Genomic DNA, 105131 nt, shown 5'->3' with positions numbered 1-105131 from the left:
CAGAAGACGTATCCTCAACTTTTCGGACAGACAAACAGAATATATATATATATATATAGAAAGTAAGCAGCAGTTCAAATTTCAGCATAAAAACCAGCATAAATTCCGACAAGAGGACAGAATAAATGTTTATCTAACCTTATACAGAATGCACACAGAGGAAAATAGACGTGGATGGAAAGGGGATTGTAATACCCAAAATAAGAGCAAGGAAAAAAAAAGGAGAAACGGTAATCATAAAGAACAACAAAATAGGGCAGGAGAAATTAGAAAATGTCATAATTACTGAAAACTAAAGAAGCCAGAAAGCCAATACAGCACAAAAGACAAAAAAGATAATACTAGAGGAGAAAAAACGACATTCATAACTGTAAAGTAGAGCTTTGTAATCATAATGGAAGGCCCAAGGAAGGCAACACACAAAAGCACCTGAGACAGATTAGGGGATCAAAAGGAAGCCAAAGCAAAGGAAAAAATATTCATATTCAGCTACCATTAAAACTATTGTAACCTGTAGCTAGTGGGAAAGAAACAACAGCACACACTTTGCACCCCAGAAACCACATGCTTAACTTCAATGATAAAGAAGCCAAAGAAAACCCCTTTCCACTTTGCCACACAATATATTTTTCTAGCAAACACCACATATTCACCAAGGAAAAATTGATAGGCAATTATAAGTGCAAACCAATAAACCTTATGTTTCCAGAAGAATTTCAAGACAAAGGAAAGGTGTGAGATATTTAAACAAGAACATATTGTAACAGGCCTCGTTGGTAAACTAAAAAAGCAAAAGACCTCAAGAATAGTTTCTAAAAGAGGGGGGAGGGGATGTGAGTGTTAGGAGCATGATAACATATCAAAGCAACAAACTGTCAGGTCTCAGAAGAAAATCATACCACGCCACTAAGCAATGTAGGTCAACAGGCATTGGCAGTCTTACTTCTTCCTAACATTCCAAAGAGGACGTTTCCATTGGTCATGGTAAGTCGGTATGATTAAAACTATGCAAGTTGAAAATTTTTGCTCCCTTGAGTACAGGGTTTCTGTGCTCTGTTTTTACAAGTAAAAAGTGGTCAAATTTTTCATCAAGGATAAAGCTATGCTAATGCTAGTCTATTCTTCTACACACAACTCAATCAAAAAGCAATTGATGTGCCAGTGTAGATCTGTAGATACAGTCAGCTGCTTCAAATCAAGTAGATAAATATGCCAGTCAAACTACAAGAGTATGGTACAGGACTACAGGTTGCAGATTGAGGTCAATTTACATGCAAAATAAAGCATACCATTATAACAATCAGTAACAACATATAGCAAGAGTCTTAAGGTGACCAAACGTTGCTGGTACATCTTTTGGTGGTACATGAAAATTTATAAACACTTGTACCTGCTGAGTTCCATAACCATCTTCATAGGAACTCTGTCCTGAAGGATTGTGAGCAGAGGCATCAATGTCCCCATATCCGGCAGCACTAACATAAGCTGTGTCAGCAATAGAGATATGAGTATGCAATTCAGAAATTACCAAAACCGTTGAAATCACAAACCTAAAAGCAGAGATGTTTCACAACAAATAAGTTACCTGATCTTTTATCACTGTTTGAAATATTATTCAACTCAGCTCGAAGTTTTGCCACCTCATCATTCATGCTCCTGTACTCCTTTTCCATAGCATGAAGAGATTCAATATGGTCACGGTAAACCTTTTTTTCATGTTCATATGTGGCCCTGCCAAATTCAGCATCTAAGCATATCAGTGTAGATTCAAAACTGTGCCAACAATATGTGAGGAGTTTTAACAGCTAACAAATTCACGGAGCATGGTCACATCTGTCATTAGACTTTGCAATTAAATAGGAGACTAAGATTACCAAATATTGAAAGTTAAAGACATTTACCTGTACTGATGAAATTCTTGTCTAAGGTGATTGAGTTCAGACATCATAGAAGGTATTTGCTGCACATCTACATGGGCCCTTTGTAGCTCATTATTTAGTTGCTGCACTTTAGACATAAGCTCTTGCCTCACTTCAACCAAACTTTGTGCCTCTGTCCTTGCTTGCTGTAGATCTAGTTTAAGGCGGTCCACTGACTTTAATTCGGCTTCCATCTTCGAAATTTTATCTATTAGACCTCTCATCTGTTGCTCTCTCTCTAGCTTTGAATCTCGAATTTGAGCTTCCAACATCTGAAGTTCCTGTTGTGCAGCAGCAAGCTGCTGTCTCGATGATCCATGAGTAGCAGCAAGCCTTTGGTTCTCGGTTGCCAACCTCTCCATCTCAACATGTTGAGAAGCAAGTTTCTGCTCCAAAATTTCCGGTGGAGGCAACATGTCACCATGAGGAAACCCACCATGTGGAGGCCGTATCCCAGCTCCAAATGGCTCCGGATGCACCAAACCAGGGCCATGAAGAGGATGCCTCATATGATGAGGTGGTAATCGCCCTTTACTCCCCATTAAATCACTGGTAATGAAAAGAAGCCATGAGAATGAGAAATTTAGGCTATCTATTAATCAAGAGTAATCAGTATAACCAATAAATGGCATGCCCATGGCTCATGAAACACAATAATGAATCCTTTCCATCTAAATGAAATTACGGGAAGGAAACATAATATATGACACAAAATACAAAACAATAAAGGCAAACTAATATTCCTAGATATGCTTTGAATTCTACCTTCCCCGGTCAATACCTCTCACTCGAATAGGAAAACACCCAAGCTGCTTACGCTGCCACATTTGCAGGATTTAGCTCAAATAAAAAGGCATCCTGGGTTAACGCGCCCCCTGATATTTAGGGGGTGTTTGGTATAACACCTTAAATGGAATGGATATTATTCAAATAAATAGAGGAAAGGATAATGATAAACGTTACTTTTACTATATGTCCGGTATCATAATGAAATGGAAACAATTTGAGTAGATTGTGATTAAGAAAACGTATTTTGTTTCCACTAGTTTGTCAAGGCCTCAAGGGTAACAAATTGAGTGATTTAGTTACCCGCCGGAAATGGTAGTTGTTATCTTTAACTCGTACCAAACAACTAGATATGAAAACACTTATTTGAATCCGTTTCCTATAGCTAAAATTACAAAACCAAAGCCCCCTTAGCTTTTCTAATCTCACCCCCGCTTCCCTTCTCCTACTCTAATCTCACAAAAGCTACTCAAATCTCTCACAGATTATGCTTACTCATATATGATTTGTGAAAAAAGCAAAAATTTACACAGGCCCGTCCCTGAGCCAAGGCAAACTGCAGGAGGAGCGGCCGCCCTGGGCCGAGGGAGAAAAGGTCCATTTTCATAGTTCCGTCGTACAATAAATCATTATAAACAACATCCTGCAACACATTAGCAACCAAATTTGAAAATTATAATATTTCATAACTAGAGTAATTATCACCAAAAGTTGAAAAATTCACCTTAGAAGAGCCCTAAAATTGATTATACAGACAATTAAATCAGCGATAAACCCTAGATTGTGAAATGATAATCCATGATTTAAAATATTAAAAAAGAAAACATCTTACCTAATGGAGGAGAGAAAGCTTAGTTCGAGCTTCAACAGAGAATGAGGATGGAGAATTCAGATTACGCGCTTCAATGGAGAATTCGGAGGCGAAAGAAGGGAAGTTGCAGCATAAAAGTAAAAAGCTCCAAAGACGGTAGACATACAACGAAAACGGAGTAATGTCTGCCGTTTGATCGAAATAATACAGTACACGACCTCGTATTTAGAGAAAATAAAGGTTTATAATGACATTTCTATAAATAAATTAATAACTTGTATTACTTGTAGTTTTCTTAGGGTCTGTTCACTTCATCTTAATTTCAATTTAACTCGATTCAGTTTTTAATTTTCTTCTCTCATAAAATATTTATTTCAGCTCACTTCAATTCAGCTCTAATCAGTTCAGTTCAGCTAAATTAAGTAAATGTGGACAAATCCTTTAATATAATGTCGTGTTAACTAGGATTGTATGTTAATTTATTTACATAATTGCCACTAGATAAATGATTTTTTTTTCTTTTTATCATGAAGATGAAGTGGGGCTCCCACTCATATTCATTAAAGTTTTATTTGTGTTACCGCTCCAATAATAACATCACAAAAGTTTTATTTGTGTTTGGCCACACTGTGTAGTATGGATTACTTTTCATGGTTGGTGTTACTCATTCAGGGAATACTCATGACTGATCGAGCAACCTCTGATTGACCGAGTAACCCTGACCAAGTAACACCTGATCAAATAACCCCCGGACCAACCAAATAAGCCCTAAATAAGTAACCTCGACTATATGTTGTGATCAGCCAAACAGAAAACGCGTTACAAACTTGCAATGACATATATTACAATAATATTATACGAAGTATTGAAAAATTTTATTTGTGTTTAAAAATTCAAAATTGTTAATTTTTAATTGTCATATGTACATATTTTAACAACAATATGATTACAAAATTAATCTTATTTCTTTCATTTACTCATTCATAATTTATGTAAGTTATAGTTATTTAAAATAATGTAAACTAAAAATGCAAAACAATATTAAAGGTTTTTTTCTTAACCACAAAATACATTTATTTTATCAAGGAATTTTTTTATGGCACCCGGGGAAAAAATAAAATCCTTTTAACAAATAAAATAAACTTATATAAAATTTAGGCTACTGCGTATTGATAGAATAATGAATTTTATTTGATGTTCATTAATAATATTGCCAAAAATAAACAAATGATACTTTTTTGTAATGTTTATCACTTTATTTTATTATAATTTTTTATGTATAATACCTCCAGTTTTTTTTAAGTTGACACCACTTGACTTTTACACTATTCACAAACTACATTTTGATTAGCTTTTGTGATTTATAGCTACAATAAAATATAGTCAAGTGGGATATTGTTTGAATCGTCTCAATGTATATTTTATTAATATCCACTTTTTATAATTTTCCAATGTCGAGAATAAGAGTTATTAGTCGTTAAAATAGTGCATTGGCAAACGTGAAAAAGAGAAAGATGTCAACTAAATAGAAACGGAGGTAGTATAAATAATGACCCGTAGCATTGTCCAGGCAAAAAACTAAGTGATTATGAAAATTTATGTAGAGGTGACATATGTGTTTGCTTACAATGTACTGCATTTAAAATAAACGAAAGTTAAGTATTTTTTGGCAACACAATCATTGGTTGTTGGCCGATTTACATCAATCATTTGACTATCGAATATATATATCTACATCAATATCTTTATATATTAAAAGGTGTTCCTAAAATTGTCTATGTGCCACGTATACCCATTCTTACACCATCATTATCACGCTATCATCGTTCAACAGCCTTTAGCATCACGCTACATCATCATTAAACAACATGAGATCATAATCTAAAATTGCATACAAAGAGATTTGAATGACAAACCTCATTGAATGAAACCACATATATGTACTACTATCTTAGCTAAAAATAAATCATGCTAGGTGTTCCGCCTATAAAAAATCCAAAATAAGTTAATGTTGTCATTGTATTCTAATTTACTCACAATTAAAAAAAAAATTAACAAGTCTTTTAAAGCGTCAAATGTAAAAAATAAATCAATACAATATTCAAAATATCATACGGAGCAAATCCCAAGTCATACGACTAGTTGCTAGATGATTTTATGGTTGGTTTAACAAACAAGTAGAATTAGGCCATACTCTTTGAGCTTCTGGGCAGAGCAGAGTAGATTAAATTTCAGCAAAGCAGAGCAGATTTCAGGAGAACAGAGCAGAGCCGAGCCGAACAGAGCCGAGCCGAGCAGAGCAAATTTCAACATTATTATTATTATTATTATTATTATTATTATTATTATTATTATTATTATTATTATTATTATTATTATTATTACTATTACTATTACTATTATTACTATTACTATTATTACTACTATTACTATTACTATTACTATTACTATTACTATTACTATTACTATTACTATTACTATTACTATTACTATTAGTATTAGTATTAGTATTAGTATTATTATTATTATTACTACTCTATTATTATTATATCTCAAAGACAAAAGTCATACAACCTACAATAAATTAGTGGGAAGCCGAGATACAATCTGGGCCCCCACTCCTCTAGTTATAGCAAATCCTACCCTAGTGAATATTGAGCTGCAGCACGAGCCCCAATGTCTTGCGTCGTCGAGAACCTTTGAATCCGCTTCAGCAACGCAACAGCCTCCTTCTCTAAATCCCCAAGCGAAGAAAAGGAGAAGGGAATGAAACCATATGCAATCGCCAGACAACGACCTTCATACTTAACCCGCTTTCAATGAGCCCCATCAGCCACAACCCGTCCTGGAACAAAGTCGGATAGCCCTGTCTGTGCCAAAGGAGAAGACCCTGTGAAGTCGACACATACATCACGGCCACGATCCCATGAATAAAGTAACACATCGGCAGGTCTGAGGGCCCCGTCATTCCCTCCAGACAATCCTATGTCAACCTCCTTTCTTGCTGAAATCCCATATCTGTAACAAATATCAACAAATGTATCCCGAACAACATTGTGCCGACGTTTAATACCTACAATGCCAGCACACGACACCGCATGGTCGCCGAATACATCCCCAGTAAAAACCCAAGAGCAAGTAGAGCACGGTGTCGAGACAGAACAATGGAACACCCATCCGATAACACAGCACACATCGGTATGTCTTAGCGTTCATCGTCTGACCCAATCCAGAAATAGGGACTGCCCGAAGCCAAGCAGAGGTGTGATCACCCTGCTGCGACTTCCACAATGCCGACTGCCGAGGAGACAAAGAAAAGGTGGATTCTGCAGAAGCGGTAACCTTTGTGAAATATAGATCTGCCAATTTCTTCATGAGTTTAGGGGCGGCGACCTCACAAGGATTACCTAAAATGTCAGACTCAATAGTACCAGTAAACAAACTCAACGCATCCTCAAAAGCTTGACCAAGACCCACAATACCAGTACGACGCAAAAGCTGTGTCTGCAACCCAGCAGACTGCAACCGAGAAGCAAGAAAAGCATAATGACGAACATCACCTGCGGAATAAACACCAAGCCCTCCAAATGCAAATGGTAAGGTGGCAAGCCGCCACTGCCAATCACCAAACCCGAGCCCCGAAGCAGTAACAATACGCTCCAAGGAAGATTGAAGAGCCTCGTCGAAAACGCGTTGAGCCGCCTCGAAAGCACCTGGAGGACAAGTACGCAAGGCAAAGTAGAGTTTAGAAACTCCAGTACATGCCCTAAGTAACAACAGCTCACACTGAGAATCATCCAGCATAGCAACCTTATCCATAAGCGCAATGGTCTTGGTCACCCTCTGCATCACAAGCTCGCCACTAAACCTAGAATCAGAACTAACGGGACCACCAAGCAGCTGAACACCATGCAATGGTCGAGCAATAGAAGGGGGAAAACACCCACAAACCTGCTTCGAGGGTCTTCTGTAGGCCAGAAAACTTCAGTTTTTTCCACATTAAGATGCAACCCAAAACGAGATCTTTCCTCCATAATCAACTGTAGAACCTTCCCTACCACTAAAGTGTCTCCAATTATAGTGTCGTCATCTAAATACCACGCCTGAAGACATACCTTAAAAGCATCTTTGATTTTACACACAAGAGGTTGTAAAACTAAAGAAAAAAGAAGAGGACCAAGGGGATCACCCTGCTGCACCCCCTGCGATGACCATAAGGTGTGGTCCCCATAATACAATCAGGCTGGATTAGAGTAGCAGAAATCAACCCACCGCGAAATACCCAGACAACGACGACGGACTTCACGTAACAGACCGCACGATCAACTAGATTGAAGGCATTTTGAAAATCCAACAACAACATAGAAAGACCAACGTCAGAACCACGATCCTCAATCAACCGATTCACAGCATGAAGAATAGCCTCACCCCCTAAAGAAACCCCAACGTCAAATTGAAGACCATCAAAGTAACTGCCCAAAGACTGGCCAACCATAACAGCACCGACCTTCGAAACCAAACGTCGCCAAACAGTACCCACAGCTATAGGAAGTATACCACCACCGGGCTTGATAAGTGGTGTGAGAGGAGCACTAGCAATATACTCTCCTAGTTCCATAGCAAGAAAGAGATTAACCACCCCGAAAATAGAGGCAACCAACTCATCTGAGACAGCCACAACAACACCACTCAAGCAATCCATAAGGTGTTGAGGACTTAAACCGTCCCTACCACATGAAGTACCACGCGGAAAACTCTTAATCCGATCCAAAACAACAGCAGAAGTAGCAACGAGATGAAGTTGATCAACAAGTATATCAGTAGGCAAGGATGGAGCTGGAAAAGAAGGGTGTTTTGATTGTAAATCTGCAAGAATGGCCTCATTATATGGAGCAACCCCCAAAGAAGAAAGAACCCGGACTGCAGCAGGGTAATGGCCATCACAAATCTTCCTACGACATTGCTTGATATTACGCTCATCCAAATCAAGGTCCTCATCATCAACCACCGACAAAGTAGGAGAATCCTCTGCCAAAGTTTCCCTCACAAGCTGCTCACAACCACCTGGTGAACTCTAAGAGCATATAGCACGAGAAATACTCTCCTCTTGATGCCGACGCTTTACGGAAGACCTAGACTCACAACTACTCCGAGGGCGAAAGGTTTTAAGGGTGCAAAGAGGTAACACCAATAACGAGACCTAACTAGAAATGTCATCAGGCTTAGAGATCACCTTATCAAGAGCACCTTTAAGAACCTGAGAAAACCCCAAACGACATTTGGGAAGGATAGACTTCACAGTGCGAAACCCCTTTGAGAATAAACAATTAAGGAGAGCCGCATCAAAACCACCGAACTGATCTCGCACTAAACTATCCACATGTCCAATATGAGCCGGAGAATAGGGAGCTTGTGGCTTGGAGAAATTATAAAGCACAAAACGAACAATATCATCTCCTTCATCAAGGGGTGACACATCCTCACCCACCCTATGACGACACTTAGCACGAACCGTATGAGTTTTGTAACAAACCCCACATAACCAAATCCCCATACGGGAAAAAGTAACTTCCGCCTCAGTATAAATGGCCAAATTAGAATTAAGAGAATGCCGTGTGATATCCCGCGCACCAATACAACAATGACGATCATGAAAATGCTTGATTAAAGAACTTTTAGTAAGGCCATATCCGTTTCCATCTTGACAACCACTAAGACCCACAAAAGGACAATGAAACTGCACCATAGTAGTAGTCAAAGCTACACACAACCAACCACAAAGTTGAAAGCAAGAACCCCAACAAAAATCCACAATTTGATGGCACAAACCCGCCACAAACAAAGAGCACCAACACCCACCACTAGCCAAGAACAAGCCACACCAAAACAAAGAGCACCAAAACTATGCAAAAACCCCGAATGCAGCCACAAAGAGAAGCACAACAATATATAGCAACACCAAACACAAACTGAACAGCGCAAGGGAATAACAAAGCAATGCAATAAAGTAATACCTTATCGCATAAAAAGACCGAACACTACAACTAGAAGCACCAAGCACAAGCAGTTCGAACCAACTGATAGCAAAAAGGCACCCACGCTAGAACAAAAACAGACCACAACAACCCATAACAGAACACTAGCGAGAAACACCCAAAACTGCTATAGAATTGCACCGAAACTGCTACTGAAATGCACCGAAATTGCTACGGAATTGCACCCCGAAACTGCTACTGAATTGTACCCCGAAATTGCACCAAAACGCGCCCTTAAAATTCCAGAAACTGGCACAAAATACCGCCAATAACACCAGAAAACAGAACACTGCCGCAGCTTTAGAAAACCCCTTGAATAGATGCCAAAAATCAGCTTGAAAAACGCCAGAAATAGCCTGGAAATTCGCCCCTAAAACGCCTGAATTTCTGCATGAAACCGCCTGAAAACAGAACCACCGCCGAGAAACATTCGCCGGACCTTTAAGGACGATGAAACCACCGCCAGAAGCTGCCTGAATTTCTGCCGGAAAACCGCCTGAAAATGAACGTGGAACCGCCCTAATCGCCCCTAATCGTATTATTATTATTATTATTATTATTATATCTCCAAAACAAAATTCATACAACCTACAAAAAATTAGTGGGAAGCCGAGATACAATCTGGCCTCCCACTCCTCTAGTTATGGCAAAACCTACCCTAGTGAAGATATGAGCTGCCGCACGAGCCCCAATGTCTTGCGTCGTTATTATTATTATTATTATTATTATTATTATTATTATTATTATTATTATTATTATTATTAAGAATGTGAAGATATGAGCTGCATTTATTATTATTATTATTATTATTATTATTATTATTATTATTATTATTATTATTATTATTAAGTGCATATACCATTGATTTAGGTGAGTGAAAACATAAATAAATGTGTACCGTATTTAACATATGTTAATAGTATAAAGATAAAAGACAACAGTTTACTTATATTCATTTCACAAAAATTTTAAAATAAAATGATTTAATGAGTAATAATGATTTTACTTATAAATATGTCTTAACCATATATTTTTAATCCTCAAAATAATAATGATATACAAAGTACTACTTGAAAACAACCTCTTTTTTTTTAATTCTTAAATTGTATGAAAAGATTTGAAAAATAATTCAACTCAATGAACTAACAATCAATACTCACATAAAATGTTTCTATACATTGTGATTCTAATATCAAATGTTTATAAAAAAAAATTGTTATTAATTGATTATTATTATTCATTTTTTTGAAAGAATTGTTATAATTATTAAAAATTATTAATTAATAATATTATTAAATATTAATTCTTAATAGTTGAATTATTAAATATTATTATTGATAATTATTATTATTATGATTAATAAATATTAATTATTATTAATATTAATAATTATTATAATTTTTTTAATATTAATAATTATTATAATTATTTTTAATATTAATAATTATTATAATTATTTAAAATAATTAATTATTATCATCAATACAATATTAATTATTATTATTGAATATTAATTATTATTGTTATTATTAATTATTATTTGAAAATAGAGTAGGGCAAAGCAGAGCAGATTTCTTTTGAGCAGAGCAGAGCAACTCTAAAGAACGGGGCCTTAGATGTTTTATGTACAACAATGTTTAACTTGTATAATTAGTTATTAGCCTTTATTACCATCAATACCATGTACTCCATTCAATAATTTTTGTTCTACTCAGTTGCATTTAATAAACTTTTTCAACACACTTGTTTGACCAATTATATCTTTAATTATGTACTAAGATAAATTTTTAAGAACTTCGTATTTAAGTGCTACACATGACCTTAAAATGATTTTAACAAGATTATTTGTGCATAAGTAGAAATTGATGGTCAAAGTTTTTTATAGTTTAACCAAATGAATAGCTTCCTCCATTTCCTTTTTAGTTACAACACTTTCCTATTTTGGAAATTGTTATTTGCAACACTTTTCATTTTTTACAATTCTCTTTGTCATTTTCTCTAGCTCCTACCCACATGAGCTCTTCTTATTTTTCTCTCTATCTCTCTTCTCTTCAAAAGTTGTATAGAAGACAGTGAAAATAAAAGTTTTGCAACTAAAAAAAAAGCAAAAGATGTATATTTGTATGTGAGAAGAACAAAAAAAAATGAAGGTAGTACAAATCCATGAATAATTTATTTTACATTTTTACTACAAGTTAAACAAGTCATTCCTCTCTAATTTGATTTTACAATTAAAATTTATTTTATGATTATACTAACAATTAAATTAGACTGTACAATTTTTTAAATTGGAAACAACTAATGAGCGCACTCGAGGCGTTAGATAAGAGAACTTAAAGTAGTAATATTAAAAGTATTACATTAACTACACTATGTCACTATCAACGCTTGATTTTGTTATGCAATCCTACCTTAATAACTATTTAAGTGATATATTAATTAGTATTTGATTTGATTTGATTGTATAAGATCTTGTTCTATTCACCTTATTTTTGCTAAATTAAAACTATTTTTTGATGAACTGAAATTAATTTTCACTAAAGATAAATTGGCTTTGCTAAACTGAAATTATTTCTTTTGAACTAAAATTATTTTGATTAAGCAAAACTTTTTTTTTAATACTAATTCTCCATTATGTTTGTTTTGAAAAGTTACTAATTTTTACTGAATAGATTTTTATTATTTTTATTGAAACTGAAATTTTACTAAACTGGCTTTTTTTTTTTACTACTTAAGTGAAATAATTTTTACTATAAATAATTTATTTAATGTGAAGAAAACATGAACTTATTTTAAAGTCATTTTTCTCTAGTTTGATTGTATGTATAATTTAAATTTTGAGCATGTTAGGTCCTGTTCACTTCACGATCACCTTATTTTTTCTAAATTGAAATTATTTTTGCTCAACTTAAATTTTTTTTTATTGAACTAAAAATAGTTTTACTGAATTGAAAATATTTTTTGCTAAACTCAAATTATTTTTTACTAATTCTCTATTATATATTTTTTTTCTTTACAATTACTGATTTTTATTGAATTTACTTTTACTGAACTGGAATTATTTTTACTGAATCTTTATTTTTTTTAAGGTGAAGAGAACATGACCTAGTATATCTAAGTTACTCCAAATATATATATAGTAAAAATAAGTTCAATTTAGTAACTTTAAAGAAGATATATAGTAAAAAAATCAGTAAAAATAGTTTAAGTTCATGCAACAAAAATAATTTTAGTTCAGTAAAAATAATTTAAGTTCAGCAAAAATAATTACAATTACGTAAAATGATTCCAGTTCAGCAAAAATAAGGTGAAGTGAATGGGGCCTATGTCTCCATGATTTAACATATGAGAAAAAATATCACTAAGATGTTATTTTCAAAACAAGTTAATAAATCTTTCAACCTTGTCAAATTAAAAAATAAAAAAGTAAATAAATCAAAATTGCTAAGACATTATCACAAATTGAAATATAATATCATATTCACACAAAAAAGATTTTAGTTTTGTAAAAAAAAAAAAAAGATTTTACTTTATCATGATATGAAATTATGAATGCATGATTACCATATGAGGAAAATATCATTAAGATGTAATAATCATTTTATAAGATTTAAATTATGAAAACTTCTTGAATAAGCTCGACTTTCAGTCAATAACTTGTTGTAAGATGGGTTAAAGTCACCCTAAAATGTTTTAAGTTACTCTTATATACTATAAAAAGTCATTATTTTTTTAACATAAATTTTAATCTTAAAAAACACTCATAGTGTATTAAATTATTCATATTAGCCTTTATAATATGTATCTATTAGAATATACACATTAAAAATAGTCAAACTCATTACAAATTAAACAATAGCCTTAAATAGGTTAAAGTTGAATTATAAAATGTTAATTAAAGCAACCCTCATATTGATCGTCTTTTAATAAAATTAATAAAAGTTCGTCTTATACGTACAAGACTTATTGTTAAAGTATGTCCAAATCCAATAATAAACAAATCCTATATATAAAGTGAAAGGGGGTTTTGGGTGATAAATTTCCCTTTCCCAAAATACCCCTCTCAATTTTGTCTCTTTTTTTTTTAAAAAAAAAGCTACAATTCTTTAGAAAGAAAAAAACTACCATCTAAACAAAAAAAACTACCACCTAAAAAAACGTACCATCTCTAAAAAAAAAAAAAAAAAACAAACAAACCAAACCTTCCATTTGAAAAGAAAAAACAGAGAATCAAACCTGATGTATTCACACACACGAATTTTTGTATGTCACTTAGGTTGTATTACATAATTGATATTACCATTAATGTGAATGGAAAGATAAGATTGTAATCACATTATTGAGATATTACTTGGTATTATGCTTATTGTAATCACATAATTGAGATTTACTTGGTTTTATGCTTATAGCATTGGTTTTACTCACTGATTATAGACTTTAGCTTGATTACTATATCTGTATGTTATTCATGTGTTGTAATTTTCTTTTAATTTTAATTTTAAATTTAAAAACAATAGAAGGCAACTCATAACACATTAATTTAATTGTAGACAAGGAAATTTAATGAGTGTCGTACATTAAATTAAATTAATTTATTTGGGTTAAATCATGTTAATGATCCATTTTAATTATTTTTGGCCCACCCAAATAAATAATCCGAATTCATCAAATACAATTCGGGTTATAAAATAAATCAAACGGACCAAGTTAAAAGACTTCTAAGTCATAGAATGGGCTAGGGCGCCAAACCCAAACCTAGTAAGTCTACTCAAGGGGTTCTCATCTCCTATAAATACACATTCCTCTATCACTTGAAGGGATCCAGAAATCATTATTCCCAATAGCTCATAAAACTCAAACGAAACTCTATATGAAATAAGTCAACAAGCACATCAAACTCGTGCCGACTTGTCTACACTCAAACACATTTGAATGGGATTAAGCTTCATAAGCCCTCGTTCGAGTGTACTCAAACAAAATCCTTGAATACAGGTTGACATCACCAACGTCACCCTGCATTCAAACTCAAGTCGACGTCATCAAACGTCACCAGACAAATGTCACACACGTGTCATCGTCAAGCTGCGAAACAGAATCAGAGGACTTAGTTTATTTTATTATAAACTGTTATACATAGATTGTACCCAAAAATCATATATTAATTTAAATTCGTTTGTTACTTTATTTCCTGTCTTTATATATTTATTTAGACTCGAAATTTGTGTAAACATTAATATTTAAATTAAAACATTAAAATAAAATTATTTAGAGAGTAAAAGAATTTTATGTGTGGAACACCAAGTCAATGTGGGTTAGCTTATATATACGAAATACAGAGTACATCGTATGATATAGACAAGTGTGTGCGTAGCCTCTTTGTCTAATTTATATACTAGTAATTGAATTAAACATTTATAAATTGTTGATCTTGGTTATTACTGAACTTTTATTTTTTACTCATGTTGAATTTTTTTCCCTTTTATTAATCCACTTGTTTGGTTTTTAGCTATTTATTAAATTAAATAAGTTTTTTCGACGGTACATTAACTAATTAAGGTAGCTTAAGAAAGATCAATGTTGGTGCTTGTTTAGTTGATGCATTCATATTAAATTCACGACACATTTTTTAAAAATCAAATATATATATATATATATATATATATATATATATGTATGTATAAAGTTGTCGTTTACCATGAGTATTAAATTCATAAATACTAGGTTAGATCCCGTGCCATGCACGGTGATCTATAGTTATAAACTAAATTAGCTCTGTGCGATGTACAACATAAAAAATTTCAAACCATTAATTGCAATGGTATTTAAATCTAAATAATTTTGAATATAGTAAAAATTTAACCAAATTATGCAATACATAATAGTACTCTTAAATCGGGAGTAATTATATTTGGAAGTCAGATAACTTTTTTTTTATAAATCCATAATAATGTAAAAAAATATATAGAAAATAACATCCTTTGTAATATAATATTTGTCTTCAAAAAAACTATACTTCGTGTATATTTTAATAATATAAGGTAAAAAATAAGAAGGTTTAAAAAAAAGTAAAAATTAAAATTAAAATATGATGTCAGCAATTGATTTAGGCGGGAAATTTTTTTTACCACAACTTGACATATGTACAATTTAAATAGGGGATGATGTCAGCGGTTGTTACTTTAGTTATATTTATAGATATACAAAAGTACATAATTACAAATTCAAATTAATAATTATCTAATTCTAATTCATGTGATGATATATATACTCCTAGCATCTCCCAAATAAACTGCTATACTTTTTCAATTGTTGGAGGTTTTTGAAGAAAATTGCTTTTTGCCTATATCATGCCGATTGCTATTGATTTTATTATAGCTGCATGTCCATGAAACTATCTATCTACTACAAAATGAGTGTTTTTAGTATACACGCGCCATGCACATGGGCGGTCAATGTCTTAAATAGGAAGTCAATTTTGAAATCTGACAAAAGATGATTTCTGACAATAAGTTAGAGCACTCATATCAATAAGCATTTTTTGCTCATGAGCAAAAATGGTGAGCAAATTTGGTAGAAATATTACTACATCAATGAGGAAAATGAAATATGCTCATGGGATGAGCAAAAATTAAGATGAATAGTAAATACGTGATCCAAAGGGGCGCGTCAGTCCAGCGAGTGGGGAGCTGAAACGCGTCCCTATCAGCCTCTTCAGCCAATTAGAAAATGTTACCGTTTTCAAACGGTAATTAATTTAAAACGGCTATTTTGGCCGACTTTTAATTTTTTTTTTAAAAAAAATCATCAACGGTTATAATTTTTTTTTTCTCTACAAATAGAGATCCATTTTGACATATTTTGGTATACTTTCAAAAATCACAAAAACACTCTATATTATTTTTACTCCCAATTCTAGTGAGATTTATTTTATATTTTCTAATATAAAGTTCAAAAAGGTTATTTTTTTTTTTGGTTTATTATTGTTAATTAATTTTTTTAGTACTCTAATATTTTTAAAAACGTTATTAACGATATTTTAATTATAATATTTGGTATACTTTCAAAAATCACAAAAACACTCTTTATTATTTTTACTCCCAATTCTAGTAAGATTAATATAAAGTTCAAAAAGGTTATTTTTTTTGTTATATTGTTAATTAATTTTTTTAGTACTCTAATATTTTTAAAAACATTATTAACGATATTTTAATTATAATATTTGGTATACTTTCAAAAATCACAAAAACTCTCTTTATTATTTTTACTCCCAATTCTATTAAGATTAATATAAAGTTCAAAAAGGTTATTTTTTTGTTATATTGTTAATTAATTTTTTTAGTACCCTAATATTTTTTAAAACGTTATTAACGATATTTTAATTATAATTTCGATGCCTCTTAAGTATTTATTATTGTTGTTAATTTATTATACAATTTAATGGATCCAAACAACCCTAATTACTGTCAACTTGCTCAACATTTTTCTGATTTAGGTGATGATTTCATCACTAGTCCCAATTTTCAATTATTCTTAGAAAGATTAGGAAACCCGTCTTCTTAAAATTCTGTTCATCAACCAACACCTCCACAAATTCCTAATGAAAACACTTATACTGAGCAACAAACTCCTCCCGTCACTGAAGGGAGCAACTCTGAGTATGATGTCAGCCAAGAAGAAGTTGTTCCAAAGACACCACAATACCCTCCATCACCTCCAAGGATTCCGGCAAATCAACCACTCGCTAAAGCGAGTTGCATTTGGTCGGTTGCTGAGGATGAAGCTCTAATTGAGTTATAACTAGAAATAAGTGATGATGCGCTTCGTGGTATGAACCAAAAGGCATCCTGTAGGGAATATTTCAAGCATTACCCCAAACTTGAACCCCACTGTGATCATACACTTAAGTATGGTGGTGTCCAAAGGAAAGGAAGCTAGAGCAAAAGAGTCGCCAACAAGTTTTAGGAACTTGTAAACCGTTCACAAGGTGAAGATTACACCCTTTAACGATCCAGGAGATCGTCAACTCCAAAAGGTCTTGAACTAAATAGGGTTCGGGGATGAAGGTACAAATCCAACTTAAAAGAGATTGAAACTGCCCTAAATAGGCCTCTACTTTATTCTTCTCGTATTCATGTGCGCTTTCTGACTAACATGCAATCAACAGATTAACCCTAAACCTGTTTATCTATGTTGGTTGAACTTAATGCACAAATAAAACTATTATTGGTGATCACTTGAATTATAATCATATTAGCCTAAACAAGATTATTAATTATCTTATTAAGCGTGATTACAAGTACAAATTCCCTTTAAGCATGCATAAAAGGCGTTATAAGCAATAACAATAATAATCATCAAGCAACATAATAACAATCATCATAATTATAATCATAATCATAATAACAATCATAATAATCATAATTATCATAATCATGTTAAAGCATAATATTAATAGCAAGATCCTAGGCATGATACTAACAAGATTAATAACAAACCCTAGCATGTCACTAAGCAATAAAGATCAAAGCTTTAAACCTAACATGGTACTAAAATGCTATTAGAAAAGAGTAAAAGACACCTTAAACATGATATTAGAAAGCAATAATAACATCCTAACATGATACTAGGAATTAAACAAATTTAAACATGCTTTCTACAAGAATAGAGCAACAAGATTACATACTTTGATGCCTCGTATCTCTTTCTAATAACAAAATACACGCGTTAGTAACTTCAAGGAAAATATAAAATCAAACAATTAAATTAAATAATTGAAATAGAGATTTGGGACCAAACCCTCAGAAATTATAACCTTTCACGTCTAGGGCGAAGGCAACTTCGAACTTGGCTAGGTGTGTCTAGTGCTAATGTATGAGGAATTGTGTTTGTGAAAAGGTTAGGCTTAGAAAGAGAGAGAGAAAGCTTCTAGCTTGAGAGAGAGAAAGATGATTTTTGATTGTAGATGATTGAAAAAAGGGGAGATATGACCTCTATTTATAGGAAAAAAAAGAGTCGAAGAATAAGAAAAGAATCCGAATTCGAATCGAAATAAAACTCGTCGGTCAGCAGTTTTTGCAAATTTTGTTTTTATCATAACTTTGGGTCCAAAAGTCCAAATAAGTCATATAATATGTCGTTAGAAAGCTCTTGAAGTCTACTTTCCAACCCAATTAGAATCAGATTAAAATCTTTTGTAAATAAAAAGATATGGACGAAATAGTGGAACGGTGTCAGTTTTGGATAAAGTTTCGTAATCCTTTCATATCTTTTTCGTTATAGCTCGGAATTAATATTATAATATATCATTGGAAAGATAATTTCAAGATCTATCCAACCATATAAGATTTGGATAAAAATTATGAGGCACGAAAGTAATATCTGACCGTCTTTGAACATCTTTAAGTTCGAATAGAATTAGGACTTAAAAAAGGAAAGTTTTTAAAAAAGGAAAGTTTTTATTCAATTTAAAACTCTTTGATTTTATCTTTTCAAAAAAGGATAATTAAGATCTTTTAGAAACTTATAGAAGCTTCTAATTAATCCTAATTAGTTTAGGAATATGATTAAACCTTTGGACCCTCCACATGATCATTGGGTCGTAGGTAAAATCCGGTTTGAGCCCAGTTTAGTATTTTGGCCATAACTTCCTCATTATTCATCGGAATTGGGCTTATAATATATTGTTGGAAAGTTCTTTTCAAGCCCCATCCAACTATACCATTATTGGACCCTTATCATAGACCAAACTAAACTGGAATGCACGTTTTCTTAAAACGGGGTGAGAAAAGAAATATTTTCAAAAACAGAAAGAAGAGATATTTAAATAAAAACATCCTCATCACTAGACTTTTCACACTTTCACTTCGTTCGATAATCAAATGACATGAAAGGTATTCATCACTGGGTTTGGTTTTGGGGAGACACATTTGGGTGTCTACACATCCGAACTTTGGCGAAAAGTTCATGCAGCTTACTGTAAAATATAAGCGGAGAAACCGCATATTCTCCCGCCAAGACCTATGAAGAGTTTGGAGACACATTGGAGAAGAATGACAGCTGATTTGCTACAGTGGACTAGTTGCTATGAGGAGGCGAGCAAACTTCCTGAAAGTGGAAGTGGTTACAACGAAGCTGATCGAATTAAAAATGCTTCCAAGTTGTTTTATATCTCCTCTAATCCACAACATAATTTTGCATTTCCACATGGAGAGGAAATGGTTAATAAAGAGCCGAAGTGGAGGACAAAACGAAGATGGGGTCTATCAAAGGAGGAAAGAAAGGGTTGTGGTGCCGATGATGAGGAAGATAGTAGTGAAAGTGGGAAGAGGTCTAGGGCGGAGAGTGAGAATGAAATCCGTACTGATGGATTTATGTCCGGAGGTCTACCACGACCAGACAGTGTCAAAAAAACGAAGGCTAAGCGTAAGGGCAAAGCAGTTGCTTCCGAAAGTGCAATTTTGAGCATCAGTGAACAGATAAAGGCGTGTACTGAGGTTAGAGAAAGGGAGGCAAATTTACGACAATAACGGTTGGAACTTGATAGAGAAAAGGAAAAGAGGAAGCAAAAACAAGTTGATTTAGCAGAGAAGAAGAAGAATTTTGATATGCTGCAATCACTTTTAGGAAGGACAACACCACTCACTCCAGCTGAAGAGGCCCACAAGGAAGAGTTACTTCAACTAGTCTACGATAGAAAATGATTGTATGTTTTTAAGTGTTGTGATATAATTCAAAATTTAAGTATGAACTAAAATTTAGGTTTTATTTTAGTGGTGTGTTAAGTTTATTTTTAATTAGTTGTATTATGAGTAGTCATGTGTCTTTCATGTCACTTGTCTTATTGTATTTTGAATAGTCAAGATTCTTTTGTGTCAAAAAGTATCTTTAATCACTCATGGAATTGTCATTCATATTTTTTGACCTCTCACTGAGAGTTCGTGCTTATAAATACTAGTGAAACCATCTACACAAACACAATATAATCCAACTCCTCAAAAATATCAAAACACTTATAAGTATCAAGCAAACACAACGTTTTCCATTAGCTCAACCTCTAGCTCATCTGATTCTGATCAATACGTAGAATTTGATCATTTTAGTTGACGAATTTGTCACAACCCATCTACCAACTTTGTTGTCTAACCAAACATAACCCCAACCCTGAAGTTGATTCTGTTCCGGAGCGTAGAGGGGATACAGATAGAAGAGATAGGGAAAAGGGGCATGTACAATTATTTAATGATTACTTTGCGAGTAATTCAGTTTATAGCGACAAACGATTTCGGCGTAGATTTCGAATGCAACGACCTTTGTTTTGTAGGATTATGAACAAGGTGGTCGAGGGGGATCAATTCTTCCAGCAGCGTAGGAATGCAGCTGGAAGGCTTGGGTTATCACCGTTGCAGAAATGCATCGTTGCGATTAGAATGTTGGCGTACGATACCTCTCCAGATGTCGTGGATGAGTATCTGCGCATTGGCGAAACAACCTCCAGATTGGCATTGCAACATTTTTGTCAAGGGGTTATTACACATTTTGAAGCTGAATATCTCATAAGTCCCACCAACGAAGATTTAAGGAGAATCTTGCATTAAAATGAAATGCGAGGTTTTCCCGGTATGATAAGTAGCATTGACTGCATGCATTGGGAGTGGAAGAATTGTACTATGGCTTGGAAAGCGCAATACGCAGGCCGGAATAAAAATGCAACCCTCATTCTGGAGGCCGTTGCAGATCAAGATTTATGGATTTGACATGCATTCTTTGGAATCCCTGGATCTTATAATGATCTTAATGTCCTTTACCGTTCTCCGGTATTTGATGATGTTCTTCATGGCCGGGCACCTCCAAATTCATTTTACCATGAACAACCATGAATACAAGTTGGGCTATTACTTAGCAGACGACATTTACCCAAAATGGGCTACTTTTATTCAAGGTATAACACTTCCTCAACTTCAGAAGGATAAATTATTTGCTGATAAACAAGTTACGGCTCGGAAGGACGTTGAACGAGCTTTTGGGGGTTTACAGGCTAGGTTTGCCATTCTACGACAACCATCCCTTGCGTTTAATGAAGACATATTGTGTGACATAATGAAAGCTTGTATCATTATTCACAACATGATTGTCGAAGATGAACGACACAACTATACTCGGGCCGAAGTTTTAAGAAGGTACTATGAACAAGATCGCCCGCAAATTACAAGACCAACTACAAGTGCTATAGTTAACAACAACGAGCCTTTTGAATTCAATGTTGGCCGATCGCTTAACGTTGATTTCGACACGTATGTCCAGAGAAGAATGTCACTACGTGATAGAGACACTCATGTTCAATTAAAAGCGGATTTAATGGAACACATTTGGCAAAAATATGGTTCTATTAATGAGTAAAAAATTAAGTTGTCCTATGATTACAATTTAATATAGTCTTATGTAATCGTACGTTAAAAATCTAAGTTCGTTAATTATCTTGGTTTGTAGTATGTATTAAATGTAATTGTACGCTACTAAAATGTAATGTTGTCGTACAATAATAATTGTTCAGCGATCAAAATTTCAATATTATTAATTAATATTTAATAATTGTATTAAGTTAAATAATAGTATAATTGTATTAAGTTAAATAATAGTATAATTGTAATTAGTAGCACTAAAACTTCATTAACCAAAACATAATTAATAATAATATGGTGATGTGTAAGAGAGAGAAATGTTGGCGGGGTATGTGAAAAAGTAGGAGAGAGAATGATGAACATTTTTTTTTATCACTAGTGAGATAAAATTTCCTCACAAAAAATGCTCATGAGCAAATTTGGTTGGGAAGAGAGAGAAAGTGGCTAGAGAGAGAATGAACAATTTTTTTTTTGCTCACTAATGTGAGTGATCTTAAAATGTGATTTTTGACAACTTTTCCTATTTAGTATTTTTATGTTTAATAGGGCAGCTAATGCGCATTACGCGCGCACAATAGCTAGTCTTGTTCGGAGAGTTTTCTGTTTAGCCTTGTGTCACAACGAACTTTAGTTGTTGGTAGCATTAATGAGACAAATTATAATAATAAAATTATTTAGGGGTATAAATGTCTGTACATTATTCTTAAGAGTTCAAAAAAGAAGCAATTAAGTAAAAAAAAAAAAAAACAAAAAAACATTTAGTTGGTATAATTGTCCAAACACTTTTCATAAAAGTTATCTTAAACTTTTTAAAAGTAAAAAAATGTGGAAGCATTTGCGACACTTGTATCAACATGAACAATAGTAGTAAGGTTTACTAATTCGTTTTTTTCTTGACTCACGTGTTACTCCTAACTAACGATATAAATAATAATTAATAAAACCTACAGAGAAGTATTTTGCTCACTAATGAGTGTTGATTTCTATTATAACGATCTATTTGGCAACTTAGTTGTTCCATGTCACCATACCTTTCTCCATGATAAGTATACAAAATCCAGAAAAGATCGGTACAACAAGCAAGATTTTAAGCAAATTCAAGTTACATTAACAACCATAATTAACGCATCTTAACCTATCATGTTCCTTATTAGCAAACGAATCCAATATTACTAGTAAAATAAGAGACAATGGCCAAACTGTTACTGAAACACTGAAAACACTCATTGGTAGAACATCGTAAATTACAAAAGCCAAACTATTAAATTTACCTCATAGTAAATTACAATGGACAAATTATCTTATTAACCGACCAATCCAAGTTTACCAATAAATTTCAGACACCAATCAAACTGTTACCGAAACTCTAAATACACTTGTTGAGAAGAACACCATAAATTCCAAAAGAGACAAATTAAGCACACTCATTACCATTAGTAAAAACAAAACTTTGTTCAAAGCATAAAAAGGCATGCATTATTTCATTTGAGCTTGAATTGGGTCAAAAACAAGAAGAAAAATACTCTATAGCCCAAAACATCCCCCCGATCCCAAACAAGCGGACTCCAAAACTCCTCAAACTATAATCCATAACATCACACCCTCAGTAATATCCGGATTATTATACATACTATTTTCACTATGAAAATGAAATAATAGTGACGAAATATTTACATTTCTCTCTCAAAAAACCATCGTCATAAATAATTCCATCTTACGAAAAACTCGCCAAAAAAATTAAAGAAGAAATCGAGGTTCTCATAAATTTCTACTACGCACAAATTCAGGTTTGTTTTCTCTCTCCTCTTTTTTTATTTTTTTTTTTTTTCCTCTCTCTCCCATTTTCCCCCAAAATTAAAATCGAAAACTAAACCCTAGTTTTTCTCTCTCCTAAAATAATTTCATCAAAAATTGTAAAAATTTAATTTTCGTCCTTTTTCGCGCTCTAACGCTTCTCTCTTTGACGATGAAATTTTGATTTTTTTTTTTTTAAAGATTCAATTCTTGTTTTTTCGGTGTTAAATTGTTATATATGGTGGTGATCCATTTTTCTGGAGGTTTTAGGGTTTCGATGCTGTTGCAGAAGTCGAGGAATTGAGAGATCTAGAGGTGTTTAACAATGGCGTTGTCAGATGACGAGCTGCTTGAGAAGCAGCTCACTGAAGCTGGTAACCAGCTTCTCTCTCCTCCTCCTTCCGTCGCTGAGTTGCTCTCTTCGCTTGACGTAAGTCTCAAATTTTATTTTATTTTTTATTTCAGTATTTCTAGATTTTAGGGTTTTTTTTTTTCCCCTGAATTTTGAATTTTGAATTTTGCTTGATTTTCATATTTAATTCAAGTGTTGATTGGATGTATCTGTTGAATTTATTTTCTTAAACAGTTGCATGTATTTAAGTTTAACCTTTTTATTTTGAGAATCAAATTAAATAAATTTTCAATTATTTTGTGACATTGATGCCTTTTCCAATTTTCCCCCTCTTTTGATTATTTGCTAGATTTTCTTAATTATGGCTCTCTGATATCATGGTGGCTAGAGTTGATTGTGGGTCCGTTTTAGGAAGGATATCAAGGAAATAAGCCCAGGTCGAATTTCTGGGGTTGGGCTTGATTTTAATACGATTTTTTTACAGGCTGTTGACAAACACGCTAATCCTCTAATAAGGAAAGGCAATATTTTGTTTCCCTCATAATTGAATATATCTATCTCCATTTTAAAGATAATGAATTTGGCGTGTTATATTGAAACATTGCTACATTTTATTTTACGGGCAGTAAAAACTGTACTTGGTATTTTTCATAAAAAAGATGCTTGTTAGTAAATTTTTTTAGGGGAGTGGTTTGCAGGATATCAAAGCAAAGGGTAATGAAGTCATGGAACCGTTCTGTAACAGATTTTGGGATTTTGGGTTTTGAACCCTGTTACGTAACACTGTGACTGGAGTAACATCTTTCCTTATGTGCTGTTAAATTATTGATCCTGCTGTGTTGTTAAATAATTGATCTCGCTGTGTGAGAACGTTTTTCCACTACATCCGTTGTTTTATCTCAATTAACCTAAAAGATTTTGTAATCAATTAAATACATTATAAAACATGATATTTTACTGTGCTTAGGATATCAAAGCAAAGGGTAATGAAGTCATGGAATTATAACTCAGCCATTCCATCACGGAATAGCTGTTCTATAACAGATTTTGGGTTTTAAGCCCTGTTACGTAACATCGTGACTGAAATTATGTCTTTCCTTCTGTAATTTTAAAAATTTGATCCAATGTATTTTCACTACATCTGTTGTTTTATCTGAATTAACCTAAAAGATTTTGCAATTAATTAAATAGTTTATAAAACATGATATTTTACCGTGCTTGTGACCACTTCTGTAAAGTTATGCAAGAATAAAGTAGGAAATTTACTATTGTGTATAAATATATATGTGTAATTATGTATATATTAAGAAAAACTTTCTTTTGCATTCTTTTAAAGAGATTGTGCTGTAAGCCTGTAATATAAATATGTATACTTAAGACTATATGTTGAAGTTCTAACAATTTTAAAGTTATTAAGAAATGTGAGAATGTAATAAAGTATTATGTATATACACATTTTGTATCCTTTACTTGTGTCCAATTCCAATAGAGTCTGCATGTCCCCAATTTTTGGAATTGCTATATCTGATACAAAGATCCATACTTGTATTCGACTCTACTACTTGAGTCCAGGGTAACATAATTATAGTTACGTGAATAGTCCTTCGTTGATATTTTTTCCTGTCTTGGTGCTTGGTATACTGGTATAAATTTGTGTGTATGGTTTGGGGGGGGGGGAATCTTTTGTAGCTTTATGATATATGGACTGCTGGGATGCAATTTATTTTGTTATTTGCTAGATTTTTTGAGTATAAAGTGAAACTTAAGCTATGATAGCAATACCTCTCTGGGTAATTTCACAATTTAGGGTTATCAGTTTATATTTATCCTCATTTCTCTTGCTTGTAGCGGGTTGAAAATTTACTCACCAGAGTGGAGCAGTCACCATCTGAGTCAATGAAGAAAGCACTTTCTCCGTCGATGAAAGCATTGATTGCCAATGAGCTATTGAGACATAAAGACATTGACGTGAATGTTGCTGTTGCTTCATGTATTAGTGAGATAACAAGGATCACAGCTCCTGATGCACCTTATGAGGATGACCAAATGAAGGTTCGTGTGATCAATTAATCTATTATGAGGATTCCTATATATATATATATATATATATATATATATATATATATATATATATATATATATATATATATATTCAGTCCCTATGCTGATGTACCCTATTCTTTACAGGAGGTGTTTCAATTAATTGTATCGTCGTTTGAGAAGTTGGATGACCAATCTAGCCCATCGTATGGCAAGAGGACATCCATCCTGGAAACAGTGGCAAAAGTCAGATCATGTGTAGTAATGCTGGATCTGGAATGTGATGCCTTAATCGCTGAAATGTTCCATCATTTCTTTAGAACTATTAGGTAACAGAAAGCTAATTAATATTTGTTTTAGATGAATTGATGCTAAGAAACCTACTTTGTGATGGATTCTTAGTTAGGCTGTTGCTTTTCATTAGATTCTATTGCCTTGTTTACAGGACCTTTGGTTTTGTCATTCGTGTATCTCTTTTTCTTGATTGTCTTTTAGCCTTGCAATGCTTGGATCTTTGCAATATCTGCCTAAAATGAATTTGGATTACTTTTCTATCCTTACTAGCCTCCATGAAGTGAATCAGTAGAACACAATACAGAAGAGGTTTTTTCATATGTTCTCTTCAGTCCTCACCTTAGTATTGCATGTTTGTTAAGGAGGAAAGTCTTGGTTATGAACTGTTAAGTTTTATTGTTTTTTTCCTTTTGTTTTTTTCTGCTTGCCATAATTATGAGATAGTTATGATGAATGGAATGGAGTGTTCATTATTGTGGTCCATATGTTGTGAACTATCTTTGATTTCATTATTTCTGTTCCACTCTCTCTTATCTAGATATTACCTGTTGGCTGTTGCCTTTTTTTTTAATTCTTTGTGGATTGCGTGCCTTTCTTTGGCTATTGCTCTTTCATTTTTCCTTTTGCTCCCACCAAAGGAGGTTGTATATTTTAGGAATATCGGTTTCTACAGTTGGTTCTGCATCTTTCCAGAATTTTGTTAATGGACTCTGCTTCATATTTTTAGCTGAACAATCTTGAGAAAATTTGGCTCGTATATAGATTTATTGGACCATCTGCTCATCTCTCTTTTGGGACATTCTGTTTTGATAAAACTTGATTGATTGATCTTACATAATAGAGGTTTATCTTTGGGCACTTGCAGGAGTGAGCATCCTGAAAATGTGTTTTCGTCAATGGAGACAATCATGACCCTTGTATTGGAAGAAAGTGAGGATATATCTATAGATCTTTGTTCATCTATCCTAGACGTTTTGAAAACAGAGAACAAGGTCAGTTGCCTTTGAACTTTGCGCAAGTTATAACTCTGATCACCCCGAATGAGTTTTGTGATCCTGTTTGGGTTTTTTTTTTTTCCATTTTATTTTATTTATTTATTTATTTTACTGTTCAGGAAGTTCTGCCTGTTGCTTGCCAGCTTGGGGAGAAAGTGGCTGATAAGTGTGCTAGCAAGCTTAAACCTTATCTGTTACCAGCTATGAAGTCTCGTGGTACCACCCTAGATGATTATAGTAAGGTTGTGGCAAAGGTTTTCCAAGCAAGAACTGAGGCTGTTGAGCCTAGTGAGGCAGATGCTGCAAAGAAAAATGTGGTATTATATTCTTTCTTGCATGTTGACTGATATCTTTTCCTGTATTTCTGCAAAGCTAAAATTGTTACCTGGCGATTGCTGAACTCTTATGCTTCTAGTGTGCACTCGTATGTATTGAAGAATTGAGCTAGAATTTGGATGATATCACATGGGAAAAAATGTTAATTTTTTTTTTAATCAAAATTTTGTTTAATTCCTTTCTCTATAAAAAATCTAGGTTGAAAGGGGCTTTGAGACCATCAAGTTCATTTAGTATTGTCATGTTAACAGACGTTGAAAGGCAAGAATTTCACTAATTTGTCTTTTATTAATCATGATAGTTGAGTACCTAAGTGTCTTGACTTTGATGTCAGTCTTTCCTTTGTCTATGTTTTAAAAATAATTTTACTGGTATCTGCAGCAATTAGGCACCAAGCAGCTTGGAATTCTTGGTAGAATCTAATTGATGCTTTGAATATCTATAATCCTCTGTATTTTTAAATTGGTGTATATAATTTTCTGTAATCAGGCTGATGAGGATGACCTGGCCAATACACCTTCAGAAAAGGCAGTTGAAGTATGTGTACTCCTCGACTCCTTGTGCCATCTGAAAGATCTTGAATCTTCATTTCTCCGGAGTTATGTCTTAAAGTTGGCTGTTTGTTCTATTCTCAGGTTGCTTTGGAAACTCTGGATGATGCGCCTCCTTCAGAAGAAATTGGTCCTGGTACTGTTGGGTCACCAAAGGCTGTGGTGAGCAATGGTACAATACAGAAAGAGGTTGAAGATACTTCTGCTGGAAATGATGATACCAAGGAGGTGAATAACATGGCTCGTGATGTAGATGCAGAGCAAAGCAAGGGTAAGGTAGACAATTCAAATGCTGAAGAACCCACAAAGTCACGAACTAAGCCAGTAAAAGTTAACAAGCGTAAAGGGAAGAAGGGGAACTCTTTGAAGAGCTCTTCAGAGCCAGCTGTTATGGATGAAAAGGAGGGAGTAGAGACGCCTGTGCCTCAACAAGAAGATGAAAAGGGTAAAGACAATGTGCAGAGCTCGGCTATTGGAGCTGATTCTGCGAAGCTAGCTGAAAATGAAAAGGAGCCAGACCACCCAGTCCCCTCACCAAAAGCATCAGACGAGCCTGTTAACGCCCCTTCTTCCTCTCCAACTGGAAGTGTTGCTGATGAAAATCCGAAAAAGGATGAACCAGGGAAGAAGAAAGATGAAATGGTGCAAAGTGAGCCAGCTGGTGATGCTGAAATGAAGGAGGAAAGTGATGTTAAGAAATCATCTGAAGGAGTTAGTGCCTCAGAGTCCAGATTGCCGAAGCAGACAGGGAAAAAGGTGCCTTCAGTAACTGATAAGGAAGACAGTGTACTGAGTTCTGATGATCCAAAGGAAGATGGAAAAACAAGTAATGTGGAAGCCAAACCAGCAAAACAGCTGGGCAAGAAGGACGAAGTTGTTGGTAATCTGCGTGATAACGAGAAAAAGAGAGGTCAAGGAAAAGCAACTCCTGCGAAGGAGCTTACAAAAACACTGTCCAAGGATGAGAAGGTACTTGTTGGAATCCGTTGTGTTTATCCTGTGATGAATTCTTATTAATTAGTTATGTTATGCCATTGCACAAGCTTTATTTGACTCAAAAATATTTAATGATTTATTCAGAAGCCTGTTGGTTCAGCCAAGTCTACTTCAAAAACCACTAAAGATGAGAGTGATGTAGAGAAAGCATCTGAGTCAAATTCCAAGCGGAAGCGTACCAGCGAAAAGAAAGTATCTGCTGAAAAGAAAGTATCCAGTGAAAAGAAAGTACCCTTTGAAAAGAAGGTTTGTGTGTCTATTCACTTATTCAGGCCTTGATCATTAGATAATGCTTGCATTGACTCTGCCGATAATGCTTAATATCTTTTATCATGGATTGCTGAGCTGAATTCCATAGTTTATGGTGCTGAAATTTTCTAAAAAGCTACTTTATATTGGTATAAGGAATTGAATTCCGACCAATGTTTTAATTTGACCTACAGGTGCTGTGAAATTGCATTATTGGTATTTAGAATGCATGATCATTATCTTAGAAAGTGTACCAGTGTTTGAGAACACTATTCATTTGAAACAATACGACTGTCTTAACACCTTTTTGTGTTATTGTAAGGATTTATATTTTTGATCCAAATCTATTTCTCGTATGTCCCCCTTTTTTTTGAATTCAATAAAGCATGTCAAAAATTTTGGGCAAGGCCGTTTTGACCATGATGTGCGTTTTAGATTGCTGCTTTCAAGTTGGTAGGATGGGACGGTTTATTCCATATGTTATTTGGAGTTCTGCTTTAGTAGTTGGGGTACTGTATAAGCTAACGTTGTTTGATAAGCATACTCAATAATGTTGGACTGTTGTCAACGATTTGTATATCTCTTGAAATGTTGATTAGTTCATATGAATTGTTATCATCTCTCCACATTCTTGGATTTCTTTTAAGGCAAACTTTTCTCAGAAATTTGTTTGGTGATGAGGGTTTATTACTCATGTTGAGGTTTTTATTTTGGATTCGAATTCTCATCTGATCATTTTGATGTAAATTTCAGGCTGCAAAATATGGTAAGGAATTGGTTGGTTTGAAGGTCCAGGTTTGGTGGCCGGATGACAAGAAGTAAGATGTTTGCTTATTTTCTACCGAGTAACTTCGCATTTTGTCAAATTTGTCAATTTTGTGGAACTTTGCATATCAAATTTGCATCATCTGTTCTAGATTTGAGAGAATTTGAATGTTAATTATCATTGTATTGCTGTAAGCTATTTGTATTATCACTTTTGTACTATGAGTATCTGAATTCTTACCTTATCTCATCTCTGATGTTACTGTCGTTATGTTCAAACATGTGTTTTGCACTTTTATCTTGACACAATGCATCTATGGTTGCATAGTTGTAGCAGTACTTATGTTTTGTTTTTTCCCAGTCATTATAGCTTTGGCAATGCAATATCTTTATAGCTGGCAATGGCTCATGCATGACTGAGTCGCTGCCTTACCATGAAATGATTCCTAAATATATCTATTAGTACATACTTTAATTTCCTTTCATTTGGGGGAGTGTTTTTGCAGGTATTATAAAGGGGTTATCGAGCACTTTGAGCCCTCTTCAGGAAAGCATAAGGTGATGGGAAGTCTAATCCCCAGTGTTGATTCTGTATTTTAGGCTTTTGCTTTTTTTACTAAGTAGTTTGCTTCATATTTATGTAGGTATTATATAGTGATGGTGATGTTGAGGTTTTAAAGCTTGAGAAGGAAAAGTGGAAGTTGATTAATGATGACTCCAAGCCTGATCAGGTTTGGTCTTTGAATTTTCTTGGTTTATAGGTTTTTATAAATAGATGTTTTTACAGTTGCTAATTTGTGCTGGTTCATTTTGATCACAGGGGGATTCAAGCGATGGTGAAAGCCCTGATGAAGCTGCTGAAACGTATGTCTTCATGCTGAACATTGGGCTTTGTTAGTGCAAGAGAGCCTCACCTTTTTGCACATTAAGTTGACTCATTCATACTCACTAGTTTTTAAAAAATTGTATTTTGATTTAATCTTGTGATAACTTATTGTTTAATCCAAAGTTTCTCATCGTTTTTTAAATTATCACTGGATAATATGTGGTGTTAAACTGGCTGTTTTTATAGGAGAGTTTTATGAATTTATTCTGTCAACTTTCTGGTTCTCTCATCACTCATAACTTGCTGGTTTGTAGGCCAAAAGCTAAAAAAGCTAAGACAAGTCCTGCCCCAACTGCTAAACGAGGAAAGACTGAAACTTCAGCTAAAAAGTACAGTGTGCATTTTACTTATTATTGATGTATTCCCCTTTTTTTGTACTTCGTTTTATTTAAACTCAGCGTAAGATATTTGGTTTGTATCTTCCAGGTCTGGAGCTTCAACCAGCAAATCCAAAACTACAACCAAGCCCCGGACTAAGCTCAAGGATGATAGTAAGGTAGATGGCAAAGCGAAGGATGAAACTTTGAAGAGTATTGCTAAATCTGAGGAGGATAAAGGTGGAAAAAACAAAGATTCAAAATCTGGCAGCAAGGACAAGACCCCTAAAGCAGTTGGGAAGTCCAAAGCTAATGATGTGGATGCATCGAAAGGAAGTACTAAGCCACAGCAAGAAACTCCTAAGGGTGCCATAAAGTCCAAGGGCAAATCGCCAAAGAGTGGTAAAAGCAGTTCGAAAGTAAAAGCAGCTCCTCTAGCAGAGGATGAGGAGGAGGATATGGAGTCTTCACCGGAAACACCAAAAGTGCCTGAAACTTTGAAGGGGAAGTCTCAGAATACATCAAAATCGAAGAGTGCAAAGAAGAGAAAAAGAGGCGCAAAAGGCTAAGTCCAAACTTGTCATATGTCATTCTCAGGTCGACAGTTCAACTGTTAGATTTCTTTTGTGCTCTGATCACTGCTGTTCATAGTTAGCCACACACAACATTTGTGTTAGGTAATTCGTGGCTACTCTCTGGTATTACAATAGTTTCATAGTTGCATTTTAGGATAAGGGTTCCTGTGTAGAATTTGATTTTGGTTGTTGAGGGAAGAGTAGTAGACTTTGGGAGATTAGTTTTTTTAGATATTAATATAGATAGATGTAGATTCTTGCTATGTTAAACTGCATCCTATTTATCCAACTTACATATTTGCATGACATGTGGTTTTAACGTCTTGCTTGTATTTTGTAGATGTTTATTTGTATGCGTAGTGGTTCTGTTCTTTGACTTAGACGAGTAGTGTCTTTTTGTAGTGATGACTGATGGTAGAGAGACAGGTATATGGTATCTGGCTCCTGCTCTGTTGGGCAATTGTGCCAGTGGAATTGATTTTGGTGTTAGTGTTATTGTGAGTTGATTTCTTCCATAGTAACCCGATTAGAACCCAGTCAACTGCCTTTGAACTGATAAATCTTGTGACAACTTTTATTATGTTCAAATTATGTTAACTTGTTAAGCCTTTGAACTGATAAATCTTGTGACAACTTTTATTATGTTCAAATTATGTTAAGCGTAGTAAACAATGCCTAAACTACAATTTCTATCTGCTTATACCGTTGGTGGGGAACTAACCTTGGGACTTTGAGGTCACGAGTTCGAGCCCCGTTAATTATTAAATGCTTGGGAGTAGGGGATTCTCTTACCCCCCTCTCTACTCTAAAGCGGTGACTTGTCTGCTTTTGATCTTGATTCCTGACCATTTTATAGGTTATGTAACACCTTAGAAATTCCTTTCTTTTAAAATACCTGTTTTGCCCTATTTAAAACTTTAAGTAGGAACATCTAAGATATTACCGTCACTGTGAAAATGCCTAAGGCAACTATCAAAGACACACAGCGGAAGACTCTCCTTTAAAATATTCTAAAACAAATCAACTTAAAAGTCAACTCGCGAAAATAAAGTCAAACCAAAGTAAAACAAAGTCAAACCTACAACTTGGAACCATTGTAGGCCCTTAACAAACCAATTCAATTTAAAACATTTACGTTACTCTCGCAATAGAAATATCATAAAATAAATAAAAGCAATAACACATTGATTACTTATGGAAACTAGCATGATTTGCTCTTTACTCATGCCCATCATGAATATGTTCATCACCTGAAAAGCTTCTCTATACTTGTTTCCACTACACTCCATTAAAAATGGGTCATCATAGGGCCAAGGTAAAGACAAGGCCAACAAACACACAATCAGCATAGCTGAGTACATAAGCGTAATTAAACACACTAACATGCATTTGCCTATCAACACACAACTTACCTTGTTGCACCTGTTTTTCAAGCATACAATATTCAACAAAACTTCTCAACTAAGTAACTAAATAATTTATTTAGTTTTGATTACGCATCGAACGGGTTCCCCCCTAACCTGCCCTAATAAAGGGGTACTAACACGGAATCTAACCGTGCCAGTATAAAAGAACCACTCGTAAGTGGCAGAATTTCTGCGCATAATAATAAAAGGAATGTACAGCATCCTGTACTCCAATAGAAGTTATGGTCAAATATAAAGTCGCATAACTCCCCCCATATGTTCATACTCAAGGTATATACGTTCCAAGAGTTTTAGTGCGTAATCTCTTTCACTTTACGTTCTTTACCATTTATTAACTTGGTGATGACTCTCAAATCATAACAACACCAAACATCATGATTATTCAAACAATTAAACAATCTAATTTAATTCTTGAATAATTAGTGACCACATAATATTTAATATTGAACCCTTTTTAAATCTACCTCAGTGTCAAAGACACCTTAAACGCTTAATGCGCCAAAAATCCTATCCCTCGGTGTTAAAAACACCTTAAATGCACTAAGACACCAACATACAATTTATTCCTCGTGTACATAGACACTTACATAGCTCCTTTCTCATGCTTAAAGCATCAATAAAAATTATATGAACCATAATAAAATTCCCTTTTTATATTCCAATCCAAATTAAACATTTAATTTAATTAAGCATGCTTTCTATCGTGCCATAAATAAAAACGCATAAATAAAAGCGTGGTTCATATTCAACATTCCAAACTATTATTTGAGAAATTGAAGGGTTAAAAGGAAAATTGATACTAATAGATTCCAAACCCGTATAATTTCATTACGCTCGTTAAGTATCTATATATTAAACGGATTTGACCCATTTATAACTCGAAAGGGTCAGGGTTTTAATGGGTCTCCAAGACTCCAACCCATTGAATTGCACTAATTGTCAATAAGGAAAAAAAAAAAAAAAAAAAAAAAAACGAAAGAACGTAGCCCTATTTTCTCAGTTCTCCATTGAAGCGCACTTGACGTTCTCCATTGAAGCGAGGCGCCTTCTAATACTTGTATCATCCATTGAAACAGCTTCCGAGGTAAGTTGTTGTTTCTTTTTGTAAGCATCATATTAATTTCACAATTAGGGTTTATCTTTGATCTAATTTAATTTGATTGTGAGTGTAGTAAGTTTAGGGTTCGAACTTTTGGATTTAATTACTAAGTTATGGAAGATCATAACCAGCGATTATGTTGTTAGAAAAGAAAATTATGAGCCTAATTGATAATTGAATCAAAAATCCCTAAAATTATGAGCCTTATTTGATAATTGAATCAAAAATCCCTTAAGTTATGAGCCTTATTTGAAAATAGAATGAATTTGGTGGCAGAACCTTTTAATCTTAGGATTGAACTGTGAAATCAGACCTTTTAATGTTAGGATTGAACCTTATTCGAATTGCGTTGATTGATTATAATCAGGTGCAAGGTGTTGTTTGTTTGTTGATCGATTGAGAGTAGACGACGTATATTTGATACAATGAAGAGGCCTTTGGAGGAAGTTGCCAGCGTGGTTGCCTCAGCTGCTGTGGCGAATACCAGCTCTAGTAATGCGAAGCCGGTTTTCTTGACTAAAGCCCAGAGAGAGCAGTTAGCTTTACAAAAACGTCAAGAAGAAGTTGCTGAACAGAGACGCCGTGCTGAGGAGTTGCTTCAGAGTCGATCTGTTGATAACAGACCTTCTGATTCTTCTCACCACCGCTCTTCCCGCGACCATGACCATGACCGTGATCGTGACCGCGATCATGAACGTTACCGTGATCGTGACCGTGTGAGAGAAAGAGAAAGGGACCGTGATCGGGAAAGAGATCGTGAAATTGAAAGGAGGAATCGTGACAAGGAACGTGAAGAGGAGAGCAAAACTAGGGATCGTGCTAGGCTGGAGAAGTTGACGGAAAGGGAGAGGGAAAAGGAACTGGAGCTTATCAAAGAGCAGTATCTAGGTTCCAAGAAACCTAAGAAGCGTGTGATCAAGCCTAGTGAGAAATTTCGCTTTTCCTTTGATTGGGAGAACACTGAGGACACCTCTCGCGACATGAATGCTCTCTATCAAAACCCTCATGAGGCTCAGCTGCTGTTTGGTAGAGGGTTCCGAGCGGGAATAGATCGTAGGGAGCAGAAGAAGCTAGCTGTTAAAAATGAAGTTGAGTTGCGTGAGGAAATTCGCAAGAAGGATGGCACAGAAGAGGCACCTGAGGAGGCTGCTGCTCAACGTCGCCGGGAGCAAGCTGCTGAAGTGTATGAGGATCATGATATGAGGGTAGACCGCCACTGGTCTGACAAGAGGCTTGAAGAAATGACTGAAAGGGACTGGAGAATTTTCAGGGAGGACTTCAATATATCTTACAAGGGGTCTAAGATTCCTAAACCAATGAGGAATTGGGTAGAGAGTAAACTGACTTCAGAGCTGTTGAAAGCTGTGGACCGAGCTGGCTATAAGACTCCATCCCCTATCCAGATGGCAGCTATTCCTTTAGGACTTCAACAGCGAGATGTCATTGGTGTTGCGGAGACTGGTTCGGGTAAGACGGCTGCTTTTGTTCTCCCTATGTTGGCTTATATAACTAGGCTGCCACCAATTACTGAAGAGAATGAAGCTGAGGGTCCTTATGCTGTTGTTATGGCCCCTACTCGTGAATTAGCTCAACAGATTGAAGAGGAGACTGTTAAGTTTGCCCACTATCTGGGGATTAAGGTTGTCTCGATTGTTGGTGGACAATCTATTGAGGAGCAGGGATTCAAAATTAGACAAGGGTGTGAAATTGTTATTGCAACCCCTGGACGTCTCTTGGATTGTCTGGAAAGGCGTTATGTTGTTCTGAACCAGTGCAATTATGTTGTTCTTGATGAAGCTGATCGAATGATAGATATGGGTTTTGAGCCTCAGGTTGTTGGTGTGTTGGATGCAATGCCTTCAAGTAATATGAAGCCTGAGAATGAAGAAGAGGAGCTTGATGCAAAAAAGATTTACCGGACAACCTATATGTTTAGTGCCACTATGCCACCTGCTGTAGAGCGGCTTGCCAGGAAGTACTTGAGGAATCCTGTGGTGGTGACTATTGGTACGGCTGGAAAAACTACTGACCTCATCACACAACATGTGATCATGACAAAGGAATCAGAAAAAACTTACAAGCTGCAAAAACACCTTGATGAGTTGGGTGATAAGACAGCTATAGTGTTTGTTAACACCAAGAAGACTGCTGATGTGCTTTCCAAAAATTTGGACAAATCAGGTTATCGAGTCACAACATTGCATGGTGGAAAATCACAGGAACAAAGAGAAATCAGTCTGGAAGGTTTCAGGACCAAGAGGTATAACGTAATGGTTGCCACAGATGTTGCTGGACGTGGTATTGATATACCTGATGTTGCTCATGTAATCAACTATGATATGCCGGGGAATATTGAGATGTACACCCATCGTATTGGCCGAACTGGGAGAGCAGGAAAAACTGGTGTGGCGACCACCTTTTTGACTTTGCATGATACTGATGTCTTCTATGATTTGAAGCAGATGCTCATTCAGAGTAATAGTCCTGTTCCGCCTGAACTTGCAAGACATGAATCTGCAAAATTCAAACCTGGATCAGTTCCTGATAGACCTCCAAGACGCAATGAGACTGTTTTTGTGCATTGATAATTCTGCCTCTTCAGGACATCGTTTTGAATTTTGATAAAGTTTCTCTGGAATGTACTTAAATGTCTAGGGATTTCTGCATTGGAATTTCATGTGAGTAATTACAACTCTTCAAATTTGTCTGGTTTCTATTTCTAATCTATCAGTTTATTACAATTATCACCTCCTCCCCTGGGAACAGTATGCTATGTACTTGAGTAACTTGACTATCTTTGGTTAATTTTATCAAATCTGGTGTTATGGATGTGCCTTTAAATTTTTTTTTTACCCCCTTCTGTTTGAAGCAACTTAATGTGAAATTGTGTTTCTCGATATGGCATTTGCAATTGGTCTTTATGTAGTCCTTTTACCCTTTGGAAGTGTGAACCTGCTGAGTCTCCTTTTGCGGATGTGAAGGAAGTTGGGTCTGTAAATCTATGTTGGCAGCTTCTCGGGTAATGTGCGGTACTGAATTAGGTAATTTGTACTTGTTTTCTTATCCTTTCTTGCTTTGGATTACTTCTATTATGATTTTGGACAAGATAAAGGAAGGTTAGAGGTTTAGACTACTGTTTAACTTATATGGGGGGAGGGTAAATGTTATAACTTTTATGTCAAACTTAACTGTGAACCAATGGAAACCATTCAAATGATAGAGGTTTTGTGCTACTATTATACTTGAATACAGTTTTTATTTATTTTTTTTGTAATTTTATTTAATCAAAAGCCCCACTCAAAGACTCCCAAAATGAGGGGTAGTAATCTCTCCATCCTTCCCTCCTCGCGCCATCACTGCCTCATCCCATTCACCCACCACCTGATTGTCTTTATTTTGTCTCCTACACCTCTCATTCCTTATTCATTTCCCCCCAAACCCAAGCATGTCCTTAGGGGTGGTTTTTGCTAAAATATTACATGATTGCTTCAGGTCACTGGTAGACCACCCTGGACCCTGACATCTGGTACTGTTCTTGTACAGTACTTGAGTGCACACAGCTTCCTTGACTGCTGAGTGTATTGTAACCTTTAGTTGTGGCAGTCTACCTTCTGGCTTTTGATTGATCTGTGTGTAGCTCTATGAACTCACATTTTCCTTTTCAACACTGCTCGCCGTAATCATTTTTGTTCTCTGCTCTTTGCTCGGTTTGGAATGAAATAGATTATGGCTCATGTCTTGCGACTACTTTAGTCTACTGTTTCAACATCTTCTGTTTTGGTTTTAGCAGGCACAAGAGGCTGGAGCAGAAACAAAACACACATCTTATAATTAAGCAGGCTAGGACATTATGTGGTTTTGAATTTGATTAATATTCTTTTTCTAAGTATATATCACCTTTTGCTATTACTCATTGCACTTGCACTTGTACTAGAGTCTGCGGCCACCTGTGGGATGGTATAGTTCTTTGAGTGAAGTGAATACTGTTCTCTGTATCTTCAAAGTACTATGAGGTCCACATACGTAGTATGTCAATGAGATTGCTGGATTAAATGAGTTGTAGACTTGCAGGAGTATGTCTTGCAACAGCACTTCTTTGCGGGAATGAGAGGGAGGCTATGTAGTGTACGCAAGCTTGATCTATTACTGACATGCTTAATCTGATAGTGGTTTTTGATGGTGAAAGATGCCTAGAGACCATTTAGGCAATAGATTTGCTCTCAAGGTTTCACTATGAGTCTATGTTTAGAAGTAGTCTAAGATGGGGAATGATTGAGATAAAGGATTCTGGAGTATTTCTGTAATTGACCTGTTCGAGTGGATGCTCAATTTTGAAGTAGTTCCTTTTGGTAGTGAGTCATCCGTATACACAAGGACAGACTGAGGAACCAATTCTTATATTGTGGTAGCGTACTTGATCGTATGAATGCTTTAAGCAAGTCAGATCTACTCTAGTTCGAAACTTGTATATGTGCACTGTGGACTGTGGTGACCGGTGACATGTTAGTATATATTTTTCATCTTAGCTCCAAGAATGGATTGTATACCTGTATACATTGCATATAGAAGTATTTCAGAAAAGAGATCTGATGCTTGATGTGTGATATAAGGTTGCTTGGGATGGTTATAGAGTATTTACCTGAGTCTGAGGCCTTTACTGTCTTGGCCATCGGAATGGTGGGAGCTGATACGGGTCAAGGATGATATGTGCTTAGTTTGCTCTAAATGTGGTGATCATCTCCCTTTGCCTGTTGAATATATTCATGCTGCACAACACCTGGTTGTACTTTGTAAATGGTACAGCCTCATTCTTAGGTTATTTTGGAGCTCCCCAAATGAGAGAGGGGGTAATTAAATGAAATTTATCGCGAATGAACAACAAAATAATTGGTTTTATCATACACTTTGTACAACATGATTTTATACTGAAATTACATTGCCTATTGGCTATATTTTCGATGGTTATATAATTTAAATTGAATGGTACTTGTATGTTATTCTGTTTTGTTTATGGGCTTTAATCGGGCCTATGGGCCTCTCTTAGAAGTCACATTCAAGGCCTTTACATCCTTATGCTAATGTAATGATAATGCTGTGTCTGTGCCAATTTAAATTTATGAATCTCGTGAAAATGTCGTTAAAAAAAAGGGTAATACAATTAGTAATAATGAGCTTGTAAAAAAAAGGTAATTAATAGACTTATTTACATAAACAAATCAAAGAGCCGTGTCTAGTTAATTCCCCAGATAAACAAATTTAATAGACTTATTTAAATAGAATTTGTTTATCTGGGGGTATAATCGTTTTATCAAATACCAGTGGAGGGGTATATGCGTCTTTTCATATACTAGTTGAGGGGTACATGTGTAATTTCTTAAATGCAAGTTGCAAACAGTATTTGGACAGATCACAAAAGTACTGATTAAATAATCACGCTTTTTCAATATATTTACAAAAATGCCATTAGATTAACAAAAATTCGTTTATCTGGCAGATAAATTTGTATTTGCCCACAAATTAATACTCCATATGAAGCTATTATTAGTTCACAATAATTGTCCATAAAAAATTAAAGAATGAGATTCGAATAGTATTTTATATCATTTGCACATCTTTTATTTTATGTATGTTTTTTTTATTGTTATTTTATGTCATTTGCATTCCTATCTCCTGTTGTTTTCACTAAAATTATAGACACAGTAGTAATCTTATATCTTACCTGCCAATATATATTTTCCCAAGCATAGTGCCAAAACACAATCACATTATAGTCTTACAATGAATAATTGATTGAATATCCAACACAAATATATAGGTATAAATTTATATGAATGTAATAATAATTCATTAACTAACCATTCATGTATATAACGTATACATTTTTTTTATAGACATATATATTTTTATAATTTTGTATGACATTAATATACATGTTATAATGTTATATATAAATTATTAGTAGGTTATTAGTAAGAAAATATGAAAATTTAATATTTCAATTATAAACTTATATTGTGTGTTTCAAAAAAAAATAAACTTATATTGTGAACTAAGATTTAATAATACTTATCTTAATTCACTAGGGTCACTGGGCTAAGAGCCTAAGACATCACACTCCCAAACCAAATACTTCGTAGTTAATTTAAACAAAATATTATTTAAGTTGTCTTCAAAAAAAAAAAAGAAGCTAGAAGCCTAGAATTTATTGAAAATGCTTCCTTTGTTTTCTTTCATATTATGACATCCGTTTTGCAAAGGATGTTGACTTATGTATCCAGTTTAATCAATATATTAATACATGACATAAATGATACTCTTATCTAATTATTTTTTGTTCTCAGTTGTTAAATTATTTTGATAAAATAGGTTGTTACAAACTGATAGTTACCTCACTTAATAGCGCATATGAATTATGATACACCGGAAAAGAGGAATTAAAAATTACCGTAGTACGAGGGATTAAAAATTGGTACAGTGCGCTTAGGTCAAATTGAGTGTGATGAGATGTTTTGTCCTATACATTGCTTTTTATGACTTTCCCATCACCATTAGGTTTTCATCATTCTGTCCTCTTACATATTACGAATTTACGATTATGTTATCATCATCTCCTGTACTTTTACTTTCTTCGGTCAAATATTACGGCAACCTGGTCAATCTCTATCTTTAGGATGTTTAATGTTACAACTTCCAACCATTTTAATCCACCTTTTAATTGCTTGCTATACAAAGACTCAATCAACGCTTGTTACTATATTTGTTATACTCCTTAATATTCTTTCCCCATATTTACGAATTATGAGTAATTTAGTAAAAATAAATGACAAATACGTATTCCGACCCTTTTAGATATTGACCCATTTATAAATAGTATATATTCTTATTTTTAAAACTTTGATAGATTAGACACGGTCTTGTGAGAAGACGTTCCTAATCTCCTAATCTCCCAACATGTATATTTCCTTTAAAATAATAATAATAATAATAATAATAATAATTAAAATAGTAATAATAGCACTACGCAAGAACAAATAAAGTTAGATCTTACTAATTGTTGGAAATAATGCTAAGGAAATAAGATGTTTACTTGTTTTGTTTTGGAGGAAAAAGGATTGTCATCCCACATTGATGAGAGAAGAAAGTTTTACTTGGTTTATATACGAGGATTTGAATTAAAATATTTTAAGTGATATCCCTTGTGTAATGGGCTAAAAGGGGCATACTCACGTGCGCGCCGCTACTGTTGGCCAATTCATGTTCGTGGCATGTGTGCGGTGCTTACATTTTTCTCCTTCAGTTATGTTTTTTTGAGGACTTTAAAAACCAAGTCGTAGTCAGTTTACACACTAAAAAAATTCATTCTTCCTCTTCTCTAAATTATTAGTTTCTCAACTTCTAATCTGAGCAAATTGTGAGTTTCCAATTCCTATTTTTTAGTGCACATTAAGAGGAATCAATCATTGTGTAAAATCTTGGGGGGCAACTCCATCTCTGACTGTACTATAATTGGGGCTAATTTTAATTTTGCTTTTTAAATAGTGTTTTCAACACGTCACAACTTCATATACATTGAATATCTGGCACACATTTCTTTTACATTTTCTGGTTTTATTATATACTTTACCTACACTAATAATAGTTACAACGAATAATCATTATGCCAAGCTACATACAAAAATCACTTATATCTCAAAATACAATATCCAAATGGTTAGAAACTTATTGTTACATCCTCCTAACTATAAATCAATACACAAAACATATAGTTATATATTTTGACAGCAATATATAAACATATTGAGTTTATTGAAGCATTACTATAATACAATCATCAACTCACTAAAAGAGTTTTACTTTGTATATCATACTCTGTAATAATTATGTCACTCTTACAACTTTATATCCACATCCACCCCGATAAACCACCAAACACCCTTTTCATATATCCTTACTAAGTAAGGTCCTGTTTTTTGAATTTCTGGGTAGAGCAGATTTCACTAGGATAGAGCAGGTGTCACTGTGTCAGCAGAGTAGATTGAGTTAGCAAAACAGGACTCTGCAGAATAGAATAGAGTAGTGCAGATTTCAGAAGAGCAACTCTTAAGAGCGAGGCCTTACTGAACACCAAATTCACTTCATCTAGCCACCTCTATTCCTTTCCAACGAACACTTTAATATAGAAAATAATATAACGAGTTTAAATCCAAACAAGAAAAGAGAAAATTATTGATAATTTCAATATCCTGCATTCTACTACTCCCTCCGTCTCCAAATGATAGTCCCTTATGGGCAGATTTTAGTCCCAAAATGTTTACCTCATTTGCTTTTTCCAACAACCATTAATATTAATATTTTACCAAAATTCCCTCCAATTTGCAACAATATTTGTGCAAATTTAAATTTTCTATGCAAATTTTGTTTTCCCATGTAGTTTAATTAGTTTCTCTCTCTACTTTTTTGCATACCTAATGTCAATTTACTTTTTTTAATGTAATTTTACTATTTTTACTTGTGTTTATTAATTCCCATGAAAAATGTGCATAAAGGACTATCATTTGGGGACGGAGAGATTACTATATCGTAGCCTCCTTTCCTTTTCTTGCTTACGCAAATGTAAGATGCACTGGCATCAGATTTTGGGCCTCCTTCGAAGGCTAATGTTTGATTCGTCACTATCAAATCACCAAGCTTATATCATTGCTTAGCTCATGTTTATTGGGTGATTAAAAAAAAAAAAAAAAAACCACTAGTGCACATGCTAGTGATCCAAAAAATTTCATGATATCAATAAGTCACTTTATATTATATCTCATTTTGTGTGATGGATGAGACATTAGTGCATGTACTTAAGATGGGATTGCTAGCTAAATCAAGAATAATTTAGTGCAATCTACCAAAATTAACATCATTTTTAATACAGTATTATTATATACAAGTATAAAAACTATGTTATGATTGGACATAAAAGATCATGAAATTTGTTTGAGGAACAGAAATTTCTGCAAATTTATGTGGCAGAGAATGCAAAATTATATCCCACTTGACACAAATTACAATTAACAATGGATTTTTATGTAATGTACATATTCCTAGACATATAACTCCAAAGGCCATGGGGTTTGTAAAATGGAAGCAACTAGAGGACTTGTGTGTAAGGAAGGCAACAATACGTATATGGAGTTTAGTGGAGTATCTTTTTTGGTGCCCTCAATTGTCAATACTGTAATGTTTAAATTTGGCCCATTCATGTTTGCAAGAGGTGCTTTAGATCTTAGAAAGAGAACCCTATTTGAAGGGTATTTTACAAAAGAACCCTGTTTGAAGGGTATTTTACAATTTACGGATATAGGAATATTTCCATAACTAAATTTCAAATCTGCATGGGGTTGAGGTGTTATATGATGGAGTAGTGGTAATGCTCCCACCTCGTATATTCGATGTCTATGGATCAAACCTCATGGGACTCATTTGAGAGACTTTCCTATTTCCAATCTTCTTACCAATAATGAAAAAACAAATCAAATTCTCTCTGATAGTGAAAATATGCTCAAATACACTTATTGCAAATGATTTCTACTAATTATAAGATGGTGGGAAATGAAATGGGATAAATATTTTGAAATAGATTAAACAAATTCCTTATGTAAAACCCTTCCACGGTATTTTTATATCATACAATACACTTCAACTCATACGGTAATGGTTGGAGGCCTTCATTGTAATTTAGTGAAAGTTAGTCTTAAATCATCTCTACGTAGGTCACAAAACCTTTCGTAATACTCCCTCCGTTTTTAAATACCTGCTCTATTTCTCCATGTGCGGAGTTTTAGGGTAAATTGAATAAAGTAATAAAATATGGAGGTAGGGGAAGAATAAAAAAACAAAAGTAGTTAAGAGAATTGGAGAAGAGAGATTAAGAAATTAATAAAATACTATTTATGTTGGGTCCACTAAGTGAGAGAAGTGAATTAAGTATTGTAAAAACTTTCCAAATAAGAAAATGAAACAAGTATTTAAAAACGACCGAAAAAGAAAAGTGGAGCAAGTATTTAAAAACGGAGGGAGTAATACTACATGGGTTCCTGAAAGTTCTTTAGTGCAAACTCTAATTTGTATTTCCTCCATTTTTTTTAATAGTTGCAACAGTTTGACTTTTACACTATTCATGTGTTTCACTTTTATACATAAATAAAAATATTGTTATGTGGGATCTTGTTAGATTCTTCTCAATTTGTATAATTTTAAAATCTAAATTTTATAATTTTAACATATTGGTAATCAAAGATATTAACGATTCAAAACATGCATCGGTAAGTGTGAAAAGAGAAGTGTTGCAACTATAAAAAAACAGAGGACGTATTATAAAAGTTGTTAAAAAATTAATATTTGGAAAGTAGATATACTTAATAGGGAAAATTAAGGCATAAGGCAAAATTGGCCTAAACACTCTGATCTATGGCTTGGGTGCACCCTAAACTTTGCGTAGTAGCCAAAACACCAGGCCAAAAAATAATGACTTGGGTGCAAAGCGTACCTTTAGTGAGTTTTCTGACCACCATTCTCGCCAAAGCTAGTGAATTAATTTTTATTTTTCGATTTGCGTGCCGAAAAATGTCATGTATGTTAAGGTTTTGGGGGTCATTTTGGTCCTTAAAGATCTAAATTGAGCTCGTAATAAGCAAAAAAAAAAAAAAAATAACATAAATGACTCAATTCGGCTTAAAAAATAATGACACGTAAATCGAGATATTTTATAACAAGCAAAACGAGTCATTTATGCTATTTTTTTTTTTTTGTTTACTCCAAGCTCAATTTTGATCCTTTAGGATCAAAATGACCTCCGAAACCTTAACGAGAGATTTTTTGACACGCAAATAAAAAAAATAAAATTTTAATTTACTGGCTCCAGCAAGAATGGTGGTCGGAAAAAACTCACTAAAGGTGCACTACTAAAATTCAGCGAAATTGCGACCGCCTCTAACGGTTGCCGAAAATAGGAAAAACGGTCGTTGAAAATAATTGCGATCGTCAACAGTCGTAACGTGGTGGTCGCTATTTACTTGGTCGCAAAAAAACAAATTTACGACCGATTGACGGTCGCAATTTTTTTACGATCGTTTTTATTAATTTCAACGACCTTATGGTAAACGGTCACAAATATTAATAATTGCGACCAGTTTAGTCAGCGGTCGCAATTTTGGAAATTAGCGCCGGTCATAAGCAGTCACTAAAACTTAAAAAAAAAAAACAAAAACAAAGAAAAAAACGCATCCTGTACTTTGCACTTTCACAGCGAGCCCCACCACCTTTACCCACCACCACTGCCCACCCTAAAACACCACCAGCCACCACGAAAAATCCAGCCTACCCCATAAATCTCACCCAGCCACCACAGATTCTCCTCCCTTCACCGCGAAAACCCCAATCAGCCACCGATGAACAAAATTAACGAAAATACGAACATGAAACCAAAGAAAATCAATGGAAATACGAACATGAAACAAAACAAAATCAACGAAAATACGAATTTGAAAATCAAATAGAATTAAACCAACTAAACTTAAAGAAAATCAAAACCAAAAATAACAAAAATCAAACAATTTCATCTAGATCATCAAACGCAATAATTAATAAAAATCAAATCACAAAATTACCCAACAATTACCCGAAAATAAAAACCAAACATTACCCAAAAATCAAACCTAAAAATTAATGAAGAACAAAATAAAACCCCAAAAATTACGAAACTCAAACCCATTTAAACAAACCAGGCCAAAAACAAACAACAATAATCAACCAATGCAAAAACGAAACCAAAAACACCAAAACATACCTCAAACCTCGAATTGACTTTGACTTTTATCTCGAATTCGGTTTAATAAAGCCAAATTCGACCATAAAAAGTATAGATCTAGACTTTTCATGGTCGAATTCGACCTTAAAAACCATTTAATTTTATAACACCATCACCGGGAAATATGGATTATGCGTTAGAGGTTGCTTGTCTCGTTCAAACCACCGAGAAATTTCGTCAAAAGAGGAAAGCGAGGGAGAAGAGGAAAGCGAAGGATAAGAAGGAAAAGAGAAGAGGAACGAGAAGGAGAAGAGAAGAGGAAAGAGAAGAAGAGGAAAATCCTGAGGAAAGAAATTGAGAAGGAGGAGGAGAACCGTGAGAAGAGAGAAAGGGAAAGAGAAGAGAGAGAAACGAGAGAGGAAGAGCGGCGCTTGAAAATAGATTAGGGTTAAGGTCGCCCTTTATATACTTTTATTTTGAAAAAAAAGTATTGTTGCGACTGCTTTTAGCGGTCGCAAATTGCTATTTACGACCGTTAAAAGCGGTCGCAATTGAATTAATTTTATTTAGAATTATTTTGCATGTGTACTTTATTTTTAAAAAAAGTTTTAATACTTTTGCAACTGTTTAATAGGTCAAAAATGGTCGCAAAATCTGCGACCGCTTTGAAAACGGTCGTAATATTGCGATAAGGTACAAATCGGTCGCAAATTTCATAATTTGTGACCGGTTTTATGACGGTTGTAGAAAAACGGTTGCAATTTGGCCGAATTTTAGTAGTGGTGCGCTTTGCACCCAATTCATTAGTTTGTGGTGTTTTGGCTACTATGCAAAGTATAGGGTGTTCGGTGCACTTAAACAATAATTCAGTGTCAAGATCTTAAACATGGGAGTATATTAAGCTCTGATGGTTTAACTTCACCATTTTATTTATACACTAGTGAGTAGCCCAAGCGTTACCCGAGATACTATATCTGTAGTTGTGCAAGTGCTAATTTTTAAGAACATTTATAGTGTGTATGTAGTATGTATATTCCACACTTTTATATATATTATTTAGTGTGCAACATTAAAGCATAATTGACTATTTGCCTAGATGGTTAAACAATAATATTTCTTCAAAGAGGTCAAGGGTTCAAACCTTCTCATCCATATATCTTTTTCCAATATAGTTGAGGCAACATTAAGTATTGTTGGTAGTGCGGATGATGTGGTATATTGAGGTGGCATAATAAGGAGTTGAGTGAGTGACGTGGCGTAGAGACATTTTTAGAAACGTCTTTTAATATATTCGTGTAGATACTTGATTTTTTCTTTTTATACGGTAAGATACGAAATAGGCCCCCAACTTATCACAAGAATGGAGGGATGGGGTGAAATCAAACCCCCAACCACTCAGGAGGAGATGGCCAGATTGGGCGGAGGGGGGGGGGGGTGGGGACAATCCCTCCATCTCCCATTTCTCAAATTTATATATATTTGGTACTTGTATATATATATACAGATATAGAGATCTGTCGGACGAGGATCATGGAGTTGAGGGACGGTTTGTCCCTCCATCTCCCTTATGAGTGATATGGATTCGATCCTCACCCCACCTCTCCTGTGATAGGAGGGACACCTTCCGTATCTTACCATGTAAAAAAAGAAAAAAAAAACATATAGAGACCTGCCGGACTGCGTGCCCTGCACCTCCAGTCCTCCACCCATACCCATATACCCTTGATCCATGATGAGGTTCGAACCTCACCAAAGAATAAGGTAGGAGTTGTTTGACAACTTGATTTATTTTACTAGAACCTTTACCAATCATGAAAAGTTTCAACTCTAAAGTTCCTTTAAAATAATGCAATTACTAGTCCACTTGGTCACTTGCATCATACTCCACCCATGCTATTCGAAGCTCAAAAAAAGGAGTGGAAAATTCAACATGTTATGGATCGTTAGAGCCCACCCACTACGACATAGCACAAATCCACCGACAAAGGCTAAAAGGGATGAGTTGACACATATAATAGCTAAGCTAGCAATCATGTGAAGACTCTAGATGCCCAAGCTTGCCGAAAACCAATCACTTGTAACTGTTTGTAACTTTGCAGTAGTTGATGAATGTATGTTAGTAATGTATATGTACATTGGGAGCTTTGTGTATCAACCATAGCTTGGTCTAGTAATAAGGTTTGCATTTCACAACCTTGAGGTTATGGATTTAGCTTCTTTAAAATAGACATTTTAGTATAGGGATTCCTTTACCCTTTCCCCACTCTCAAAGTGTCTAGCCTGCTAACCCAGATCAGGAGGATTTATGAGAGGTTTTGGCCCGATAGACCCTTTTCCTTTCCAACCAAAAATAAATAAAATTGGGAGCTACAACATGGTAAAAATAATTTAGTCGTGTAAAAAATCAATAACTTTAAAGATGAATTATAATAAAGAATCATTATGTTACTCGTATGTGTTTGAATTTATCTTACTATGTAAATTGGGATTAAATAAGATAACTGAAAGTTGGTTCACTTAATTTGTTTAGTTAATTAGTTTGTTTCATGTGTTGGCTCTTATTAGCCAATGTAACATTTTGGTCGCAAGTCCAATTGTGCTTCAATTACTTTTGTGCTTTCTCAAACCAACTTGTAACCATTGCACAGTGTTCAGTAACTCTGATCCTCTAATGTTTCTTCCCCTTTCCTTCACTTTTCTAGTTTTACCATGCAAAATGGACTAATTAATTTGAGGGTTTTAAATCACTTACATAACCACTTATCTTATCTTCAAATCGGCTTTTTTTGCTATTTCAAATATGTGCATTTTATCGTCCCTTTATTGCGTAATGCAAAATAGTTAATGTATAATATGACGTTTAGAGCAATTACCCATTTTTTATTGCATCACATGGACATTTTTTTTTAGAAAAATATTTATCAGTTAAGAATAGATACAAGTAATTTGATGATATACTACCTCACAACTTTAAGGCATTATTTATGAGATATAATATAAAATATTTTAAAGTTGCAAAAAATATAAAACGGAGAAAGTATATTAATTTTCATATTAATTAATAACTAATGTACAACGGTACAAGCCCTAGACTTGTTTACACCCTTAACAACAATTGTGAAGGAGTACAAATGTACAATCAATCAAACAGGCAATCCTCACTCTTACTAAAAAGGGCAAACCAAAAGAATAAAATGGTTGTGGTGAGCCAAAATACAAAGGCTGCAAACAACACGCTACTGCTGCTTTAGTAAAAGAAGAAAAATTTACTACTGCCAGTTAAAAAATACACAAAATTGAAATTATTTAAAAAAAAAAAAAAAAAACGTACTCGTAGTCCGTAAAAAAGATGGTGAAAAAAGCAAGTGTCCTTTTTTTATGTGATGCACATCTACATCAGTGTACACCTGAACAAAATGTAGCCAATAAAAAGGTGTCACGTCATCAGTATGCTCCTAATCTTGTATTATGATTGGTCAAATGGAGCGGTCGTACCAATTTTGACAATGTCGACGTCTGTAATTAATTAACACTACTGTACTGATAACTTCTGCTTTTCCTACCTTTTGACCCGCTTATCTATTTTAACCGTTTCTTTTTAAAAAAAAAATGATAAACATAGCCCTTTTAAGACTTATAAGAAAATAAAAAAAATATATATAAAAAATAAATTAGCATTTATTACACCGATATATGTATAATTTTGTCATTAATTCGCAACTTAATTCCATTTTAAGAAATATATTTATTGCTTATATATAACCCTAAAAACTACATATATATTACTTTTTTTTTTCCTTCTTTCTGATTTTCAGGACATATAGGCCAATTTACTTGAAATGTTAATTTTCAATGCTATTTTTGTGTATTAAGGGCTTGTAATCTTCACCTTATATAAATATCAGATTTAATAAGTTCGGATCAATTTAGTTAAGTTTAGATCAGTTACAATAAGGTGTAATAAGTTTAATAAGGTGTAAGGGTATGTTCTCTTCAGCTTATTTTCAGTTCAGTTCAGTTCCTAATTTCCTTATCTCATAAAATATTTAGTTCAATTCAATTCAGCTCCAATCAGTTCAGTTCAGTTCAGGAAATCAGAAACAGACCCTAATAAATTCAATTTTTTTTTGGTGCGAAAGAGGGGCAAGCACCAAACAAAAGAAAACAAAGTACACTAAACAAAACAGAAACCAAAACGTCTAATAAATTCAATAAGATCTAATAAGTTCTAATAAGTTAAAGGGAAATGCTATACATAGCCCTTAGGGCTACATATAAGCACTAAATTTAGCCTTGAAAATCGTTAAAAGTTAAAAAATCATGAAAATATAAACACTAATTACACTGATTTACGCGTGTTTTTGTCATGAATTCCTAATTTTATACCATTTCCAATAGTGTATTTAATGCTTATATATAGCCCTTAGGGCTACATATAGCATTACCCTAAGTTAAATAAGGTATAATATAATCCAATAAGTTAAATAGTTCTAATCAATTCTAATAATAAAATTTAATAAGGTCCAATAAATTTTAATAATTTCAATCATGTCTAATAAGTTCAATAAGGTATAATAAAGTTCAATAAGGTTTGATAAATAATTTAATAAGTTCAGTTGAATTCAGATAAGTTCAACTCCAATAAGGTGCAGAGAACACATCCTAAATTCTCCGATTTTTCATATAAACGATTCATTGTTTTTTAATACTATTTATTTGACATAGTTTAACTAATGTTGTGATTTATACAAAAGAAAAGATGTTGAAATCATCTCAATAAAAAGATTATTAATTTTAATTAACTGTTATAATTCATGATTATCACAGTAGTAATTAAAAATATTATTGGTCAAAATTTGCACCGATGTGTGTGTCCAAGAGAAGTCAAAGCCCTATTTTCTTCATTTTTAAAAATACATTTATTCAGTGAAATTTATTTCAATTTAGTTGAAATAATTCCATTTCAGTAAAAATTGGTTCACTTTAATAGATTTCTGTTTAGTCCAGTAATAATAATTTCATTTCTATAAAAATAAAATTCATTCAGTTAGAATAATTTTAGTTCAATAAAAATTGGTAACTTTAAAGAGGAAATGTAATAGAGAATCGGTATAAATTATTTAATTTCTCCAAAAATAAGGTAAAGAGAACATGGTCTAAACACTTATTATAAAACAAAGGGTACTCCTTAAAGATAGTTATGTTTGCCATTTTTGGCGTTTCTATTGTCGGTCATGTTTCATTCATTTCCTATATTAGAATAAATCTTTTTACATTATTTTTTTTTCCCTTAAACATATCTATGTCCAATGCAACAATCCCCATTTACCAAAATATTTACATATTTCTAAAGCAAATATTCCTATTTTCGACGTTGAGTTAATGTCTTAATACTTGATATATGTAGCATTTAATCATTGCTTTCTATTGTCTATTTTTACTAAATAACTACATAAAATCATCGAACATAACACAATAATCTTTAATTTCAAGAACGTAGGTATGTAATAGAGGGTGTTCATTCGATTTTCGGTTTGGATTTAGCCCAAATCCAATCCGATCTGAAATAAATTTCGATTTTTATTTATCAAATCCAATCCGATCCGAATTCCTAACCAAATGCAATCTGATCCAATCCGAATTAAAATTAAGTTATTTGGATCCGATCCGAAAATCCAAATTAAAAAATATGTTGGAGAATTTTTGGGTCTAGTACAATTATAAAATCAAATATGTAATAATAAAAATTTATTCCTTGAAGTATAATTGTACACGTTTAATTAATATAAGTATTGAAAACATAGCTTTTGATGATTAATATTATTTAATTATAAAATAATGATTAATATTAATTAATTAATTAATATTAATTAATTATTGAAAACATAGCTTTTGATGATTAATTAATTAATAGCTTTTGATAATTAATTATAGCGTTTAATTATACAATAGTTTTACATGGTTGATATTAACAATACTTATTTATAAAATGACGGTTTCATATTTCGGTTTTTTGGATCTGAAAAAGGGCAATCCGATCCGATCCGAAAATCTGAATTTTTAAAAAGTTTCAATCCGATCTAAAATTTGGATCCGATCCAAATTTATAATTTGGTTTGGATTGGATTGGATTTCGGTTATAATCCAAATAATGGACACCCCCTAATATGTAATGTTTGAAACATATATACTATAGTACCATTGAAGTCTTAATATTACTAGAGTGTTAGATATAGACTGTTTAAGGGTTGTTTCAGACCTCAACCAAACTAAACAGGCCGCCGATGAAATGGGAAATCACTACTTGTTTTGCAACATGGACCTACTAAGTAAGACACCAAGGGGAAGCTGTGCAAGAGGTCCAGGGATCTAGTCAAGGAAGCAGATACGGTGGCCATGCAAGCTATGTTGGATCTAACACCTTCCAGTAGCAATCATTGTTGAATTGAACTTACCGATTCAGTATAAATAATACGAAGTATTAGGAAAATTTTGTAAATAACCACCCCTCAAATGTCCCTTTATTGAACTTACCACCCGTTTTGTATGAAATCAAAAAAACATATTACCCCCTAAAGTGAAAATATTAGATAGATATCGCCATTGATAATGGATTAAAAGGAGTGTAATGAATAACAAGACCATCTTTTACAATGACCATTTATAATCTATTCAAATGAGTGGCATTGAAGCCCTAACAATTGGAGTAAATGGGAGGATTTAAGGCTAAAGACGATGTGACCATTGAGCATAACATGAATCATCAGTGTCTCAGTGAGGTTTGAAGTGTACATATCCATGTCCGTTTATGTATGACTGTACGTATGTATAATAAAAATCCCCAGCCAAAGAAAACCAAGTTTATAAAGTTAAAGTAAGAAACATGTAAACCAAAACGTTCATCTATTATCAATTTATCATTGACCTCATATATAAGTTAAAAAAAAAATTAAAAAAAAATGACAAGAAACATAAAGAGAGGACCCACACGTATCCACATGCCCAGTTTGCCCACATCCCAAATTTCCAACCCACAAAAACAAACATCTTTAGTCTTAACTTTCTCTCTCCTCTAAAATAATAAGCTTAAACCCCCCACCACACACACACCTCCCCCTAAACAAACTTAAATCAAACCCATCAACACAACCCACAACCAACTTACTTATCTCTTTCCCTTTCTCTCTCTTAAAAAAATTGTCTCTGATTCTTCAGTTTTTTTTTTTTTGTTTTTTTTTTTTTTTTTTTTTTTTTTTTTTTTTTAGAAAAAAATTCTTGCAGTCCCGGTTTTCGCACTGTTCGATTTAACATTTTTATCCCCTTGATTCTTTCCTGCATGTCTTTGTATCTAAATTTTAATCTGAGATTTTAATTTTCTTTTTTCTGTTGTTGTTGAATTTTCACAAATACCCAAAAGAGAAAAACCCTAAAAATGTGAAAATAAAAAACCTGGAAACTAGTACAGTTGCAGATCTGAAAGACAGGAAACCCTTGTTTTTGCAAAAAATCAGTGGGTACTGAAATATTACCCAATTTGGTAAGTCGTATTTTTACAAATGGGTGGGAGGAGTGAGAAATTGACAGAAGAGAGTGAGCACAGAAAGGCAGAAATGGTATATATATATATATATATATATATAGCAATTAGCAAACCCAAACCAACACCAGAAAATCATACATTACATTTAATCTCCAAAGTAGAAAACATCGAAAGTTGAGGTTGAAGATTATTGGTATACTATTCCTTTTTTGTGCTCACTGCTCTTTCTGTCAGCTTCCCTTCCAACTCCAACCTCACCCGAACCCCTATCCATTATACGCAACCCTTTTCATTATTATTATCGACTATGAGAGTGAGAGATAGCTCAAGTGGTTAGAGCTTCCCTCCTGATTCTTGGATCCTAAAAATTACTATCGAGTACTATTACTAATAAGTAATAACACTATATCGGTATGTTTTTATTTTCCCTTATTTTTTTTAATTTTTTTTTTATTTTGATAAAAGAGTTTGTTGTTTTAGTTTGCAAATTCCGATATATAGCGTGACTTTGGAGGGGGATTTTTAAACTAATCACCTTAATACAGTACAGGACCATGCTAATCAGCTTCATATAGCCTACCTAATTAACATTATTAGGTTACCTTGTTTTTTTTTTTTTTTTTGCTTGATTCGTTTCTATTTTGTTGGTTGCGCATGGATCATATTGTCTACTCCTAGTAATGGTCCCCGTACATTGGTTCACGGCCGTGCCCGTGCCCATGCTCGTACCCGTCGATTCGATAACCTTTCGTCTTAATCCAGGCCATCCATGCCTTCTTTTGAGAACAAACTGACATGATCATCTGTCTCTCATTTCCAACTTGTTTGTTGCAACAATTTGTTTATTTTTGCAGCTCACCATTTACATGGAACACCAGAAATTGAATTATTCATACTCGAATCGAATCATTGGTATGTATGTATTCATAAAGCTACAATTCCTTCTTTATTACTAGTATTCAAGCAATGTGTTAATTCATGAATATATACTACTACAAATGTTAATTGTTTTTTGATCGCGCTATATCTTATGTGTGGATAGTATTAGATTTAGAAGTTATCTAATGTTTAAATTGTAATTATTAGTGGAGTATTTTACATATGTGAGAGGTGATTGTCTTGTGGCTTAGACTTTTCCTAATTTAAATCCAAATTCGTTCAAATTATCGTTACCTAATTGTTACCAATATATGTTGATTATGTGTTGCACTTTCGCCTGCTGTGTGTCATTATTATATGCTATTTGATCAACTCTATGGTGCTTTAATTCGATTGGAGTTGTGTATATAACATGCATTCAAAACTCGACAGCTCGATTGTTTTTAAAACTAGCTAGCTGAATTTAGTGTCTCATTAGTTGTGGTGATAGACCAAAGTTTCCACTTGCACTATTGCATATGAACTTGTGGTTGTTTGGTGATTGGATAATATTTTGGGGAATTATTAGCGTTTGTCTATCTCGTATATTGAAAGAAAGACATGACATGCTTTCCAACTACCAATCACTATTAGCGGGACTAATTGGTTAACAAAAAAATCATGTGTTAATTTCTTGCAGACAATGTACTTGTCAAAGACGATTCTTCGTTTCTTTTGCTGATGTGAAAACAAATGAAGGTGAACATCATTTTTAGAACACTTGAATATAATTATGTGCGTGGCCCGTAGAGTGCTAATCGCTTCACCAGGTACGTGGATATAGGCATACTCTTTCTACTACTCGTAATCCTTCATGTGACTGATAGTTATAGACCAAACTTTACAGCTTGGCTGATGGTGCATTTTTTTTCTTTGTCTCTTAATTGTCATGTGTTTATTGTTGTTTTGTTTAGATTTATATCAAATTAGCTGCCTTCCTTTGAGTCTTTGACGCTTGCTAATTTAAATGATTGAATGAATAACCTAGTTTGTTTGACTAGGTAGTATAGGTGTTTTGAGATGAAGCATTTTCTCCTAGACAACATATATTATACCAGTATATATATATAAGCACCCTTTGTAAATGTCTTGGATCCAAGCAAGTGATTTTTTTTGTTGTATTGAAATACTACAAGTATAAATTTTTGATTCATTTTTTTCTTGAACATACAGCTTTATAAAATATTATATATAGTATATACTAGAAAATTTGTATGCAACTATATAAATGATTCAATATAGAGTTTTGATATTATTAAGCAAGATCATGTTTGGTAGGTCTTTCCTTTGACCCTTCATATTTTCCTACGCTCCTACAGCCAAAACTTATTTGTGCTCTCCATCATTGGATTGCTGTTTTCCCATGTTCTTTGATTAACATCCTCTTTTTCTCCAAGCAACCTTGTTGTTTAGTACGCCATGGGAAAGCTGTTTATTTATTTGGGTTTGATGGAAATCAAGGGTAGACATAAAAAGGAGTAGTATTTTTTGATTGAGTTGTAAATTTAGAGAAAACAAGTTCACAAGGAGTAAAATCAAACTTAGAGCTTTTAGTACTCCCTCTATCCCAGGTGAATCTAACACAGTCAAAATTGCACACATGCCACTGCAATAGTTTGACTTTATATCTATATAATTAAATATTAATGAAAATTATTTTTAAAATTCTATTATAAAACTGTACATTAATACCTATCTAACAACATATTTTATGATAAAATATGTTTTTATTATGTTGGTAAAAAATTACGGTCAAAGCTACTACATGAATAGTAAAAAAAGGGACGGAGGGAGTATAAATGGTGAACGAGTATGATAGTATTTATTCCTTATACTATATTATACTTTTGGTTTATGCTTAATTAGGTGCTTTCTTTTGAAGCTTCCTTAGCTTTAAATTATTGTATGCAAAATATTTTGGTTTGATACATTTTAGGAAGGCTGTTTTTAGAGTTTGAAGGAACACAATAAAGGAAAGTTTTTTTTCTTTATGTTGTTATATTAGAGAATGGAAAATCACAAAAGGATTCTGATTATGCTGTCTGTTTACTTTAGAACCTTTTATTCTTCTTTTCTCTTTTCTTTTAGTGGTGGGGAAGGTCAAGTGAAATTTGTTTTCTTTATACAGACCAGATCCTTTGAGGTGTTTTTCTACTAATTGCATTCATTTCAGCCTGTAACTCATTCTGGATTTTTTTATAAGATTTATTCAGGATGAAAGATTTATGTGATGGATTTCTTTGATAATTTAATTGTGCTTAATGATGCTAGGTTATTGGAGATTGATTTCTTTGATGAATGAACTTCCCTTCCTTTTTATTCAATCGATAACTGGCAGGTGTTTATTGAATTTATCATAATTGGAGGTTGTCAATTGGTTATCTATAAGGACTATAACCTTCTAAAAGAACATAGACTAGGGCTTGAAATGCTAGTTTTTAGGTGTATGGAGAATATTAGTCTTAGGAATCAATTTTGGAGAACATTTGAGCCAAAAGTTTGGTTAGTTAGTGTTTATTTGACAATTTGTGCTTTGAGGAGGGATTGATGACAAACATTTTGATTTTAAGGGCAAGTTTTAGGAAAATTTGAAAGGTAATCATGTGCTAACTAACTCCAATGCATATGTTAGTAACTACAATTAGCTCGCTTTTAAGAAGGAAGGTGGGTAAAGCCTTCATTATTCATAATGGCATCATTTAACATAGTTGTAAGGTGTAGCGGTATATTAGAATGAAAACTAGCTGTAAAAATAATTAAGCTTCCTATTTTGTGTATTAGGGAGCCTTCATTGTTTATGTGTAAGCCTTATTGGATGAAATTGTTGGCTCAAATAGATTAGGCTTTTGGTCATGTTGATAGCCCGTGAATTTGAATGGTGGTATTGTGAGGCTAATTTGATCTCAATCCTTACAATATTTTGTGAGGGTATTCTGGTGAGGTATACAATTTAAGACTTTATTCTTAGGAATTTAAAACCTTAGGTTAGAGTTTAGTCAATGATATGTTGAATGAAGAATTTAGTCTTGCTGTCGAATACAAAATATTGGTTTTTTCAGTAGAACATGTTGATGCTCATGCTGAGAAGTTTAGTCAAGAATTTAGTCTTGCTGTCGAATACAAAATATTGTTTTTTTTTTTTTCAGTAGAATATGTTGAATGAAGAATTTAGTCTTTGCTGGTTGTTGGTTCAATTGGCTGTTCGTTTGTAGTTGGCAGTTCTTCTGTTTGATGTACAAGGATGTAGTTGTTGCTTCTATCAGCTTCTGGGCCTTAGCTAAGTTTCCCTTGCAATGCGAGATTTAATGGCTGATTATATTGTAAAAGAATGCAAATAAAGTGGCATGATGATTTATGTGCTTTCTGTACTTTTCCCTTTTCAACTCTTAATTAATTAGTATCCACTTGACATTATTTTTGAAAGCCAGTGGTGGTGGATGAAGTTTTACTCTTCCCTCTTTTATGGCGTTCGAGGAATGTATTTAAAGCCCCCTATTTTTATATCATAACTGGATGATTAATTTAGCTATGTTTGTTAATTATGTTGTTTTTGCTTCTTTATTTGAACTTACTACAGCAATATGGTATTTGGGACTAGGTGCTCTTTCTTCCATATTCTAATACATTTCGTATCCCTTTTATGAAGGTTGTAATATTGCTTAAGATACTTAATTTTGCTTAAGGTTCTTTATTTGAACTTACTACAGCAATATGGTATTTGGGACTAGGTGCTCTTTCTTCCATTGTTCTTTTTAAGGAAGTGGCTGCTTTGATCACATTTTGTTATTTTATTATTGGTGCTTTATTAGTGGATTACAAAGCTTAAGATACTTAATTTCCACCACTATGCCACTAAGATTTTGATTATGCTGTGTAATCAAATCATTTAGCAATGGTTAGGGCGTCCCATAAATTTATTCATTTTTGATGATATGGCTGCATGACTCTTGGTATACTACTCATTGAAATCCTGTTAACTTTTTCTGTTTTTGGAGGTCATGATGTTTGCGTAAATTGTGCCATCTGGATAGTTTCTTTGTTATCCATTTTTAATTTTGTTTTCCTAAATGAGTGGTCACGTTGCCTGCGAGCTATGATTATGTATTAGGGCAATAACTATTATGAACTACCGTTAGCGGACTCTTTCTTATTTTACATTCATGGCTTATTGGCTTACAAATAGATCAGATTACTCACCTTTTGTTTGAAGGCCATGCCCTATGACATGACCAAGTAAAATCTGATTCTGTTTCCTTATATTTCAGTCAAACATTGTTTCTTTTGCTAGACTTCCACATTCCATTATCTTGAAATTTGTTAATAAGAGCTTTATCTTAAATTCCTAATGTTGCGTTTGATTGAATTATGCAGCAAGGGAGTTACTGTGTTAGATATATATGCCGTTAGAAATTGAGAAAAGGTTTTGACATGGTATTATTATTCTTCACAATTGCCTTATTAGTTACGCTGTTAAATGAGCTTATGCAAACTAGAGACTCCTGATTACAGGTCTAAGTCTCCTTACCTCCGGAGAAGTAATACTAGGAGTCTTGGTCCTTTTTACAGGCTGCTGAACTTATTGTTGCTTAACCTATTTGGTCCTTTTTGCAGGTTTGCTTAACCAAATAGTAGGAGGTTTTCATTCTTCCAAAGTTCTTGTTTGGTATATTCTCTGGTGCTATGAAAGGAGTGTTATGTTTTTAAAATTACTCGAAACGAAATCATGCACAATGAAATAGATCCATGATTGTGTATTTTAATTTACTCGAAACACAAACACAATGACCATTGAGACAAAGCCTTGAATTATTAAGACCTGCCTAAATATTGGGATTGCAACAGATCTTATGGTAGAGATGCTTCTTGGAGCTCAAGATAAATTAGTTGATTATATAATAATTAGCTAGGAAAACACACTATTAGATTCCATTAAGTAAAAAAAGCATCAATTCCTTAAACTAATAGCTCCATTAACATTGGTAAGATGCCCCGTTAAAATTGATTGCCCTAGCTAGCCTACCAAATAGACATACTTTAGTTGGATATTCTCCCGGATATTGTTACAAGAGAAAGGATAAGATAAGGTTTTTTTATCTAATTTTTTATTTGGTCAAAATTTGATTGTGGAAGTTGGTCTCCTATGTATTTTGAGATGTAGTTGTATATTGTTTTCTTGATTTTGATGGTTAATAATCTTCTCTACCTTGATCCAAAAAAAAAAAAAAGGAAAAAAAAAAAGAGAATTAGTGGGCATGCAACATTGCCAACTAACCAATCTAAAGATTTATTAATAAAAAAGTGGCCCTTGTTTTATTTAATACTGTTTTTTTTAAAATTTATTTATTTATTATTTATTGTATTTTTTGTGTGAGGTGACTTTTATTTGTTAAGATATGGGACATTAAAGCATTACACCACTAGCTGGTGTTAGGTCGTTACCTTACTACTAGTGGGGTTAATTCATCTTCTTGGCTGGGTAGGGTGTTGTTTCAAGTAACATTTATGGCGTAAAGAGAGCCGTGCTTCGATGTTTTAATTTGGTCTTTTAATGTGTGCACCACCATATCTTTTCGTAAGCAATGGATAGGGCACTATAGCTATATCTTTTAGTGGTCGACTTGTCAGTATTGCACATTCTAACGATCACAATTGGAATGTTGTTTTTCTTTAGCTAGGGTAATCTTGTGACTTCTTAAATTTGCCTGGCCTATTATAAGTAAGGTTACTAGAAGTATATATCTGGCTGTTTAGCCACTTTTGTATCTTGTCTTTTAACTCTTCAACTCAAAATCTCGAGCTGAGGCTACCGAGTAGATAGTAAACACATTCGATTGAGCTCAGCTCGTATTCTCTTATAGTACAAGGCAATTGGAAACTGCCTAGATTTGATCGATCTGTATATTATATTTGAATTCCGCCCATATCATAAGTAATTACAATGTTCTATTTGGATCTTATAGCTGTTTTAATTTAGAAGTAGGCCTGATCACGGATCGGATATCCGATCCGAAAGGGGATTTCGGATCGGATATCCGGATCCGAAAATTCATATATTTGCTATTTGTATCCGATCCGAAAAATTCGGATATCCGAAGATCCGGATATCCGAACTTTTCGGATCGGATATATCGGATATCCTATATTTGACTACTTTGATTACTAGTTGTTTTGAATGGCAAAATTGATTTTTTTTTTTTTTTTTTTGTCCCATTTTATCCTCTTGTTACTCACAACCTGAACAAAGAGAGATAAAATAAATGTGTAATTATCCTATTAAAATAAATTAATTAATTATCCTTGTAAATATTTTCCACAACTAATTTTTTGAAAAAAACAAAGTAATAAAATTACAAAATACAAATAACCTGCCATGGCTGCCAATTTGCCAAAATGCAAAGTAATTAGGTAACTGCTAGTCTGCTACAAAAGTACAAATTATGTAACAAAGAAAATTTAAAGTTAACAGATACATTAATGTCCAAATAGTTAACAACTTAACAATACATGCATTTCATCTTATACTTAAAAATAAGTCATCAACGCCGGAAACCGATAGCGGATCAACGAAGGGGGCAAGTCAACAACCCTACAAAATATGAGTTATCAAAATATTAGATAATCATAAGATAAATAAAAACAAAAAAGATGCAAAAATTAAACTATAATTTTTTAAATATTCAAACTAAAAAAAGTATTACCTTCTAATTCTAAAAGTAATCATCAATGACGGAAACCGAAGGCGGATCAACAAGAGACGACAACTCTACAAAAAACACAATGAAAATACATTGTTCAGATTATTCAAAGAACATACACTATACACTTGCAAAAATTGAATTGATCAGAACATACACTTGCAATAATTAAACTGATCAGAACATACAAAATAATACTGAAGTATAAGCTGAAGTATAAACTGAAGTAAAATGCAAAATAATACATAATGACATTTTCTCACAAGATAACAGCAGAAAATTAACAGTTCAACAACACCATAACAAATAATATGAAACATTAAGTAATCTACTAAATACTAATCCTAAATTCCTATAATCTATATATAATCTTTCTGTTCATTTTGCTAATTCTATGATTCTATCTATATCAGTCATTATCATATTCACTACATAATTATTAAAAACAAACTAAGAAGATTATTAAAAAAATAAAAAATTAAATAATAAAAAAAAAACTCAGACCCAGCCCGCAACTCTGCCGCCACCGCAGGGAGGCTCCTGCGCAGCAACCACCCATCTCCTCCATCCCATTTCCGGCCTCCTCCCCCTCCCCACCACATTTTCCGGCATCTTTCCCCTTCCCATGTCCTTGTTCCGGCCCCCTCCCCTTTATACTTGAATCTCATAACTAAGATTCTTAACTAATGGTATAATATACAGATCTATAATTCTTTGATTGTAATGTCAGTAGAACATTGAGTGAGTGAGGGTTACCTTGGTGGAGGAGTGAGGGGCGCCGCTTCTGGTGAAGTAGTGAGGGGCGTCGTCGCCGCTCCTGGTGGAGGAGTGAGGGGCGTCGCGGCTTCTGGTGGAGGAGTGAGGGAAGATTGTGGTGGATTTGAATCTTTGAAGGTGGTCGGAGATGGAGAAACCGAGAAAGGAGTAGAGAGGAGTCTAGAGGAGAGATGAAGAGATGCTCGTGAGAGGAGTGAGAAACTGAGAACAGTGAGAAGAGACTCAAGAGTCAAGAGAGAGGCGGATTAGAAATTAGGGTTTAGGGTAAGTTGAGTTTTTGTTGGGCTTGGGTTGTTGGGCATATCCGCATATGGATAATTTTCGGATATCGGGTCGGATATCCGATCCGATATCCGATATCCGACTTTATTTCGGATATTCGGATAACCGAAATTTAAATTTTCAATATCCGATATCCGATCCGATATCCGAAAAATTCGGATCGGGTACCCGATCCGAAAATGTTTTCGGATCGGTTATCCTAAACTTTCGGATCGGGTGCGGATCGGATCTTCGGATTATCGGATAATCAGATAGTTCTGCTCAGGCCTATTTAGAAGGTCATAATTGCTTACTGTACTATATTGTGTATACTTTTTCATACAATAGATTTTGGAGTTGTTCTTGATTTGATTACGTTAAGACAGTATTATCCCCTCAAAAAAAAAAAAAGATAGTTAAGGCAGTATTAACTCCAAATTCTAATTAATCATACAGTTATTATGGAGAATATGATGTAAAAAAACGTGTTGTATTGACATACTTTTTCTTCAAACAACTATTATTACAGCAGCTAGACTTAATCAGTGAAGCAGGCAAATACAAAAGCATCAAAAGCTAGTAACTAGATACTACGACAACTAGTTTTGCTGAACAGACCCAAACCCGGACTTTATTAATCACTACTTGTTAGTGGAACTACACAATTTGAGACTTAAAAGAGGGGTACACTTACCTGTGAGAGCCAGTTATCAGATGGATTTTTGTTGTTATCATCAGTGTACTTGAATAAATTGTGTGTGCCAGAATGATTGAAACAGCAAAGTTTCTTCTTCACTCATTTTTTCTCTCCTTGTTTTCTGGAAGAGAAGTAAAACTTAATTTGGTTTGAATTATCTTCATTCAGTTCTATCTTTTTATTTTTTGTGAGTATAAAATGTAGCTAGTATTCTGCTATCTCTACTATTTGTTTTACAGTCTGTTACTTTATTATAAAATTGTCATGGAACACTCAATGCTGTCAAGTCTTAGTCGTCCATGTGGTTTACGGTGATACACAACATCTAGTTATTTTGACAAATTAATTGGTCAATTTTGAATATAGTCGTAGATCATAGATAGGTGTGAATTTAATTTCTTGTCTTGCTGAGTTGCTGTATGTATAGTGTATTGGCAACGCCCAAGGGCCTGTTCATGCCAGGCCATGGTAACCTCTAACCTATGGTATGATTCGTGCTCGACTCATGTCATTTTTTTTTGCCATGAACCGCGTTGTGTTGTGTGGTGATACTCTGTGTGTCCATTATTTTTGAGCCGATTGATAGAGTATAGGACGATAAGTTTGTGTCATAGGTTAAAGATAAGTTTTTATGTGATCATACCTAACATTATCAAACTAGTATCTTGTAAGTTCGTAACCATATAAATAAAGATTATTAAAATACACTCCAATTTAAGGAGTTTTATAAATTCTAACACCGAGAATGACCTTTCTAGCAACTTGACATTGAGGTCCTTTCGAGGGATGATTTTATGGTTGTCATCCTAAAAATGATTATCATTATACTAATTTTTAATTTGCTGATTTTGATTTTTTTTTTTTTTAATGTCAAAATTAACTTCACGTATGTATCTACAACAATCTGTCATAGGGCTGTCCATAAACCTTTAACTAAGGTCCTGTTTAGTTCGCCTTATATTTGCTGATCTGAACTGATCTGAACTGGTCTGGTCTAGTTTGGTCTGATTTGGTCTGGTCTAATTTGATCTGAATGTCAGATTTGACCAAACTTTAACCTTAATTATACGATAATCTGTACGGAAAAAATATATCAAGTGGGGTCTTTTTAGATTCGTAATAATGTGTATTTTATTAATATGTGGTTTTTAGATTTTTTTTTTTTCATTACAAAATTAAAGATATTTAGCGATAAAAAACTGCACATAAAACGATGATATGATCTGAACTTATTTTTTCTGATCTGAACTTATTATTTCTGAAATAAGTAAAATAAGGTGAACTAAATAAGGTCTAAGTTGATAATCATGAGATTGTTGCCTTCAACATGTATGTTTTTATGCCTTGGTCAGTTGGTAAATAGCGAGGAGGATGCCCTTGTGTAAAGCATATGGTGGTGCATGCATGAGTCGTATATATTTACAATTAATACAATAAACACACCATATCTATACTCTTATAAAAACGAGAATGGAAACTGGAAAGTCACTATTTAAGGTCCGGTTCTTTAGAGCTATTTTGCTCTGCTTCGTCGAAATATACTTTGCTCTCAATATTGTAAAATTATAAAAAGTGCATATTAATAAAATATACATTGAGACGATTCAAATAAGTTCCCACACGACTATGTTTTATCGTAGCTATTAATCACAAAAGCTAATCAAAGTGTAATTTGTGAAAAGTGTAAAAGTCAAACGGTGTCAACAAAAAGAAATCGGATGAAGTATGAATCATGATAGACTATTTTACCCCTTTTTTTAAAATCATTTTTCCATTTTTGCTCTCCCCTCCTATGAGGTTTATGTTTTATTTTCTATTTTTGTAAAATAGCGCTTTTTTTAATTTTATTTTAATTATTTATTTTTATCGATAACAAAAGTTGCGTTTGCTCTTTTAATTTTAATATATCCCTTTCTTGTTATCACTCTTCCATTTTTGCCCTACCCTTTTCATTTTTTTTACAAAAATATTTACTTTTAATATATTTTTGATCGAAAATGAGGTAGTTTTAATTTATTTTACTAGTATATGAGATTGGTAGGGACTTTCTAATTTAATTGTTAGGTTGTAGATATTAACTAATTATAACAATTATTTAGAAAAATGGAGTTATTGTGCAGTCATTATAAATGATGATTGTGGTTGCTTTGAAACTTTTGTTTGTGAAAGAATTAAAAAAGGAAGATGCCTTATCTCAAGAGTCAAGAGATATGAAGTACAGAGGTATAGATTTTCTATAGAAATAATTTATTTGTTCCTCTAAATTTTTTCATGACAAGGCTTAATTATCTTCGCAAGTAGGGGACCAACCCCTTAATCACCAGGTTTAGCCAAGTTGTCTTGTGGCCTTGGTCCTCAAAGTTGTAAGGAGTATATTATATTATATTTTACTTTGTACTATTATAGGGTGAGTATGGAAGATATCCAAAAAACACTCTTATTTGTTAGATGTTTGAAAAATTAAAGTAGTCAAATATTTGTAAAAGTAATATTTATGATGGTTTTATTTTCTTTTCAAAATACCATTATTAAGATTATTAGTAGTGATTAGTGAATAGGGAGGGAATGATCCAACAATTATTATGTGTTTCTTACTTGGTATACATGGAATGAAATCTAAGCTACACTTACCATCTAATCATCATTTTGGATGAAATATAATGCAATTATCCTTTGGGCGATAAGATTATGACAATAGTGATCCATGGAAACCTATTTCTAGTTTCTCTGCTGGTTCAAGATTCAACTTTAGACTACAAAGGAGGCATAAATATTTGACGGAAAAAGAAAATTAAAGCAATGTGAAAATACACTAAACTGAAAAAGTATTTTGTATAATTTTAAACAAGCAGGTGTAATTTTTTTTATCCCTTGCAATTGCAAATGGGAGAGAAGGGGGTGTCAACTGAAAAGGAGTCACCTTTATAAGTGAGTGCATTGATAATTGATTATGGTTAGCTAAATATAAAAATGGATTGCTTAATCATAATTAAAATTAATTGAGGGAGTGAATAGTAATTGTCTGCATGTTTGGGACATGTCTGAGGTACAACGGCACTTTACAAAGAGTGGCTTTCGGTAATATTGAGAGGCCAATCAACAATCAGAAAAGCATAAACCATTTCAAATTAATTAAAAAAAAGGTAACATTTCACATAAATAAATAACATAAACATAATAATGGTCCATATTCGAGTATATTCAATACAGGAAACCGTGCACTTATCTTAATTTAATTCTCTAGGTTGTAGGCTCTTATCATATTTCGTGGTCCTTCAAGAAAAGGGTTGTTTCTTTTCTTTATTAATTGTATATGGTGTCCTATACTTTATAGGCTTTGTGGTCCTAAATGAGTATGGTAGACTCGAGGTGAAAGGGTTTGATTTTCCTAAAACCTAAACCATCTGAACTAATGATTTGATTTGAAACTCAATCTATACTAGAAGCACATGAGTCGATCTGGGTGTATATATATATACTACCTCCAATTTTTATTAGTTACAACTTTGGAATATTTTATATCTCACAATTAATACCTCAAAATTACAACTAAAAAAAAAATCAGAGGTAGTATGGCACACCCTTATGGCTTATGTGAGTAGAGCATAGAAAACTGTACTTTCACAAAGAGGTGTGCTAAAATCATTTTCCATATATAATGTATGAGCATTATACAACACATGGTGTTTTGGTCATTTTCTGTAAAATTTTAAATTTAAATAGTATATTTTGTGTACCATATCATTAGACCATTAGTATCATTGATATATACCTAGTCCATTAAACTCTGTGTATTATAGTACTAAAACAATAATATGACATATTTATACCATCAGAACTTCAGAAGGTATTATACTGCCATAACACTATCTAAATATGGAACTAATAAATATTTATTCACTTAATGATATCTGTATTCTGTACTTACAAAGTTTGTATTATTTACAAAATTGTCATGGTATGTGTTGGTTCATATTGCACGGAAATTTACTAATACGTAAGGAAAGCACGGATATCTTTATAGGACATTGTAAAGTTATATAGAGAAACCTATCTAGCATTCATCTTATACTATAAGAATTTATTTTCTTGGGCAGTCCTTAAAGATGGTATTGGATCAGGTTGGCTCGAAGCCTGGCATGGCCTAGCACGAAAAAAGCATGACACTTTGCGTGGGGGCTGTGGGCCGCCTTAAGCACAATAAGACACAGTACGATCGGGCCCGGCATGACAAAGCATGTTAAAATCAATGCAATTTTGCTTAGGCACGTAAGCCCGGTGACACGTGGGCCCGGGCCGTGCACGAGACAACCTTTTGAAGACTTCGGCCCGGCACGGCACAACACGAAACTCGTGGGCCGAGCCATGTGCCGTGCCTAACTAACCCCAAATTAAAGCACGAGGCACGACCCAGAGCCATCTTTAGTAGTCCTTATAAACTCTTATAATTTATTTCAACTATTTTTTTGACTTATCTTATTAATCTTTATATAAATTTATCAAATGGTGAATAAAATAGGGCCTTCATATATATTTGATATCACAACATAACCTACTTTTTGCACTCTCTTTCTCTTTCTTTCCTTATACCCGTTATTCTTTTTAGCAATGAATTATTTTTGTCCCTATATTCATCTAACATTACATGCAAAGACTCGAACATTGAGACACTAATTAGTTTCAATGATATAGTATAACTAAATATAAATCAGAAACATAAATTATACACCTAATTGGTAAGATAAGAGTCTCAAATATTATTGTTTGGGAGCCAAAGTGTTGGATTGAAATTTGAAACATGCATGAAAAGTTTAAAACCTTAAAGAATCCAAGTGTTGGACACTGCCGAGTGCCGACATGGTCCCTTGAATAGCGTTAAACACCAGCCACCCAAACAACTTAAAATGGAAAGAATTTTCCACATTTATTTTTGGGGGTGAATTGAAACTATTTACGATTGAGATAGCTTAGGACCAATTTTATGATTATATAAGGTGCAATATTAAATGACTCGAAAGGAAAGAGACTTAAACAGTACGAAAGCATACACTAAAGTTTGACTTCTTCATTCTAGCTACCTAGCTCCAACTTAAAGTCTATGTAAATCTTTTTCTCGGAAGAGTATTAGGGTCTGTTCTCATTGATTGAACTGAACTGAACTTATTAGAGCTGAACTGAACTTATTAATTAGTGATTTTTAACTACGGATTAATGATCTTTGATTATCTATTATTATATATATGTGTATATACAAATATACATATTAAATATTTAAGAAAAATATACTATATAATTAAAATATTTATGAAAAATATATTAAAAACATGGAACCCCATAACATTTTAAAAACATATACTATATAATTAAAAAATAAAATATTAAAATGACAAAAGAACGCAAAACACTTTTTAAAAAATTCTCAAAATGAAAAAAAAATAATAAAAAAAAAAAAAAAAAAACAAAGAGTTGGGCCGGTCTTATTTAAAAACTAACTCGATCCTATTTTTACTCCTAGCTCGTCAAATAATGAAATATGGTATAATAGTTTAAGTGAAATATGGTATAACCGTATAATAGTCATTGTTATTATTATTATTATTATTATTATTGTCATTGTTGTAATATAAGCTTAAAAGTATGAAATATGGCTTTATATCATTAGCAATATCATTAGACATAAATTGAATTGAACTGAACTTATTAGAGCTGAACTGAACTGAACTGAAATTAATCTAATGAGAACAGACCCTTAATTTATCATTTGAAAGTAAGGATATATCAAAAAATCTTTATAAGTTATAAGGTTGAGAGCTTCTGTACAATACGTCACAAGTTCGAATCTTTCCCTTCGTTATAAAACCAACTAACCAAAAACTTAATTAAACTGATTGTTGAGGCCTAATTATATTGTAATACCCCGTATTTTTGAAATGTATTTCTAATTTATTAATTAATTAGTATTCTCTTAAAAAGGGTATTTTAGTAATTTATTTTACTATTTGGATTTTGGAGCCAAAATGATAATTGAATTTTGGCACCAAAAGTATTTTAAAACTTAATTATTATTTTTGGATAAGATTTATTATCCATTTATTTTATTTAAAAACCGGATTATTTATATATATTCCGGATATTTTATTTAAATAAAATTATATTTTATTTAAATAAAATTATATTTTATTATTTATTTAAGATGGCCAAAAATTCCTAATTTAATGACTATGATTTTCGGATTTTCTATGTATAGAAAATCTGATTTTCTTAGTTATTTTATTTAGTGAATAATTGGAATTTTATTAATTAATTATTTTATACAATAAATATTATTTACACAATTATTTTTAATTCCTTAAAACTAGCAAATTAATTCCCTAAATATCTAAAGCCACCGTGACGGATTTTTGGGTGACTTATTTTGGTAAATTATATTTTTAATTATCTCCTCAAAATATCTTATTTTCCTTAATTCTAATTCTCCATCTTTTTAATATCTAATCATCATATTTTCTTGCCATTCATTCTTCTTAATTATTCCCCAAGTAATTCTAATTTCCTTATTATTTTTCATGACATACATACCTTCCATATTCAAGTATACACAATCACCTTAATATCCAAACTTTTCTTAATTCTTTTGCTCACTTCTCCAAGTAATCCCTCAAACCTTACTTGCCATAATTCTTCCCACATTCTCTTGCCATAATTCTTGCATGAGGTAGCCTATAAATACCCCTTTATACCTCTCATATTCTTCACACCAAAAACCCAATTCTCTTCTTCTCTCTTATTCTTCTTTTCCCTAAACCTTTTCATACTTTTCTTCTCCTCTTTTCATACAAATATTATCTCGTATACCTTTGAAGCCAGTTTTCGGGCACTTCTGGTCATTTTTTGAGGTATTGATGTTTCACAAAAGATTATTCCCCTTGAAAAATCCTTGAGGTTAGGCTCAAGAATCACCCAATTCGGAGTTATGACCTCTGCAAGTTCTGCCTATTCTTTTCTACGAAAATTCAATTCTCTTTAATCCAATTCTTTTATCTTCTTCATGGTTAATTTTCTAAAATACAAATAAGCTATAATTTTACATTAAAGTATTATTTTAAAAGAGTTTTATAGTCCATGCACATTAGATTTGAGTTTATGTTGTGATAACCTTATGGTTATGTTATTTGCAAGGTGTATTCGTTATTGAACTTTGAAAGTGCGAAGTGTTGATTGATATTCGGATTCAAGGTTCTTGAGGTCCTTTTTGTGTGATTTTTCTAGCAACGATCAAGGTACGTTTAGGTGGCTAGATACTTTTGAAAGTGATTAGTTTGAATAACATGTTTTACATGATTTGATTGGTGATTGAATTAAATTGATTTGAATTATGATTTTGAAATAAATTATATTTGAAGGTATTGATTTTAATAAAAGTATTTTGAATGATTGATTTTTAAATCATGTTTTGAATGGTTTGAATTACTTATCATGTTTAAATAAAGGATTTGATTTTAAAAGGTTTGTTGAATTAAATAAAAGGTTTTTCAAGGAAGAGTTATTGATTTTGAAAAGTTATTAATATGAGATTTTATTCTCAAGTATCTATTTTAAAGGTTTTGATTTTGAAAGTATGTGGAATTATTAAAAAGGAGTTAGAATTATATTGAAATTTATTGGATATTTAAAAGGATCGGTGAACCATTGAATTATTATTATTAATGCTTTATAAGCATGTTGGTAATCCCACTATACAGATTTGGTTTATTGATAAGGCCTTGGAATTTGTATGACCAGGTCTTTCGTCAAGAATAGCCTTGTAATATAAGGAGACTAGCTTGGGGGGTGTGCACACTTGGGTGAGAAATTAGAATAAAAGAAATTGGATCTTAATAAAGAAATTGGTTTTATTAACTATTATTTATATATTGAATCATTGGAATCGGTTTTGGAATAATGAGTTTGGAATTTATTGGATTAATTATTGGAAATGATTTTTAAAACATGTTTGCAAATAAATTGAGTTTACATTAGCTTGCACTTATCGTACTTAGCATAATTTACTAATTCGTATTTCTTATTTGTTTTGGTTCGCCCTGTTTACCTTAATGGTAAGCAGTGTTGACTATTTTCAGGTGGAGTCATGAATGAGCATATGGGAGTCCTAGGATTTGCTTTACCTAGTTTAGGAATGTTGGTTACGTCTTTATTTGAGTACTCATAACAATGTTGCTATTTTTATAAGTAGTAATAAAAAAAAGTTGAGTTTCCGCTGCAAGTTTTGTTATTGAGTTAAGTATTTTGAGTAGCCTTGCGTAATCATGCGGCGGTAATACGCCTAAGTCTATCTCTACGGTATAATTATATGTATTATACTAGTATTTCCGTAGAGGGAGATTTGGGGGTGTTACATATATATTTTATACTCTATCACGTTTAGGCCTATCGCGGTAGCCGGGTACCCGCTCAGGGCCCACGGACAGAAAAGGTCCCATTTTCCAGCCTTAAGTACAAGAGACAACTATATTAACTTTATAGATGCAATTGTCAATATGGGTATCTCTATGGCTTGGTGGCTAGGATAAGTTGAAGTTAAATGTTCTCTATAGGTTCGACTACCATCCTCGATTTATTCTTTCGCCCTTAGGCCCCCAAAATCTTAAAAACGACTCTCATCACGTCCCCTCACATTTGAAAGTGGAGGTGGGTGAGTTTGAACTCGTGACCTTTGTGTCATGTCGACTCTGATACAATGTTAATTTTATGAAGCACCTCCGATTTGAGTGATTTTCAATTGATTAATATATATAGGGTTGCACTATCAGATCTAACTGTGTTAGGAAACCTTTACGGATAATTATACAAAATATACCACATATATCCTAAAATGCCAGAATATATTATCATATATTCTATCACCTTCTATTTATAATGCCATTATGACTCATATGCACAAAAAAACAAAAAAAAAAAAGGTCTTGTCCATTATGTTGTTTATGGTACACTTCTTGTGTATTTTAGTATAGATGCAGTGGAGGAGACACGTTGTGTCCTGTTAGGAGACATGTTGTGTCCTAATAAAAAAAAAGAACAAGAAGTTAGTTAAAATTTTGTTTAAATAAAATACAAAGTGCATTCTTATGCTAGAGCTTAGCCTAGTGGTTAGAGCATTAGTTTTCAATCAAAGGTCATAGCCTCGGAGGGTTCTTTTTTATTTGGTGTTATACCCGGTTCACCCTTTGGGCTAATCCGGATTCGGGGATCAGTTCTGGGTAGTTAGGTTCCAGCCCCCTCCGAATTGTTGTTGGAGATCGAACATGGGTCCTCCCTACCAAGTGTAGTCCCAATCATCACTACATCAACAACCAATTGGTATAGCCTCATAGGGTTCTAATATCTTACCCAACATTCTTTCTTTTTTTTTTTTTTTTCTTCTCATTGTTTATTCTTTTTAATGTCCTTTTTTTTTTTCCTCCTCTTAATGTCCTATTTATCCATTATCCTAAATAACACAATAACTAACCATAAAAGTTTGATCACATTGGGCAAGATTACTTTTCTACCTAAGATAATGAAATTGATGATATAATAATATGCTTTCAAAACTTGAAAACTGGTCAAGTTTAATTTTAACATTTCTTTTTTACATATGAGTATACATGAATTATTAACTATAAATCCTTATAATTAGTATTTTGGATCATCCTATTTAATACGAAAAATTTATCTAATGATTCTAAACCTATTATAAAAGATCTAAAAAAAATTAACGGGGTTATTGTTTAAAGCTTTGAATAGGGGTAATATTTGATGTATTTTTTGACAAATACGATTGCTAAGTAATTTTGAAGCTTGATATAATGAACATTCTTTCACAAATGTGTCTTAGTTTTTTTTTTTTTTTTTTTTTTTTTTTTTTTTTTTTTTTTGGGAAGATTTAAAGGCGTTGATAACATGTTTGATACTATATCTAGTAATCTGGACTTCATGTTTTTGGAGAGACTGGTTTCTTTTGCTGTTGAGTTATGTTTTTTGCTTTTCTTAGCTTGTGTGGTAAATGCTATAATGTCAACTTTGTACTGTTATTATTGCAGGTTTTAATGATAACATAATATAGGGGTTAAACCTTTAATACTGTATTAAAGCATTATACAGATTTTGATAATATAGGGGTTAAACGTAAAATTATACTTGATGTTATGTTTTTTAAAATTCAAATGAAGTGGATAGTGTCTCAAAATTAAAATTATGTAAACCATAAAAAAATCATACTTACGTAATTAATATCGATTAATATGCCACCTATCATGATTTTATAATCAAGAACTTAATATTAAAATAGACATCGGGGGTGACACGTGTCACACCCTGGTGTTGCTTTTTCCCTCCAAAATTTCCCTTCCTTTTTAACCGAATTTTTTTTTAGAATATTTTTATTATACAACTATAATAATATTATTTCAAACCTTTTATATTATTTTTGTAATAAATATTTTCCTTTTTATTTGGTGTTCGTAATTCTTTCATAAACATTTACCTAAAATATTAATCCAATCCTTTTTTTTAATTGATTCATATAATATATATTAATGATATCACTTTAAGCTGATTATTATTAGATTTTGCCAAAAATAATAATAAAATTAAATTGTTCATATAATTGATATTAACGAAATAACTTAAATTTTTCGTGCGGCTGGCCACACCATATGACGCCTATTATAAAAGAATAAAGTAACCTTTATAACACTAACGGGACAACCCTTGTAATATATATATATATATATATATATTTTTATCTAAAACATGATATTATATACTTTGTAGTAATATTTTGTTTTGCCTTTTAATATAGTTTATGATAATATAATTTCTATATATTTGATGGGTATGTTTTATCAAATTTTATTTGTTAAATTTAATATTTTTTTTGGAAAAAGCTGAATTTACCGGCTAAGCTAGTTAAGAACAAAATCAAAGTTTTCAATCGTTAAGAAAGAAGAAAGTCAGAAGCCTAGAACTTTAACTTGAACAAGGGAGCTGGATGTGGAATGACATTGCCCGACAAAGAAGATAAAGCCCACATCACTACACGGCCCACTTGTAATTGACTTAATACCTTAATTCAAATTCTACTCAGCGAATTAGGGGCTACATTAACCTCGAGAAATTAAATAAATAACTCAAGAATTATTAAATCACAGCCGTTTAATTTTTAAAATTGTGGTAGTCATTTTTCAACCAAATTGAAGGTAAAATGTTTACTTTTTTTTCTTTGTTAAAGGAGCAATTCAACCAAAATTTAAGCGATTTATATACTCTATTACACCCCCTCACATGAGAATCCATTAGGCTTGATGTGTGGATATAGCATGGACCCCACTATACCCAGCGTTTTAATATTCCATTTTAAAAGGGGGGTGGATGAGATTCGAATTTGTAATCTTTGTGTCATGCTGGCGCTTGATACCATGTTAAAGGACTGACTCAACAAAAAACTTAAGCTTATGGTTAAAGCCCGGGATCGGTTTATATAATCTATCATTCTTGCCTTTATAACATTTTTTTTTTAATTTTTTTATTTTTAATGTACTATTTTCGTGATTTTATTTCTTTTTGGCTGCCTTTGCCTTTGGCTGCCTTTCTTGTTCAAGGTTATATACAAATGGATGAATGGCTTATTGAGACCGAGCTACTCCTAATAATGCCAATAATGAAATAGTTACTCAAAGATTGCAATGCTTTAGGAGAATTCACCAAAGTCCCCACGAAAGATAAAAGATTAAATTAAAACGGAAATTGCAAAATTTTGAATTTTTAGAAAAGGAAGAAAGAATTTTTAAAGACAGGATTGCATGATTGGCATGGTATGATTTGAACATTATGAGTGCAAAACATTAGACGACAACTTATGGTCCAGAAATGCCAATGCTTCAAAGTTCAAACATTGGCTTCTAAGGTATTAGGCCAACCTTCTTCCTCTTCTTGTAGTGAAAGGAACCCGAGTATATAAAAGTTCGTAATTTTTTTTCTTTTTGAAACATTACTAATCACTGTGTAGTAATTTATCGAGTTATTGTTCAATTCATACCCCGTTTATGGGATTAAGGCTTTGATTAATTGAATGATTGTCAAATTCATGTCATAATTTTTTTAAAAAATTTATTAACATATACTTATTTAGTTTATCATATTTGTATGCCCTAATAATAAAAAATGGTGAAAACTTATACTACCTTCGTATGATATGTACAAGTTTGGGGTATTATTTGTAAGATATAAATTTTTCCAAAATAGAACATAATATTTAACGGAGGTAGTAGTTCATATCATTAATTTAAACAGTAACATATACTTGCATAGTTTATCATATTTGTATGCCATAATACAGGACTTGCATAGTTTATCATATTTGTATGCCATAATTCAGGCGTTGAGGCATAAAAAATGGTGAAAAGACATCGGCCTATAGTTAAAACCAAATGCAGTAAAAATTAAATCCCAAAAAAAAATAATATATAAAATAGGATTATTTCAGAAAATACCGCCGTCTGTGGGGATCGAACCCACGACCACGTGGTTAAAAGCCACGCGCTCTACCACTGAGCTAAGACGGCTTTGATAATCTATCTTTTTGCATAAATATATTATACCATTAACAATATTTCTCAAACACAGTAATTATGTGTTTATAAAAAAAACGCTACTCCATTTTACAGATTACTTTTATTCTTACAAGTTACTCGTATATCTAGTTGACACTTGACACGTTGACAGCACATAGAATAATGAGTAATTAAATTGTCCAATAATATTCTTTTTAAAAAAAAAATTAAGTTCAAGTAAAAAAAACTACAACAACAGAGGAAAACAGAGTAGTATGATTGATACCCTTTACACTAAATCCATAAAATTATTGCTAAAAGACAGCAAACCTTTGATTCGTATTCCAATTGAATTCTTCCTACAATTAAATTAATCTGAAATAACATATCATACTTTTTCATCTAATGTTCTCTGAATTTTTCCACATTATAACCCGAAAAAAAAAAAAACAGGGGATATCAGGGTGTTCCTGTTTCATTGGATACAGGACACACTGCTTTAATGTGAAAAAGTGTCACATAAATATACACAATTTCACTTCAATATGGAAGGTAGGGTTCTTTTTGGAAAATATGAGTTATCAAAGCTTTTAGGTGAGGGGAATTTCGGAAAAGTGTACAGGGCTAAAAACATTACAACAGATGAAATAGTTGCCATTAAGTTGATCAACAAGGATGAAGTGAAGAAGCATGGTATGTTTGAGCAAGTTAAGAAAGAAATATCGGTTATGAGGCTTGTCAAGCACCCAAACATTGTTGAGCTTAAGGAAGTCATGGCAACAAAGACTAAAATATACCTAGTCATGGAGTATGTTGGAGGAGGTGACTTGTACACTAAGATTTTTATGCAAGGTAAACTCGACGAAAATATTGCTAGAAAGTTCTTCCAGCAGGTGATCACTGCTGTTGATTTTTGTCATAGTCGCGGTGTTTGTCATCGTGACCTTAAGCTAGAAAACATTATGGTAGACTCAAATGGTGAAAATGTCAAGATTTGTGATTTTGGGTTGGCTACTTATCTTGGAGAGAAAGATGAGAGTAATTCTGATGCTTTACTGGCTACTGCATGTGGTGCATTTGCTTATATGGCGCCGGAGATCATTCGTGGGGAGAAATATGATGGGATATTGTCTGATATTTGGTCATGTGGGGTGATTTTGTATGCTATACTTGCTGGTTATCCACCTTTCCAAGATGAAAGTCGAACGAAAATGTTAAGGAAGATTAGGATCTGTAAGTATGAGTTTTCCTTAGGGTTTCCTGAGGAAGTCAAGGACTTGATTAAGAAGATTTTGGTGAAGAATCCAAAGGAAAGAATTATGATATCGGAAATAATGACAAGTCCTTGGTTTAGGAGAGGATTAAGTGGATCATATGAAGGTGATTCGAGTTTGTTTTGCTCCTCTCCTGAGTCTTCTTTCAATGCCTTTGATTTCATGTTATGTATGGCTTCGGGTTTAGACTTGTCCGGGCTGTTTGAGAATAAAAAGAGGAAACTTGGGTCGTTGTTCGTGACAAAGTGTTCGACTAAGGAAGTGTTGAAGAAAGTGGAGAAGATGGCAGAAGTGTTGAATTATGAGGCAAGAAAAGAAAAGGAGTCAAGGGTGGTGTTGAAAGGGGGAGAAGTGGGTAGGAGAGGGAGGTTGGTGGTGAGTGTTGAAGTGTTTATGGTACTGCCGGAGGTTAAGGTGGTCGAGTTTTCGAAGAGGGCTGGTGATCCTGTCGAGTACTTGAAGTTAATGGAGGAACAAGTGAGGCCGGCAATGAAGGATGTAGCTTGGAAATGGCAAGGAGATTGGTCTCATGGGAGGAATAATGGTGGGAGTGATGTTTTCCCTAGGTGGAATTGGTGTAGGTTTGTGAAACAATAGCTTTGAAAATTTACAATCTACACGATTTGGAGCTATAATCTGTAAGATTAAAACCCGCCCTTAGTCCTTTTACCTATTTCGTAATTTTACTTTTTGTGGGAATTATAGATTAAGAGCGATGTTGAATTATCAGATGTAGTGACCACTATATGTTTATTTATCATTTATTCTAGCTACATGTTTTGTGTAAGCTACATATGAGTTTGGATTTGTGTAGATAATGTAGTTCATTGAGTGAAATCCTAGTTCTTTGTATTTGACTCCTGAAAGTGTCATGTATATATAATGTTACGAATCTAATCAACTATTATATAATTTTCTTGTATATCTTTGTTATAAATGTTATAAGATCTCTAGAGGCAATTAATGTCTAGATTTGTTGAAAACTTGAAGCACACACCAAAAATGTCTATACACTCTTTTGACCCAGTCCATTTGACAAAATAACACAATATCAAAGAATTCAACCACCTCTATTGATAATTTATTATTAGATACTTCCTCCGTTTTTTAATCGCAATGTTTGGAATTTTACACTATTCACACTCTTTTGTTGGTATTTAGTGATTTATAAGCTGGAAAAAGTAAAGTGACATGAGATCTTGTTATATTCGACTCAGAATATTTCTTCGATACTTGAGAAACTTAGAGGTAGGGCAAACAACAAATCATGAATTGCAATAAAGTCACACACTTGTTATATACCATTAAAATGACTAGAGATGTTGCATATTCATATTATCTATGAATAGATGTTATAACGTATGTAGTTTTAGTTGTGTCATAAATCCAGAATTACTAAAGTAGAAATATCCTATCGATAATGACACAAAGGTTTTTATTCATGTGTAAGGAGGATCTCTTTCCATGACCTCTTCAACAAATTAAACTAGTATCCATCATATAGCTAAAATGAAAGTTTTATAACTGAAACAATGAAGTATTTGAAAATAATTGAGAAAAACACTAAATTATTGCAAACAAAAATTCATGAATAAATTGAGATTATTACGGGTAGTGGACATGGACCCTGATTTATAATAAAGTATTACATTATAAGAAAGTATATACACTCTTGTGCAAATAATAGATTTCAGGTACAATTGAATTTTTATGTATTCATTCATAATCAATCACCAGATAAATGCAGTTTTCAAAGTATTACCCATCCACCAAAACTTGTTTTATGTGCTTAATGTTTATACTGATTATATGATTAGCAAGACTAAAACTTTAAAAATGATATGATTTGATCAATCATAATCTAAAAAGGAGACAAATTATTGATAATTAGTTGTCTACCAATCTACCGTAACGTGCCATCAACAATTCAACATATTAGACAATATCAGACCTTGCCCACCTTGGGTTCCATTTTTTCATTATATTATACAAGTCGAATGTAATAATGCCCCTTATCTCTTTTGTTTCAATACTCCACCAACTTAATTATTCTTTAAAGGACATCATTTGACCTAATCCTATATTTCAATGGATTCATAACAAGTTAAAAGTAATATGCCTAATATATATATATATATATATATATATATATATATATATATATAGATATATATATATATATATATATATATATATATATATATATATATATATATATATATATATATATATATATATATATATATACTGCTACTAGGGTAGTTTAGGGCTAAATAAATTCCAGCCTGATGTTGTACTACTACTAATGTTTCTTCTTATTTACAATAAAAGGGCAGTTTAGGGCTAAATAATTCATTTGCTACAAACGAAGGCAATATATATAGTGATTATGGGTCAAATGAGAAGTTCCTCCTCTAAATAAGAATTATGAGAAAAATTTATACGCATATATTTTTGTATATATATGCGTATTAGATTAACCGGTCATGTTAACCTATATAACACATATACACATTAAATACAATCATATTCATTATAAATCAAGAGGGGAGAACATCCATGATATCATCTACTATCAAAATATGTTTAATGATTCGAGGTGGGAAGTTAAAGTGACGCATGAGTATCGCGAAGGGAATAGAGCGGAGGATTGGTTAGCCAACCGCAGATCGGAGTCATTCAAGACTCTCAACTTGTTTTCTTTAATAACATTCTGGTAGAACTTAGTCGTATTTTAGAGGAGGGTACAAGGGGTGTGGCGTTGCCACATTTTGTCCCTCCGTAGTTAGGTGTTAGTTCTTTTTGCTGCTTGTTTTTTTTCTTTGCTTTTTGTTGTTTTCCTTCTCTTTTGGTCTTGTACCTCATTTGAATCAAATATATATATATATTCATTGTAAATTAAAAGTTACCCTTAAATGAGTTAAAATGTATGCTGTAGTAGAATTTCAGTTAAAGTTACTATAAAAATTGTTTGATTAAGGGCTTGTTCTCTTTAGCTTAATTTCAGTTCAGTTCAGCTCCAATCAGTTCAGTTTAATTCCTAATTTCCTTCTCTTATAAACAATTCATTTTAGTTCAGTTCAGCTCCAATCGGTTTACTTAAGTTCAGTTCAGTTCAACTCAGTTTAATTCATTAAATAAGAACAAGTTCTAAAGCTATCCTTAGATTTAAAATTAACGATAATCCACTTTATACAAAATTAATTGTTATATTTTTGAGAGGAGAAGATTCGTTTTAATAAGATTTTTTAAAAGTTTTTTTTTTCCATTTAGTGTAGAAGATTTGTTTTATTAAGATTTTTTTTTCCCTTAATGATGTAATCATTGGCCCTAGTTGCTTTACGATAGCATGGGATAGATACATTTGAACATGGAAGATAGATAAGATACATCATGATGATAAATCCAAGAACATGTTTGCTTTAGTTATGTTTATTGATCAAACTTTACAGTGGAAGAATAGAGTGACGTTCAACGTTTAGTGACTTAATTGGTCAGTGGTTACATGCTTTTGCTAAATAATGGAGCAAGATAAGGTTCTTTGTGAGAATGTGACATTTCAAACAAGTACTTGGTCAAGTGTCCACATCACAATATTTTTAATCAATTTGTTTATTTTTCTAAAAAAATTATGGAGTATTATTAAAAATATAAATAAGCAACGAAAATTTTGATTTCGAAATAATATTCCATAAAAATTTACAGAGTAATATTTAAAAATTACAACATTATTTTTTATCAATTTGTGTTTTATTGTGTTTATATTCAGTGGTTTTATTTTCTTTCTCCATTAAAAGCGACTAAGGGTTTGTTCTGTTCAGCTTAATTTCAGTTCAGTTTAGTTCATTTCAGTTCCTAATTTCCTTCTCTCATAAACAATTCATTTTAGCTATATTTAGTTCAGTTCAACTCTAATCAGTTCAGTTGTCTTCAGTAAATCGGAACAGGCCCTAATTCCACCATCATTTTCTAGCAGCTTTGCCACCAAATTAAAAGAAAACCTTACATAAATTGGAGAAGCACAAGGCAAGGTTAACCCAAAAGCCAAGGGTTTGTCATCCTTCTGTATTTAAGGTGCTCTTGAGCTATGGTGAAATTTTTAGAGTGATAACCTACAATTTTCAATTTTGCCCCGAATTTATAGCATGAAAAGATAAACAACCCCCTGCTTTTGTAGTTTTGTTTATCAAATTGATTAACTTGCATTTCCTATTTATTTTACATAGCAACATTGAGAAGATATCCCAAATGGCCACACGCCCATACTCATCTAAAACAAAGGATGTCCTTCTAAAGTTTGGCCCATGTGAATTTGGGCATCTATTTTATAAGTATCCACTAAAACTATGGGCAGGGCTGAAGTATGACTTATATCAGATATTAATTCAGATGTCACCACCTGCCTTTTTTACTACAGTATATTTGGAACCCAAAAAAACATACCACGTATATTGCTAGGCCCAAACGAAAAATGCGAAGTACTAGCTTACCTCTATTCCCTTTCTGTCTCTTCTTTGTTTATAATTCTTACATCTATAAGAGACTAAGGGCCTGCTCTTATTGACTTAATTCAGCTGAACTGAACTGAACCAAATATTTTATAAGAGAAGGAAATTAGAAGCTGAACTGAAGTTATTAGAGCTAAAGTGAACTGAAAATAAACGTATGAGAACAAACCCTAAGAGTACATTCAACATCTACTCAAAATTAATACTTTCCCCGTCCCTCTATTTTTTCCCCATATATGTATGTTCAGTTTATTAATTTTTAGTTGCGTAAAGTACATCTATGGGGCGAGTTCGCCCTAGGAGTAGGGCAAAAACATGGGCACCAATTTTCGCAAAGAGGGTATTATCTTAGCTCTCACCCGCCTGACCAGGCGAGCTCGCGCTAGGGGTCAGACGGAAATTCAAACCTTCATATGCTATTTCGTAGTGGGTTGTTCTCCTCGCCCTTCTCGTGCCCATTCTGGCAGGCTTGCCCGGGGTCGGGCGAAAGTTTGGGGATGCAATTTTCAGCAGTTTTGATTCTTTATTCATAGCCTACGTATACCAACTGTGCCTATTCATTATATACAAGCAAAAAAACACCTAGTATCATGAAACCCTAAACACAATAAATACAAAGCCAAAGCCATAGAGATCTGAGCAATTCTTGAAGTAATTCCAGCCTTCCACTCAGGGTACAGAGTTGAAAGGTAGATGTATTACCCTTGGGGAGCAATCGTCACTGGGAGCCTTGTATCAGTGGTTGCGAAATGCGCTTTCAGGACAGACGTAAAACGCGTCACAGCTTATATGAGATCTACAATTGATTATTGTATTTTGCCCTAATTTCTCTATTATTTTCATGATTAAAAAAAAAAAACCATCAATATTCGTGCACCTAGTCATATATTATACATACCTAGTTATAGTATGCCGATGTTCAATACTCCAATCTTATACTATATACATTCTTGTATACTCATCAATATTGACAATATACTAGTAGTAATTAAGCTTTCTCTCCTTCTCTCCAAGCTTTCTCATAACTCTATCAGTAAATTGGTAATGACCCCAAATTATGGCCAAGAGTTTGTTACCATAACAAAGGAGCCACTAATAATTACTTTGCCCTTGGCTAATTCAAGGGTCTTATTGAACTTTGCTTGTCCTTCAGCAATATTCAAGAAGCTATGCTCATCCTTCTAATTTTGTTTTAAGAGTCAAATTAAAAACAATCACAATCAAGCTAGACGCTAATGAATTGATTTGAAGGAAATATCTTCAATAATAAATTGTGTTAATATTGCAGTTGCGTATACTAATTGAATTTATCTTGTCCAAGAAAGCGTGGATTACTTCCGTGTATTGGTTATGTTTATGTTATTTACAGACATGTTGGAATTTAGCAGGCACAGTTCCACAATAAAATAACATAATCCCTCTAAATTTTTTGTTGACACGTTTTGATTTTTACACTATTCATCACAAACTATGTTTTGACTAACTTTTGTAATTTAAAGGTACGATAAAATATAGTTAAGCTGGATCTTGTTTAAATCGTCTTTATGTAAATTTTATTAATTTTTTTTTTTTATAATTGTACAATGTTGATAATTAGAGATATTAATCATTAAAACTGTGTGCTGACAATGATTTAAGGAACATGTTAACTAAAAGTTAAATGGGAAGTTGTTGTTAGTGTTGTAGAGAAGCGAATCGCGCTGCTGATTGGCTTGCAAACTATGGAGTGACAGCGGAGCAAAACCTGGTTCTGTTTGAGGCGATCCCGAGGGATCTTCGTGTAGTTTTATTGGAGGATTTGGGGGGAGTTGCTCTTCCTCGTATGGTGCCGAACAACAACAATAAAGGGCCTTGATTGGGGTTGCGTTGGTCTGCTACTAGCTGCTTCTCAGCTGTAGCTTTGGCTTTTTATATTTTCTGTTCTTTTATTTTCCTATCTTGTTTTTGTTGCTTTGGTGTGTTAGTTTGTTGCTTTTCTGTTTTGGTTTGTTTTCTGTATGGGGCTTCCCTCTCCTTCACCGAAAAAAAAAAAAAAAAAAAAAAAAAAAAAATGGAGGAAGCGTTACAAATAAAGAATTGTTACAATTAATTTTATCGGAAATGAATGAAAAATGGAAGCATATCAATTAATCTGGAACGGAGTTTATAATTAATGATTTAGCTCACACATAAATAATTAAAGATGGTGAAATTAGAATGTGGATACATGAATAAGAAAATTACTTACACTACCACGCACCTACTATCGGTTCACCGTCAATAACATCATCATCTAAAATTCTAAACTAACGATGAGTCGGAGAACACTATAAAATGAGTGCATTAATCAGTCATTGAAAGAATATAATTGAGAAAATTATTTTATACAATTACATTTTTATTTTTGTCAATCAAGCATTGTTATTACATTTCTACCATAAATTCTTATATACACGGTACACCTAGTGCATGGTGTACCCCTTACCCAATATATATATATACTCACACGGCAAATACAAGTTTATCTGTCACATAAACAAATTTTTTTAATTTGGTGACATTTCTGTAAATATTTTGAAAAGGCGTGGTTATTTATTCAATACTTTTGGTGAGTTTGTTCAAATACTGTTTGCAATTTGCATTTAGAAAATTACACATGTATCCCTCAACTAGTATATAAAAAGACGCATATACCCCTCCACTGATACTTGAAAAAACGATTATACTCCAAAATAAACAAATTTTGTTAATCTAGGGAATTAATTGGGCACAGCTCATATACTACCTCCGGTTCGTATTATATGAAACTTTGGTGTAATATTTATGAGATATAAAAAATTCCAATGTTGCATATAATACGAACCGAAGGTGGTATATATATATATTCATTTGAGTAATGTTTTTTACATTTTCTTAATCTACATCTAGTTGCACCTAAAAATCATGTGGTAGATAAAAGTATCAGCTTAGCACAACTCAATTTGTGTTCCCAAATTTTCATAGTAATATTCAAAACATGTGGAAATAACATTGACTGTCGACTTGAGCAAGTGAAATACCGAGAACTAGCTTAGAACATATGAAAAGCAAGAATACAATTATATCGTCATTAAAATGATGTGATCAATATGACGTCATGTAAGTGACGACGTTAATATTACAACAAATCTTACACGATGCATGCACATTCATCTACAACGACGACTTCACATTCAAGTCTTCCATTGAATAACTAAAAAGGTTTTTTTTTTTTTTTTTTTTTTTTTTTGGATTACAAAGTATGTCTTCAAGAAATCTCACTTTACTATTAAAAACAAAACTATGGATTGTAGAAAAAGATGGCCAAAGAATTTTCAAAATGTAATGTATTTCCTATCTCCTTTGATAACACATCAATTGGCCGGGTTGAAACTACTAACTAAGAAATATTTTGTTCAGTTACCTTTTACTTATTTCAAAAAAATAAGTATAGATAAGACAATAAGTTAAATAATCCAGATAAGTTCAGAAAAATTAGTTTTGATAATGTAGTAAATTTATTTTTTACTTAGAGATTATTTTGTTCAATTTATTTTTACTTAATCATGGACTTTTTTTAGAAAATCTTCTAATTTTAATTTGACAGCAATTATTCAAAAGCATGACTGGAAATTCGTCTAGAATTTTGTACTTCTTCTATTTTTGTAGATGCGTCACTTTAGAAAAATTATTGTTTGTATAATTTAACTAGTGTGTGGCCCGGCGTTTCTGCAGGTGTTACTTTGAGTATTTTTTTTTATATTAATAAAGAGCTTGAAATAAAGACTTGTTGATTTATTAATTGTCAGTAAATTGTAATAATACAATGACAACAATAAATTATTTTGGATTACTTATACATTTATATAAGATTCTATTATGTATTTATATATTTATATGTATAGCAGTATAGAACATGATTTGGTTGTAGCTATGATGGTAATAAGTGTGGTATTTATTCATTGAGGTTTAGTATTCAAACCTCATTGTAGATTTGCTGTCAGGAATATAATTGAATGTTTGTATAATTGCTGTCAATAAATTTATATTTGAACAACTGTGCATTTAACCTAATTTATTAACTAAATAGGAAAGTGATGCATCTAAATTAAAACTTTCATAAATATAAAAAGTGATGCATCTAAATTAAAACTTTCATAAATATAAAAAGTGATGCATAAAAAACGAAGAAAGTATAACACATGAATTTTAAAATAAAAGATGGTAAAAAGTACATTGAAAGTAGGTGTTAATATTTTATAAGCTTCTCATTTTATTTTAGGTACAAGACAATGCAATATGATAGCTAATTAGTAATTAATTAGCTATACACGGAGTAGTTAAGAAATTTCTTTTGGTCGTGTCAAGGAAAAGAACAAAGAATTTTCTATTGTTTAGTCAAGTCAATTTTCTATTATTGTTTAGCTTTAACCAAAAGCAAAGAAATCATTACACTAAGATGAATATATTATGGCATGACCATAATTTTTATAATTTTATCTTAACTAAGATGAATAAGTATATTACATGCGTAACGTAACCTTAACTAAATTTCCATTTTCTTTGTTTTTGGTATTAATTACTCCCTCAGTGGCCCCGAGAAGAATGCCTCTTTCGGTATGGCCTATGGGTCAAAAAACCACCATATTTAGAAACAGCCATTGTTTTTTTTAGTGATGAAGAAAATGAAGGATTCATGACGATAGCCCTTTAGACCCGTAAGACGTAAGCCATATGACATCACTTCGTTACACAATCAAAAAATTTGGCAAAAATTGTCACCTATGACTAATTGACTTAATCACCTTTACTAATGTTACTATGTATGACATGGTCCTTGGATAACACCAAACAAAATGGATTGGATGTACATATGCTAGCTACATCAACTACCAAGTAAATTTGATGTGTCTATCCAACGAAAATTGCTGTAGATTTTGATGAATCTCTATTTGACAAATCACCTTCAAAATACTTCCCCGCACCACCCTTCCCAAAAAAAAAAAAAAAGAATGGCAATGGACGTAATTTGTATTGGAGATAATTTCAAGGAAGTATCTTGATATTTATTTTCCTTGCATATCACAGCCGTAATGCATGCTATATTGCTATGCATATCATATCTTTTGATCATGCATATCTTTTGTAATATTCTATAATTGTATATTATCTTCTATTATTTTATTAGATAAATATCATTCTTTAATTAGTTAGTGCTACCTAACTTTAGGAGATACTCTTGTATTATAAGTATTGTATTCTTATATTCATAAATATATGAAATACTTTTAGCTTTTCATGGTATCAGAGCAGGAAGACTCCTAACATTTTTTTTTCCTACTCTACGCATAATATGGGATGTGCTTCCATTCCTAATGATGTTGAACTCAACCACCTTTTAATTGTTGTTGATCTCGCTAATATCATTGACAGACTAGAGTCGTATCACCTAATCAAAAGTATTACCTAAATCCTCTAACTAAAGTAGATAGGGAAGTAGGGTCGAATCCACAGGGAAACTGGTCTTCCTACTCCTAATTAATTAATATAATCTAAATTATTAACGTAACCAGTTTGTTGTTTGTAATATGAAATTATACTACGGAGATTATGTTTAGGGAGAAAATCAATAATAAGAAGGCCTAGGGTCATAGGTTCACCAATAATTAATATTCCGGGATAAAACATAACAATCAATAATTAACATTGCACAAATAACATGATTAACAGGCTCTCGCAATTTATTAATCAACATAGATCTAACAGGCTCTCGCAATTTACTAGATCTAAGTTCCTATTGAAAATAGCCTTTAATATCAAATTAACATCTGCTCGATTTATCAATTCAATATTGCTAAACATTCACAATCAAATTACATCTGCTCGATTCATAATCTAATTGCAAAGAATTAAAACAATTCAATAAGAAATTACCATGCAACATCAATAATCAATAATAACAAATTATCCCTTCATATTAATTATGGATCCCCATAAACCCTAGAATTAAACTACTCACACATAATTAAATCTAAACTAATCAAAGCAATAAAATAAAACATGATAGAAGGAATAAAATAAAATAAATGAGATTAAGAGAAAAGAAATCGTTACCAAAGTAATCGGAATAAAGAGTTGAGTAAAGAACAAAGTATAAAGTGTAGAGAGAGAAAATAAGCTTAAGTAGAGAGAGAAAGTCTAAGAGAAAGAATTACAAAAGTAAAGAGAGAATAAGGAAGTGTAAAAGAATCCTAAACTTGCTTAACAAAAACATATTTATAATAAGCAAGAATCCTAAACTAAAACAAATTAAACGATGCTTAAAAGATCTATCAGAGACACGCGCCTGACCGGGCGCCACACCGCCCGACCGGGCGCGCCTTTTTGATCGGGCGAAGGGCTGCTGCGATATAAGTCTTCTTTGCCCGATCGGGTGCGCCATCGGGCGGACCATCGGGCGGACCACCGGGCGGACCATTGGGCGGACCACCGGGCGGACACCCTTGGGCCGCTTGGACTCCTCGTTTAGGCTCGTAACTTGGCCCAAACCAAATATCCTCTTTGGGGCTTTAATCATTCGGTCCAAATGTCTCGTCTTCACACAAGTCGAGCCCTTATTCACCGGTTTGATTACTCTAACCGATCTTGGGCTACGAAAGATGGCCGTGCTCCTCCAATGCTCGTAGTTGCTCCATAAAATCCCGGGAAAGTACTCCAAAGGTGCAATTCCCTACAAAACTCAACCAAAACTACGAAAACACTAGAAAACACATATTAGTAATAAAAGTGGCTCTAAAGAGCCAAAAACACTACTAATAATGACCAAGGGACGGGGGTAAAATACTACATAAACTAGACATATCAATCATTAAGCTCAAAAATACCAATTACTTCCTTGATATTTATCTCCAATAATCTGGACAATCTGTACTGTTATCGAAGTGCACTCAAGGTATAACTATAGTGCGTGTCATATCGAACAATTTAACCTATGACATATTTTCATTTAGCATACACATAACTTAATAGATCCAATTTTTGTCAAAAAAATAGAGCAAGAAAGGGCAGTAACTTTTACAATATAAAATAAACTCGCCCCACACGCCCCCAATTTTAGAAAATAATTCTCAATTCAATTTCCCTAATTTCCCCCAATCTGATGGAAACCTAGGCATCCCACCAGTAGTACTCCAGGTATTGTTCTTGTAGATCCAAGAAGCGTAAAGGAGCAATCTTTGAACATACAAGTAAGATCCAAGTCAATAATACCAATTGAGTATTTTTGGTCTTTCTTCTAACAAATCCGTTATACTACCTCTGAATTTTTTTAGTTGCAATTTTGGGTATTATTTGACAGGTATAAAATATTCCAAACACTAGTAGAAAAAATGTCATTTGTAACCCCCTTTTTGTAACCAACAATACTTTTTAGTTACAATTAGTATATTTGTAACTAACATTTAAAAAATCCGTTACAATTAATTAGTAATAATTTGTAAGACTCATGTAATCGTAACTGACTAAGATTTGTTGGTTACAAGTAATTGTTATTGTAACTTACAATTAAATTGACTGTTACGACTGCTATACTTATATTTTCTGTAAATATATATTTGTAACTGTTAACACATAGTCCGTTACAAATACTAATTTTATTTTATTTTTTTCAATAAAGTAATAAAAAAAACTAAGCTAGTCAACAGTAAAACCCTTGACCTCCTATTACCCCCAACCTTAGTCTAAAATATTTCCCCCAAAACAAAAAAACTCCCACGAGAAATTCCCACAAAACCCAGAAAAATTCCCAGAAAACTAGAAAAATTCCCCACAAAACCCACGAAAATTCCCCACATTCCCCACAAAACCCACGAAAATTCCCCAGAAAACCTACGAAAATTCCCCCAAAACAAAAAGCTCGCTGGAGTTGATCGAAGATGGCGACCTGCGAGGCTACGATGGGTTGAAGCCGCCGGAGTTTCGCCATCCACCTGCAACTTGAAGACCGCTGGAGTTCCGCCGGAGTTCAAGCAATTACTGACCACTACGCCTTCCACAATTACTGACCTACGCCGGAGTTCAAGCAGGTTCTTTCTCATCGGTGCTGTTCACCGTTGTTTCACCGTCAGGCCGCTGGTTTGACCGTCAGCCACCGTCAGGACGCTTCAACAGTAGGTATTTGTCGAGAATTTTTTGGTTTTTTTTTTACATGCAAATTGGGCTCTTTCACTTCTTTGGCTGTTGTACTCTAGAAATCCTGAGGCTATGCTTATTTTTTTTTTGCAAGTTCTGATTATTATGTTTATGAATTTCTGAATTCCGAGGGCTATGCTTGAAATTCGAGAGTCTTTCTATGCTTGTATGATTTTGCGATGATGAAAGTTTGGGGGTAAATGCTAGTAATCAGATTGAAATCTGCTTTCAATTTTTTGTTTCAATCTTATTTGATTTGGGAGTTTGATTTTATTATATTGAATTCAAATTTCTGTTTCAGTTTTTTGTCTCAATTTTCTGTTTATATTGCATTTAAATACCTATTTCAATTTTGTGTCTCAATATTTTGTTGATAGTTTCTGTTTATATTGTATTTATCTATTGTATTTGAATTATATTTTGGGAGTCTCAATTATATTTTGGGTTAAGATCTTTGAGGTGTAGTTGTGTAATTTAATTTAATTTAATTTTATAGGGTTAATCTCTTGATTTTTGGGTTGTGTAATGTTTTTGAATGCTTTGATTAGCTTGGTTTTAAGTGTTATATGTGTTATCTCACTGTGACGTGGATTTTGTCGATCTTGGGTTTATGACATTTCATATATAAAGTCCATCTGCCTTAATTAGTGTGTGTTATATCATAGTGTATACTTTGTCGTTCAAATTCTAGTTATGAATCACGTCATAACTGGGTAGATACTTTGCTTTTTTTGGTGTTGAATATAACATGTTATTACATTATAGAAATGAATCGTGAATGGATGTATGATGCAATTCAAACTTCACCTGCATACTTGGAAGGAGTTAAGGAGTTTTGTAAAATTGCTGTGCAACATCAGTGGAGTGTTGTTGTAAAATAACTTGCACTTTTGAAATCCCGTATCTCGTTGTGTGATGATCCTAGATATTATATTTACTTTGATATGAGTTGTGCAATCCAATTGCATTATACTGCATCATCTGTGAGTTGCAAGGATCTGATAAGATTATTACCACTCGTGCTTGCTGGTTCTGGATTTTAACTTTGTCGTTGTGAGAGGTCTAGTGAGACTTTGGAAACAGGCAGCAGTTGCTCTTATGTGGATGATTGATGAGATGATAATAAACATTGTGTTTTGAGGGTGTGGAGAGGAGAATCTGGAGTACTTTTCATTTTGGCTAGGACTGTATTTTATGTGGGCGATGTTGATGCCCCAAAAGAGGGTTTCAGCAGCTACATTGCCTATGTCTATATATGTTGTCTTCTGGAGTACTTTTCATTTTGGCTAGATTTCATGATTGAGAATCCCCCTGCTGTAATGCTGCATGTCTATATATGTTGTCTTCTGGAATTTCATTTTATGCTTAAGTCTAGAAAGATAAAGGTGTATATGAGTAGTTCATTATGCTACATTTCATGTTGTTTGTGCTCGTTTTTTAATTTTTTGTTTGAAACTGAGTTTTTTTTTGCACTAGTTTTTCAAATCTCATAAGTAGCCGCTGGCATGCCATTTCTATTTTATGGATTAGGGATTAGAAGGGTTGGCTTTTGATTTGAAAAATCTGCAATGAGTCATGGATCATTCTTTATTCTCTAGTTTTTAACTGATGTAAAGTATATTATTTGAGAGGTGTGTTAAATCCTGCAAAATATTGATATCGTCAGTCTTCTTATGTCTGAAGTAGAAATTTATCCTGCCATCATTTGGTTTTTGCATGGTTAAAGCCTTCCTTATACCTTAGTACATGACTACATTGCTGCCTTCTGCTCTTACAATATACTGCACCGAGGTACTGGTGTGCTGCCTTCTGCCTTCATGTAGAGTAAGGTTAATGTTTCATTGCTGCACTGAGGATCTCATATCTTCATAGAAGGAAAAATAGAAGGAAAAATTTGTTATTTAAGCAAATGGAGGTACATAAGTGATATCCTTTATGTTATACAAGTTTACGTATGCATGCATTAGTATTTTAATGGGTATGTAATTGTGGGATATGATGTTTAAATTATAGTGTGCTCAACAAAAAGGAGGTACTGAGTGTGGATATTACGTCATGAGGTACATGTATGAGGTTGTTGTTGATCACAGTGAGTGCGAGGGTAATTTAGAGGAGGTAAGTGACGTTTGATATGTTGTGTGAAATAATTGACATTACTTTGTTGAATGTATTTGAATTTTTAATATTTGATTGTATTTTCCCAGGTATATTCTACAAGGAGAATGGCTTATGATGAAAAGGAATTGAATGAAACTCGAGAACAGTAGGCAAATTTCTTTAGAAGAAAATATTTGTTGAATGAACCTATTTAGTTTTATTTTCATCAAATGCATAACTAATTTGATTGCATATGTAGTTATGGTGGACTTGTTTGTTGATTAGTGAACGGATTTACTGTGTGTGACATGTAATTGGTTATGTTGATGACTTCATTTATTGGTGAATGGTAATGATGTTAGAGTAGTGTTGTGAATACAGGTTTATATACAGGTTTTTATTAATCATCAAAACAGGGGAGATGCTGTCCGTTTTCCTATAGGAAAATGAGATTGTATATGTGTCTATGTACTCAAACCTGCACGAACTATCTATGACATCTTCTCCGTATATAAATTATTTGGACGGAAAAAAAAAAAAATTATTCGTAACCAACATATTAATCGTTAGTTACAAATAGCCTGAAGTATTATCATAAATTGAACGTATAATTATAACTGACAATAAATGTGGTAGTTACGAATAAACATATAATCGTAACGGACAATTAACATGATAGTTACAAATAATAGCTTAATTGTAACTAACATTTAAAAAGTTAGTTACAATTAATTGTCAAATTAGGCTATAAAATGGGGTATTTGTAACTAACATTAGAGAGTCCGTTACAATTGCCTAACTTTTTGTAACTAACAGTGTTGGTTACAAAAGCCTAATAGTATTTGTAACCCCTGTATACGTAACGGACAAAGGTTGGTTATGAAAAGCCCGTTTTTGTCAGTTACAAATGAGTTTTTTCTACTAGTGAAAGTTGCAATTAAAAAAAAAATCGGAGGTAGTATTTGAGTTCCTGTTTATCAATTGTTCTTTCCTTTCATTTTTTCTTTCAACAGTATGTAGTGAACAGTGTGTATCAATCACTAGCTATGGTATTGCTCTACTCCCTCTGCTCGTATTAACTGCAAGAATCAAAGTTTAAGAAAATTTATAGGACGGGGTCTAAAAGAGGATTTTTTTTTTTTAATTGAGAATTTTTTCTAAAATTGGGTCTAAAATCGAAGAAAATAATTTCACTTCAGTAAAAAGAATTTCAGTTCAGCAAAAATAATTTCATCGGCGCAATAAAATTAATTTCAGTTCAACAAAAATATGGTGAAGTGAACGAGACCTTAGTGAGAGAGAAATTATAAAATATTGGTGGGTCCTTTTTAAATATAGAAGTGTTGCAGTTATTATGAAACGGAGTAAAAAAAAAGTGTTAAAATTAATACAAAACCGAGGAAGTATTATTTTATTTTATATTTTTGACAAGGGAGAAAATCCGATTACACTTACAGGGGTTTAAGCTTTACTCTCTTTAACTGTTCTTACACAAGTAATTAACCGAGGATGGGGTATACAACTTCATGGCCTGCTGAAAAATACCAATGTGGGGTTCGTTTGACAATTTCCTTTTGGGGCGGATGAGTCGATTTACCGTGACATCAACCAAAACTGATATATTTGTCTAATAAGTACGAAGTATTTGTAATAAAGTTTTTATTTGTATACAATATTCTTATATTTGTTTGTTTGTTATTTAATTTGTAAAAGACCTAAATTAATTTACATTGAATTATTTTATGTGATTAAACAATGCTATCCAAAGTTATGTAATTAATTGGCTTCAAAAAAAAAAAAAAAGAGAAAAAAAAGTTATGTAATTAATTAAACAATGCTACCCAAAGTGGCAAAGTATAATTTTCCTAAAAATAATAAAAAATAATAATAAAAAAAAGTGGCAAAGTATAATAGATACACGGGTTGTTTTGCTTGGATGGTGCATTATATTATTATTATTATTATTATTATTATTATTATTGTTTATTATTATTATTATTATTATTATTATTATTATTATTATTATTATTATTATTATTATACAAAGGAATCTGATCAAACTTTAACCTTTATGATTTTTTGGTTCAATATTTACAGGTCAGAACACTTCTTAGAGAGATGTAGACGGAAAATAATGGAATTCCTTACCCCAAACACCCTCATTTAGTAAGATTAGAATCTCAAATATTTAAGATATGATGAGTTTAAGAACTTACTAAGTACAGTGAGCCAGCACTAATGACTCGTAGAAATTAGATACGGTCCGTCTGACTTATGGCCTTATATCTTTTTTTTGACAGGTATGGCCTTACTTCTTCCGTATTTTAATAAGTGTTACACTTATCAAATGCGGCCGTGTTTTAATAAGTGTTACACTTCTTTTTTTTTTTTTGGCAAAAAGCTATATTTTAATATTACTCCTTCCCCCCCTTCAATGGTCTCCACCCAACCCCACTACCACTTCTTTTATTATTTTTCTCCTCTCACATTCATTACTTTTCAATAAGTTGCTAACTTTACTATTATTTTTTTTTTAATACTCTAACTACCCCACTTACCTCTTATTTTATTTAAGTCAATTAAGTTGCCTAAAACTATGTACCGGTCAAAGTGTAACACTTATTAAAACACGGAGGGAGTATATTCCTACCATCTACGCTCCACTTATGAATGTATGATATATTAACAATGTATTTATTATTAAACTCTCTTAAAATATTTAACAGAAAAAATCATTATCAATCAAGTTAATTATTGACAAAACATGTAAATTACCGCGAAATTTCGTTATATCTCTACTTCAAATCTGCCTTTTATGCACAAATCTGTATTTTATAATAAAGAAGTTAGAATTAGTTCAAGAATCAAGATCGTGTGCACAGAGATCTAGAATAAGCTATCAGCAAACAAAAAAAGAGAGATTTTGATTTATTTATTTACACTTGATATTTAAAAACAAGAGTTTGAGGTGGCAATGTATATCTATATCATCCCTCAATATATATATATATATGTCAGGTCACGAGGCAAGTGTCGCGCCACGTTGGACAGATTTAAATAGAGTTTATAAGATAAAGAAAGTTAGTTTAGAATTCTGTTTGGATAGAATTTTAGGATAAAATTGTTGGTTTAGAATTTTAATTTCGATAAAATATCAATATTTCAGATGCACAAATTGAATTATAATTTTATTCAAAAAAATTATTAGATTATAATTCTCAAAAATTATCATATAAATTTATTTTTTATATCATAATATTTTTTGGAGCGAAGGAAGTAGTTCAAAGCGTAAAACATCCATTTATAATATATATATTAATCGGTATAAATAATATATTTCACAATCTAATAGAGTTTTATTACTATGTAGACCTGTTAATTAGGGTCGGGTCATGAGTCATCTCGGATTGGGTCACTTCAGGTTACGAGTCAAGAAATGTTCAATCCTTGCCCAAAGTTTTGGGTTCGGATCAACTCAACGGGCATTGAACATTTATTTTATTTAATTTATTTTTTGCTATTTTTTTTTTTAATGTATGAAATCGAACATTTCCACCAACATTATTATTAGTCATTATATGCCTATTAGATAGCAAAACATCACAAAAGCACATCAATTCCTAACTAATTTTGTATCAATGATATATTTTAAAATATGACATATTAATTAAAAATTTATCTTAAAATTCAATAGACAACCCGGATATCGCACGGGGCACAAAACTAGTATATATGTGTGTGTGTGTGTGTGTGTGTGTGTGTGTGTAACGTTTATGAGAGCCATGACCCACTAGAATTTGTTATATATATCCGGGCGTACCGTACATCCGGGGTCATTTGTTCATTTAACAACAAATGAGCAAATAATATTTTTATTCATTTGTTGATTGAATGAGAAAATGACCCCGGATGTACATAATAGGCTCTCATGATGCACGGGTATCATTACATCTCAAATAAGATTAGGAAATATTGTAAGAAAATATTTCTTAGTAGTTGGCTTTGTACAAAGTTTAAAAAAATTTAAATATATTTAATCGTTAAATGAGTGAGAAATAATAATAATAATAATAATAATAATAATAATAATAATAATAATAATAATAATAATAATAATAATAATAGCATAGACTTTTCTATAGCTGGAGGGGTGGGGCCTACATTATATCTCAGCTTCTCACTAATTTTTTGCGTTGCTGAAGCGGGTTCAGAAGTTCTCGATGACTCAGGACATCGGGGCTCGTGCTGCTGCTCATATTTTTACTAGGACTAGGATAGGCTTTTCTATATCTAGAGGAGTGGGGGGCCCAGAATGTATCTCGGCTTCCCACTAATTTTTTGTAGGTTGTATGACTTTATTTGTTTTTGAGATATATTAATAATAATAATAATAATAATAATAATAATAATAATAATAATAATTCATATTATTTGCAACGATTAGATATTTTTCCTCTCTACTTTATGTCAAATCGTTGCAAATAATATAAAATGGAGGTGGTAATAATAATAATAATAATAATAATAATAATAATAATAATAATAATAATAATAATTTGGCTACGAGTTGTCCCTATTTCTGGATTGGGTTAGACGATGAACACGAAGACATACCGATGTGTGCTGTGCTACCAGATGGGTGTTCCATTGTTCTCTGTCTCGACGCCGTGCTCTGCTTGTTCTCGGGTTTTTACTGGGGATATTTTCGGCGACCACGCGGTGTCATGTGCTGGTATTGTGGGTATTAAATGTCGGCATAATGTTGTTCGGGATACTCTTGTTGATATTTTCTACAGATCTGGGATTTCAGCAAGAAAGGAGGTTAACATAGGATTGTTTGGAGGGAATGACGGGGCCCTCAGACCTGCCGATGTATTACTGTATTCATGGGATCGTGGTCGTGATGTATATGTCGACTTCACAGGGTCTTCTCCTTTGACACAGACAGGGCTAGCTGACTTTGTTCCTGGATGAGTTGTGGTTGGTGCGGCTCATCCGAAGCGGGTTAAGTACGAAGCTCGTTGTCGGGCGAATGAATATGGTTTCATTCCCTTCTCCTTTTCTTCTCTTGGCGATTTAGAGAAGCAGGCTGTTGCGTTGATGAAGCGAGTTTAGAGGTTCTCGACGACGCAAGACATTGGAGCTCGTGCGGCAGCTCATATCTTCACTAGGGTAGGTTTTGCCATAACTAGAGGAGTGGGAGCCCAGATTGTATCTCGGCTTCTCAGTAATTTGTTGTAGGTTGTATGAATTTTGTTTTGGAAATATAATAATAATAATAATAATAATAATTGCCCGAAAAACTGCACAAGAGAAGCTCGATTCCACCGGAATTTCGCCCAAAAGAAACACCTAAAACGCCTTCAAATCGCCGGTCCTGAATGCACGACCACCGATAACCTAATGCTGCCGGAAAACCTGCTGGAAAATGGACGTGGAACCCTACCTAACCCTGCCTTAATCGCCTAAAAAAGAAATTTTGTAATTCAAAATATTATTATTATTATTATTATTATTATTTCCCGTGCTATTTGTTCTTGGAGTGCATCAGGTGGTAATTTGCAGCTTGTGAGGGATACTTTGGCAAAGGATTCTCCTACTTTATCAGTGGTTGGTGATGAGGAACTTGTTTTGGAGGAGAGTAATATCAAGCAATGTCGTACGAAGATTTGTGATGGCCATTACACTGCTGCAGTCTGGGTTCTTTCTTCTTCAAGCGTTACTCCTTATAATGACACCAATCTCGCGGATTTACAGTCTAAACACCCTTCTTCCAGCTCCATCCTTTCCTGATATACCTGTTGATGGCCTTCATCTCGTACTACTTCTGCTGTTGTTTTGAATCGGATTAAGAGTTTCCCCGTGGCACATCATGTGGTAGGGACGGTTTACGTGCTCAGCACCTAATAGATTGCTTGAGTGGTGCTGTTGTGGCTGTATCAGATGAGATAGCTGACTCTATTTATGGGGTGGTTAACTTTTTTCTAGCTGGAAAGTGTCCTATGGAATTAGGAGAGTATATTCCAAGTGCTCCTCTTACACCATTTGTCAAGCCCGGTGGTGGTATTCGTCCTATAGCCGTGGGTACTGTTTGGCGGGGTTTGGTTTCGAAGGTGGGTGCTGTTATGGTTGGCCAAACTTTGGAAAGTTACTTTGATGGTCTTCAATTTGGCGTTGGGGTTTCTTCAGGTGGTGAGGCAATTCTTCATGCTGTGAATCACTTGATTGAGGATCGTGGTTCGAAGGTTGGTCTTTCTATGTTATTGGTGGATTTGCAAATTCCTTTAATCTTGTTGATCGTACGGTCATATTGCGTGAAATTCGTCGTCGTTGTCCGGGCATTTCACGATGGGTTGAATTCTGTTATTCAAATTCAGCCAGATTATATTATGGGGACCAATCCTTATGGTCGTGTCAGGGGGTGTAGCAGGGTGATCCCCTTGGTCCTCTACTTTTTGCTTTGGTTTTACGGCCCCTGGTTTGTAAAATCAGAGATGCTTTATTTTAACTTATGTCTTCAGGCGTGGTATTTGGATGACGACACTATTATTGGTGACACTTTGGTGGTGGGGAAGGTTTTGGATTTGATCATGGAGGAAAGGTGTAATATCCCGTATTTTTATACGTATTTTATTCTAAATAAGTATTTTATGAGGTATTTAAATAATTTGAAATGAATTATTTATGGCATTTTAATTATTTACTTTAAATTAGTTTGGAAATATTTTATAAAAGGAAAGTTTTATTTAATTAATTTTTTTATTAAGTTGGGATTTAATTTAGGAAATTTTTATTTTAGTAAAGTTTTATTAGGAAAGGGATTAAGAAAGATTAAAAAAAAAAAGGAAAGTTTAGGTAAGAAGGGTTTTTAGAGAAAGGGGTATAAGTATTCAACACTTGGGCAAATTAAACTTTGCCCAGAGTAGAGAATACCCAAGGTAAACTTTCTCTCCCTTCTCCTGTATTTCTTTTTCTTCCTTTTCCCCTTCCCCTTTTTCAGCACTCACCACCGCCGGCCACCATCACCACCGGTGGGTTACCGGCCACCATCAGCAGCCCGACAGCAGCCGGCTGTGGTGCCGTGGCTAATGTCCGGCCACCCTCTTTAAAAAAAATATTCTTTTTATTTTTATTTTGTTTAATCTTAGATCTAATTATAAATTATGAGTTTTGTGATGATTTTATGATGATTGATTTTAATTATGGTGCAAATTAATTTTCAGATTTTAATTTTAATTAAAAAGCCCCAATTTTGAAACCCTAGATTTATAAATAATTGATTATTGAAGGAATATGATTTAGGGTGGTTTAAACCTTTTAATTTGAGGGTTTTAAAGTATAATTACAGCAAGTTTTCATGAATTAATATTGCTGGAATTTTTGTTAGTAAGCTAAAAATTAAGTTTCTTGAAGTAATTTTGACTACCCATTAATTGAGATTAAAGTATGAGGTTTTAAATTAATTTTCAGCTTGTTTTAATTAAATTATGAGTGGTTTAATAAGAGTATATATTGCTGGAAATTTGTGTGGAGTAGATTTTAATGCCATATTATGATTTTGGATTGTAGGAGACTTTGAATTGAGTGGTTTAATAAGATTGAATTCAAGGTACGTAATAAATCTTATCCAAAATAATGATTAGTTTTCAAAATACTTTTGGCGCCAAAAATTCAAATATTATTTTGGCTCCAAACAATTAATTTACTAAAATACCCTTTTTATAAAATTATTCCTAATTAATTAATTAGAAAATACGTATGAAAATACGGGGTATTATAGAAAGACACCCACAAGCCTGCTTCGTGGGTCCTCTGAAGGCCAGAAAACTTCAGTTTTTTCCCCATTGAGATACAACCCAAAACGAGGCCCTTTGTAACACCCTAGAAATTCCTTTCTTTTAAAATACCTGTTTTGCTCTGTTTAAAACACAAAATAGGAAAATCTAAGATATTACCGCCAGCGTGAAAACGGCTAAGGCAACTATCAAAGACACACAATGGAAGACTACTTTTCAAAAAACATTCAAAACGACTCAACTTAAAAAGTCAACCAAGGAGAGTAAAGTCAAACCAAAGTAAAAAAAAGTTAACTTACAACTTGGAACCATTGTAGGCCCTTATCAAAACCGAACCAATTCAAAACCTTTGAATTAGTCTCACAAACATAATATAATAAAATAATGAAAGCAATAAACATATCATAAACTTATGGAAACTAGCATAATTCACTCTTCACTCATGCCCATCATGAATGTGCTTCATCACCTGAAAAGCTTCTCTCTACTTGTTTCCACTACTCTCCATTAAAAATGGGTCATCATAGACAAGGCCAACAAACACACAATCAGCAAAGCTGAGTACATAAGCGTAATTAAACACACTAAAATGCTTCCTCCTATCAACACACAACTTACTTCGTTGCACCTGTTTACAAGCACACAACATACAACAAGACTTCTCAACTAAATAATTTATTTAGTATTGATTACGCATCGAACGGGTTTCCCCCTAACCTGCCCCAATAAAGGGGTACTAACACGGGAGCTAACCGTTTCAGTATAAAAGAACCACTCATAAGTGGCGGAATTCATGCGCATATTAATAAAAGGAAAATACAGCGTCATGTACTCCCAGTAGAAATTATGGTCAAATATAAAGTTGCATAACTCCCCCCATATGTTCATAATTAAGGTATATACGTTCCAAGAGTTTTGGTGCGTAATCTCTTTCACTTTACGTTATTTACATATTATTAGACTTGGTAATGACTCTCAAACCATAATCATTCAATCATAATAATTATTCAAACAAACAAACATACCAATTTAATTCTTGAATAATTAGTGACCACATAATATTTAACGTTGAACCCTTTTTAAATCTACCTCGGTGTCAAGGACACCTTAAACGCTTAATGCGCCAAAAATCCTATCCCTCGGTGTTAAAAACACCTTAAGTGCACTAAGGCACCAACATACAATTTATTCCTCGTGTACATAGACACTTACATAGCTCCTTTCTCATGCTTAAAGCATCAATAAAAATTATATGAACCATAATAAAATTCCTTCTCAATATTTCAAACCAAATTAAACATTTAGTTTAATTAAACATGCCTTCGATCATGCCATAAATAAAAGTGTGGTTCATATACAACATGCCAAAATAATTAGTTCAAATCATTAATCCATCACAAATAAATCATGCTTCATAGTTCAAACACCAATATCAACCAAATCACAATTTCCAATCATAATCTAGCATGATTCTACTTAGGATTAAATATTTAAACCTAGCATGTTACTACATCATCAAAAATATGCTAAGTACGCGAATCCATTTATCTTATTTTAAAAACCGGATTATTTACATATTTCGGATATTGTAATTAAAGCAAAATAATATTTTATTAATTATTTATGATGGCCGAAAATTCCCAATAATTAGCTAGGGATTTCGGATTTTCCATGTATGGAAAATCTGATTTTTCTTGGTTATTTATTGTGAATAATTGGTATTTAATTAATTAATTATTTATTTATTCTATATTATTTATACAATTATTTTATTCCTTAAAAATCGAGCAAAATATTCCTAAATATATCTAGAGGAATCCGAAAATTTGAGCTATGGTAAGCTCAATATTTTCGGTCCTTTTGAATTATTTTGGGGGAATTTATTTGGTAAAATTGTATTTTTAATTATCTCCCAAAATCTCTTATTTTCCTTAATTCTATTTCTCCATATTTTTAATATCTAATCATCATATTTTCTTGCCATTCATTCTTCTTAATTATTCCCCAAGTAATTCTAATTTCCTTATTATTTTTCATGACATACATACCTTCCATATTCAAGTATACACAATCACCTTAATATCAAAACTTTCCTTAATTCTTTTGCTCACTTCTCCAAGTAATCCCTTAAACCCCACTTGCCATAATTCTTCCCACATTCTCTTGCTATAATTCTTGCATGAGCTAGCCTATAAATACCCCTCCATACCTCTCACATTCTTCACACCAATTCTCTTCTTTTCTTCTCCTCTTTTTACACAAATCATCCCGTTTATCTTTGAAGCCAATTTTCGGGCACTTTTGATCAGTTTTTGGGGTATTGACGTTTCACAGAAGATCCTCGAGGTTAGGCTCAAGATTCACCCAATTCGGAGTTATATTGAAGGAGTTACAGCTTCTGCAAGTTCTGCCTATTCTTTCCAACGCAAATCCAATTCTTCTCTTTTCCTTCCTTATCTTTTCTTCTTCTCTTTTCTTATTCAATTATTATTATTATTATTATGGGGGATTGATAAAAATTATTATGAGTAGTTTTAATTATATAAAATCAGATTTTTAATGATGTTTAAGAAAATTAATTTAAAAGGTTCATGTACATATAGTTGAGAGGTTTTTAATTTAATTATTGTGATTATTTGTTAACCTTTTATTGGTTATATTTATTTGTAGGGTGTGTTCGATCAAGAATCTTGAAGTCCCTTTAGTGTGTTTTTGCTAAGCAAGGATCAAGGTACGTTAGGTGGCTAGATACCTTGAAAGTGATTGGTTTGAATAAGCATGTTTGAATAATTTTATGATGATTGAATTAAATTGAATTGAATTATGATTTATGAAATAAAAGTATGTTTGAATAATTGGTTTTAATAATTAAATTTGAGTATTGATTTTATATCATGTCTTAAATAATTAAAATTATTATTCATGTTTAAAATGTTTGATTTTGGAAGTATGTGGATTTAAATAAAAAGGGAGTTTGAATTATTATTATTAAAAGTTGGAATTATTGGATTTAAAGAGGATTTATTGAATTATTATTATTATTATTATTATTAATGCTTTACAAGCACGTTGGTAATCCTATTATGCGGATTTGGTTTATTGATAAGGCCTTGGACTTTGTACGACCGGGTCTTTCCTCAAGAATAGCCTTGTAATATAAGGAGACTAGCTTGAGGGTTGTGCACACTTGGGTGAAGAATTGGATTTTAAAGGAATTGGATTTTAAAGAGGAATTGGTTTTATTAAATTGACTATTGATATTGATTATTGAAATTGGTATTGGAATTTTGAGTTGAAATTATTGGTTTAATTATTGGAGAGGATGGAATTGATTTCAAAAGCATGTCTGCTAATAAATTGAGTTTAATTATCTTGCACTTATCGTACTTAGCATATTTTGCTAATCCGTATTTCTTATTTTGTTTTGGTTCGCCCTGTTTACTTTAATGGTAAGCAGTGTTGACTAATTTCAGGTGAAGTCATAAATGAGCATTTGGAGTCCCGGGAATGGTTCACCTAGATTAAGATATGTTGGTTCTTGTATTTATTTTTGAGTACTCATGACAATGGTTACTATTTATACTCTATTATTAAATAAAGAAGAGTATTGAAGTTTTCCGCTGCAAAGTATTGGTTTTGTTTAGTAAGTTTGAGTAAGCCTTGCGTAATCACGCGGCGGTAATATGACAAATTCTATTTCTACGGTATGATTATACGTATTATACTAGTATTTCCGTAGAGGGAGATTTGGGGGTGTTACACTTTCTGCCTAATATTGCTCGAACTTCACATGGTGTTAAGTTGCTTGGTGGTCCAGCTAGTTCTGATCCTAGTTTTGGAGGTGACCTTGTGATGCAGAGGGTGACCAAGACCATTGCTCTAATGGATAGGGTTGCTAAGCTCGATGATCCTTAGTGTGAGTTGTTGTTGCTTAGGGCATGTACCGAAGTTTCTAAACTCTACTTTGCTTTGTGTACTTGTCCTCCTAGTACTTTTGAGGTGGCTTAGCGCACTTTTGACGAGGCTATTCGATCTTCCTTAGAGCGTATTGTTACTGCTTCGGGGCCTGGGAACTTAATGAGTCGATCTGCCTACATGTCTTGCTTTTACGGCGTGTCTTCTTCGAAAATATAGCCATATGCTTTTGGCGCCAAAAAGAATCCTTTTTTAGCAATCTTTTTGTTCTCTTTAATGATGAAATAAGCTACCGACCCGGAAGGAATGTTGGGTAAAAGGGTGATTTGGCAATTGGCAGTGGCGGCTTGCCACCTTACTATTTGCGTTTGGCGGACTTAGTGTTTATTCCGCAGGAGATGTTCGTCATTATGCCTTTCTTGCCTCTCGGTTTCAGTCTGCTGGGTTGCAGACAAAGCTTTTATGGCATGCTGACTTTGTTGGCCTTGGTCGAGCCTTCGCGGATGCGCGGCTTCTGTATAATGGAGTGGTTGAGTATGACATTTTGAGTAATCCTAGTGGGGTCGCTGCCCCTATACTCATGAAGAAATTGGCAGATATATATTTCACAAAGGTTACCGCATCTGTAGAATCCACCTTCTCTTTATCTCCTCGTCAATCAGCATTGTGGAAATCGCAGCAAGGAGTTCACACCTCTGCTTGGATTCGGGTTGTCCCTATTTCTGGGTTGGGTCAGACGATGAAGGCGAAGACATACCGATGTGTGCTGTGCTACCGGATAGGTGTTCCATTGTTCTCCGTCTTGACGCCATGCTCTGCTTGTTCTCGGGTTTTTACTGGGGATATTTTCGGCGACCACGCGGTGTCGTGTGCTGGTATTGTGGGTATTAAACATCGGCATAATGTTGTTCAGGATACCCTTGTTGATATTTGCTACAGATCTGGGATTTTAGCAAGAAAGGAGGTTGACATAGGATTGTTTGGAGGGGATGACGGAGCCCTCAGACCTGCCGATGTGTTACTTTATTCATGGGATCGTGGTCGTGATGTATGTGTCGACTTCACAGGGTCTTCTCCTTTGACACAGACAGGGCTAGCTGACTTTGTTCCTGGACGGGTTGTGGCTGATGCGGCTCATCGAAAGCGGGTTAAGTACGAAGCTCTTTGTCGGGCGAATGGATATGGTTTCATTCCCTTCTCTTTTTCTTCTCTTGGGGAATTAGAGAAGGAGGCTGTTGCGTTGCTGAAGCGGGTTCAGAGGTTCTCGACGACGCAAGACATTGGGGCTCATGTGGCAGCTCATATCTTCACTATAATAGGCTTTGCTATATCTAGAGGAGTGGGAACCCAGATTGTATCTCAACTTCCCACTAATTTATTGTAGGTTGTATGACTTTTGTTTTTGAGATATAATAATAATAATAATAATAATAATAATAAGTAGTGTAAGTGGAGTT

The 105131-nt window shown here is 33.2% G+C and overlaps 3 protein-coding genes, 2 long non-coding RNA genes, 1 other non-coding gene and 2 pseudogenes across 11 annotated transcripts in view; 6 read left to right on the top strand and 2 right to left on the bottom strand.

Annotated features, from left to right (window-relative positions):
* Nucleotides 1-3713, bottom strand: part of LOC145591067 (protein FLX-like 2) — a 4689-nt gene extending 976 nt beyond the window's left edge. The window contains exons 1-4 of the mRNA XM_081647450.1: nt 3538-3713; nt 1902-2468; nt 1586-1731; nt 1391-1485 (exon numbers count right to left, since the gene is read on the bottom strand). Of these exons, the coding sequence (XP_081503576.1) occupies nt 1391-1485; nt 1586-1731; nt 1902-2461 (801 nt within the window). The 5' untranslated portion in view covers nt 2462-2468; nt 3538-3713. The remainder of the gene's footprint in view (nt 1-1390; nt 1486-1585; nt 1732-1901; nt 2469-3537) is intronic.
* Nucleotides 3714-21254: 17541 nt separating this feature from the next.
* Nucleotides 21255-21947, top strand: LOC145590622 (uncharacterized). The gene has a single exon (XM_081647041.1). The coding sequence runs from the start codon at nt 21255-21257 to the stop codon at nt 21945-21947; it is 693 nt and encodes a 230-aa protein (XP_081503167.1).
* Nucleotides 21948-23574: 1627 nt separating this feature from the next.
* Nucleotides 23575-32405, top strand: LOC145591066 (sister chromatid cohesion protein PDS5 homolog C-like). 3 transcript variants are annotated; one of them, XM_081647449.1, is made up of 15 exons: nt 23575-23736; nt 24033-24173; nt 25944-26147; nt 26283-26464; nt 27295-27421; nt 27544-27741; nt 28250-28297; nt 28396-29280; nt 29392-29553; nt 30310-30374; nt 30828-30879; nt 30966-31052; nt 31142-31185; nt 31462-31536; nt 31634-32405. In XM_081647449.1, the coding sequence occupies exons 2-15, from the start codon at nt 24069-24071 to the stop codon at nt 32091-32093; spliced, it is 2694 nt and encodes an 897-aa protein (XP_081503575.1). In that variant the 5' UTR covers nt 23575-23736; nt 24033-24068; the 3' UTR covers nt 32094-32405. The 3 variants fall into 3 exon arrangements, with proteins under 3 accessions (XP_081503575.1, XP_081503574.1, XP_081503573.1); XM_081647448.1 differs by having other exon boundaries at nt 23576-23736; nt 24014-24173; XM_081647447.1 differs by lacking the exon at nt 23575-23736 and having other exon boundaries at nt 23780-24173.
* A 2046-nt stretch (nt 32406-34451) lies between these two features.
* LOC145591065 (DEAD-box ATP-dependent RNA helicase 21 pseudogene) lies at nt 34452-37666 on the top strand (annotated as a pseudogene). Of its 2 annotated transcripts, XR_014102241.1 has the most exons (3): nt 34452-34610; nt 34993-37303; nt 37552-37666. The product of XR_014102241.1 is annotated as a DEAD-box ATP-dependent RNA helicase 21 pseudogene, transcript variant X2 (transcript). The 2 variants fall into 2 exon arrangements; XR_014102240.1 differs by lacking the exon at nt 37552-37666 and having other exon boundaries at nt 34993-37350.
* Nucleotides 37667-53218: 15552 nt separating this feature from the next.
* LOC145591064 (uncharacterized) lies at nt 53219-60788 on the top strand. The gene is made up of 3 exons (XR_014102239.1): nt 53219-54871; nt 55518-55647; nt 59489-60788. It is a non-coding gene; the product is annotated as an uncharacterized LOC145591064 (long non-coding RNA).
* Nucleotides 60789-75837: 15049 nt separating this feature from the next.
* On the bottom strand, nt 75838-75909 carry TRNAK-UUU (transfer RNA lysine (anticodon UUU)). The gene has a single exon. It is a non-coding gene; the product is annotated as a tRNA-Lys (tRNA).
* A 314-nt stretch (nt 75910-76223) lies between these two features.
* LOC145592542 (CBL-interacting serine/threonine-protein kinase 25 pseudogene) lies at nt 76224-78015 on the top strand (annotated as a pseudogene).
* Nucleotides 78016-89424: 11409 nt separating this feature from the next.
* LOC145592541 (uncharacterized) lies at nt 89425-92341 on the top strand. Of its 2 annotated transcripts, none has more exons than XR_014102447.1 (4): nt 89425-89848; nt 91593-91781; nt 91880-91981; nt 92071-92341. It is a non-coding gene; the product is annotated as an uncharacterized LOC145592541 (long non-coding RNA). The 2 variants fall into 2 exon arrangements; XR_014102448.1 differs by having other exon boundaries at nt 90632-91781.
* Nucleotides 92342-105131: the final 12790 nt, after the last annotated feature.

This window comes from Chenopodium album, chromosome 18 (genome assembly GCF_948465745.1).
Source record: "Chenopodium album chromosome 18, dcCheAlbu1.1, whole genome shotgun sequence".
In the NCBI taxonomy this organism is placed as follows: Eukaryota; Viridiplantae; Streptophyta; class Magnoliopsida; order Caryophyllales; family Amaranthaceae; genus Chenopodium; species Chenopodium album.
This window is presented reverse-complemented; position numbering and strand designations above follow the sequence as displayed.

Excerpts from the sequence above, each read along its gene's own strand:
- LOC145590622 (XM_081647041.1), top strand. The coding sequence starts at position 21,255 with ATGCAACCCTCATTCTGGAGGCCGTTGCAGATCAAGATTTATGGATTT.
- LOC145591066 (XM_081647449.1), top strand. The coding sequence starts at position 24,069 with ATGGCGTTGTCAGATGACGAGCTGCTTGAGAAGCAGCTCACTGAAGCT. Across the intron at positions 26,465-27,294 it reads CATTTCTTTAGAACTATTAG|GAGTGAGCATCCTGAAAATG; the intron begins GTAACAGAAAGC and ends GGGCACTTGCAG. Across the intron at positions 29,554-30,309 it reads AAGTACCCTTTGAAAAGAAG|GCTGCAAAATATGGTAAGGA; the intron begins GTTTGTGTGTCT and ends TGTAAATTTCAG.